The 143,107-nt window shown below is 37.4% G+C and overlaps 2 protein-coding genes across 4 annotated transcripts; one reads left to right on the top strand and one right to left on the bottom strand.

Annotated features, from left to right (window-relative positions):
• Nucleotides 1-12,629: 12,629 nt before the first annotated feature.
• On the bottom strand, nucleotides 12,630-112,064 carry LOC122845005 (reticulon-4 receptor-like 1). Of its 2 annotated transcripts, XM_044140938.1 has the most exons (4): nucleotides 111,801-112,064; nucleotides 110,167-110,290; nucleotides 19,096-19,550; nucleotides 12,630-18,236 (listed from the first exon to the last, which is right to left on the bottom strand). In XM_044140938.1, the coding sequence occupies exons 2-4, from the start codon at nucleotides 110,177-110,179 to the stop codon at nucleotides 17,340-17,342; spliced, it is 1,365 nt and encodes a 454-aa protein (XP_043996873.1). In that variant the 5' UTR covers nucleotides 110,180-110,290; nucleotides 111,801-112,064; the 3' UTR covers nucleotides 12,630-17,339. The 2 variants fall into 2 exon arrangements, with proteins under 2 accessions (XP_043996873.1, XP_043996872.1); XM_044140937.1 differs by lacking the exon at nucleotides 111,801-112,064 and having other exon boundaries at nucleotides 110,167-110,717.
• Nucleotides 112,065-135,056: 22,992 nt separating this feature from the next.
• Nucleotides 135,057-137,759, top strand: ovca2 (OVCA2 serine hydrolase domain containing). 2 transcript variants are annotated; one of them, XM_044140715.1, is made up of 3 exons: nucleotides 135,057-135,108; nucleotides 135,275-135,462; nucleotides 137,022-137,759. In XM_044140715.1, exons 2-3 carry the CDS (start codon nucleotides 135,309-135,311, stop codon nucleotides 137,543-137,545), a joined length of 678 nt encoding a protein of 225 aa, XP_043996650.1. In that variant the 5' UTR covers nucleotides 135,057-135,108; nucleotides 135,275-135,308; the 3' UTR covers nucleotides 137,546-137,759. The 2 variants fall into 2 exon arrangements, with proteins under 2 accessions (XP_043996650.1, XP_043996651.1); XM_044140716.1 differs by having other exon boundaries at nucleotides 135,081-135,462; nucleotides 137,025-137,759.
• Nucleotides 137,760-143,107: the final 5,348 nt, after the last annotated feature.

The raw sequence follows: 143,107 nt of genomic DNA on the forward strand, positions 1-143,107 counted from the left end.
ATGACAAAGACATCTTTTGTTCCGCTTTTGTTTTCCACTCCTGCTTTCACATTGTTTTGCCGCCATTATGTGAGCACTCTTTCTTCTTCTGACATATTCAAAAGCTCCAGGCAAATGCCACCTACACTTAAGTTATTGTTCGTTCTCCCATTCATTCTCTCTATGTGGGTTTAATTTTCAAAACACTCACTGTTTAATTAATAGGAGCTTTAATTGACAGCTGTAAGCTGTCGATTGTGGCTGATCTTCTTGAGGAGATCAGGCACAACTGAGAAATATAAAGAAGAAAAATCCCCAATTAAACTTTGCATTTCTAAAGTTATAACATTTACCCTACATTCAAGACCCTAAAAATGACTTTTCTCAGAAATAATATTTAAAGCTAAAAGTTTCTGACAACATCTGAAATTTTAGCCTTTGAATGAATTCTAAAAGCAGAATCATGTCACTCAGTCCGACTGACTGTATAATTTATTTATGTTCAACACATGCAGGGACTGTTACATAAAACCATCACTTGTCAGTCACACATAGGAAACTACAAAGTGTGGGATGATGAAATCCCTGCAGACCATAGGAAAGTATACTATGGGACAGATGCTGTTAAAACAAATGTTCCATGTAATAGTAAAAAAAGACTGTTAAGACCAAATTATGTTCCTGACCGCATTTGATATCTGTAACCTTATTCAAAAAGGTGATTATGAAGAAGGCATTTGTACAACTCCACATGTAGTTTCTGCAGAAATTGGTGAAAACTGAGAAGTGCAGAGTTTCAACCTCCACTCCAGGCTAAGAGGATTACAGCAGAACATCATCTGCCATCTGAAGCCAGACAAAAGTCCTTTTTGATTTTAAGAAGGACAGTTTCAGTATTGTTTGTCCTGAGGCCAGACTGACCATATTGTGCTCTGGCCTTCTTCACTGTGACAGCTCTCCACTTTTCTTGCTGCTGCAATAGCTGGAGATGTAAGTTTACTGAACTGTATGATTATTTCACTCAATGTGTTCTTACTATTCTGTCTGTCCCAGCATATGAGCTCATGTATTATGAGATTAGCAATAACTGTTGAAATCTAATCAATAGAATTATTTTTATAAAACTGAAAACATAATTCAATTATATAAAAGTACAGTATGTTTGTCATTTAAGCCAAAGAAAAAACCAAAACACAACTAACAAACTATTTCCTTGTCATGTCTTTGTTAATACAATCAAACACAATGCAAATATCCCACTCACCTAAGATCACCAAAGAATTTGCAGTAATTTTGTTTTCGCAGGTATTTTCTGTGGTTTTAACACCTCATTGTTATTATTATACAATTATCAAAGTATGATAATGTAAACAAACTGCGGGTTGTCTACTGGAGCAGCATGCTTCTAATCTGTCCATCATACAAATAAATCTAAAATAGGAATTAGCGCTAAATGATTATGGTCCTCTGTTACAGATTTGAGCTATTCTAAATAAACTTACAATAAAAAACATTAGCCAGCCAATTTCAAACACTGCCATGCTTTTTCCTACGAGTGCAGCTCTGTGTCAGCTCACCCTTTCATCTCCCTACTTAATGTTCATGTTGAGCACAACAGGATGGATTGTTTACCACTCCAAAGATGCTCACAGCATGTTCCTCTGTGTCACATGGATATGAGGGGCATCTCGAAGCTAAAAAACAGCAGGGATGTTTTTCCTCGCTCGCTGAGGCAGTGTGGAGCGGTTGGGGAAACACATTTGATTGGGGAATCCGGACCGGGGCAACACCAGAATCAATACTGAAAGAGGAGGAGCTCTGCTTTGTCTTCAGTGAAAATGACACACACTATTGATACTTTTTGGTATATTCATGCTATTCTTTAATGTTCACACATAACTTGGCAGAACATTGTTTTGGTATAAATAAAATATGATTTTTTTATGTGACTTGTAATGGAAGAAACAACAATTCCATAAATCTCACTGTAAGTAGCCAAGATTTTACCCTCCCACAACTTCACATCATATATGAGAAGAATGAGATTTTCAACATCATACTTCAAATGTGAGAATATGTCTATAACTCTAATTTCTTTTCCAAAACCATCAAAATTTTAAATATGTATTCATATTACTTGTTTATGTTTGTTTATTTATTTATTTTTCTACGGGAAGAAAATAGCTGACAGAAAACCTTTAAACACTCACCTTTGAGTCTTGAATTTTTAGTTTCTCAGCTTCAAAGAGTTTTTTTTAAATACACAAGTCATTGACCTCAAACTATCTGTAACCCACGCCTACCACTAAAATGAACCGCTGCAGGTTACCCAGCATCTGCTGAAAAACGCTTTCTTGTCAAGATGTTCTCAGTAGTTCTAAAGCTGCTTTTGCTGTGAGCACTATGAATTGATTGCTCTTGAGAAGACAGCATCTGTGTTGCCACAGGTATCCAGCAGCTTTAAAGAAAGATAGCTCAGCCTCTGCCAAACTCTGCTAAAAGCAGCGATAGCTTATGCAAACTAATCCGCCAACATTCAACAAAGTAACTCTCAAATACATTTTATGCCTAAACACCAGGTGGAATGGCTCTTTTATTTAATTCATCTCATTGGATTTATTCTCTTTTGTATATTTCTACCTTGCCATCCTCAGATTTGTGATCTATTTAGCTTGGGATAACAATCCGAACGAAACAAACACAGAACAGATTGGAAACATTTACACATATCATGGCAAGGAGATGGGATTATTTACATCTTGAACTGTGGACAACAGCCATGACTCTTTTCCATGTCTCATTTCCCATCAAGTGATAAATAAAGGCCACTGATGGTATAAAATCTTTTTAAAAAGGAGCATTATAGCAGCTGGAGTCAAGATCCCGCAATAGCACTCTTCCCTATATGCATTAGATACAACAGCCTCATACTAAAACAGCTGCTAATCGCCCACGCAATGGGTCATGTAAAACCTCTTCTGCAACAAAACTGGCATTAAAAAAACATGCTACAATGCTGGACTTTCGTCTGTTTCTTCTCAATGCAGAAGTATTTGAGGACAAAGAAATTGCACTTCAACCCACCATATATACATTCTTCATCTGCCAGCTTTGACACATAATCTAATTAAATGCACACAATATACAATTTTGAGTTTATCTATAAACTCAAGCCATTGTTAGTTCAGTTTTCAGTATTTGACATAGTTTAAACCCAGTTAGACAAATGTTCTTATGTGAAAGTGTTCAGCTTAATATAAAGTATTTAATTTATGCGGGTAATTTTGGCTTAATTAATTAAATGCTTTTAATTCAACTTTCTATCACCTGAAGAACATTTCCAGGATTAAAGGACTAATGTCTCAGCCAGATCTAGAGAAACTCATCCATGCGTTTATCTTCAGTCGGATTGATTATTGCAACAGCATCTTCACAGGTCTGATCAACAAATCAATCAAACAGCTGCAGCTGATCCAGAATGCTGCTGCTCGCGTTCTCACTAAAACCAGGAAGATAGAGCACATAACACCGATTTTAAAGTTCTTGCACTGGCTCCCTCAAAGAATAGACTTTAAAATACTGTTGCTAGTTTATAAATCACTGAATGGTTTAGAACCACAATACATTAAAGATCTGCTGCTGTTGTATCAACCTTCCAGAACTCTCAGGTCTTCTGGTTCTGGTTCTGCTCTGCATCCCCAGAACCAGAACCAAACGAGGAGAAGCAGCATTCAGCATCTATGCACCACAAATCTGGAACAAACTTCCAGAAAACTGTAAAACAGCTGAAACTCTGACTTCCTTTAAATCTCAACTAAAAACCCACTTATTTATTTAGAGTTGTATTAGAAATGTAATCAATTACCAATTTAATGATGGAATCTGACTTAATGTTGTGTTTTTATTGTTGATTCTATGCTGCATTGTGTTTTTGTGTTTGATTTGATGTATAGCACTTTGAAATGCCTTGTTGCTGAAATGTGCTATACAAATAAAATTTGATTGATTGATTGATTGATTTAATATCAAAGCTTAGGAAGAAATTTATGTGCCATCAGCTAGTGATCTTTTTCACTGGTTAACCCAGCGTTTGTTGGGTCTACCAACCAATTTCTGTAATTCAAACATTAATCAGCGTGAAAATAATGGAAACAGATGTTCGCTAATGTTCTAGATGTTCTTGACACCTTATTATTACATGCTTTTATTGTTCGTGTGCATCGACACCTTTTATTACATTATTTTCTGTATCTCTGCAGCTCATAAACAAATCATGGAGATACAATAGAAAATAGAAAATACTTTAACACACTTGCTGGTACTCAAAGAGACCGTTATGTTCCTCTAGGAAGTGTTGAAGTGCTGCAACAATAACTGTTCATATGAAGAATCAAAAGCAAGAAATGTAATTTAAAAAAAAACTAAAATAAAAAATAAACAAACTTCAAAACAAGGTTAAGGAAAACCAAACTTAAACACCCAGCAACAGAGATTTACCCTCCTTTTCCCATTTCCAGAGCCGCTATCCAGTCACAAACCTTACCAAAAACAGACTTTCAGATCACTTCAATCTACAAAGTAGACTTTAGTGTAGGGGTGCATCATCTGCTGAAACTCTAAAGGCTTGAAGGTTTTGTGATGTAGTGTTTGAGCTAGAACCACAGCACCTGAGGTTTGCGGCAAGCATTGAGACGTGCGAAGCCACCGCACAGAGGTGATTTACACCTCTGTGGTTTGAACCTCTGTGAGGAGGGGACTAAGCAGATGATGTCCTCAAATCTCCAGAGAAGGACAGACTTATGTCAGGCTGTGCAGGCAGGTCACCACTGCAGAGTGTAACAGGAGACAGCTGGAGAGCTGAATGAAGAATGTGTTGCAAAAATGCTTTGGAGAAATGATCTGTTTTTCTAACTCCTCTTCATGCTGGCAAATAAGTAGCAGCAAATATATTAAAGGAAAAATAATAACATGGCGCTTTAGGTGGGCCTAATCCAGATTAAAATAATTTGTTGTTCTGTTGTATAATTTGTTCAAAACCAAAAGTGCTCTGCAGTTTTGTTTTTTTGTAAAATCTTATGTAATCCAGGGTTTTGGAGGGGCAGAGGTTATTCCTCCAGTCAGCAACGCTACTGGCTTCGATTCTGTCATCTGTTTTAGGAATGTTATTGCAGAGCCGCAATGTCCAAGAGTTATTTCCCCACAGAAACACAAACTATTTCATGACCTTTCACTTTATTCTTTTTTTAAAATTCTCGTACAGTTATCTGACGGACTCGATGATGAAACATTGGTTGGACTTCATCGCTGGTTGGTTGTGGGTGAAATCATTTCTTGTCTCGCTATTATCATCCAAAAGAAAACTTTCTATTTATTTAAATGGCACTTTTTTCTATAAGCCCTTTTGGCTGCCATATAAAAGCTATTTAATAATTTCAATCTATGCAGTCCAGAATTAAATTTGAGTTATATAACTCTAAAGGACACAGTTGGTTTTGCATTTAAATCTCTTCACAGGTTAATTGTTGGAAGAATATAAAGATAACTTCTTTTGTCACTCATAGAATACGTGGTCACATTAACATTTTTTCCACGTTATTTGTTTTGAACTGTAATCAGCTACATATTTTAAATGAATATAAAAGGTTTGCCTAACATCTTTCTTTACTGTCCTTTTCTTATCATAATTACATCTTAGCAGCTGCTGTTCCTTGCTTTTTGCAGCTACAGCTGCAGTCATTGTTAACTTGCAGATTTCTCATGTGCTGATGTTCTTCTCTTTATCACTACATTATACAAACCATGAAATTCCAGGGTTTTTATGTCCATATTTGTTATATTTGTAGTAAATCGTTCTTAGCCAAAGTCATCCATACCAGCGCTCGAAATATCGCAGCGCCTACACTGTCTTCTGTTTCTATATGTGGAGTGAATCCACTGGGTCTGTGTGATGCATGTTTTTGGGTTTTGGAGCTCGGAATCTGATATATTTTGAGTAAATTTATCATTACTCTACTCTCTGCAGAGCTGAGTCTGGTCTAACTTGGGAGTGATGAAATTAGAGTGCAGATAGGCTGATGGTTCAGTGTGTCTCCTGTAGGAATGCTTTCAGCTCACTCAGAGCAGCTAAACACGCAGAATTTCTTTATTTAAAAGCTCATTAGTAAAGAAGCTTTATTGAGTTATGCTAATTGTTTTTAAGGAAGCAGATAAAAATACAACCAAGAGAACTACTATTTGCCTTCACTTTTAATAACTAGCAGGCTGCAGGGTAGCTCAGTCACATATTTAAAACATATTGTTTTTGTATTTATAAGTTCAGTTTAATTTGATTCAGTAGTAACATGACACCTCCTCATGTCTCTTGCTGTGAGCTGTCAGTCAGCTGGGTATGACATTTGGAAAAAGGGAAAATCCATAAACCTTTACATTATTTTAAAATTATGAATTGAGTTGGTCTGAACAATACAGTTCAGATGTTTTGATATCAGAGAAAGAGATTTTCCCTGCAGACCATAAATAACAAAAAAAAAATTTAAAATAACAAACTCTCAGTAGTTGAAGTGAGAGTAAGCACCATGACGAGATCAAAAGAGCTGCATGAGGTTTTCAGAAAGAACATTATAACAGTGTATAAATGTGGGAAAGAATTTAAAGATGTTTCAAAACAATTTACAACCTACAGTTCTCCCATGCAGAAAATATTCTGTAAGTAGAGGATGTTCAAAACAACTGTCTAAGTCTGGCCGTTCCAGCAAGTTCACGGCTGGCCACAAGATGCTGAAAGGAGTCTCCAAAAATCTAAAATGTCTACATGAAACCAATAACAGGCTCTTGTAAATGTTAGCATGAAAATGTATTACTGTACAATCAGAGAGATACAGCACAATTTATTTTTCTGTATTTGCTGTGTACAAAGGGAAACTTTTTACAAAAAAGTTGGCCAGAGGAAACCTCAAGACTAGGACTTCTGAAATAATATGCTTTAGACAGAAGAGTTCACATTTGAATGCAAAAATAAAAAATTGTCATAATAACTGTGAAGCATGGGATTACAGTCATTATAGATTGGGGATGTTTTCCAGGAGCAGGACATGGCCAGCTCTCCATCATAGAGCCCTCCATGAATTCTTTGATGTATTAGATGCTGCATGAGAAATAAATTGAATCGTCTGTAAAAATATTAAAGTTGAGCTAAAACTAGAGCAGTAACACAACAGTACACGTTACTCATGTATTAAGGAGCTCATGTGCCCAGATATAGCAAAAATGTTCCAAATGAAACTTGCCATGTTCAAAATTGAATGTATTGTAAAATACTGATTGCATTCTAAAGGTTTGGTAATAATTATTTAAAAGGGAATTTTATTTTGCAACAATTTTTTTTTACATATCTGATTTTTGTGACATCGCTTTGTTGTATTTTTCAAGAACGTAACTCAGCAAGGTAAAGATATGAAAATGTTATTCTTTAATTGATTGCGACAAAGTATCTGAATCTGAAAAACTGTGTACTTTTACTCAGACAACTTATGTGAATGTTTAAATGTCTTTTTTGTATTTCAGGATTTCCATCTGTATTCCAGTTCCTTCCTTCCGTGGTCAAGTTCTTCAATATTCCAGTAGTGTAGTGGAGTAGAGTAAGACAGAAAATAAGTTTTTGATCCTGAATAGTCTGTGCAGAATTGCAGAATTATAACTGCACAGATTACTGTAACAACAGCTGCACATTTCTTCCTACAAGTAAAACATCGAAGGACATAGAGAGGTCCCAGAGAGGACAGAGAAAAGCTGGTGTCCATTTACTGAGATCCAATTCCCTTGCTACACACACAAGATGAAGAATGATGAATCCAACTGTGTTGCACTACAGCTTGTGCCAGAGTAGGCAAGGACATGAGGTAGCAAGCCAAATCCAGCTTTTTGAGCATTTTACATAACCTTGAGAAAGGGAAGGCTGAATATGTTAAAATTACTGTCCTTTCACAACCTACACTGCCCATATTGTGTCACATTACTGCTGCCCTGGTCAGTGTATTTTATCAAGATTTTATGTCATAGGCCAACACAAAGCAGAGCATGACTGTGAAGTGGTAGAAAATAAAGTCTACTTTTTTTTCTTGAAAAATAATCTGGAAAAGGAGAAGTTCATTTATTTATAGACTCTAAATAAAATCTAGTCATACAAAGGTTTATAAGCTGTAACTTAATTGTCAACCTTCTCAAAAGCATAGACTCTTAGGCCAATGACCTGTCACGACTCCTTACCAGTTGGTGGCGGTAATTCTCCATTCAGTTGGTTGCCAAATATTATTAAATAAGAAATAGAACAATAAGAAGCACAGAATTTCATCGTCTTCTTTCTCAGAGTCGCTATCAGCAGCTGAATGAATCGCCCCCTAAGCTAGGACTCATTTTAAGGCTGTGAATCTTTGAGAATAAGGGGCCTAGATATTTTTTTTTTTTCTGTAAAATAACAAAGTTAAATCATGTAATATTCCATTACCACTTGTTATGTGTTATATGTTGTTCTTTCAAATAATTTCCAACTGAGACGCATTGAAAGTTATGGTGTAAAAACGTGTAAAAGCTGAAGGGTTGTAAATACCTTTGCAAGGCACAGACTTTCTACTCAGTCATTCACAAGACCTTCCCTCAAGTCTCCAGTCAATAAACCAATCATCCATATCCTAGAAAAGAAAAACACTACAAGACTGACAGGCCCTAAATCTTTCCCTTCTGCAAATATGGCCATCTGAATGAAGGTGGTACAGGAGGCAATGTTGCACTCAGACCTGCAGTTCTGGCTGCTGTTCATTGTCTGGCCAGTTTAGAGCCAGCGAGGGGCAGAAGTTCATCCATCTGTTCTGCACTCATCCAAAAATATTGATGATGGTTTTGGCTGCAAAGCCTTGGCTCAGCAAGGTGATAAAAATCCGCTTGTTGGACTGAATCCAGCTCTGCCCCTGGTTGTAGTTTTATGATGTGAAAATACCATGGTTTAACAGAGTGACATCCCTAAGAAAATTCAACATATAAGTCAGAATATTACATAAATATAATTGTACAGCAGAATGCAGTGGAAAATCTGTCCGATAAAGCAATTCAAACAGTTTTGAAACACATAGCATGGTGTAAGCTCACGGTTTCATGCACTGCATGCGCAGACTCTGCAGGATGCCGCACTTTGATCTTTTCTCCGATCTGAAGCAGATATCTGCCTGTAATGAGTGTAATGTAGCCTGATGGAGTTATGGCAGCCAAAAGAGGGTTGGTGTTAAATGACGCTTACAAGAGGGCACTGTGAGCAATGTGAGCTGGTGCATGAGACAAGCAATGTGGTTTAGTGATGGGAATAATAAAATCATTGCTTTCAGGCAATTTCCTGCATTCTTCTGGGGTACAACAGAAATGTGGTGGAAAAAACAAGCATCTACATTTTGGATATTGTGTCTCATAGTTCTAAGGTCCAGCTTATTGTGCAGAAACACAGACAATTTGCTTTTTCAGACTTTGCTTCATTTCCATCATTTCCCTTCCTTTTTCCTGCTTTGCTTTTCTTTTACTGAGCCTCAACTCTTGTGGGATTCACACTGAGAGAAATCAATTTTGCCTGGCCCCTTTGCCTTTGGAAGGGAACACAAGCATATATAAATATTCACATGCGGCTATTTCAGACACTCAGCTTAGGGACTGGATGAGCTGTTCTTGTGTTTGATCATGGAGACTGCGTACATGCGTCTCTGGATGATTTCTCACTTTCCCCTCGCATCCCTCTCTTCTTTAATTTCTTCTTTCCGTAAACTCTCACAGTGCTCTGACTCTTAACACCAGCCTTTTTACCCTTTGATTTTCCTTTCCTCCTGTCAACTTCTGTTTATGTATTTTTTTTTCCTTTATGTTTGTTTCTTTTTTATGCATTTATTCTACCTCTCACCACCCCAGTCATTTATCTTTAGTATTTTCCTCACTCTCCTTTTTGCTTTGTTCTTATTTCTCTCTTTACTCACTTTGCTATTCCCTTTGTCCAAACATTTTATTTATTATATGTCACATTCATCCCATTTTTCTTTCTTGCTTACCTTTCTTCTTCTGCATTTATGGCTTCACTGGCTTCCAAATCTTCATTGTTTTTTTTTCTTGCAGGTTTAAGGTGGCTTTTTTATCACCTATTTTTGAGATTTTTCTTTCTTTTTTCTGTTGTTGTCTTTCTTCTTGTCAGTCTTTCCTTAACAATTCTATTTTACTTATGATTGTTAATAAGAAAACATTCAAAGTTCAAAGTGTTATTTATGAGTCTTATTGCTTACATATAAACAGCAATAATTTTTCTTTTTAGGAATCATCAGCTGTTTAATATGATGTATTAAATGAGATCTACAGAAGAAAAAGAGAGGAACAAACAATCTTTTGCAAAATGTTCAGGCTACTTGATCTAACATGATTTATTATAGTAATGGAACCATAAGCAATATTGTTCCCCAGAGCCTGAGCAGTTATACCATCACATTCCTGGTCACTGGGGTATTTTAACATGTAAACAACATCAGAACAACAACTTTATATAATGTCTTTATATTTAGAGACATCATGAGAAATCTGCTGGTGAATGAAATCAGGAGATTTTTCTCTTGATCTGCCCTGGCAGGTGATCAGCCAGCTGGAAACTCAGCCATCCATTATTCTTTCCTGTCAGTGAACACACCATTCAAATCACTGCCAGGTCACAGTGAGAACAAAACTAGTTGGTGTAAAGGCTGTTCCTAAGTAAAGAAGACTTTAATTTAGATATTTACAGTGACGAATAATAGCACCACTAGAAGAATCACCAATAGTGCAGAAGGTACTTAAATGGATGTACCAAAATGGATCTGTAGAAATGCTTAGCTATTTTTTAGTCATTGTATAGTTAACATTGTGGACAGTGGAGCTCCTGTTATGCTGTTAGAAAACTAACAAGCAAAGGTAAAATATATTTCTTATTAATCAATATCCTGATTTTATACTACTTTGCAATGCTCTGCCTGGGAAATTAAATAATCTCTATAGCGGTCTTAATCATGCTCTCAATGGCACCAAGTGTTTATTTTGAGAATGCAACAGCAGACAGGTGAAGTAAAGGCAGACTCTCTACCATCCTGCTGAAGACAGCTGCAGTAAAGCTCTGGCAAAGCATCACAGAAAAAGAAAGTAGTTCTTTGATGATCAATGGCTTCCAGCCTTCAGACAGTTGGCTCCAAAGGAAACTTTTAACATGTCAGAAACATTGTCTATAAAGTTGTTGAGTCAATCCAAGTCTACCAAGAGATAGCTGCTCATTTTAAAGCATGATGATGCCTGCACACCTTTACCAGTACAAATGCAAATATAATCAGTTCACACAATGTTATTTCGACACTTATTTTGAGCAATTACTTGTAAGTCAATAATAAAACTCTTCAGTCTCTAACCTCTTTTTCTCGATTTGATCTTTCCTGGATGTTTGTGTGACCCTTCTGTAATAAATGTTTTAAAACATTTTCTGTGCTTGGTTGAGTCATTTGTTCCCCTGAGAGTATTTAAATTAAAATATTAAATCATTTAAAAATTATTTTTTGCATTCTGTTGGTTTTATCTTTAATTTTAAAATGTGTATGATTGCAAACATTTGGGTGTGATAAATAGTAAAATTCCCAAGGAGAGTAAATACTTTTCATGCATTTAGTAAAGAGTTCCTGTAAACATTACTGTGAGTCAGACCTGCATACGGGACAGTGACATAAGTTACACCATCTTTTTTTATTTATTTTTTTGTAAATGTCTGTTTAGAAAATTACCTGCATGCTTTAAAAATTTTAAAGCTAATTATGATTTATTTTTATGCGTATTTATTTTTACTAATGAGTGTAAGTTGCACAGCTTGCTCTGGTCAGAGACTCACCCAGACTCACCAAGCACTGCCCTGCTAGATTCGCTTCCTGTCCCCCAGCTGCTGCTGGTCTGTTTGGCACTGATAACTACTTCACACACTTCTTCCACAGATAACTGCACCCCTCTGTCTTTTTGTCCTCACTCATTCTCCTTCTCTCCCCATTGTCAGCTTTGTTTTACAAACGGAGCAGTGATACTTTCTCAGAGGCGCACCACTTGCACTCTGCAGCCCGACCGGCTGTCAGGCTGGATGTGCTGTGACAGGCGGGCCTACATGGTGGACAAACACATGAATATAAAGCATGAGGAAACAATCACATCCCAGTGCCTTATGCGACCTTACCTTGACCTGACATGAGACACCGCCCTTTAATCGTCACAACTGATACACCTCGACAGGCGTGTGTATTATGTGAGTGTGTGTGTCCTGACAGTTGCTTTGATGCATATTTCATATGAGGCTGCTAAGTGTGTGGCCAAAAGTAGGACATGAGGGGGGCAACATCTATCTTTATTAAATGTGGATGTATTTTTCCTCCTCTGCAGCAGATGAATGCACATATTCAATTATGGGTTTTTTCATTGCCTTTTAGGTTTTGATGATTTTCTTTCTTTTCATTGCCTTATCATGCATCCTCAGGGCTCATTTAGAGGTATGTCTATTAACTACACACTCGGACAGATGCGCATGCTTGCCCGAACAAAAGGAGCCAAACAAACAGAGACCACCTCAGCCGTTTGAGGACACTATCTGTTTAATGTTATTTATAAACAGCTTCAGTCTGGCATTGTTTGATAACCACATAGAAAACATTTGGGCTCCACAAAGGAAGAGAGAAAAATAATACACAAATATGTGTGCGTGTCTCTGTGTGTGCTTATTGAAAAGAGAGAATGGCGGCACAGGAAGATGAGAAGGGAAAGAGAAACGAGGAGGAAAGATGGAGAAAGAGGATGACGAATAGAAAGTAAGGAAAAAGATAAGGAAGAAAAGCACATAGGACACTGCAGTGTGCTGTTTATCTTGAGTTACTCAGCAAATCAAAAAGACTGAAAGCCCCCCTGGAACCCCCCACACAAAAAAAAAAACAATTATAAGAATATTAAAAAAATAACAAAGTTCCAGCCTTCAGCTCCCTGTACATTTTTCATGGGAACAAGTGAGAAGCAACAGAGTCTCACTTCTCCACTTCTCTCTATTTTTCTCATTTTTGTTTTATTATAAAAGTCATTCTCACAGGAATAAACAGACACAATTTACATCACCTCTTGGTTTACAGCAGCACAAACAAAGTTCACTGGTATAGGGACTTATAATCCTATTTGCCAGGACAGTGACACTATAGTGACAGGCTGCCCAATGTTCCCGACATCGAGATAGGTAGACACGAAAAGGTGGGACTCAGCAGGAAACACACACAAGCAGGGGTACAAATATGGCCCCTGCCTCTGGAGTCCAATACGAACCTGTTTGTTTTGGGGTAGTCTGTAAACCGGATCACAATTTGTAGGCTTTTATTTTTTAAATGACCTGTCATAATTGTGTTATGTTTTGATTATAAGTAGAGATGCACCAGTCAGAATTTTGAGGCTTATCTGATCTCCACCTTTGTAAAGCTAAAATCTGACACTGATTTTAGTTCATTCCTGTTTCTAGGTTGATAACGGTGTTTAAGGTGTTTTTTTTTCTAATCTTCCTGCCTAGAGTGATTAACATAATTTACATTTGGAGCACATTTTGTGCTCCAAATGTTAAAAGATTGTTAAAAGATTTGTGATTGTTTTTCAAGCAAAGACAACATATGGTGGCCCTGAAGTGCAAACCACATCAACAAATCCCTAAACACAACTACAAAAGGAAAAATCTGTCCATCCATTATCCAACATGCTTATTCCTTTGTGGGGTCATGAGGAGTGCTGGTACCTTTCTCCAGAGGACACAAATTGAAAAATAACAACATTAACAAAACAGAATAAATAGGTCCCGTGATATGCAGTGGGAAACCTAAGACGTCTCTGATTGGGCGATTCCTCTTTTGACTTTAAAACCGGACATTTTTCTGGTTTTAGCACATTTGTTGAAAATACAAATGTTACCAATGACGCAAATATAGCTACCGAAAAAATTACAGATTTAGTGTCATGATACAAAATACCAGAAAAAACTCAATTTAATGGGTGTTTGATAATGCTGCTACACACTCATTTACAGTAGGTGGCAGTATGCACCTTGAAGGCGTCTATGATCCGCCATTATAAAAAAGAAGAAGAAAACATAGCTACCCATAAACATGAATACTCAGGAGGCTTGTTTTCATGTCTACGTAGCTGCCGCTGTCCAAGAATATTTTGAGTGATTAATTCCCGGTTCTAAAGTTAAAAGTGATATCAACCAATCAGGAATGTCTTAGTTTTCCCACTGAGAATTTCATCTTCTTTTTTGCTAATATTGTTGTGTTTTATTAATTTGTAATTGTGCTTAGTTAATGTCATGTTTTTTTTTTGCATAGGTTGTTGTGTTTTTCAATTTGTAGTTGTGTGTAGTGATTTGTTGAAGCAGTTTGCACTTCAGGGCCAAAGTAAAAAAATAATAATAATGGAGTTCACATTTTAAACTGTGTTTAGCATCAGATATTACCAATTAGTATGACTACCTTGAAAAAACTAAAATCTCTGTGTAAAAGAATGTGAACTACCTTACAGAGATAGTTTTTAGTAAGTTATTCCCTCCATGGCACTCCGGTGTCACTCCACATGTTTATAAAACACAATGAGTGTAACTTATATTAGACCAAACTTTATTCAATGCTACTATCAGCTCATGTTTCTTTAATGGTACTCAGATCATGAGCACAAAGGTATTTTTAAAAGCAAGATTTTAATTTTTACAGATGTACAGTGAAAAGAGACGTGCTGTTTTCCTGATGTGGATGAATTATCTCTGAGGAACAAAAGGATAGAAAAACTGCAGTAACGTTCTTCCTTTTCACCTTCTCCTTTATGCATAGAGCACAAACCAGTACAGATGCACTGATAATAGGTTAGAGTCTATACATCTTCAATACCCACTTACTACCTCTGGCTCACTTGAGGGGGTTTTCATCTGCAGTAGTCAATGGACTCCACCTCCCACCTATTGACTGCTGGGCGACATAAACCAGGAGGTCAATGAGAAAGTACTTCTTTGCAGTTCACTATCGTCAACAACAGTGTAATGTGAAAATCTAGTTGTTAACAGGTTTTTCTTGCTCATTTTTTGTTTGAATTGTTTTTAACCTCAGAAAATAAGTTAAAACTAATGGTTAATTTGACTCATTTTGGGAATTTATTCACCTGGAGTGATGTGACATTTGTCTACAACAGGAAAGACCACTGCTACTGATAATTTAAACAATCCAAACTGTCCCTTTAACTGAGATTTCAAAAAGGCAGCCAAGATAACAGACCAGGGTAGAATATTCAAAAGGATAAAATGAAGCAATTTTTCTGGACTCTGTTCAGACTTTCTGTTATCAGCTGCAAATCAAACTCTCCCTCTTTCAAAAGAAATAATTACAGACGTGTTTAAAGAATTAGTGCTGCTTCTTCGATCTTTGTGCTTTCTCTTATTTTTTGTTCTTGTCTTATTTTTAAAGTTGATCCTGAAAATAGCTAACTTTTGAGTGATCTTTGGAGAGCAAACAGAGCAATAATCAAATTTGAGTTTCCAAATGGCTGGTAGCCTACTGGGGGTACTCAACCTGAAAATTGCCCATTTCCTGTCACATGTCAATTTCTTGGTGCATCTCTACTTATGAGGAGCAGCTAGTTCAACAAAAGACAACAATGCTTTGTTTTGCTGTAGAAAATTATATTATTTGTTTTATCAGTTTCCACCTATTTCAATTGAGTGGTGGAGACATCAGGTGAGCTGCAACAGGATGTCTGGAGAAAAAACAAATGAGAATCCCGGGTTTGAAGTTTGCAGTGAGCTGTGAAGGTGGTTGGTCTTTTTTTATTTTCTGGGAGAAGACCGCCGTCGAACTGGACTGTTATCAAAGGGTATGCTGTATCCCATTGTTTTGTTTTTTTTCATGGGTAATTCTTGGAGAAGAGCACATAGCCTCCACATGTCATAGGGATTTTCTCTCTTCAGACCTAGCAGCGATAAAATCCGACTCTTCAAACAGGCTTGAAGATCAACAAGTCCTTGTTAACAAATCAGAGAAGAGCGATCCGCAAGCTCGTTCATTCGTCACACACTCTGACCTTACTTTTTACTCAACAGAGGCTGATCAAACCTCTGACACAGAATCTGTTTCTTGTGACTGTTTGAATTGAATGGTGCTTTTGAATGACACACAAACCTCCATTGCATTACAGAGAGAAGTGCACATCACTTTCAGTGAATCAGAAGTTTTATGACTGAGACTAAATCCCCTGGTTTTTCTTGGTCTGCAGAGAAGTGCTCAGCCAAGAGAAGTTGGAGAGTGAATGAAATTGTCTCTCGCCTCCAGATGCTGTTCATGGGATAACTGGCTCCCATTAGGCACTCTTTTTATCTAGCTTTGTCGTATCCACATAGCTTTAGAGTATTTATTTTCTTTTTCCACTTTACACCCACAGTTACACAACAGTTTCTCAGAAATATTCACTCACTCTAGGATGCTGAATGAGACCAGTTGGCTTTTAGAATGATTTGTTGGCTTGGACTGGCTTTTAGGTTGGTATGCAAAGTTGAGGACAAATGATAGCTTTCGAATGGACTGCTTTGACGAACTGACAGTTATATTGTTGTGTGACAATTTCAGCTGTATTATTTAGATGCCAAAGTGTACAGATGTGCATTAAAACTGCTGTGAGACGTGGGTGCAGAGCCAATTTGCTGACGGATTGATAGTGATTACAGCTATTATCGCTGAAACTCTTCACAATGACTCATTTTCCTGCCACCAGTGTCTGCGGTACTTTGTTTCTTGATCTTAAGGTGCTGTTGAGTGAGCAAAGAGACAGCTTTAAATGACTGTCTTTGTCCTAGTGTGAGTGACAGATCAAGGCTGTGCTGTGAGAGCACTACTGAGTCAAGAGGGCTAACTGTTTTTTATACTTACTGTGTGCTCTCACTGTAATTTGAATGAATAATTGGTTAATTATTTTATGAGGCTGTACAGTTTTCATGAGTACATAAATTTGATGAAGTGACTGATGCCAAAGAGACAGAAGTTTCCCTGTTGTTTCTATGCTGACATCATCAAAACAGTGGGCTGAGTTGTGCTCCCTGACTTCCATCTTTTGACACATAAGAATCCCTGCATTTTTGCCGCAGGAATACTTCTCAATGTTCCCAAACAGTATCAAGTACACACTTGGTTGTCCACATGTCTCCATAAATAACCAGGACAGGGTGTTGTTGTTTTTTTAGGAGAATTAATAATAAGGTTGCATCATTAGCACATAAGTGTCTGGGTTCTGTTTCAGCGCAGGATCACAAAATAGATTGACAGAAACAGAGCTGATGACAAATAGGGAATAAATGCTGCTGCATGGGATCCAGTGTTATTAGCTCTCTGGACTCCACTTGGTGGACCAACAGAAGTTCTGGGGATGCACTTGTTTCTCCTTCTTGAGGATGCAGACATATCGTATTTACCTCCATCTGGAGAGTAGTCCTTCTCATCCCCCTCCTGAAGTACCTGTACCTCATTGAGCCCCCCTTTTCCCTTGCGGCCCCGGCGGGTACAGTTTTTGCGGCTTCCCTTCGGTGGACGCGGCAGGGGTGAGGGCGAAGGCAAGCTGTACTGGTCCCCATGCGGCAGGTACGGCCGCTGATGATGGTTGTGATGGATTCTGTGGCGGTTTAGGTGGTTTAAAGAGTCTCCATGCTCCATCTCCCCTCCAGAGTTACCTCTTCTGTGACCCTCGTTCAACAAGCAGTTGGGTAGCTCTTCCTTCTTCACCATCTTCATATCCTTTCCTGCCAACTCCGGTGGTGAAACGCAGATCAGAGAGGATGTGGAGCCTCTAAACCTTCGCAGCCAGTCCCAGAGGGATAACGCCTTGCAGTCACATTCCCAGGGATTGTCATTTAGACGCAGGTACTCCAAGGCCGGCAGCTGCATCAGGGTGCCACCAGATAGCTCAGTGATGGAGTTGTTGAACAGGTAGAGCGTGGTGAGACGCCGAAGGTCATGGAAAGCCTGCCGATCAACCCACTGGATTCGGTTCTGGTGCAGAAGAAGTCGGTCCAAGACGCCCAATCCTCGGAAAGTGTTCTGGCGAAGACTCCAAAGCCGATTCCCATGCAGGAAGAGATGACTTAGGTTCAGGAGGTCGATGAATAAATCGTCCTCTAAGAACTCTAATTGGTTATCCTGGAAAATAAGAAAGGAAGAAAGACAAAAAGGGAATCTGAAATTAGTTTTAGTTCATTCATCATTTAGTAGCCTTTATGTTATTTCCAGTAACGAGTAATATTCTTTATTGGAATAAGCTTTGAAATAAGATTTATTTTCAGTAGTCTGCTGACCTCACATGTTATAATAAACATAATATTTTTTTATATTAGGCCACAACATAATTGCTTGTTTTGTAATACAGGTTACATTCACAAACTTGTACATAAATTCCAGGGAAAAGATTAACTCTGCAGGTTTGCAGGATTACTGGTAATCTCTGCAGCTCAAAGAGGCCAGAAAATATCCTGTGCTGTGTTGGAGGTTACTAAAACAATTTGCTGCTTGTCTTTTTGTGCTTGTTTCAGTTTGAGGAGTCAGTAAAAATAAGGTCATGTCAAATAAATTGGTTTGACTTTTTTTAGATTTCATGACAAATTGCATAAAAGTGTAAACATGTATATATGAGCCTGTGACCTGAATCCTGTTATTTCCTAGGTGCTTGATAGATTAAAATGCAGTTTTCCTTTACTAAACAATGTTGGTGATTAAATTATATTTTTAAACACAATGATGAGTATTTTCGTCACAATTTGGAAAATACATTAAACAGTAGTTAGGATAGTGTAACAGAATAGAAAACATAATATCTTAGACATTATGCAATGATGTGTGTATTTGATTATCTTGTTTCTTCCTGGTGCTGCTTTGCATGGTCAAGTTTCTGTGAGTAAATTAACTTATCTGCTGTTAGCATTTTGTTTAATGCACTACAGTATAAGGAATGCAGATGTAACATTTAGCCGTAGAGATAAAAAATTGGCAGTTATCCAAGCACCTGTAGGTAGAGATACTGAAGATTATGTAAACCAGCAAAGATCCCTGGAGGCAGACTGATTAGGCCACAATGGTACAGGTGCAGCGCGTGTAGCCGACCCAGACCCATAAAGGTGTCTGAGGCGACGGCCTTTAGGTGCCGATTATCCCCCAGGTCGAGCTCCTCCAGCCGGTCAAAGCCGTGAAACGTGGATGGCTGTATGTAGGAGAGGTTGTTGGAGTAAAGCCACAGCATGGTGGTGGTGGGCGAAAAGTGGCCGCGGAGCAGCCGCTGGATCTTGTTGTTCTGCAAGAAGACACGCTCACTCTGAGCTGGGATGCCCTCAGGCACGGCATGGAAGTTGTGAGCCTGACAGGAAACGGTGCTAGGTGAAGTGTAGCAGATGCAGTGGCGGGGGCAGGGCATAGAGAGATCCAGGCCCCACAGCACCAGCAGCAACTCCACCCCGCCATAACCTGAGCGAACAAAAGGGAAATAGAGGAGAGTTAATGAAATTCAGACAGCAGAGGTTCTATGATCAGGCGCATCTTGAATGAAACACTCGATAATGTTGGTTTGCAATGATTTAAATGGACACTGTTCAATGCAAAGGAAAGACATACTACTGACATGATTTTCACTCAAAATTTACACAATTCTCAATGGGTTTGCCTACCTTTCCAAAAGTAAAATTCTAAAAAAATATACAAGACATTCCTTGAAAAATATAAATATGCTCCAGAATTAAAATTTTCTTGTGTGGTGGTACAATTATAAGAGAGGTGCATACATCTCTATGTTCACATTCCCTGGAAAAGTCGTGACAGTGCTGCGTACCCGGCTGCCTAACATGCACAGCATTATATCCTTTGGTTATCCTCCAAAACTGACAGAAAATCGATGTTTCCCCTGCTTACAAGTGAACACGCAGCACACCTGTAATGTGTTCCCACAATAAGGGGAAACCAAGAAGAAACGAGGAGGGAGAGCGAAGAAAGGAGGGGTCTGGAAAGGCTTTGGGGCGGGGGGGGCAGAAATGATCTGCAGCAGGCCTCTGAAGTGGGTATTACTTTTCTGATATCAGATTCCCCTCATCTCACTCATTTATTTTTATATTTATTTGATTTTTTTTGCCAGCCTTGGATCATTTCAGTGTTTGATGTTTCTTAGAGCTGGAAATAGAGAGCGAGAGAAGAAAAAAAAAGTGGGTGGAAAGAGCATAGATTGGAGAGGCACTGATCTGGGAGTGAGATCTGGAGAGATTAGAATCCAACCTGAACATCATTTGTCCAGCTCCGTGGGGGCATATGTTGTCCACCCTATTTCATTTGAAACCACAGCACAGATCCTTTTAACAGTTAAAACATATACATGTTTGGTCTTTCTAATAGCACTCAGATTAGTTGGCATTGCATTATATCAATGAGCATCCTCTTAGGGTAGTAAAGGAGATCATGTGACACTAATCGGCAGATGTGATTGACAGAAGCCACAGTGGTACAGTATTAAAGAACAACATGTTCTCAAATGTCAGGAGAGAACTCCTGAGTGTAATCCCGCAAATGCGTGACCTGGAAACATAATGTGTATGCAGCAGTGTTTGTCAGTATGTCTGTGACGAGGCATATGTTGCATTTGACAAATGACCTTTTCCTCAGAAGAAGTTAATAGAAAGACAACAACAGTTGCAGTCTTGACATAATCTTATTGTTTTACCATGTCTTTTTGCCAACATATTTTCAACACTTTTTTATTGCATGATTTAATGAATATTTATTATTTGAGTGGTCGAACAACAACTACTTAATTATTTGTGAGTTTGGACATGCTTATTCTGGAATATTAATGGATTATTTAGAGTCAACAATAAATAATTCCAACAACTAAACTGTTTTGAAACCTTCAGCACATTTATCCGTTTCAGATGTCTATCTGCTGAATATTTCAGTTTAAAGTTTACATAAAACAAAAATATTATATATACACAAACATAAAATAAAGAAACAGTGTTTATACAGAAATCAAAAAAATTTACAGTGAATCAAAATGGTCTCTCATCTTCACATGGTTTGTTTTTCAACCAGCAGCATCAAGTCAGTGATGAGCAAATTTTCATTAACATTTAGTCTCCAGGGTAACCAACTTTTTTATTGCCTTAACTCAAAAAATGCCCCACCAGAGTGGAATATTCTTTTTTACGTCTAAATATTCCTTAAACATCTGGGGTAGAACTTAAAAAGGTCACAATGTGCTGTTTGTTTTGTGTTCATAAGAAGTCTAAATGCTAACCAGAGATAGAAAACGTTTGAATGAATGGGGTTAAAACAGTCCTCCTTATTTATCCTTATTGAAAGTTAAAAAAACCTACTTCCTCGAGCATTTTTAATTTTTTCATGAGATTAGCACAAAAACCATGCTGGATTTTCATGTGGGCCAGTCACTGAAACTCAAATAGCTTGTTAAGCATCTTATAATGTGAAACTGCCTGGAGTTGTTAATCTCACTACAGAAGTGGCTACAGAGGTTATGTCTGACAGCTGCTTACCAAGTAAAATCCATCAAATATCTGGATCACCACCTCATGTTTGAGAAAGAGAAATATGTTTTGTGTTCTTGCTGCTGAAGTACAACCTCACTGCTGTTGAGATAGCTGTAGATGTACGTTGCCACAATCTCACATGGAAGACAAAAGATGCCATCTGGTTTGTAGAACATCATCCTCCAAAATCTGTAGAAATCATTTAGCCTTAATGGTTTCTGCACAGATGCGCAGCTTACCCATGCCATGTGCATTGATGCACCGACATCATGAAAATCAAACAAATGCCTCCAGGACATATCAGAAGACAAACATGTGATGCTTTTGTAGTCATGGACTACAAAGCATAAGAAAGCTTAAAAACTGACTGATAGACAGTTAATAGGACTATAATGAACATAATCAATGAAACACCATTTACGTCTCATGCCATCTACAGCTACTCTATTCTTTTATTGGTTTCACACACCTACATTTATTAGTGTAGGTGATCATTTGCTTCCAATGAAAAATAAATATTTAGCAGGTATTCATCCCTGCAGGCTGTCAGGATTTAATCGCTTTGTTCTCTCTTCTCTTTTGTTTAGGGGGGATCAGTCCTACGTGCCTGTTTGTTTTGCGTCTATGACTGCTTTATCCAAAACAGTTACTCTCCTGCTTCATCTCCATCTCTCCTGCTGTGTCTGCTAATTAGGTGCAAAACCATTGTTTGTATCAGAACTGTGTGCAGAAGGCTACGAACCATAGATTGTGTACATATGTCTTTCAGTTTCTTGTGAAAAAAGCTTTATATAAAGGACTCATATATTGTAAGAAATGTAATCTAAACTCCTTCTATATGTTAGTCGTGTCCAATTTTTTTCATCCATCATCTGATTTTACAAACTGAATGTAAGAAGATAGTTTCTCCACTGTATCTATTATAATTACATGCTTATAATAAAGAACTCTAAACATAAGTTTGTATTTCCAATTGTTTCCAGTCCCTCACTATTGTTTGTTGGTCCCTGCAATTATGCTTTTTTTTTTTTTGGTTAAATTTTTTTTTCATCATTTCTATCTAACTTCCACTTTGTCCCACTCATTCTTTCCACATCGAGCATCTCTCTGCTTTCTTCATGTGACATTACAAAGTTATTGTGTGCCATCTGAGGAAATGTTTAAACATGAAAAAGGGAGATTGCGATATTCGTCATGGAAGCTGTTATGGCTCTGGTATCGAGAACAGTGCCATCATGTTTTTGTTAAAAACATTTGTTCATTAATAATTTTCTTGCAGAAAATGTAATTGTTGTAGGAAGTCTGCAATGAACTCGAAGGTGGTCAAAAATAGAAAACAGAAATGTGGAGTAGTCATGTGACAAAATTACTAACCTTAGAGTTGATAAAAGCAAAAGAAGTCACTAAGAACCATTAGAGTAAATTAATCACAGGTGTGAAACGTCAGTCCTTTGGGGCTGGTGACTTGCAACTAATAGATGTGTCTCTCCATCCCAACACAACTGAGATAAATAACTATGTTTAAATAATAAATAACTAAACTAACTAGATGGAATCTGTAGTTCTTGAGAAAATAATCAATTGTTTATTAGAAGTGTATTGGATGTGGGACACGTCAAGAGGTTGCATGACATCCCTGACTCACTTCAAATGCACTAACTTTCAACCTCTCTCCCTTGTTCTTTCTCCACAGCTAGCGGCACCCTAATTGCATCTAAAATCAACTTCAATCATCAGAAAGGAGAAGATCATACCAATTCAAAAAGGCTCCTGCAGTCTATGTTTACTTTTACTATGCCTCATATGCTCTTCATTTTCCTCAGTTTGCTGAATATCAATTTAAAAATCTACCTAGAAGTAATTACCTTCACACAAGAGGTTTGATAAGCAGTAAAAATCCCAGAAGCCATTAACTTTTTGTAAATAAATGGAATATTTTTGTTTACTTTTATATTTTCTTCATTTCCACCCTGAAGATGCACTGTTAATTGCACCTGAAATCGTTAGGCTACTCCAACATGAGAAACATCTCAATTATGAGCTTTGATAAGTTTTTCTTTTTTCCTGCCCTCCAGGTGGGCTTTTGTGGGCTCTAGTGTCCCTTATGTGAAAGTAGGTTGACAAGAAAGGGGGAAGACATGGGGTAAATGTAGCCGGGTCTGGGAATCGAACCCTTGACGGCCTCGTCAAGGACTCAAGGTCTCCAAACGTGGGTCACGTTATCCCCTATGCCACCACAGCACACCCTTGATAATTTGTTTTAACAGCACATTTTCCAAATGACTCGGTGTTAGATTCACTGTGATTTGTTTCTGCGTGTATGTTTTAGAAAAAAATGCTCATTTGACAGCTCCTTTTGAAAATCACTTAAAGCTAAAATATTCTCAGAAGCAAGTTCTGTATCAAAGGCATTATGTGATTCGACATTATTGTTTTATATTTGCTGTGAATCATTTGCATAGTTTCCTTGAAAAAGGTGTGGGAGGCACTAAAGGAAGGAAGTAGCTCCAGCCTGCTGCTATGCTTCATCTTTCTCATATTCAGTTACTGTATTCTCTCAGCTTTCTGTTATTAAAGCTTAAAATGGCCAGAAAAATACTTGGAGGGGAGAAAATAATCTGCTGCTATAACGGATTTCCCTATTCTTGGAAAGCTTTTCATAAGAAGTATGAGCCTGGCTGCAAGGATTTGCATTAGTGGGGTCGGACACTCATGTTGGATGTTCTCTCATTGGACTTCTGGGCAAGTCTCCACCTCATCTCTAAGGAGCTGGATTGGATCAAAAACTGTTAACAATCCTGCTCAGAAACCTTTTTTGTCTTTGCAGACCTTACACTGTGTCATTGACACCATTTCTTTTTTATGAAGTTGTCACAGATGCAACTACAACATTGAAAACATATGAGATGAAAAAATAAAGCACCTCGTAGATCTCTGACATTACTGTATAAGCAGCCATGTTAACTTTAGATTTTGTTATAAAATGATCAGAATTTCTAATCTTATGCCAATCCTGCAGTGATTTAATATATTCTTTAAAAACATTAAGCCTTTATATTATTGTTTCTCTTGTAAGAGGCATGCTCTTATATTAAAAGACTTTTATATTAAAAGCCTTTGTTCCAAAATTGCTAATTTTTCACACTCCATGTTTTGTTAAAAGGAGAGTCGATGACACTCTTGTTTACACCTTCTGCAAGAACTTGAAATTTTGTGCATGAAATTCAAAAGCAGTTTGTATTTATCAAAATAACACAAAAACAGTTAATTTTAGACACAATGCTTTGCAAAACTTTTTCTTTTTGGATTTTGTCGTATTGCCACCACAAAAATTTCACATATGTCATTTTGATTTTATGTGACAGAGTAACACAAAGTAGTGCAGATATATGACATGGGAGAAACATTTGTCCAAAGTAATACTGTCCTACATGTATATGGCTGTGTCTTAGGCAATATGCAATTATACTACAGTCTTACAACTGTTTTGCTAAACCACGCTTTAAACTTTTTAATTTTTACTCAGACATTTAGTTGCACTGGATTTTGTTTAGGTGTTAGATGGGACTGAAAAAATATACATGCTACACTGTTCAGGTTTTTATTTACAAGATGGTTGAGAAGCACATCCATTTCCCTCTTTACTTCACAACTATGCTCTACTATGTGTTGATAAGTATAATCCCAGTAGTGCAGGTTTTGGTAATATGACAAAATTTAAACAATATCACGGCATAATGGAAACAGATAAAACTGTTTTGTCAAATTTCAACATAGATCTCTTACAATAAAGGAAAACATGACGTCTTTTTCTCTTTTCCGTAGTATATGTGCATGGCTGGTGTGTCTAACTCGCTCTAATCCTAGAGTCTATTCCCCTCAGCTTTTTTGTCTAAATTTTCATCTCAGCTTTCTTGGCAAGATATTTGCTGAAAGCATCATCAAGCACAGCTAGAGTTCAATTACAAGATCCCATTCTTTCACTTACTTTCATTCCTCCACACCAGTCATTAATGTGCTCAGACAATCACACACACAGTTAAGAGTATAGGAAGGGGGGCAAAGCAGCACAAGCACACACACGCTGGTTGTCAGGCCGTCGACACAACCGCCTTCCATGAACAGTTTGGCATCTGCAGGAGACACCTGCCACTCACTCTGGTAAACACAAGGAGAAAGTAAGAGAAGGAAGAAGAAGTAAAGGGAAAGGAGCCGGAGAGAGTGGGAACAGGCAATATAAGGCTCAAAGGGAATGAGGAACTCTTATAACATGAAAGCATAGGCAGGAGGAGAGAGGCACAATGCAGCGGTGTGGGAGGGAAAAAGAGCAGATCGAGTGAGACTGTAGCTAAAAAAAGAAGACGAGGATGACAGGGATGTACTGTGAAGCAGAGACCATTATATAGGTAGGTGTATGAATGTCTGTCTGCTTGGCGAACAACACAACTGTGACTTCCGATGAATTGGCATCTAATACTGTGACCTTCTGCAGGGTGATTCAGATAAACACCTGCAAAGCTCTCAGTCATTGCAAAGCTGCACTGTCACAGAAGGAAAGGGAAAAAAGCATTTAATGGAAACAAAATGTGTGTTCTTTAGGTTTCCACAGATCCAAGCTGCAGGCTAGTACACCCACAAGCAGATATAGACAATCAACACTAATTAGCAGCCGTAGTGGGATGTTTAAGAATAAAGTGCAGCAAAACTGAAGTCAAAAGAAAATGTAAAAAATACAAATAAATAACAGTAAAATGGCATGGAATATGCTGGGATGCAAGAAGAGAGAAGTACAGCAATAGTTCAGATGATCAGTATAGATGCTACTCCCTCTTGTTAGTGGTTGATTTAGCTTAGTATAATCCCTAAGATCATTTAGCGTTGCTCATTCAAATGATAATAAATCTCTAGCAGAGTTAATGAGAGATTTAAATGGTGCCATTGCTTCGACGACACAGCTGAAAAATGTCTGCAGCAAATAATCCTCCCTTCTCATGTACCACAGTACATAACCTTTACATCCATCTTCATACTGGAGACAAATCAAGTCAATACCACCAGCCCTGCATCGCTGATTTGTTGGGGCCGACAAATTACTGTTTGGTGTTGTTCATAGCTACTGTTGTTCAAACTGGCTAAAGTCCTCCTCCTGTGACCCCAGACAAAAGCATTCAAGCAGCATGAAAGAAGAAACCTCTTTACTGAGAAGATAAAACAACAAATTTGTCTTCATTTTTGGTTCGGTTAGATTGTTTTACAGCAACTTAGAAGCTAAAGTTGTGATGTGGGACATTTGAGATACACACTTTGTCCTTTCAATGCTAGCACATCTATTCTGCTGTATTTGTACCTTTCATCCACTGAGATTTCTTTTTATAAAGTGATTTCCAAAGTCAACATTATGAAGCACTGAGATTATAGAAATTATAAAGCAGCCATCTCAGTTTATATCCAATTTTGTTATGGATATTGTACATGCTATAAAACACTCAATCACATGATTTAATGACATGATTTGTCATTAAACCCTGATCATGTTATGAGAAGAAATTATAATAAATGGAAGAGTATAAATAAGCAAACATTTGATTTTGTTAAATTTTGCACACAGTCAGATGTAAAGTCAAACCCTTCCAGTGCGGATTGCCTTTGTCTTAAGCAACGGTTCTGAATCCTAATCCACAGGACCTGCTGCAATTTTTAGAAATTTTGCAGCTGTGACACACACAACTTCATTGAACAAGCAATTAAATGTATTTCACAATATTTGATGATGATGAGAAGGTGATATAATTATCTGAATCAAATGTGCTGGGGCAAAGACAAGTGAGCCCTGAGAACCAGATTGCGACCCACTTATCTTTAGGATCTCTCTCTGTATTGCAAATGTGTATATTTAGATGCTTGATTAAGTCTCACTTTAATCAAGATAAAATGTTAAGCTGTGAAGCGGTTATTACGTATGTCATCGCTGGCTTCTTTGGAAAACAAATTGAGACAGAAGAATAGAATTATTACACCATTAATAGATTAAAAAGGCATTTGTGTTATGAGAATTAGAAACAAACCTTTCCATCATAATTATTATTTGCTTTAGCAGCGTTCTCATAATTTAGCAGAGTTTGCCTGATTTACTAGGATCTGATAAGTTTATAATGGCCAAACTTCTGACAATACCACCCAATTAGTTGTCTCATATAAATGTAGGGCCAACAATTTTAAAAAGGGAAATATAATTAGAAAATTTGAACCAGCAGAGCTGTATCAAAATGAAAAACAGTCAACAGCCAGCTGACAGGAATACTTGCTGAATTGTGCATCACTGCGATTTTGACAGGCAGCTGAACAAAGTCCAACAAAAGCTGAAGAGAAAATGTTGGACTTGTGTAAAAGCAAAGCGGTTGTGACAGGCTCAAATTTCAACTCTATGAAGCATATCATCAAAACTGTTCAGGGCAGAAGTTTGATTATATAATCATTGTTGTGCATTATAATTTGGAATTTAAAAACTGAGGCTGCTAGAGGTGGTGTGGTAGTGTGGGGGGTATTTTCTTGGCATACTTGCCTTATTTCCACTGAGGAAGACAGCTTAGTAGTTTATTTTATGGTCCATTGTATTCAGAAGAACATTTCCACTGTCAGTTGGACTCTCACTGGGCAGGTAGGAATAAACCCAAATCCCTAAAGCATCATACAAGTGCGATGCCATATGTGATCCAGTACTGCAGTACGTCTTGCTCTTACTGGAAGAGGTGATGTTTTTCTTTTCAATGGACTGACACCAGTAGCTCCACCCTAACCATAGTTTACCATTGTTATCTGTATCTACAACAGAATGTGGCCTAGAACTGGTCGGTTACTTTTACAATGGAAACAAACAAGGGAGCGCGCCAGACCGCACCAACATGTGCCTTACTGCTCAGTGGAAATGAAGCATTTGGACGCCTTCAGTACCAACTGAACACACCACCACCACAGCCTTTCTAAGAACTGCTACTGTGTTGATATATTTTGGTCTTTAACTCTGTGTGCTCATCTTCTAACAACTCCAGCAAGCTAAGGCACCATCCCACAAACCATCAAATCATCTTAAACTGGTTACTTCATGACGACACAGAAGACTACTTTACTCTAATGGCCGCCCCAGTCACCAAATTTGAATCCTGTTTTGCACAACTACCTGATGTATTGTCCCAATATGGACTAACATCTTTAAAGGATGCTTTAACATTAATATCAAGGAATATAAATATGTTGTTTGTTCTTTTAAAAGATAGAATACTTGGGAGACACAACACAGTATTGTTTCACAAGTTTACCCTTTTTGCCTTCGTAGCCTTTAGCGTCCTGTGCGAGGACCAAACTGTCTTATCCTGTCAGGATATCCCAAGCATTCACATAATATCCTCTTTTAAAATGTTTTTTCAAAGCAATTCAGCTCTAGTATGCAGCCTAACTTGATAGATGGCTTTTAAGTAAAAGGAAAGATTTTTATTTACAGTTGTACAGGTACTGTACAGTTTGATTGTTTCCTTACCAGACACAAAGAGTCTAAATCCTGTTTATTTTGAGCACCAAATAATATTTTGTTGTCTTACAGCTGCTGTCAGTGATTTTCCCATTGATCACTATCTCTCTTTTTAATGTTTCTCCTCTGTTAAATCCTTAACAACCAACCAAACCTCTACTGTGGACAATTTTTTGATTCCTAAAAAGCAAATTGACATATCAGAACCTCCTTCTTTTGAATATAACCTCAAATCCAGTACATGACATAAGTTTATCATACTACTATTTAATAGCAGGTCTTTTTATCTGGTCGTCTCCTGCACAAAAAATGTTACCTTTCTCTCTTCAGTGGTAAAATAGAAGTGAAATAAATATGTTAATTATCATGAAGAACCTTTTCTGGTTCCTCGTTTGTTTGACAAATTCAGAAAGACCTGCTAGACAGCCATATTTTAAGGTATCCTTTAATAACTGGTCATGTGTGGTCCATTTACGACTGTGTGACCGCCTCAGTGGTCTGATTCTCTGCTGGGTTCTCCCTTACTCCCAGCACCCTGCCATTCTGACATCCCTTCAAAATTAAACACAGTGGCCCATTAAAAACCTACACACACACACACACACGCACACACGCACACACGCATGCCTACATGCCAACATATGCAGCCATACTGGTCAGAGTTGTGTGTAGGAGTGCTTGTGTGTGTGTGGCGTGTGTATGTCCATGTGTAAATTTGACTGAGACAGAAAAGATGAGAGCAAATGCCAAAATAACCTCTACCCTATTTACATGCAGTAATTGGGTCATTTGAAAGGCTAAGCTTATCTCAACACTAATCAGGTTCTAATTATACACAGAAAAACTTCGCCCACGCCTCATCTCTCGCTCTCTCTCTCCTTCAGACACACACACACACACACACGCCCACACACACACACCAGATGTGTAATCAAATGATGCAGGTCACAGCTTTCTCAATTTAAATTTGACCTATTAGTGGCAAAATGTAAGCTGGCAGCAGCACAACTCTCTGTCTTGCTGCATCTTAGAGGAAATTTGATCCAGAAAGGTGACTTGTGCATAGAAACCAAAGACATATTTATATTATGAGAAGGTGTGGCATCACCTTGTAATGGTGCTAAAATGGATATTTACACAGGCAGAAAGCCAATGACAATCTGCTCTGTAATTATGAAGAAAAATGCTGACTTGCTGTGTGAACTTGTAAATGAGTTAAAAATTAGCTTGTTGTTCAGATTCTTTGGGGGCATTGGTCTACATCAGGGTGTCAAACTCCAGTCCTCCACCACTGTCTGATGGTCAGTTTCTGAAGCCACACATAAAAAAAGCTTTGTAAAATCGCACACAGGGTCAGTGTAGCCACGCCGGACTGCGGACAGCATAAAAAACTTGTGGGGCCTAAATGAGCCCAGCTCTAAAGACCGCAGGGGTTAAATCTTTTGAACTTTTATTGTGAAAGCCTAAACTGGCTACACAATGCATTCACTTTTCCAAAAGCATAAAACTACTGCAAATCATTTCTTTAATTTTTGTTTAGGTTTTCCTTCCAAACATTCACATTTTGTCAATATTTTTTCTGAGTTAATCATTTGGGGATTGATTTCTAAAGCTCTCAAGCTTTTGTTGAAATTTTGGCAATGCCAAAGTTGAATGGTCTGGGTTGAGCAATGGACATATTACATTCCTTACACCATATTCAATAATTGGAAATCTGATATAAAACATTTATAAAATGTTTCTGCAGGCAGATGAGAATGTGTTGCTATGGTTTTGAAAAGGACAACTTGCATTTGGAGGAAAAATCTGCTCCCTTTTCTTTGTCTGACTAGCTACATTTTATTTCCAACTGTCACAAACACAAATTTGCACATCAATAGAAATATCTAGCCTCTTCAATAAAGCCTCAAAACAGTGAATAAACTAATATTACAATCGTAATGTGGTGCAGCTACAAAACGTATTACTGAGGTCAAGAATAAAGGGAGTCTGTTGATTGAGATCAGACTGATATTTTTATTGATTACATCTTGAATTAGCATTTTTTAGACTCAACAGAATTAAGAGAACCTTTTTTTCTAAATAAGCTTGAGAGTGAAATAATAAAAAGTTTCAAGCACGTTGAATTTTAATATTCAGTTGTAATGATTAGTGTTGCCAGCATCTGTTTAAAGTCATTCTTAGCTGGGATGATTTATTACACATTTTGAATTACATATTTGTCTCATTGTGCATTTTTTTTCTCATCTTTCTTATCACTTTTGGTGTTTAAGTAGCTTAAATAAGATGTGATTCGTGCACTGTATAAACTTATATATCAGTAGTGGTGGAATTTCAGTGAAAAGTTTGACTTTCGAAGCAATATACCTTGGTATCAAAGCATCATCCCAGGGATTAGCAGACAACCTGCACTCCACCTATCATGGCTGTTAACACACACACTCATAGGAGAAGTGAAGGCCCACATGCACACACAGACACAGTTTACCCACACCAGTCTAGGAATGAAAGGAGAAATTTCACCACTGATTGATGCAGGAATCTTTGTGTGCAGGAATATCATGTGTGTAAAAGTACAAGTGCAGTTTTAAGACATACTGAATGTGCTTTTATCTACATATGCAAGTGGTGTAGCTTAGGGGTAGGGAGGCAAGGGTCGCCCTCCATGTCAGGCCATCACTGGATCTGAAATGCTTTTTGGCAGTCCTCTGTGGAAAGCTGTGAGAAATGAGCTCCTCCCAAAACCCAATGAAAAGAGGAAGAGAAAGTGCAGCAAGGGGGCGAACTGCTTCTCCTCTTAATAGCTGTTTGTCTCCCAGCACTTGGAAGATATCTCATTCCCTTCAATCTGCTCAGCACTACAGATATGAATCTCTCCTCTCCTCCCTCTTTTTCGCTTAGTTTCCCATCTGTCTCCGTTACAAAGGTTGTTAAAAGTATATCAGGAATTATTATTACAGACCTCTCTCATAGTGACTGCGTGCACCACCTTGTTTGCATGGTATTTGTTTTGGAGGCTCTCAGAGCAGGAAATGTTTTGTCATGCACGGAAATTACACCTGTAAACCAGCTGGCTTCCCATTTAAGAAAAGAGATAAAGGGTTGCTAATACAGAATGTGAATTTGAAATGTGTACATTTCACCACAGTGACATGTTTCAGGTATCATCTGTCATCAGACTAACAGGCTTGCACTGGACACTTGGATTTGACAGAGCCAGCTGCAGACAGAAGCTGGCCACTTCTCCACACAGTTGGACAGAACCACTGCGAGATATCAGCTTCGGGTCTCCAATTAAACAGCCCCTCAATGGAGCGTTTATTTAACAACTACAGAACTGGCAGCTGTTGATGCAATCAGTTACGTTCCAAATCACATTATCCAGCAGCTGACAAATCTGAGACCTAAAGCTACAAAATGATTGACTTGGGAGCACAACTACAAAAGCAGTGTACTGAGCTGGAATGAAATGTCTGAATCAACACTTTCAATCAAAATCTCCGCTGACAGGTTGTTTCTAATGTGACGCTTTTGCAAAGTCATTAGTATAATAGGAGCTCTGCTAGAACTACTTGCTAAAATAATCATACCTATTGAACTTCTTTACATTTTCCACTAACTAAAATGTATTTTGTGGGGATTTTATGTTCCAACTCAAAGTACTTTATAACTCTGAAGTGGAAGAAAATTTTACATGGTTTTCTTATTTAATTTCATCCATCAATTGAATATTTTGTATAACTTTTAGATTTTTCTCTATTATTTTTTGCAAAATATTTCAAGGTCAGTCAGATTGGATGGAGATTATCTGTGAACAACACATTGAAAGTCCAGATTGTTGAACTATGCTGTCACACTGCACATCAGGAGTAATACACAATCCTTAAAGTGGAAAGTTCTTTGGTTTCACAAGACCACATCACTTTCTGCCACCTCTTTCATTTCTTTGTGAAATGCACAGCTAACACTGATGGTGTTGAAAAATTTCCTTACTTGAGATGTGGTTCTCTGTCAGCGCAGGTGGTTCAAAAATAAATATCTATTTCAAATTGGGCAAGGATTTTATGAATCAGAGTGAAGGGAGATGAAAACAAATGCAGTCAATCCTTTCTTTATTTATAGACCACTTTGAAAACCAATAATTAGTTGTTTTTGTTTGTTGTTTTTTTGTTTTGTTTGTTTGTCTGTTACAAAAATGAAACTGAAGTTTAAGGCAGCCTAAAAAATTTCAAGAGTTGTGAAAACTGTACTGCAGGTTCTGCTTCCCATTTCTTGTTGATACTTTTGAACGTTGCTTGTGGGTGAAACGACAGAGATCTTTCAATAAAGGAAGACAAATTGGGTGAACAAAAGGGGTTAACACCTTGTTTCAATCAGTAAAATAAAGACTAATGACCAGAGAAAAGTGTGTTGGCTTCTGGCTAATCTGAGAGTTATTGGTCAAGCTCTCGATAAAGTCAGGGTTTCTGACTGCTGTGGAGCTTCTACAAACCTTTAAGTGTCTGATCTTTTGCTCCATGCATTTTTTGATCTTCTTGATTGTGCCCAAGTTTCAAAGCACTTACCATCTGTAAGATAAAAAATATGACTGAAGAATTTGTTACCTGCTCCTGCAGTGAGGAAAACTGCTCTATGGCTTGAATTCACTGTGGCTGCAAAAGAGTCCAGCGATGACTCAGGCACAGCATGAAGAATATCTCCAAACATAACAAAACACTTAGAGAAACCTTTCAAAGTACTCTGGCAACACAATCATAATCTCTGCTGGTGAGTTTTATGCTCACTTTTCCCCATGAAATCACTAAATATAACACTTTACTTTGAGGGTAGCATGATGGAGCAATGCTGACATGGGGTTTGGAAAGAAATAGTGTTCATGTTTAAACGTGTCATGGGTAACAAAACTTAAAATCAAATCCTTCTATAGAGCCTGCAAAGAATAATTCTTCAAATGTACCGTGCTTAGACACAGAACAACGTTAGTGGGGTTTCAGGTGACAAAACAGACTGAATTGGAACTATTCTTCCCTCTGGGTATCACTTCTTTTGTGGTAACCCAGCTTGGACTCTTTAATGAGTCTTCATTTTATGTAATTTGAAAGCAGACTGCTCACACTGAACTCAGCAAACAGAATTGAAACTCCAGAAGGAATAAAGAAACAGGAGGCTGTTTGGTCTGTCGTCAAAACCAAATGACACATTTGTCAAAGTTCAGATTTGATTAAACAAGCAAACTACATTTGATACAAAAACACAAAGGTGTGTGTGTTTTCTGTGTTTTTTAAACACAGAAAACAGTGCACTGTTCCTTCCCCAATAAAATGTATTTAATAACAACTTGAGATAAATTAATGTTGACAAATTATTCATGGTAGACTTCCATAGGATATTTTCATAGAAAAACATAATCGTCACATCGTTTCTTATCCTCCCACGTATGTCTAATGGATCACAGAATAAAATATATACAGGACATTTTCTGAGTCAGCCTTTTAATTATCTGAGGTATATGTATTGTCTTCAAAGCGCCTCTTTTGAAATCCACGTTGACTGGAATAGTGGATAAAAAGATAAAAGTACACAACAGCATGAGAACAGCTCATGCTTTTTCACTGTAATGTCACAATCTTATTTGCTCAAACTCACATAACTTTCCTTCTTTCTCTGCAGCATACTGAGGATAAAAACATCCATGTATTTGCTGCTGTTTTCTTATCCCTCTCATCATCTTACTCCAAAGTTTGTGACCAGAATATTCAAGAAGAGATCAAGACTTTAAATGCATTTTAAATGAATACACAATCTAAAAGGACCTGCTAAGTAAAATAATCTGACTTAATGAAAAGAACAACTCAACTTCCATAGCAGCAAATGAACATAAAATGAACAGAAATCCTTCTTCACACAAATACTGGATCAGTTAATCACACGGCAACAACTGCATGTCAGTCTCTGCAGATGACAGATAAATATATATTATAGGTAAAACTGTTTTGGAAATGAATTTTATAATAAAGTGCATGATTGGATGACATCCATAAGACATGCATTGTGGGGCTTAACATTAGAACATTTACATTTTATTTTTACAGATCTTATATTCCATTAATCTTTACCCTCTCAATCACACAGGGATGAGGGTTCTTCAGAAGGATTTTTCTGAATTGAAATTGAAACATTTTATTTTCGGCAGTGTGGGCTTACTCCTCTCCAAAGACAGAGAGTCGTGCCCAAAGTTCTGCATGTCCCTGATCTTTTCAGCACAGGGGCCACTTTCCACTCACCACAACTTCATCAACGCTCTTTCTTCCTGAAGGCCACATGTGAAGCACTCAACACTTTCAGACTCATGCACACACAAGTGAAAACACAGAAACACGTTTCAGTCATCCCTATAAACACATTCAAAAACAACCCCACCAAGGTTTCGATCACTGTGCTTCAAATAATTACAGGAGGTAAACAGAGTTAGTTGAGCATCTTTATTATTTCATTGGTTCTTTAGCAGTAAAGAAATATTAAAAAGAATTGGAACTTTCTTACAGTAATTTGTTCTGACTTTGGTTGAGTGATCATAAATCATTGAAACCAAATCCATAAAAAATATCATAGCATTTCACATGGAAATGAGAGAAAAGCTTTCTTTAGTTTCTACCTTATTGCTAAATTAATATACTTATGGTCCAACAATTAGACGTTTGGCTGTATTACAAAATTAACTTATAATACAAATATAACCACTGTAAAACTTTGTCTGTTAGCCATCCAGAGATTTGTTTGAATGCATTACCATTGTAATGCCAGATTATAACACCATCAACAAATGGTCATTGACAGATATTTCTCCCAAGTTAGATATCTACCATTATTTAACTTTAACTAAAGTATTGAAATGCAGAATCTCCAAACTAAATTTTAATTAGAAGAAGCACATACAAGCCACCCCACCAACACATTCTTGACAAAAAGAAGAAAATTCACTGAAACAAATCTAAAATCACACACCAGGTTGAAATGAATTATGCAGGCATGTCTAACACTATCCCCCCATATGCTTTGCATGCAGTTCACTCAATCCACTCTCACTTTAAGCCCTTGATTTTCTCTTTTGTTTTGTTTTCGCATTTTGATGACACTCTGATTGTAGTCATCTGTTTCTTGCCTTGTTATTCCATCTTTCAGCCCCTTTCCCCTCCACAAATTTCACCACCTCTCACCTCTCATAATGTGTTTTCTATTTACCTGAGCTCGGTTTGACCGATGCTGTAAGGCCCTAAATTGCAATATTGATGGTGGTAAAGAAGCTTTGCTGGATGTTCCTGTTTTTCCTTCTGCTAGTAGAGTTTCACATCGTTAAAGCGGCTCATGGCACCTTTGGACAAACAAAATCTGTAAAAACTACTTCTAGAGTTTGACCTGACGATTGCATTAAGACAAACTATGTCGCTGAACCTTCCCAACTCAGACACACATACTTCATTCCAAATTTTAGTCTTTCTGTATCTCTTCTTCTGTCTCTCCTTCAATTAGAACCCATATGCTTGAGGCCCGCAGCACTCCATGTGTCCCCTTTGAAGTGAAGCTGATTTAAAAAACAAATGTCTCAGAAACCCTAATTGAGCTCGCACAGAGCTAAGAATGGGCAAAAACCCTCACAAATCCCCTCTAATGTATTCGAAGGCCATATAGGCTCACTGTACCACAGACGTGTTCGCATACAGAGAGGGTGAGCTCTCAGATGAAACGTCCACAAATGTTTTCAGTCTTCCATCTGACGTCAGCATGTTTTATGAATCTCGTGTGATGCATGTGCTCAGAGACCAAAATTTCTATCTTTTGTCCTGCATGCTGAGCCAGTGTGAAATTTATTTATTTATTTATTTATTTTTGTGCTTTCATTAAACTACATGTCTCCATTGGGCGCATTTACTGCACAGATTTACTACTTGTAGTAAAGAACATTGTCTGTTTTCTCTGAAATTGTCTAAAAATGCATTTACAGTTTGATGCATAACACTTCTCAGGCAACCACACAAACACGCCCATTTCAGGTGTATCCACAAAACTCCCTCTTGTGTTTAGTTGGTGTTTACATCCTTTCCCATAAGGCCAGAGAATCAGCCTCGCCACATTTTACAGCAAAGCAATTAACTAGAATTATTCTCCGCTGAGAGCCTAAGACAAACCACACAGACAAATTTGCACAAGGACTATGTGGAGTGCATGATAGAGTAGCTGAAGTTCTATATACAATAGATATGTACATAGATAGATGCACAAATTAGTGAATGTAATCACATTTTGCTAAAACTAAGCAGATTGTGTTTTACAATACCCTTTACATAAATGATTGTAGGCTATGTGCTAATTAAAGCAATTACTGAGCAAGACTAGCCGGCCAGTTACAGACAAGCTTGTCAAGCATGTTATTTGTGATGTGTACATCTGTGGTTTCCTGTGCAGATTTTTATTCACCCTGAACAGAACAAAATAATCCGTCAACAGCAGATGTTGACGTCTGAAATGACAGCTGTCACAGGCTGATTTTACCAGCAGTAGCTAGCTGCTAGTGCAGGCTAATAACATGCCAAAATGCTCAGTTATGAACAAAATGTTCCCTTCCCACCTATTAACTAATACACTCCTCTAGTTAGCTTGAAATGCAGGGAAACTTAATTATATTTTACTTTAGTGTGAAGAGTGTTCTGAAAAAAGAAAGAATAGTTACATCCTTACAAAATATCAGACTTTTGTGCCACACATGAAAGTGCATGGTATTTTTCATCTAAGCTGTTTTGACCTTTAGTTTCTTCTGAACAAAAATATGAAAACATAACTAATTTCTTACCCTCTCTCATTTATTTGAGATAGGTATTTATAGAAAAAGTGCCAATAAACTTCAAATGATGACAGAATGAGCTGAAAACTAACTGTTGAGTGTAAAAACCTGAGTTAAGTGAATGACATCATTAATATTTTTTTTTTGTTTTGTTTATGTAATTTGTGTGTAGGACTAACTTACTTAGTTAGTTTAAAAAAAACTTAAAGTGTCCAGATCAGGAAAACAAAACCTCCAGAATAGCAGGGAGAGCACAGAATATGAGGTTACATATTTAAAATGTATACATCTCATTGACAATAAATGTGTTTTTAACAGAACTGCATTACATACTGTGAAGTTTGAATACTGTTTGTAAAACATGTGAATATGATTTTACCCCCTCTTAGCTGCAACCCAGGAGTTCATTAGGAAACCTTAAACCTTAAATAAATTTAACAGGAAATAAAATCATAGCAAAATATGACTCATTTCTAAGATAACACTGAATGCAAAACTGAAAAATCCATTAATACATACACATATATATATATATATATATATATATATATATATATATATATATATATAATCCAGCAACCTTTTGACATCCTGTTGTTAATTAGCTGAGACAAAACTGAAATTAAAGGTAAAATTGTGCCTTGGCATTCAACACCGAACCTTTGAATGTTTTCTGGTAGTCATGGACCAATACCCATTATATATATATATATATATATATATATATATATATATATATATATATATATATATATATAATCAGAAAGACAGAAAATAAACCACCCTTGTGACTAACTGAACATAAAACCCTTTGAATTACAAAAGCCTGAAATTAAAGGTAAAATTGTGCCTTTTTGGCAGCATTGAAAGGTTTGAACATCAACAATATTTATTTTCTAAGTCAAAGAAAGAGTGGTAGGGCAGCATGAGAAGAAAAACTTGCCTGCTATTGTGAAGACAAAGTTTCCTGAACAACTTCAAGTTGGGGAAGAATCTCAGTTTTTTCCCAACGCAGAGTTTCCTCTGACAATACATGAATACAGCAGAATGATAAATACTTTATGGAAATAATCTAATCATTACACCCAAAACAGGACTCCAGTTTGGAGAGGAGAATCAGATTGTAGCAGACAGATAGGAAGCTTAAGTTCCCAACAGGTGAAGAGGACGCGTAAGTGCTGATAAAATGGAGCGCTATCACAGTTGGTCAAAACTGAAAAGCAACACTTGTCACACAAAACGAGCAAAAAAGCTGAAATATGAGAAGACACTTTGAATAGAAAAAGCTGCTACCACCAATTTTGCAAACGCTTGTCATCAAGCCATGTGCGACAATGCTGGCAGTATTAAGGTTGGTTGGTGTAATTTCAGTTGTCAATGTTGAAAGAATGGTTAAATTATTTAAATGTCCTGTCTTGGTTAAGATCTTATTATTTTGACATTCTTACACCACTTCTTCCTGAATGTTGTAAAGTGAAAAACCAGAAATAACTCAAAATGTTTACAGACATTGAAGAAAATCAAACTTTTTTACAATTTATATCTTGTCCAAGTTTAGTCTTAAAACTGGAAGTAAAACTTCTCTAAACCATTTAAGTTTTTCCTAACAACTGTTATACTACATTAAGACATCCAGAGCTCTCAAACGGTATCAAACTAAAGTGTTTTGATAATTAATCTACCAATCACTTTAACACCTACTAAAAGCACATTTAATGGCTCACTTTAAAGTAGAATATCTTGTCTACTTGATGGACCAAATAAGAGCATGATCAATAGAAATAGTTGTTTGAAAGCAGGTTGTTCAGGAAATCTGGATCCATTTACTGTATACGTGTCTCAGTCTGGATGTGTTAGAATAAATTAGCACAAGCAAAACCAAAGTATTTTTTATTATCATGAGGTTTAACTGTTTGTTGGATTTAAATGCCACAGGACTGACTGATTTCAACTTTGACAGAAACTGGGAAATGCTTTATTTATTTTTGTGAGGTGGTAATTGCTTGCTCTGTGTTTTTGCTGACATGTTTTTGTGTGGGTGAGTGTCAGTGATCTCCAAGTCAGTGTTTTTTTCCCCACACTTAAATGTAATTAACAGCAGTCACCTTTTAGAAATAAATCTGACTCTAATTAGACTATGTCAGTAAACGTTCATTGAGTGTTTTAAGCTTTTATTGAAACATTTTTAGACCGCAGCTATTTTTATGTGTAACATTTCATTATTATAAGTATTAAAAATTAATTTCTAACATAAAACAAATAGTTATTTGTGCCTATGTTGGCAGATATACAGTGAAAACAGACATGCTTTCCATTTCTGGTATGCGAAATGTTTTCATTTATGTCTTCTGTTAAACCCACACCGCATATGTTTTTGCATTATGGTGTAAAACCATATGCAGTTTTAAATCTGTTCAATCATGTAAATGTGTCAGATGGCAATTCCTGCACAATGTGAGCGATCTATTTGGACTAAATTGGTATTTATGAAAATGTAGCATGACTGTTTTACACATGCCAGATGCTGATGGCTCAACTGATTTAAGAGTATTTCTTTTAAACAAACACTGGAAATGACCTTAACGATAAAAACATTTCATTTTAAAATAAGTGGTTTAAAAAGACTTATTGAGATTTGAGTCTGACGCCATGATTCATGGGCTCAGATCACAATCTGGACTGAATGGAAAATCAATCTGGACGAGTTTTAATTTTAAAAGAAAAGATTGCTTTACATGCAAACAAAAATGTTTGTTACTTTTTATTATTATTAAAGAAAAATGACTGGTTTCAAGAGCTTTACATATTATTTGCAAACAAATGTTTATTTTTCCTTTGAACAGTTGAAATTTTATATGCTAACCCTTTGATAATATACCTTTAAAAAAAATTTTTGGAAATTTTAATTCTGAAAATGTATTAAAAAGGAAAACAGGAATTTAGATTCTGTACTTTTACAACATGGTTGAAAAGTGAAAGGAAAAATACGTCCACCAGAAGCACGTCTGTTTATGTCTTTGCAAATTCAGTTCTTAATCAGACTGGGGATAAAGCCAGTTCTTAACTAGTTGTACAGAAGAATCAGTTTGTTTTTCCACAGCCTGAAATCCAACTCACAGTCAGAGCATCGCATCAGTATAATCTCCCATCCAGTAAATGACTGATCCTCCATCTGTTTTGTTCTGTGCTGGGACAATCATATTAGAGAAATAGAGTTTAACTACCCAGATCATGACATCTTTTTTATTTTTATTTTTTTTAGATCTAAGCTCTCCATTTCAATTTACCAAGTTTTTAACAAGCATATTTGTGGACGCTTCACCAACTGATCTCTTACCGAGGCCAACAGTGCTGGAAAACAGAAGTTAAAAACAATATCTACTTTACTGACACACATATTTATTTTTAAATATTACATAAAACATAGCTGAGGTTCATTGAACTGGCTGGGTTTTATGTTGTTGTTTTTTTTTTTTGTCAAATTGGAGAGGACCTGTAACATAAAATAGAAACATTTTGAGCATATTTTTTGGGCCCCAATTAAAAACCAAGAGAACCTTAAATACCCATTAAAACATCCAGGGATTTTTAATGTTTTGATGGAGGTTGCTAATTATTATACCTGACATTTTTACCTTTGTTCTTTTGATGTTTCCTAAATGCTCAGTTTATTTATTTATCAATTCTGTGTGCAAACTTTATTTGCTTAAGCATGAGAAGTAATTATTTTAAACATGTTTCAAGTAAACGCCAGACCACATATATATATCTTGCTCATCATTTGTGGTTGACCTTTGGCCTCAAAATCTTAAGTGTGAGAACCTCTGGCCGGATGTATGTGTAATATGTGAGACCTGCACAATACTCTGCTTTATTCTGCATGGCAGAGTGGCCCTTATGGAGATCCTAAAATACAGCTCAGTGAGCTTTCTGCCTAGAGACAGATACACACTCTCAGAGAGATTGAGTAAGGGAGTAAAGATGAAAGCTGCAGAGAAACACAGCACATGGCTGGATGGGCCTGAATGAATAATATGCCATCTATAATGGATGACAAGTTGACCAAGATTTTTTTCCTCTTCTTTTTCTTTCTATCTTCTTCTTTCTCTATCTGTCTCCCTCTTTCTTCCTTCGCTTGTTTCTCCTTTCACATTCTCCACTTGTCGCATGTGCTCTCCTCTCACTGTGACACCATGTCACTGCTTTGAGGCACATGTTCTGGAAGAAGACAGTGACTGCCATCCTCCCCTGAGCCTCTTAGCTGCCTTTGGAAGAGAGCCGCTTTACTTTATGGGCTTCTCAAATCTCCTGGAAATGCTCTCCCTTCTCTGCTCATAACAGAAAAAAAGAAAGTCCGATTAGAGGACGAGTGATGTAAAACTGGGAGAGAGGAGAGGATGGGGGTGGGGGTTTAGCGTAGAGAGCAGTGTAAATGGGGAAAAGACTGAGGCGTGAAACATTTAGCACCTGTTTATGCTTAGCTGCACCCGGGTGCTTTGCCATTTGGAGAGCAAAATTATTATGCTTCTTAAAAAATTGGATTAATCTTTGCATTTGAAACACTCTGAGTCATGTAATGAGTCAGAACCACAACACAGATGTAAAAAGAAAAGAAAAGTATGACTCATGAATGTCTTTGCTCTTTGCAAGTTCAGGATGACTACAGGTCTGGGCAGTCCCTTCTTCATAGAAAAACCTGGTGACATTCTCTAACATTTAACTTTGTTTTCCTCATTGTTTTGAGTGCTGCTCTGAAGTCAGATTATACTGCTGTATTTTTGTTTTACAATTTTTGGTTACAAAATCACACCTTCACTAAACAAACTCTCCTTCCTGGAGATGCAAAACCTCACAGAGGAGCTGGAATGTGATTATGAAGGGATGAAATGGGTTCATATTATCAGTTTGCAAGGCAGCAACTGAGGCTGCTCAGCTCCCGATCTAACTCCTTTTTTTTCCCACTCAGAAATGGTCAACAATTTAGTCATGCCCACCAGAAACAGCCTCAGCCTGTGGGACACTCAAATGCCATCTCTTAATGTTTTAATGCTCTTCAGGGCTTTTTAGGCAAAGCAATAATTGGAACAGATGCAGCAGACTGAGGATAAGCAAGCTGCTTCTAGCAACAGCAATGGAGTCCATAGACACATTTCAGCCAAATAAAACCTTCATATTTGTGTTGATTTTAATATAAAAAAGGATATGAGCATTACAGTTCAGCCAGACGTTTACATACTGCCATTATAAATGTCATTTTAACTTCGTAGGTTTAACCATACATGTGTGCCGTTGTTTTTACTGGGGGGGATGATTGTATAATATGAATGCAAATGTTTTTAAAAAGCAAGAAACTTGTTGCATTGGTTTGAAGTTATTGTGTATTTTCTCCAATCCATACAAGAATAAATTTATCCGTGGAGGCTCAAATATATACATACACTCCCTTTAACATTCTGGTAAATGTCCAAGCTTCAATTGCTAAGCTTGAAATAAGCCAGATGCTTTTGTGTAATCTTCACCAACCCTGGAGGAAGCTACACCAACCTTCACCAACCTTCTGGATCCATGGATATCAATCCATTTTTTGGATGGACATATCCATTCAGCATCGGACTAATGACCGGGCTCTCTATCCCCAAATAATAAAGCTCAGGATAATTTAATATGTCTGCAACAGCGGATCTTACAGGTTTTACCACTACAGAGAGCGACTATGTTATTCTGAAATCCATCTGAGATGAAGTACAACAGAAACAACACAAATTCAAATCAGTTCAGAACCACGGAGAGCGACTGTTTTCTGTTCTGGGATTCTTCCCCATGATTATTTCTCATACAACTATCAACTGGTTCTCCAGAGGATTCCCAGCAGCATCTTCTTTTGAGTGATGGTCATAAAACAAGATCAGTTTAATTTTATGTTATTAAATAATCAAGTGGAATAAATATTAATCTAATTAATTGCATGTTGCTTATTTGTTTGTATCCCTACTCCATAAGGGAAGTTTTTTTTTTTTTTTTTTATCAGAAACCTCCAAGTTCATATTAATTTGAGACATATTCTCCTGTGAATTTGTAAAAATTGTGCCCAAGGATCTTCCAAGTAAATTATAGGTTTTAGCCTTTTTCCGAACGCTGAAAAAATTCCTTTTATCTAAGAGTAACACTTTGGATTGGAAAGCTGAACACACAAAGGAGTTCTAGCAGAGCAAAATCCTAAACACAGCTTACATTATGCTTTCTCAAACCCTGATCCCAAAGCTACAACCACATTCAAAATTTTAACTACTTAAATTAAAAGCCATGTTTGCTGCTGGAGGCCCACCAATTCCCCTTCTGCCAAGAAGAGTGGTCAAATACCCAGCCAGAATCATGCCTGGAGTCTAATGAGGGCAATAAAAAAAATATGTGGTTGAAGTAAATTTCTCTAAGAAACATTTACACACATATTAGTGGAGGTTTATTAACAATAAATTAAAACACTGTTCTTGTTCTTTAATGCTTGAAAATGAATGTTGTATTCCACCTGGAGAAGAGTTAAAATTTGCCTATCAATGCTTGAAATAAACAACATTGTATTTCAATAGTGCAAACTTCTGACTGACATGAAAGCAGCACGGCATGATTTACTACGCTTTGGCAGTGAACAACTTGCAGAATTGTCGCTCTACATGAAACTTTGTTCTGCAACAGCTGTGTTGAATGTCCATAAGCTCCCAAGCTTCATTCCCCACCGTGCCACTCCCAGTGTTGCACAGACCTCCCACGGCGTTCCTCTAGTGATTGCATTGTATGTATCAGAACAGAGCTCTGTGCATATTACAACACGAGGGGGAGCTGTAAATAATAACCCGGCGTCTACAACCTGTTTTTTCTGCGTGACAGTCTGAGGCTGACTGCACCTTGATGTCGAGACAGACAGAAGGTGGAGACGACAGTCTTCAAATATTGAATTTGTGTTTGTCAGTGGGTTTAAGTCCTAGTACTGGGCAAACACCTGTTGTCATAGTGTCCAGTTGAGACACCGAGACAAACAAATGAAGTAAATTAGATGAAGAAGATAATAAAAGAAATGTCTGTAGAAAAGAATGCTTCAGATAAATATTAGCTGCAGTGATTTTGCTTTTCCTCACTAAATGTTGCGCAAGTCAGTTTGTATCAGCGTCACTTGGCTCTCTGGGAGCTGCACAGTTTTCTATCTGAGTTTTTCCAGCTCACACTTTCAACGAAAGCATAATGTGATCGTTCCTCTGTGGAAACCAAAGATCAGAAGCTGTTGTTGCCACATTATTATTACTATTTTGGTTCAGTTTGATCTGTTCTCATCCATCTTTTAGTTGTTTCACATGAATAGTCTTTCTCTCTCTCTCTCTCTCTCTTGCTCTTTCTTTCTTTCGTTTTCTCAGTACAGCAAATGCCTGTGAGGACATCACCTGAAATATTTAGCACATCTCTCCTTGAATCCACACTCAGCATCACAAGCATCTCTACGTTAGCAGCAATCCAAACAGTGTTGTGTTGTTCACTGGCTTCCAGGCAAGAACTTCATAAAAAACGTAAAAAGTGCATTTTTAATTATCACTGGATTGTTGCTATAAAAGCAGATGGTTGTTTAAAACCATAATTCATATTCTGCTGTTTCTGAATGGTGCTGGAAAAACTCAGCATTTTGCTTTCATAGCAATTTTTTTTCAAGGATATCTTTGAAAGAGACGGAGTAAAACTACCTTTAGCCATTTTGTCATATGACTACAACATACCTCAATGTATTTTGGATAATTTTAGATTGTCAAGCTTTTAGACCAGTACAAAGCAGTCCGCCTTTCAAAGTGGAAAAAAATGTTCTTTACAAATAAAAATCTAAATGGTTTGTAGATACAAACGGTGGAGGAGCTACCTAAAATCCACAGTTCAGGTGTAGGAAACTGTGGATATCATACCTATTGTGATATTATTCACCCTACTAATTGTGGCTTTTAAAGGCTCCCACACACAAGTGAAGTTATGATAACAGAAGAACCTGATGAAAATCACATCATTTTGTTTGCAGAGAGGAATCTACTTGCTGAGGTCAACACAAGACCCAGGTTGAACTTTTTCAACAGAGGTTCATGGGAAATGTTGTGTGATTGGTCAGAGATTTGTTGCCATGTTTTATGCAAAAATACGTTTGTACAGCAATGTTGATATTTCTCTATAACTAGTCCACTTCCACTACCTTGTTTTTGACATGAATACGTTTGAGAAACATTTATCTGACGCAGTGAGGAATTGTGCAGCCTACATTTGGGCATCAAGGGCAATGATAGTAGGAGTTGGTGGGTTGCCTTCATGTCTAAGGCATTATGTCCCTGGACAAGACACTTCAACCAGACTGCCCCTGGGTAGTTGTGGCTACAGTCCAGTAGCTTGCCACCACTGGGGTCTGAATGTGTACTTGAATGGGTGAATTCAAAGAATGTAGTGAAGTGCTTCAGGTGTTAAAGTCCAGAGGACCCCAAGTAGAGGTAAATGGCCTCTACAAGTACAGGCTATTTACCATTCGTCTTCATTAAACAACTACGAAGACCGTCAAATGACTGAAAACTCCTGGATGGAAATTGCATCATTGTTGTCCTTGCAGAATGCTGCCTGCAGAAAAGTGTTGCGGTCTCTCTGTGACTGTTTCGTCAAAGTAAAATAGAAGAACCAGGGAGGAAGTGGGAACCTCAGCAGGTAGGGGTGTGATGTACACTGAAGTGTGAAGTGTCCCTCAGGTGGTCTGAATGTTTGTATGAGAGGTTTGTGCAAAACCACGTGACTGTGCGTTGATTGTTCATCTTCAGATCAAGTATGTGGGAGCTATTTGTGAAAAAGAAAGAAAAAAAGTCTCTCTGATCAGATGAGACCAAAGTACAACATACAAAGCACTGAGTGGTGGAAATAAACGCTACACATCTCCCTTCTGTGAAACGTGGTGGCATCATGCTGTGGGAATGCTTTTCTTTGGCGGCAGCAGGGAAGCTGATCAAAGTTGAGGAGAGCTAAATTCAGGAATATTCAAGAGGAAAACCTGTAAGACCAAAAAACTTGAGTTGGGGTACTCAGCTTCCTGAAGCGCTCCACACAGTCAGAAGCACGGTGGAATGGTTTCGATCAAAGCATATTCATGTGTAAGAAGGGCCAGGACCTGGCCTGAATTCGCTTTCAAAATATTTGCAAAACTTAAAAATGTATGTTAACAAAGTCTATTCATCCAATGTGACTGAGCTTGAGCGATTTTGCAAAGAAAAATGTTCTGAACTTTTAGACTCTATATTTTTAAAGCTGATACCCCAAGAGAGTTGAAACTGAAACTGCTGCTAAAGGTGTTTCTGCAAAGTATTGACTCAGAAGGGGGGAACACAAGGACACACCACACAGCAGATTTTCAGTTTTTAAACATTTTGCTAACCATCTATCAATGTTCTTCTGCAACACATTTATACACTAGTTTGTGTGGGTCTACAACACAAAATACCAATGCAGAAAAACTTCACTGTGTTTTCCCTTTTCTTTTTCCTGCCACATCTGTTTTGCCTTTCCTGCCACATTTAAATTTTCATGTTAGTTCAGGATGTGGTTCCAGAGACGTGATTCTAATTGTTCCTTTCATGCCAGCTCTAATTCTCACTTAAAGACACCTTAGATATGTTGAAGCTGTCAAATAAGCCCCAGGAAAGAGAAGAAAATCAAACTAACAGATTTCACACATGAGGCATTTTCAGGCTGCATATTCCAGTGAGAGTGACTGCATCCATTGCTGAAATGTAAACAATAATCTGAGGCATGTGCCTCAGCTGGAGACAGTTACTGAACAAAAAAATAATTGGTTGGTTTTTGACTCATGCACAATTGCAGCTGAAAGTATGTGTGATCGTCTTTTAAACCAAAGAACAAGTTAAGTAACTTTTTGGGGAGATAAAGTAGAATCAGCTTTGCAACACAGTACTTTTTAATTATAATTTATCAATATTACTATGAAGTATCAGTACTCTTGCTTGAATAAAATTTCTGGATAGTTACTGTAAGTAACTTCGCTGAATAAAGTACAAAAGTGATTTAAGCTAAAAATGGATCAGAAACAGATACAGACCTTCAGTATGTTAAACTTAAAAATGCTTTGAATATAAGCTTTGCTGTTTTGATGTTAGTTTCTGTATGAAGCTGGTGAGACATTTAAAGGTCCAAAAGATGAACAAACACTAAATATTGTCACTGCAAGTGCTTCACTCTATTCTAACATAATATGTATGTCTGAGTGTATTAGTTTTATCTGTTTTTTTTATTATAGAAAATATATTTGAATACGTGTTTTTTCTGCCAAAATTAGTAATTTTGTAATCATGTTATTTGTGTTGACATTTTTTATGATTTTATACTTTTTGTCTGTTTGATGACAACATTTTTAAATGTCAAATATTCTGATCATTTACTAAGTACTAGAGAATACTTTTGGTACTTGGATACTCCTTACTCTTACTTCAGTACAGTTTTTGGGTACCCTACCCACCTCTGTTTTTGCGTTGGTGTGAGTGTGTGCAGGAGTGGACACACTGCCATTTGACTGACAGCTGAGGTAATTATAGACCCTCTGTTGCAGTAACCCCCAATGCAACCTCTCAAGCTGAGTCTTTGCACTCTAGCACTGATGGACCCCAGCTCAGAAGCCGCTGCCAAACATTCCCTTCTTCTGCTGAGGAAATGTCCACTAAAATCGGCAAAGGAAGGAGAAGCAGTCACATCAAGGAAGGCGGTTAAATAAAAGGAGAAAAAAATTACTTGAGAAATAAATAAACGGACCAACTTATGAGAAAAAGGCATCAAAACATTGACTGAATTTGGCTTGTAGTAAGAAAGAGTGAAGGGTGGGAAGCAGAAACAGGGGTTGATGCAGATGGTGACCATGATATGTGGAGCCAAAATAAAAGTGCCAGACTGAGCAGAAGTGAGAAAAGGTAACCTTTGTTCATTCAGAGGTAGGAGAGGTGAAGACCGGGAGAGCCAAAGAGGGGGAGGGAAAATAAAAAAAAAGTGTGACTGAGCTTGAGGTTGGTGCAATGTCAAAAAAAGACTCATGAAAACAATATAATAGAGGCAAGATAGCTTGAGAAGAGCTCTGCAGTAATTTCTAAAATTATATATAATTGTTGCTAAAATTCATCTTATATTTAACTTTCAATTTGATAAAAGATTAATCTTTTCTTGATGTAATTCTCTAACTGCTTTCTTTTTTCCACTTCAACCTCTTTTCCTCTTCCTCATCTGTCATAAAAACCCGAATTAGTAATTTCCTCTGAACCCATATGTGCTTCCCCTCCTTTTCAATCAGTATTCATGTCTGGCTGCCTCTCTCTAAGGTCTCTGTTGTTTCTTTTCACATAATCTATATGGCAAACTGATCAGAGGATTTGTCCTCTGTCTGTTGAGCAGTGTCAGCTCTGGGAGTATTTAATGTAAAATGTCAAAGAGGCAGATTATATAAGTTAATGTGATGCAGAGCAGCTCAGAACGGTACTGTTTGAAATACAACTGAATGAAAGATGCTACTGTTCTTTCATTGAAACATCAAAATCCTCCATCATTTCATATATCATTTTGTTCCTTTTCTACATTTGTGGCCGTGTATTCCACTTTTTTTTTTTACATGAAATGCAAGAGTCACAGTTCAGCTGAAAGTAGACATGTTCAATTTATTATTGTGTTTGACATTTCAGGGTCGAGCTTTGATATATAGTCTTACATTTGAGTTGGGTTTGCTTTGACTTCTGGTCAGTCCACTTTATGCTGTGTGTGATACTTCTGTTAGGTGGACCTAAACAAAAACTTATTCAACCCAGAAAACTCTGGGAAATGCACTTTTTCCAAGGCATTTCATACTTTTTGATTGTACTGTTGGAAAAAAAAAATATGGATAAGGAAGATTGGAATAAATATCAGAAGGAAAAACACTTATGAGATTTAGCTAAAAGTTGAACTGAGGAATGATAGACAATCATTAAAATTATGCATTCATAAGAGAGTCATAACCACATGAAATTAATTTTGAATCCTTTACTTGTTTTTCTTTCCCTTTCTTGTATGACCCCGCCATCTTTATTCCTGTATCAACTGGTACCAGTGGCGCCCTCTGCTGAATGGGGTCTAAACTAGGACATTGAAAGTTCTAGATAATTTTAATCTAACAATTAATGATCAATTAATTGTAAGTCAATCAATTGTTTGCATCATATATACAGCTCTGGAAAAATTATCAGTTTCTCTGATTTTACTCTTTGTAGGTTTATGTTGCAGTAAAATGGACATTGCTTTTGTATTCTGTGAACATGTCTTCAAAATTCCAAGGAAATATTTGGAACTTGCAGAAAATGAGAAAAGGTCAAGATAACAAAGAAGATGCAGTGCAGTCAGACCTCAAATAATGCAAAGTAAACAAGTTCATATTGATTTAGAAACAGCAATATTAATGTTTTAACTCAAGAAGAGTTCACAAATCAATATCTGGTGCAATAACCATGAGCTTTTCCATGGGATTCACTGGACGAGGTACTTAATGTTTTCCAGAGCTGTATATACTTTTACTCATGTGTTCTGGAGGAGCACATAGTGTTTTTGCCACCTCGTGGGATCATATATATATATATATATATATATATATATATATATATATATATATATATATATATATAGCTGTGTCTCATTAAAAGTTTCACTGGCAGCTCCGCTGTCCGTCTTCATGTACTTTTTGTTCAAACCGTCTCATCATTACGCATAAGATGTAAGAAATATCTTTTTACATCTCAAAAGAAATTGCCAGGAAGTATTCATATAAAACTGTGATTGTGAATAGAAGAGAACAGTATATAGTTGTGTCAGGCACAGCTATTCATAATTAATTAACTTGAAGTTGTGCGAATTGTTTAACTTTAAATTGAAAGAAAGAAGTGAAACTGTTACCAATCAATAAATGACAGGAATAAAACAGGGTTATCAGGATTCTCAATCCATTTATGTACTGACTAAAAGATGCTACTTTTAAAACTAATTGCATCTGAACAATGAGCACTTTATTTTGGCAGCTGTAATGCTGTTTATTTCACAATATGGGCAAAAAACATTGAAATGTGGTAACAAGTCATTAACATTCTGGTCAACTATATTATTGCAAAGCTGAGTTTTAATGCAAGGCACCTGAAATTTTATCGCCCTCCATATAAACAAGCACTCCTTTGTGACAGTGAAATTGCATACAGTGATATTACAATCGATGTAAAAAACTAAAAAAATAAAAAACTTAGATATCGAGATGAAGGCATCAAACTGTGATAAAACCATACAATTTAAAAATCTTTAAATTGAATAAAACCTTTGAGGAACTGAGTTATATTCAGAGAAAAAGTAGCTCATTTGTCAGGTGTGTGGTGCCCATTGCATCACTATAGTATTGCCACTGGAAGTGAAACCTGAACAGCAGAAACATTCTTAACAGATGTAGATCATAGGAAGTCCCCAGAGCTTTTCTAAAGTCTGGAATGCCTTTTGATGTTTTACTCTTGGTCACCACTGTGCAGACTGGTTTCATCAAAAATATATCCAAAAACAGTATCTGTTTTTGTGCAGCAGTGTGATGTGATTGTGTGTTGTACTAGAAACCTTTCAAGTAAATTCTCTGCAACACAGAATGAACTCAAGTTAAATAATCAGTGATAATAAACCTACAGAGGACCAATTAAACTGATAAGGCATTTTTATTCTGTATATTTCTCAAAATTATTTTACCATAATTCAACTGAGTATCTCAAATTTATGTTTGTGGGCTGAGAATTTTTATCAAGAGGAAACCTGTAATTTGGAAATAATAAAAAAAAAAAATCTGGTTTAGAAATGTACTGGTGATTAGATTGGGGAACTGAAGGTAGAAATGATTTGGATATAAAATAGTAAAAAATTGGGCTCCTTGGTAAATCTTTCCAGCACAAAGATTTAAATCAGTCCCACCTAATGAAAGCAGGTGGTAAACTGATGAAGGAAAAGCCAAAGGGAATAAAAGCACTTTTGGCATTGCCAAAATTCAAACAAACAGGTCAGGGATGTCACAGGAGGTAAAATCAGCAAAATGCCTTCTGATTTTGCAACACATTTTTCTAATCCATTAGATTGTTTAAGCATTGTTGCAAATATAGTTGGTTTTTACATTCAGAACATCGAATATAATTTAACAAACAAAACTAAAAGAACTGGGAAGGTGGATTGAAAATCACTAAAAACCTTTTCAGGGTGTGAGAGAAGAACAGGATTCACAACACAATCATCCTCAATCTGCAGAAGTTTGAAACATAAATAGGCTTTACTGATTTGACAAAGTCAGATTAAATGTAATTCTTTCTTGAAACACTGAAATATTTTTGTAATGTTTTGTTCATGTCAGAACTTGGAGGTACTACAACGTGGAAATTACTTGTATTGTCTGAACTTTATGGAACCTTACATCTTTGTATATTTAGTCCAATCTGCTTCCTTAATTGATTGCACATATGAAACACATAACACATGCAAAACATTGATTAAATTGAATAGCTTTGTGTATTCTCTCCAGAGTTTCTCTGAGCCAGTTCAGCACCGGAGCTTCTCCAATGAAAGGGGGTTGGAATATGAGATGTAGGTAAAATAGTTAACAATCTTGCTTTAGAGCAGCAAAAGAGAATAACACACACAAACACACGGCTACCTACGCCCACACCAAACACACGCACACACACACACAATGCTTAATTTCGTCATATCTTACAGTCATCTTTTCTCAATGAGGCACAGGAAGAAACAGCAAGTAGAAGTACATTTAACTTATCCTGATAACTGGGGATACTAATCATGATCCCAAGTTGCTTATTATTTGTTTCATTCTGCTAACTCTGCCTTGTAATAGCCAGTTTCCATGTTGATTACATTGTTTGTACTGAGCCTTCTGCTATTTTCTTCCCTGGCTGTCCATCTTGCAGAGGTTTCAGATCCATGAATGTGCAATATACTGTGTTAACAAGTCATTGGCACTACAAAGAACTGAGAATTTCCATTTTTCATTCACAGCTAGGAACTTAAATTTTCACAGGTAGGAACATAAATTTTAAATCTGTTTCCCCTTTTAATAGATGACGGTTTTTCCCCAAAAAAAGGAGATATTACACTCACAAGTGAGGGATATTTATTCCTCTGTGTTTGTCTTAAAACCAACATATATGTAGATAAATTGGTTTCTTTGTCTAACTGAAAGACACACACAAACACACCAAAACCAACAAAAACAGAACCACTGAAAGCTATCCTTTGGTTATCTCCCTTTTTTATGATTTGCACATCAATTACTGTCTCTCATACTTTTCTTAACTTTCCTTTTTTTCCTCTTGCACATTTTAGAAATTCATCCTCCCACATAAATGTTTTCATTTTGCTTTCGGCATACTTTACAAGTCTGTTTACATGAGCCTACAGTGTTTGATATGAGTTTGTGGCAGAATAATTTCATATACAAACACCAAAGGCACAAAAATCTATACCATACAGTTTATACTTGATTATTGCTATAAAAGACAACATATAGTATCAGAATGGTATAAAATAAGCAAGGACTGTCTGTCTGTTTTGAATAACCAAACATGATGAGCTCCTTGTCATGCAGGTATTGGCAGCAGGGCTGAAATATTTGTGTCATTGTCTCATATGTCAGGTACATTAGTCTATGTGTGGACTGGGGCTAATACTGCACTGTAAAACCCAAACTACTGCAACCAGTGGTTAATGAGGTGTGTTCAGTGCTCTGGCATCTTTAACTATTATCTAGTATTCAGGGGAACAAAGCAGCGCAAGGCTATTGATTATCTATTTGACACGGTGCGGAAGCAGGGAGGGCAGAAAACGAACAGGGATGACAAGGACAGCCTGACAAATCAAGCATAAACTTTGATTTGCAGAGTTTGTGCATTCAGGAAAATTGCTTTTTTCTGTTTGAGTTAGAATGGAAAGGATTCAAAACAGGAAGAAAATAATTGTTAATATTATCCCTAGTTTCTATTTCAAGGCAGATTCATGTCAAGATTTGTTATGTTTTGTCTTCTCAACTCAGTTTCCTACTTAAAACAACATTTTAATTCCACAACTGTGACAGAAATTGTTCACATTTTAATGTCACTTTTGCTTTAGTAAAATATCCAGGATGAATTCAAAGCATTTTAAGTGGTTATTTTATCTCATGTGTCCTTCAAACACGTTGTTCTTTATATTAATTGACAGCCAGGTTTTGTAAATAAATTTCATTTAAAAATTGCTGTGGGAGCCACAGCAATAGTGATTTTTGTAAAAATATTACAGATATTTCCCCCACTTAATAAATATATATTCACATTTTCTTTTTTTGTTGTTTTTTCAATCTTAACAAGGAACAGGTCTGGGAAGCAGGCAGTTCAGTTCAGAGCCTGCACTCTTCTGCAGCCAAGTTCTCATACTGTCTTGTTAAAAAATACATGGATGTCCTTGAAAGATGTCATTTTGAAAGCAACATATGTTGCTCTAAAATCTCAATGTTCTTTCCTGCATTAATGCAGCCATCGCATAAGTCTAAGTGACCTCTCTCAAGGGGATTTATGCAGCCTCTTATATATTAATGCTCTTCTTTTGCATGTATTTATTCTTTTTTTGAATGATGCAAACTAAACCTTGTTACCTTTCTTTGCTGTTCCACTGGGTTAAATCTCTGTTGGCTCAATAAGTACTGGTGTTAAGCACAAAAAATAACTAGTGTGGGTCTGTATGAATAAAACCTGCTCTCCTGCAAAAACCAAAACAGCAACAGAGAACTGAAACTGAAGTGTCTGTAAAATAAAATGTCAGTGTGAAAATTATTTGAGTTATTTGCTTTAATGTACACGTTTAGTTTCAATTAATATTTTTTTACAATCAGTTTTTGTACCACTTTCAAAAACATATTTGATTTTAGAGTCAATGTTAAGCTTTTCAGTTCAAATTCTATCTTTAATTGCAAATATTTCTTTTCGGTTTCATTTTAAGCTTTTATCGTTTTAGCCCCATAAATTCAGTCACTCAATTTAGGAAGGAGGAGGAAAACAAAAACACAAAAGTGTGGTAATTTGTATTTAGCTGAATGACTAATTTCCTCATTATGGTGAATATGGCATTTGTCAGTTTAAGGCCATTTCCCTGCTTGATTAAAATGTCAAATTTACATCCATCTAGCATCATATATTTAACTGTAAATGAATGTGGTGGGCTCATGAGCTTTTGAGAAACGGTAAGTGAGCTGCCATCACAGTGAGTGTTGTATTTCGGCCCGACACAGCACAATGTGACAGACCATCCATTTTGTCTCCGATGAAGAGGTCCCTGAGGGAAAGGAGCCCCCATCTCAGACGTCCACTTCCAGAGGTCCGGCCCACACAGGCCCTCCTTCCTCAAAGTCATCAGATAGAGACGGACATCAATATACAGAATTGACCAGTGGTGTGAAAGAGTAGATGTGTTACTTCAGGGTCACAGGATCATCTTCATGTTAAATGGTCAATCTCGCAGTCATTCAACTGTAGAGGCTGGTGCTTAAATCACTATGTGTATGTCTGCAAGTGTCTCCCTGGGGTTTCATGAATGTTACTGCGCACAGATAAGTAGAAAGGCATCAAATAACTGGCTTCATGTTTCATTTCTCGCAGGGCTTTTTCCTGGCTTAGCCAAGGTAGGAGGTTATCAGCGATAGAGGGAAAATAGGATTTAGTACAGCATGCTTTCTACTCGCAGCAAGGTAGAGGCAGAAATTAGAGCAGGTTGAAAATGGAGATTGTAGATGTGTAGAAGTGCAGGGAACATCGCTAACAATAAAACATATGAAGCCATAAGAAAGAAAGAAGAGAATTCACAAAAGTGCTATACATACGATTTTCAGCCTTACAATACATATTTCACTTTTTAATCTGAAGTTAGCATAATGACAGCATTTTGGACCAGGTTTTTCCATGTGATCAGGCTGCACAGTGGCACAGTTGGTAGAGCTGTTGCCTTGCAGCAGAAGGTCTTTCTGCATGGAGTTTGCATGTTCTCCCTGTGCATAGTGGGTTCTCTCCGGGTTCTCTCCGGGTTCTCCGGCTTCCTCCCACAGTCCAAAAACATGACTGTCAGGTTAATTGGTCTCTCTAAATTCTCCCTAGGTGTGAGTGTGTGTGTGAATGGTTGTGTGTCTCTGTGTTGCCCTGCGACAGACTGGCGACCTGTCCAGGGTGACCCCACCTCTCGCACGGAACGTTAGCTGGGGATGGGCACCAGCAACCCTCCGACCCCATTAGGGACAAGGGTGATTAGAAAATGGATGAATGGATGGATGGTTTCTCCATGTGGCATTAATACTGTGCAAAGTCTTGTGAATGCAGTGTATTAGATAAATCCTTAAAAGCTGCAGGCTCATCGCAGAAAAGCACATAAAAGATTTACAAAATAACAGGAGAGTCAAATGCAACTCTTGAAATGCTTATTATTTTTCAGCTGAATATATAAAATGAACATTGTTTTGAGAAAATGCTTAGCCTTAAACAAGAAAATAAATAATAGACAATCTTGAAGTAAAATTACCTGGAATACCAAACGTTATGTTCAATGTCTATGCGGAAAGTTTCTATTATAAAATGAATCCAGGAACATAAAGAGTTTATGCTGATTCTGCTAAAGAACTTAAATTAGTTCCTGTAAAATATGAAGCACAACTCCAAATAAGGAGGTTTTTTTTATGTTGCTTTCCTTTGTTTTAGTAAATCTTACTGACATCACAATCTTATCTCTGTACACTACAAGGTTATTTGAAGGCATCACAGAGGGATGAACATGTGAATATGCTGGGCTTTTAGGAAGATTATAAGATTATAAACTGTGGAAACCCATTGGCGCTTAGCTGCCCCTGTGCACACTACATGTTTGTTTAATAAAGTGTGACATGCAGTAGGTTACTGGGTGGTCAAAGATGCAAGAAAAAAAGGAAGTAAAAATAAAGGAAGTTAAAAAAAGGAAGGAAAAGAGAAGAAAGATGTCAAGAACAAGGTGAAACAGTGAGAAACTGAGGTCTAAATAATAATGCAGTAACGATTTGAAGTAATTCACAAAACCCCATTTGAATTGGATGCATAAAATGTTTGTCTTTTAATGTTCGTCTTTACTATGTGAAACACTTTGTTTCAGTTGTGGCTGTTTTAAAGTGCTTTATAAATCAAGCTGGTATGGTATGGATGCTTCTTTATGCTTGTGCCAAATGGTATAAAATCACAAATCAATTTTTCCAAAATCTTTTGACCCCTGAATTCAGCATGTTTGCTTAGAAATGCTTAGAAATGTTGTTTAAAGGTTGCCGGCCAGTATAAATATAATTAAGCAAAACTCATATTTATCTTTGTCCAGTAATGTATCTATAAGTATGGCTTTTTGTTGATATAAAATTTCCAAGATGGAAATGGTAAATTGCTAAATTCAAGAAACTGAAAATTTTGGGTTATTTAAAAATGGTACATTGTTTCAAATGTCTGTTTTGGATTACAGCCACTGATTATTTTGATCTGTATTTTATATTTTTGTCCACCTGTTTTATTTGTGTCCAATAAAACACCTCGCTAACAGCGTTCCAAAACAAAAGCTCAAAGCACCTTAAAACCCTGAACATTTGTCTATTAATCAGTGTCAAAGCAGGACAACCAGTGCCAAACCAAATGTGTAGGAGTCACATAAACTCGTTATTATGAGACTTTAATTAAGTGCTGCAGACGTGGAGGGTATATTGCCTTGAGAAAATATGCTACAATGAGCATTTCAGTAATTATTGTTAATGTGGAGCATCGAGCTGTGAACTAGACGTGCACTACCAGCATAATCCCAAATTCCAGCCTTCATTCATTGACACGGAAAGAGATTATGATAATTGCGCTTCACAGTGTGGATTTGAGAAGCACATGTTCTCTAATGGTGCTGCGCACCTCCACAGTGTAGGGCTGAATGTTCAGGTCGTACTCAGCGATCTGCATCCATGTGCATCTAGAGCTTATGCAGAGAAGAATGAACATTAGTTGAGAATTGGTTAACATTTTAAAGTCAGTGCATCTGAGGGGCTCATGATCACTAGAGCTTAAACGGACTGACAATTTGATTCTTGCTGTTTCCACTGTGGAAAACATTCAGCTCCAACGCATGAAAGGACAACTGGGCAGCAATAGACACACGTTACCAAGTAAATAAACATAACATTAAAATGTTAAAATTATACAAGACAATATGCTAAAAAAATCTCTCTTGTTTATGAACACAGCTGAGTATTGCATATATAAACCAACATATTGAGAGGAAACTCACATATTTCATAAATGAAATCATGGGAAAATATGAGTTATCATATATGAATGTACATATATTTAATTTCTTTAAATGAAATATTTTTAAAAATACATATATATATATATATATATATATATATATATATATATATATATATATATATATATATATATATATATATATATATATATATATATGAGTTATCATATATGAATATATACTTTTGCATTTTCACTTTTTTCTATATATATATATATATTTTTAAAAATACATATATATATATATATATATATATATATATATATATATATATATGACATTTTTATGTTCGGCTCCAAAGACTCTTTTAAATGCCATTCATGTAAAAGTGGAAATCTCACACATTTGTTTTCACTGAAGAAGCTCGCAGCGACAGAAACCTGCAGTGATGTGACTCATTTGTCAACATCAAACTCAATTTGTTAACTGTGACAATCCCTGACTGTATATGTTAAATAAATGTACAGTCAGAGCACACAAATGAATGCAGTCTCATACAGGATGTCAGATGTGAAAGGACAACAGTGGATTATTACAGCGCACTCTAACAAGAAGCTACACATGAGCTCGTGGGTACAGTTATGTCACGTCATCCCAACTGTCCAGAGTGTGAACAGCGCTTCACTACTGTTGAGTTCTGCTGCAGACAGATGGCAAAAAAAAAGAGTGAAAAGGGAAAGACCCATGAGTTTAGAATTAATAATTGCAAAGTTTTCAAGTCAAATCTGTAATTATGTGAAAAATCTGTGAGGAAAATAAACATCTGTAAATGTGAAAGTTTGGTAAACACTTTAAGTGTTCACTTGTGAATTATGCAAAAGATTCTTTTGGAGAACGACAATTAGGTAATTCTTTATACTTAAATGTCCTCTGCTTTGTCTTTATGCCACAGAGTTGGTCTGAGATGCTCATGCTTTATGCTCACTGTCTTAACTGTCGACCACTCAAATAGCTTCTGCTTAAATGTTTGGATTTTAACAGAAAATTAGGTGTATGTAAAACTACAAATAAAGTGACTAGAAAGTGAATTTGTAATTTCAATGAATAATTAATGGTCTTCATCGCTTCATCAGTGATTCAGGCTTTAATCTCGGTATGTACAGGAAGCTGTCTTTACCAAAACATGTTCTGTTTATGTGAAATTGTCAAACCAGCTGCGAATGTTTTTCTCTAACTGCTAAAAAGAGAGATTTTCAAATCTGGCAGAATACGTCATTGCTCACAGTTTTAAATTTTTTGAAGAGTGTAAGACTCTGGCATTCAGCCCTTTTGAGGACTTTCTCTTTCTTGACTGAAGAACATATTGCATGTTATACTAAGATTCCCTAACTGGGGTAAGCATACCTCTAGGAGTTTTTTAGCTCTCCTGAGGAATGAAAAAGAAGAGTCTAGTGCAGCATCATATTAAGGATGATCCTCATTTACGTCAAGAATCTTAAAAAGAAAGCACTTGTTACAAAAATCCAGAGAATTTGAATCCTAAAAATCCCTAAGTAGAAATTTTGAGTGCAACTTTCTCTCAAAATCTCTTTGATGTTTTTAACCTCCTTTGCTGAAAAATCTGTTTCTCACAAATGTTGTTTTCACTCTTGTATGTGTTTTTTCTGCTCTTTTTCTGCGCAGCATCGCTTGCGTCACTGAGAGCTTATAACTTCCTCAGCGTATGTGAACACGCTCGTATTCCTCCATCGGAAACTTTACAGCAAGGCTGAATGTGTTTCTTCCTCTCACTGTGTCATGACATGACGGTATTCTGTCAGATGAGAAGTCGTGAACAATCTTGTATAAAATCTTGTTGCAACATTGCGCATTAGCTCACCCTTTGATCTGCACTGTTTCTGTGTGCGCCCAAGGCAACTGAGGGGAGCAAAAGCAGCAGGCGAACTGTGGATCAGTTGGGCATGGCGAGGAGATTTCATATTCCTGAATTTCATCTGAGTAATCCAGCCTGTGACGGTGCAAAAAGTATTTTCATACTGCCAGCCGCCGTCCGTTCCATCTCCTCTCACATGAGCTTACTGTATGCATTGGTGCCTGGGCAATGAGGCAATTGGCGCTTACTCAGTTTAGGCCTGCCAGGTTCAGCTTTTGCTTCTTCTCTTTTTCTTTTCTTTTTTTTTTTTTTTTAGAAGTTGAATCATCAGCATATGGTCCCAGAAAATTGGGTGATTAGACATAAGCAGCTTAATTTAATAATTTGTTTATTTTTAGCCAGTTGAACTTAAAAAGAAAGTTGGAGAAAAAAACAGGAATGAAATGCTGAACTAACTTAAAGGAGATTTTTTTTCACAGGCCGGCATGAGAGTGAGCTGCTCTGATTACAAGGTTCCTCTAAAGTATGTGGAAAAATATCTAGTTTTCGATTCATCTTTGAACATACAGTTACGACAGACAGATAGATTTAAAACTATCTATCTATCTATCTTTTTTAAAACTGTCCAAAATCCATCCATCCATTTTCTATACACCCTTCGTCCCTAATGGTGTCGGGAGGGTTGCTGGTGCCCATTCCCAGCTAAAGTTCCGGGCGAGAGGCGGGTTCAACCTGGACAGGTCGCCAGTCTGTCGCAGGGCAACACAGAAAACATACAGGACACACAACCATTCACACACACACTCACACCTAGGGAGAATTTAGAGAGCCCAATTAACCTGACAGTCATGTTTTTGGACTGTGGGAGGAAGCCGGAGAACCCGGAGAGAACCCACCATGCACAGGGAGAACATGCAAACTCCATGCAGAAAGACCCCGGGCCGGGAATCGAACCCAAGACCTTCTTGCTGCAAGGCAACAGCTCTACCAACTGTGCCACTGTGCAGCCCACTGTCCAAAATAATTTTGATATTACAAAAAAATGTCTAGAATCAAGCAACCTGAACTTTTACTGCACCAGTTAGCTTTATCTTATTTATTTTGAGATGTTATTGAGCAAAAATCTCCTATTATTGTTTACATTCTGTCCTTACCAACTGGTGAGTGGCTCTTACAAAAAATTAAGATGTTTTCCAAAAACAACCCGTCTTTCATCAATGCGTGCACTTAGGTTATGGAATAAGAATCTTTTTGTGATGGCAGGAATAGCAGGTATTAACCAGATGTAAATTTATGCATGCCTACAGAACTAGAGGATGTCAGTGTTGATCTGACTTTGATAAAGCTCTACATTTCCAGCTCAAAATTTTAACTATTCAGTGTTTTAGCATAGTTAAAGATAAAAAAGTTGCTTAAAATAAATACATCATTAATCCAGTTGATATTTTTTGATTAGCTAAAGGCTTAAACAAATCAAGAAGGAAGGAATAGATTGCTTTACCTTCTAGAAAGAATATGTTACTTTGTGAGATATGTGTGGGAACCATGCAATGCTACTAAACAAGCTAAAACTAGTCCTTCATTATCAAAGGTTCAGTATTCTTTTGATTTTCTTTGTGAGAAACGTGTCTGCGCATGATGAAAATCGATCATGTCCAACCTCCATTAATCTTACTCTCACTTGTGTGAGAAAAGAACCTCTTTTTTAAAAAATAGCTCTGTTTATGTTTGTGTGTTGCCTCTCTGGGCTCCCTGGCGAGGTGCTCAGTGGGCAGCTTGTGCTAACACACGCAAAAACATTGACCATTAAAACAAAAAAACACACCCTGATGCACACGCATACAGAGCAAAAAGATGCACACGCCCTCACACAAACACAGAGTGAGTAATCTGTCTGATTGAAAGAGCTTTCAGATGGGTAATTAAATTTCCCAATGATCCGCTGCGGTGGCTGCACGGGAATTCAGCTTTCAGAGGTGAGCAGATGACCAAGACCACTGCAATAACACACAGCTACTGCACATTCACAGGGGGCGCAGGGGATTATATTTCATTTTGACAAGGACAAGATAAACAGTAGAGCCTTTAACGACCATTAGCTCAACCTTAACCTCCATCTTTAGCACTTCTGCAATCCCTGTGAAAAACAAACACACACACACACACACACAAGCCAGCACACCCTTTGCATTTCCTTCTGCCACCAGTAACAGCAGTGAGGCAGTGGCAACCTCACTGCTGTTACTGGTTATGTTATAATCCATTTCCTGATGAGATAGTTTCTTTATATTTTACTTTCAATGAGTAAAACATCACTGTCAAACAGAGGTGGGGAGATACTCAAGTAAAAGTAGCACTACTACATATATTTCTCAAGTAAAAATAAAAGGTAGTCATCCAAGAAATTATGCAAGAGTGTATTTGGTAAAAGGTCTACTCCATTACTGAGTAACCAGTCAAATTAGAAATCATTTAATATTTAAAAATTGCTTAAGGGACAAAAGTATAAAGTTAAAGAAATTGTGGTATTTTAAGGAAGAAAATTTATATAAATAACAAAAAATTAATGTGCAAAATATTTTTTTTTTTTCAAATCAGTTTCTTTCACTATTAAACATGTTAACACAAACTGCAAATGTGTGTCTGGTGATTTTTTGGTTTTCTGGTTTCAGAAAATTCACTCAAGTAAGAGTAGCGATATGTCCTAATAAAATTATGCAAAAGTAAAAAGGTAAAGTAATCTTATTTATACATCACATTTTCAGCAACAAGGCAATTCAAAGTGCTTTACATGATTTAGAAGGAAATACAACAAAACAACAAACCAAAGGAAACAGCAAAAGAAGAAAAAGAAAACAAAAAAGTATATAAAAAAAGTTCAGATGGTAAAGATACTCCTAAAAGTAAATCTTTTCAAATATAACTGAGTAAATGTAAGTAGTTACTATCCAACTCTGCTGTTACACATTCTGGATAGGTTTCCAGAAAATCTCAAAAACACATAAGATATTAATTTAAATTCAGACAAAATGTAACAATTCACACTAAAAAACCCATGTGGTCTTTTTAAGCATAATGGAGTATTGATTATCAGTGTAGAATCATTAATAGAACATTACTGATCGTTTAGCTCATTAATATAAAAAGAGTAGCCATCTTGTAATCAAAAAGTTTGATTCCAGCTTCCTTAGTTATAAGTAGCTTACCGATCTCTCTATCGGTGTATGAAAGTGTGAGTGTGACACTAAAAAACAAAAAAACATTGTGTAGTTGTTATGACCCGAAAAGTGTTAAATTAGTCCAGTCCATTTAACTTTGGAAGACAACATTGATTTTAATGGTGATTAACAATTACCTGTGAACCTAACGTGTATCATTTTAAGAGGAAGCCATTATCATGATAGTATTTCAAACTATCATGTTACAAAATCTTAATAAACTCAAAAAAAAAGAATAAAAAATGTCCTATGGCCTTTTTACCAATGAACACCGTGAAAAGATAGCTTGGTGAAAAATGTCTTGCTTTTGTCTTTCCTGTTTCTCATGTAGCAGTTGGTTAGTTTCACTTACAGTACACGTCCTCCTCTGTGGAAATAAATGAGCAGCATTATTAGGAGAGTGTGTCATCTGTTTGCAGCAAATACAGGCTTAGAAACACAATAACAGCTGCCTGTTGGGCTAAATGTAGCGTAACGCCAGCAACGAGAGGAACAGAGGTTATAAAAGCGCGGCGTGATTTGATCACCAATTGGCATGGCAACCAGCCCCAACCAAGCAGCCTAAATTAATTGAGGTCTCCCATCTGTAACAAAGGCCAAGGAAGCCGAGGTGCTCGGGTGCCATGTGAGCTCAATAGGCAATGGGAGCAGGTTCAACACACATCTGGATCCTTCACTGGAAAACACCACTTAGCAGGGATTTAGAAAGTTGTAAGGCATCTCATTTTAACAGAGGGAGTTCATTCATTACTGCAGGGAAACTCTCTGTGCTTCTCACCGTCTCTTCTGCACTAGAAGGTCAGCAGAGGGAGCTGAGAACACAGTAGGATCCCTCGAGGTGGCAAAGAAAGACACTGTGTGTTGCTCAAGGACACTTAAGTAAAAGTATGTACAGCTCTGGAAAAAAATTAAGAACCCACAGCACTGAACTCCATTGAAAACCTCCTGATTCTTCCACCAAATATTGATTTCTGAACTCTTCCTGATTTAAAAGATTAGTATTGTTGTTTTTAAATGAATATGAACTTGTTTTCTTTGCATTATTTGAGGTCTGAAATCACTGCATCTTTTTTGTTATTTTGACCATTTCTCATATTCTGCAAATAAATACAACATTTTTGCTTGGAATTTCAGACATGTCAGTAAAATAAAAGAACAATGTTCATTTTACTCAAACATATACCTAGACAAAGTAAAATCAGAGAAACTGCTCATTTTAAGTGGTCTCTATTTTTTCCAGAGCTGTATGTGTAAGAGAAAGAGAGAGACAAAAAACAAATAAAGGTAATTATAAAGTATTTATGATCTTTATTGTCTTACAACTGCAAAATTCGGTGTATAATGATGGGATCCCCCACAGCCTCACACTTTCACTACAATGTTTTGCCATTGATGTAGTTTGTTAATACATTACAGTGTTAGTTTTACCTATTTTTGAGTTAATGTTTGCAGTAGTGCTTTAGCCTGCTCTGAGGCAGCAGCTGAAGAGCAAAGGTTGTTTTAACATTTTGATACTTTTTTTGTGGTTCCTTTGTCAAAAAAGATCCATTTTGCTCTAATCTGACCACAGCTCTTTCTTCCACATATTTGCTGGCTTGTGCCAAATATTAAATTGAACTTCTTATGAATTTCTTTTAATAACCGTTTTTTCTTGCATCTCTTCCAGAAAGGTCAGATTTGTGGAGTGCACGACTATTAGGTGTATTGTTAATTCTCCACCTGAAATGTGGCTCTCTGCTCCTCCTCTAGGCTGCTTATTGATCTCTTTGCTCAGATTGTCAGTTTTGGTAGACAGTCATGTTTTGGTTAGTTTGCTCCCAAACATGGCTCTTCTATTTTTAGATGATTAATTGAACAGTGCTCCATTAGATGTTCAAAGCTTGGGAAATTGTTTTTTTTTTTTTTACCTAATTCTGCTTTAAGCTTTTCCCTAAATGTATTCCTGAAATGTCAGGAGTGTTCCTTGGCTAACATGATCATCTTTGCTCTCTGAAGTTCTCTAATAAACCTCAGAGGCTGTCCAGGAACAGCTGGATTTGTCCTGGGATCAAATTACATGAAGGTGGACCTCTTATACCAATTAGGTGAGTTCCTAAGGCAAATTGCATGGGATTTTATTTAGGGATTTCAGAGGAAAGGTTGCTAAATATATATGAACCTTTGGGTCTATTCCAAAATCTCTTTTAACAAGCAGAGGTTTGTGATTATAGAATGATAAAATGTGAAAAGGTGTGAAATGTGAACACTTTTCTAGCCTGTTTATTTGATCCCATAAATCGTAGCTAACCAAACAAGAAAACTTCTCTTCACTGTCTTTCCTGTTTCACTTTTCTTTTCTTTTTTTTCTTCTTTATAGCAGTTTCTCAAATCTGCTGATGACAACAGCTCATGTCAGCTTCCTCGCCCATCTGGACGATATGAGCCCAGCACACAACTCAAAGCCTGTTTGCATTAGTGTGTGTTGGGGGGGGGGTGCAATGAAAGGAGGTAAAGATAGAAGACTAAATAAAGTTAAAGACAAGTGTGGAGAGATGGATGCATCTTGTTCCTTTCTTGTTCCATCTCTCCGTTTCTTCCATTGCACCGTAATTAGACAGGTCTGTGTGAGCCGCATAGCAAGCAGAGCCTCAAGTAGGAGGTGGAGGAGGAGAGGGGGGCACGATGAAGCTGAATGCTAGAATGTTACAAGGCGATAAGATTAGATCAGATTGAAAAACGAAGGTGGTAAAGCATCAAGTAAACAGCGCAGAGTGGCTCGCCTGAGACAAACAAAAGCAAGATATGATATGATAGAGTGAAAATTCCCTCCTCTGTTTTTATTTAAAGGACACAGCCCTACAATGGCTGCATGATAATCAAGCAATCAGAAGAGGATGCAGGGGCTCAGCAACTGAAGCTACTTAATCTGTAGCGTTTATCTGATACCTGATTTCAGATGCAATGTGAAACTGGAACCCAAGAGAGAGCGGCTGGGATGGTGGAAAGAGTGTAGCTGAAGGAGAGAGAGAGAGAGAGAGAGAGAGAGAGAGCGGCTGGGATGGTGGAAAGAGTGTAGCTGAAGGAGAGAGAGAGAGCGGCTACGATGAGAGAAAAGAAGAGGTGAAGAGGGGTGGGACTCGGAGCAATTCCCAAGCTTGTTAAAGTACCGCTAATTACCAGCTGGCCTTGCAAAATAATGAGCCTACCTGTGTGCTGAGAGCCTGACGGGCTGCTGTGACGGTTTAAACAGCAGAGCAGGGGAAAACAGAGGAAAAAAGAGGCAGGATGGAGGGAAAGGATGAAGCCAAAAACAGAACAACAGACCGGGGTCAATGAGGCACAATCAGATGCACTGTCACATAAACAGAAATGGTGGAGGCATAAAATGTTAAAGGTACAAAAGCAGATAAACAGATCAAGTTGTACATTTACTAGGCAGGGTTTGGAGTAAATGATACATATTAGAGGTAATTTATCTCCTAATATGTGCAAACCCTGTTGAATATTTCAAACTCTGCAGGAGGAAAATATGTGGTGGAGGTGGATAACATGAAACTGGTGCTTCTCTGTAGGTGGAACATCATCTAAAGCGTTTTTACAGCTTCATCTGTGTTCCCAAGTCACCAGCAGGCAAAGGGCTTCTTAATTCCCCAGCGGCCCAAAGTTCCTCTAAGAAGTTAAGTTAAGGTTTCAGGCAATGGCACACTAAGGATTCTCTCATTTTTCTGCACAGTTATGCTGTCCCAACGTACAAAACATTTTCCTTATTCTTTTTTTTAAAATCAAAACACTGATCACGGGCGTGCTGTGGTGGCGTAGGGGATAGCGCAACCCACATTTGGAGGCCTTCAGTCCTGGTCGCGGGTTTGATTCCCGGACCCGGCCGATGTTTGCCGCATGTCTTTCCCCCCTTTCCTGTCAGCCTACTTTCAAATAAGGGACACTAGAGCCCACAAAATGCCCCCTGGTGGGAAAAAAAAATAAAACACTGATCACATCAATAGCCAAGTCCAAATAATTTCAAATCTGTAATTTACTCAAAGTTTAGTTTTAAAAATGTATTTTATGACTTGTATATTTGATGTGCACCATTTGGGGAATTAGGGTTACTTCTTATGTTTTGCAAAAGTTAACTGTTTCTTTTGATTGATGTCTGTTTTGTAAATTTTGTAATCTCCGAAGTAATTGGATGCATTAGGGGGGTAGCACTGGGGCTTTTCACCAAACTGTGTACTGTTACAGTGGTAACTCAACCAGCTTTGAGCCATTTGTGTCTTGGAACACTTAGAAGAAAAATAGCATTTTCATCATGACTGGAAGGCGGGCACATGGAGACCAGCATGCAATTAAAAAGTTTTAAGTGTCTTGTTCAAAACTCCTGAGTCAGATTGTCTTTAAATCAGTCTAATTCATGACAAAACCTTTAAAAGTCGAGGTTTTAATAGCTATAAAAATATCTGATAAGCACTGGAACATGACAGGTTCACACATAAAATCACCCATCAAATAGCATTTCTTGTTTTTCAGCTTAATGTATAAATGGCATTTGCTGTTTCATAAGCAACTTCAGATCTCTTGATTGTAACAAAGGGGGATTTACAAAATCTGCTTAAAAAACACTATAATTGTTTATAAATACTTTTAACAAAAACACCTGTTTAAAAAGAATCAAACGAAGCATGCAATAGGGAAAGAACAATTTGCAGGACAGTGGTTAAAACTTTATTTGTGTAGTTAAACTATCTCCCTGCATCGGTATCTTCAGCCGATAGACAACTGAGACAGTTGAGTAAATATTTAAACATTTACTGGAAAATGTAATTATTTTGTATGTAAAGTAAATTAGCTGGGAAATAGTTTCAAGTGAAACATACATCATGAGACACATTAGTGTCTTCTTTTTATTTAACAGTGCAACATAAATTTTGTTCTCTTAGTACAAAATCCTAAAATTTACTATATGGTCAAACAGAAACAAAGAGAGTCCATTTGACATGTTCCCACTTAAGTCTGAGTCAAGTAATTATTCCCCCTGGAAGAAACATTTTATCATTTCTCTGTATACAATCAGAGATACATCAGACCCCTCTCACTGTGCGTCAGCAGAGGTTTAAAAGTGCAAAGTGAGCACAGGTATGAGAAAACTGTTGAGTGGTTCTTCAGCTTATTTTGGGATCAAATTACATGAAGGTGGACCTCTTATACCAAGAAGTCCACCTTGGTATAAGAGATGTCTCCCTGCTTTATGAGGGAGACACACTGAGCAACAGAGGAACAAATGAACTGAACAGAAGCGTATTTAAAACGGCAGCATTTGCAGTGCTAAGCGCACAACCACTGTGCACCGTGAGAATAAAAATCATACTGAATTAGAGTGTTAACCGTAAGATATATTTAGAATGTATTTTAATTCAGCACAAAAATCTATTGAAGATTAGTTTTTTCCTTGATAAGAAATAAAAAGAAAAAGAAGCTGACAGAATATCACTCTTAGAGTCTCTATTTTATCTGTGCTCTACCTAAAACAAGCATTACATTCCTCTGCTCTACAATTCATTTAGTTAAATACACAAGGACAGTTCACATTTTAATAAAACATCTTGAGCTTTGGTGTTAAGCTCAAGGACACATTTCTCCTTCATTTGATGTAGTAATTGATGGAGATGTGACAGTGGAAAGATCCAATGTGCCAAAAGCAAAACTCATAAATAAAAGAGCTCCCTCTCATTTCAGCAGCAACACAGAGCCGTGCTCCTGACTCTTATTTTGACAGGTCCTTTGTTTAATTGTAACAGGATTTATCGGCCTGAATGATAATTCACTGCACTACACAAGATCTTTACATTTTCTGGAAAACATAAATAATTGAACATGCTATGTGCTCATGTTGAAAGCAGTATTTTTTTCACAATGTGGCAATGTATATAATTAGAGTCCAGAGAATTATGTTGTCAGGAACATGCTCCTGTGCAAACATGTTGAATTAATTAATTAATCAATTTTTGGTGAGCATGAAAACCAGCCCTGCTCCACTCCCTCCACCTTCCTTCACTTGCTTGTAAATGATGAATGTGTGAACTCTGTGCATACATCATTCTGCACAGTGAAGGTCAAACTACCCAGTGATGCAACAGTAAGCAAAAGCTTTTTTTCTGGAAAGAAGCTGTGAGGAATAGTGATTTGCAAATAGAAGCTCATAAAAGAGCAAAGTGCCTCCCATCATTGAAACTTGGATGTTTTCACATGTTTACAGCTGATTCTCATAGAAATCTAGTCTTTTAAAAATGATCAAACATATTTTGAACTACATATTTATTATTCTTAAAATTTTATCAAACTGGATCAAGAGCTCCAAAGGTACTTACTGAATTAAACCTCGTTATAGAGTGAAATAAACCTACTGCTTAGCTTAAAGCATTGACCTTTATTGTCACTGTTTACATTTCTATGATCTGAAGATGTTTTGAATTCAGAATGTCTCATTGTTATTCCACCCAGTTTTTACTTTCATGATCAACTTTTAACAAGTTTTTACTTATTCCACAACAGCTTTAGTTGAGGTCAGAAACAACCCATTGATTGCAGCCAATTATTTGTTTTCAGAATATTCTTCATCCTTACTCTGACTCCTGCTTTAGGTACCATTTCTTGTCATTATTTATAATTATCAATATTTGGTTAAACACACTAATAAAATCCCTTCTCAATTACTTTTGGAGCTCCTCTGGGGTCAGTTCTGGTATCCTTTCTTTCTGTTGTAAACATTTACCTTTTATTGGGTAACAAAAAATACACTTTCATTACACATAAATGATCTTTTTTTCATTACAGAACAAATCACCATTCAAGTGTTTTTTTCTCTAACTTACCATTAATGCCATTGTCCATCTTTCCTCTCTTGTTGAATTCTCGATGTTGCTACATAAACATATGCCTAAATTCACTTTATTCTGCACATTACCAGCGGTCTTTGCCCATCTCTCACACCTTGTTTTAAGATTCTCATCCACAATTCTGTTGCATGTTCTGTCCAGAACCCGAACAGCACATCGCTCAAATCCCACAATGACCTGTTACCTTCCTGCCCAGTACTGAAAAGCCCCCATAATCCTACTCTACCTTACCTCTGCTATACGCTCTACTTTCTACATCATCTCAAACTCTCATCCTCTTCACCTCTGAACTTTTATTTTGCAGACTTAAATTTTAAATCCCACCTTTGAGTAATATCCCCCAAAGATCAGCAAGTGAAACAGACTGTGAACATACAGTAGAAGCAACTCTTTCACAAGATTCAGTGAGAAATAGTCAGTACACATATTGGGGAGTGTTGACACTTCATACTGTTTTTCTGTTGATGGGAGTGGTGCTTTCCATTAGCTTGTCAATGCTGATCTTTTTGAGTCTTTCAGGTGACAGGTGATGAGCTCAGAGAAAGTCAGACATGTTGATACTAGAACGTAACAGAATCAGAATCTTTGCCGGTAATTTTCACCATCACAGCTCTGATTATGATTACCCTGCACCTTCCTTCACACTTATCAGGACTCCTGGTAAAACTGTGTAAAAAGCTTTCAACCTAAATTTATATTTCATGATGAGGCAGTTATTAGCACTGCTTCCTTGAAGGAAGAAAGTCCTGGGTTTGATTGGTCGTTTTGTCTGGAGTTTGCCTTTTTTCTCTGTGCATGTGTAGTATATTTTGGGGTTTTCCAATTTCCTCTCTCAATGCAAAAACATGTCTGTATAATTAATTGGTTTCTGTACATTTATGCATGGCTGTTTGTCCTGTGTGTCTATTTATTGCTCTATTATGGCAACATCTCAAGGATTGCCACCTCACTTCCAATCAGAGTAGATCCTGCATGACATGGATACATAAACTTATAGCAGATTTGACATAGAAAAGGTCCATCAGAAAATAAGTTGACCTTTTGAAAGGTATCTGTTTGCTCTATTTTAATTAAAAGAGAAGATTTCTGTGCTGTTCTGCTGAAAAAAGAGAGTTCAAAGTACTAACTACAAGGTGCCAACAACTGCTGCACTATCGCTTTTGAAAAAAAGATAGGAAACAAAAAAAGCTATTTATTTAATGTGGATTTTCCCCAGTGAGTTACGTGCACTTAAATTAGATTAATAGCAAGACTATGCTGCTGCAATAAAATAAAAGTTTACCGTACTTACGGTTTTCTGACATAAATGTGTACCGTAGGTGCCAATGTGTGTAGAGGCTGAAGTAATCCAAAGCCCAAGTTGTAAATTCACTTATTTGGTGGTGGAAATTAAAACTAGGGCAAATACAATCTTCTAAAACATTTGTAACAAAGAGAACATTGGATGCTTTAGAGGCCGTTACTTTAGGCCATCAAACTGCAAATATATACGCCATTTCTATAGAGCTGTTTAAATTTATCCCCATAGGTTCCCTTGCCAAAAGACTTTTGGATTTTATACTGTACTGAAGAAAATCCACAGTGTTATTACTCAGGATCAGCTGTCCAGGACACACCAGTGACCTGAACGATGTGTGCACCAGTTGAGAACAGGAATGGTTGCTTCAGATTTGTTGTCACAATGCATGTTAATGATGAGCTTAACAGAAAGAGCGAGTTACAAAACACACATGATTCATAAGCAACATTCTGCTGCCATGTTGATGAGTAATTGTGGTTTTGCTTGCATAAGTAGAATATGCATAATTAAATCCTGAGTTATTTTGGTTCATGTGGTTTGCACTGTGCCAAGACAGTGTTGGATGAGCATGTCGACCTAAGCTGAAATACTTTCACATGTTTAACAGCAAAGATTTAAGGGAGAAAGCTCATGATGAACCATGTTTTTTTATTATTTAGTTTTTTTCAGTTTTAGAAGATTAATTAGGAAACGTTAATTCAGACATTAAAAGCTGCAGTATTGTGAAAAGTTTTTTCCTCCTAATGCAACTCTTCTTTTTGTTTTGTTTGGTTTTTTTTCTTTGGGGGCGGGGGGTAAAAGTGTAATATTCTAGAACATCTAAGAAATTCTGTTAATAGACAAACGTAACACAAAAAAATATATATATAGTCTTTAAATGACAGTATTTTAAGCCATCAGTTCTTTACTGATGGCAAAGAACTATCCAAACCTTCCTGATCCTGTTTGAAAAATAATTGGTTCCCTGGTAAAATCATGATCAGTTTAATTTTCTGCACTCAGATCCAATTACTACTAGACTTTATTAATAAAGGAACTACTTTGAGATAGTACAAAATCACAAAATATCTCAAAAGGAGAACATATTACACCATAAGAAAACCCACAAATAAATGGGAATCAGGAGGAGTAACTGAGTTACCAACAGTACTCCAAGTAAGAACCAACGACTCATCAAGGAGGTAACAAAAGATCCTGAACAACGTCTGAAGTCTCATTTGGCTCAACGAAGGATTGTTCAAAATCCAACAATTTCAAAGATACTGGGCAGCAATTACATCCATGGCTCACATTTGCCAAAAAAAGAAAACATCATCCTAATGTCTTTTGAGAAAATATCCTGTGGGTACACAGGATTATAGTCAAACTCTTTGAAAGATTTGCATCAACTAAAACTGCATAAAAAAAAAACCCCAAACATATTTACAGTAAAACAGGCAGTAGTTTAACGTGTTGGAGCTACTTTGCTGCTTCTGGGCCTGAATGACTTTTCTTTACTGATGGAACTTTGAATTCTGGAAAAAAACTCCGTCCACAGTGATGCATTTTATCACAAACACTTCATGGCAGTTGTTCCTGCAAAGGTTGGATCAAATTGTTATAAGGTTTGTGGATTTTTTTTTTCACATTAGGCCAGGTTGGTTTGAATATAATGACAATATTTTGTATTTTACTCTACCTATCTCTAGTTAACGTTAAAATGTGATTCACAATCTGAAATGCTTAAGCATGACTAGACGTATGTGAGAGAGCAGACACTTTTCTCACAGCACTAAATTGTATCATTTTAATTATTTCAGGGGACGTGACCGCAGGAAAGGCTGCGCACGTAGGTGGCCATGATCCCCCGCTTTCAACTCCATGCATCACACTTCATTTCAAAAGCTCATCAAGACCTAACAGATTTCTTCTTCATAGCTCAGTCATCTGCCACAGCAGGGACGGCAGCAAAGCCGAAAAGGGAACAGCGTTTTGTTCTTTGTAATCATCCCCTCCACAAAGGGTCTGTATTCAGCTGGGGTTTGCAATGTTGCGAAGCACTCCAACTCTTTAAGGTTAGGTAGAATCCATAGGATGTTCTCCAACCGCTTGGCATGCAGCACCATGAACATAGGATCAAGGGAGCTCAAGCGTCTGACAGCAGCACACATCACAGCACCTTTCGGTGCTGCAATCAACATTTCACTGACGGTGGCAGCGGAGGAAAAGCTTCATCCGCTTTAAGCTCCGCTGCTTTTTCTGGTAATTGCATGATGCACTGTTCATAGCTTTCATTTGTGTAAAGAATCAATTTTTTGATCACAATGTTGGCAAGGTGGCCCAACTCTAAATGTTGAAGGGTCCCTTTTGCTTTACCCTCTGATGTAAGTCTGTTTTTCACACTAAGTAGGCTACTGCTGGGAGACCTATCAGGAATTTCAGAGATGTTTTAGCTGCACTGCAATAAAAAGAGGACGTGTCCATGGGGTGCCTGCCTCCATCCTACTCCTGTTCAGCAACAGCAGTGGCCTTTTCCAGAGAACTAGAGTACATGCTGATAAGGTGGATGAGGGCTCTTTGACATCTCTGTGGCTCAGAATCGCTACTCAGCTCTTAAAAATTTCAAGCAGCCGTTGACACAAAGCTTTGAAGGAAATCTGAATGGAAACAGCAATAAAAAAAAAATCCTAAAGTTGCTCATGGGGATCTCAGCATCTCAAGTCTGTAAGTGTTGCTCTCATCCATCTAATGCAAAGCCCACAGTGTGATGCTGTGCACTGACTTCATCTGAATACAACAGTTCAGATTATCTTATAGAGCCGTGGTCCGCAACCAACGGACCTCGGTCCGGATACGGACCCATATGCCATCCCATCCGGACCCGGAATAAATTGTTAAAATATTTGTTAATTTTGACGGGAGAATTAATTTTAAACCGGAGCATTTATTTTTTTTCCCTATCTGACACAAGTGCTTTTACCAGCAAGGATTGGAAGCTACAAACCAATCGCGTGCGAGTCATACTAACCACGTGGTTCAACTAGCGAATCAAATCGCCAGCTTGAACTCAGCGCGAGTTGTATGAGTAAACCGAAGCAGAGGTTTGTAGCCAGGCACAGACATCCACGCAGTGTGATATAAGGAAGAGGAGGTGAAAGGCGAGCGAAAAGCGATTGAAGCGAGAAATGCAGGGTGATACAGGAAGACAGGGCGTGAATTACAGTCAGAAGAGGTGTAAACACTATGGCGCTTTCTAAAAAGAGAAAAGTAGATGCCGAAAATCGAGCGTTCAACACGGAATGGACTGATGCATAAATGGTCATTCTTCCACCCGCGAGCACGAAACCAGTGTGCCTCATATGCTCCGAAACCGTGACGCTTATTAAAAGTGCCAATGTCAAGCGTCACTATGAGACTAAGCACAAAGCATTTGACCAATCATACCCCCCTAAGTCCGAACTCCTGACGCAGAAAATTCGAAGTCTCACTGCCCAATATGATCAGTCCACCAGGGTATTAAGCCGTGCTTTCAGCGCAGAACAGCGTGCTAATGAATGTTTCCTCCGTGTTGCTTGGGTTTTAGGGAAACGCAAAATGAGCACCAATGAGCATCTGCACATGTGCATGAGAACGGCCCTGACCTCCTTCAAGCCCAGATTTAAAATGTTGGCAGGGCAAGTCAAATCTGTAAGAGAAATAGTTCAGGTGTTTTGAGAGTTGTTTTGTTGAGCAGAAATATTGAGATTGTTCAATCAAAAGGAAACTGAAGCTGCTATTTTTTCTTAAGCACTTTCTTTATTTTTGAATACATAATTTAGTTATTTTTAATTTAAACTGCAGCCACACAATGTTATCCTGTGTTTCAGTGCTAATAAACTTCTTTGAAATTATTTTAACCTGTATTATAATTTTTTTTAACACCATGTATTCCGATATTGTCATACTACAAATAGACGATATTGCGGACCTCTGCTTGAGGAAATTTCTTTGAACTGGACCTCCTCACAGTTTTCTTGAATACCCCTGTTATAGAGTGACCTAATTTCTTAAGGTTTCCAGTATCGTCTGTGATTGTAGATTTGGTTACATCTATGGCCATTGAAGCAGCATCATTTTGGCCTGAGATTTCAAAAGCTTTCAGAAATGTGGTCAAGGACAACACTATTCTCAAGTCTTGAATCTTAGCATGTTCAAATCTAATCTACAATTTAAAAGTCAAATCTCTACAACTTTCTTTGACTGTAAACTTGGATCTGTTGCATTTTATATTAAATGTTTTGACCCCATAAAGACAAATCATATGTAATGAACCACCTGTGTGTGCAATATCATATCAACAAGAGAATATTTTGGAAAAAATAACAATTAATCTATGACACCCTTGATCATTTTTGGCAACCCTGATAAACAAATGCAGAAAGTCTTAAATTAATCTTACAATCCAACATCATAGCCTCCAACCTGGGAGTTTATAAAAAATTAACCTTTAATTCAATAACTTTTATTACACAGGGGGAGAATATACCAAGTTTTTAACAGATCCCTGTAAAAAAAAAAATAATAATAATAATGTGCTAAAAGGTTAAGTTATAGATGAGATGTTTCTATAGCTGCATAAAAACAAGTACAACATTTCCCATTGCAGCGTTTTCAGCAACATAAAACATAAAACCTCTCCTAACATTAGCTTGTACTGGTGTAATGCGTGAACTCTGCCCTTATCCCAATGACTGCTGCAGATCGGGACCAGTTCCCTGTGACGCTGTTTGGACGAACAATGCATGGACAATTAACACCAACACCTGGGAATCAAATGCATTTCTTCCATAAAAAAAAAAACTCTGACTGCTTTCATCTATTTTCTACAGAGGTGTGTTTTCAAAGCAAACATTGATGGATTGAAAATAATGTGCCTTGTGACTTACACATTGTGTTTGAAATGCTTGACTTTTCACCGCTGCCTGGTGCATCGATCTGTTCATTTATTAAGTTGACTTGCTTTATTGCAAAGAGTAGTTGGGGCCTGACGCGTTCCCAGCAGGTCCAAGGAACAAAAACCCCAGACAGATTACCAGCACTTAAAAGAGCTTTTTAGCACAAAGAGACAGCCTATGCATGCTAACACTCATGCTTGCGGCCAATGTGTGATTCCCATCCAAAGCAACAGACAAGTCTTTGGAGAACGCAAGGAAGCTGGAGCATCTGGTTAGAATCCTGACAGACACTGAACAAATTCAGATAAAGTTCCCATCTGACTGCAAGCTTGAATCCAAAGCTCTGAATTACTAAGAGGCAGACGTGGCTGAAAAGGCTCAAATATCAGTTTGTGGCAAAAGAAAGACAAGCTAAACAGATAGTTTGTTATAAGATATGACAAGAGGACAAACTGATATTGTTCAATATTTGCTGAAAAATACTGAAAATCCTCCATTTCTTCAAGACTCGACTAAAAACACAAAAGCATTTAACAGTCTCACAATGAAAGTGGGGCAGCTGGATACCTTTATTATACTGCATTTATTTATTTGCTCATGCAGTAATAAACTATTCTTTACAGTCTTGTACAGCGAGTAAAAACAATTAGGGAGGCTGAGGCTAAATCTAATTGAAATACCTGCATTGTTTGCTGGATTTCTTTGGCGTTTCTTTAATGCAGTCACTGACCATTTTATTCAATACGCCGGCCCAATTGCTTGTTAACACAAAAAGCAAATTAAATTGAGCTTGAAAATGGGTAAGAAAGAAGATTTAAGTGACTGACTGCTGCTCAGACCTGGGCTTCTCTAAGTACTTTAAAAACTCCTCATCTACTGGAGTTTTCACTCAGCTTACAGGAAGTAGTCCAAGAAGACAAAACTTCCACCATTTGGATGAAAATGCGTCATCGATGTTGTAGGTCAGAGAAGAAAGAAAAATGTCTAAAGATGGTAGAGGTAACAATAGTTGAATTAATCACTTTTTACAAGCAAGGCATGTAGAAGGACACAACTCTACATGAAGGATGTTGAACCTTTAAGCAGAAACTGAGGGTCTACTTTATGACCATTTGGTTGTTGATAGGCTGAAATGCTGAAATCTAGCTAGAACGGTAAGAATTTTAATTAAACTACATAAAAGCGTTGATCCGTCCTCGGTTTGTATGGTGATATAAAGGCTAGGAGATTATGTTCTTGGCACACTTGTGGCTCTTAGTACCTAATGAGCAACATTAAAACACCACAGCCATTCGAATCATGGATGGACAGCCAGCCCATCTGCAGCAACTGTGTGATGCCATCTGCCAAAATTGCATTGATAAATTTATGTCACAAAGTTTTCCAGGCCAAATGTGATCCAGTCTAGTATTTGCAAGATGTTCCTAATCAAGTGATAAATTGAAACAATAACTTAAGAAGAGTTTTAAAAATTAAACCTGCAGCTGAAAACCTGAGTTCCTAACAGATTGAAAGCCTCGTCTTATTTTTCTGTACTTTACTGCTTTAAAGACTCAAGCACAGCTGAAATCACATTTCAGCCTGTTTATTTAAATGTTTGTTTAAAGATGTAACATCAGTCTTGCTTAACTGTGTGGCATCCAACTGAATAGATATAACAAACCAAAATATGGAGTTGAGACCATTTTGCTGCAAAATATAAACAGAAGTTTTGCGAGTTCAGCATGTGGCAACATTTGCTTCTGAATGTGAATGTGGGATGAGACAAGCCTGAGCAGATGCTGAATAATAAGGTGATGATCTGGAGAATTTCTGCTTTATGCACTGCTGGCTCTCAGAATAAAATCCTGAAACTAATAAAGTACCACATCTGTTGAGGGACACCCTTCCTCTGCATGTGTTACAAACTTATTTCTTTTTTCTACCTGGTAGAAAAAGGAAGCCTCGATGCTTCCCCGATCTCTGGTTGTTGTCCACCGAGGGCACTGTTCATCAGGAGGTTTTTGTTGTCCTTTTCAAAGTGATCTGAAAATCCTTTTTAGGATGGTTTCATTGATAATGCTTTAAAACTATTTTCTTCTCTTCAAAACCCTTCCTCTCTTTGTCACTTAATTGTAGAGAAACAATTAAGTAGTAGTTTGGGGTACTAGTTTCATACATAGCTTTTTATTGCAGTTGTAATATTTGAATGCTGTTCATATTCTACACTTGTCGTCTTTGTGTAACAGCCGACCTTCTAAGCTGAATCTTTAAAGGAACCAGTGCAGAGGCGTAATATATTTATGAGCTCTAAATATTGAATTTTTTTATCAGAACAGTGAAGTGTGAAAAAGTTAAAGCAGAATTTAACACATTTTTCTTTAAAAAAACTGAAAAAAAGCTAATGCAAGCACAGCTGCTGTTTGTTTATTTTTCTCCCACGGCAGAGAAAGGATAATTCATTTTCATCATTATTACTATTCTGTTGTTGTACCTCTGACTTACTAGCTAAGTGATTTATACCACAGAAGAAGCCAAGTGGTTATTATTTAACAATAAATATATTTTAAAGACATCCAAATGTAGAACCTGGTGAACAAATTGAGTAGAAAAGCCCATTATGAACAACTGTGAGATTTTGAAAGAAAAACAGGTTTTGTGTTTAAAACTTAGAGCCATTCTGTCTTCTCAGATTCTCTGAAACCAGTTTGCCGTGGTCAAAAACTGAGACTTCCTTTTTTTCCCATCAAAGTGTGGTGCCAGAGACATGAGGAGAAAGAATGTGAGTGAATGTGGAAACTGTGTCTGAAAAATCTTGACATGAGTTACATTTGTCAGCAGTAATGGAAAGGATTTCTTCACTGTGATTCAGCGATGGACTCGAAATGGACAGAGCTGCCACGGATGACAGGATTCTGGTACACGTCTCGAGTCACAGTGGGTTTGTGGTTCCACACCGAATGTGCCGACACGTCTGTGGAAGACCTAGATTCTGGCTGTCTGTTGAACTCAGTCACACTGATGAAGTAAATCCACTGCACCCTACATGCAGTCAGTTACAATTTAAACAGGAAACACAACCATGGCGGATGAACCCGATGTTACAATTTCAGTTCCTTGGAGTAATTTTCACACCCTTTGAACTCTTTCCACGTTTTATCACTTCACAACCACAAACCTAAGAGTATTTTATGGTAGATTAGTTCAAGGATGTCGGATAATTATGTGCTAAAGTTAGAATAATTAACCAAAAATCTCCCTGATGTTGTAATTTCAAATGTGGAAGTCGGACATTTTCTCTCCAAGCCAAATCTTGAAATTCAATATGGCTGTCTCATAAAATTTGGCTTGTTAGACTCAAGGAGGACAGAGGTCGTTAAAAAACAGATTAAAACCATGCTTTGCTTTCTTTCCACCTTACAATTATGCACTTTTGATGGTCTGACAAATGAAATATTTGTCCAGTGAACTACCTTTAAGCTTTTGGTTGCAGAGTGACACCATGTGGATAAGTCTTCAGGGTATAAAAACCTTTTCAACTCGTGTAATTTCTTTATGAAATGCCAAAATTAGACTTTTTTTTTCTAATCTCACCATGCATTAGGCACTCTAAGCCTGTTGTTTCACTCCAAGCTGTTTTCTTGTAAAAATATGAATCTATTATCATTTCACATTTCATAGCACACAATACACCTGTGCAGAGGCATATTCTGGGTTTACAGGCTTTACCCTTTACCTCGTGTCTCTGCAGGCCATTTATAAATGAGAGCTTTGCAAAGGTGCAACATGCTGCCACAGCTGTCTTATCGTTTCCAGGTGGAACGGACTTTATTTCACCATTATGCTTCTCAAATTTTGTCACTATTGAACTTCTAGTCCATTTGGTCTCTTGCTGCTGGACAACGTTGGAGCAGGAGTGGCTGAGGTAAAAACTGGCAGGAGTGAGCACATATTTTATGTTTTTTAAATGGTGTTTAATTAATAGAAATTAGAAGGTTGTTGATAAGACCGATTATAATGGAAACCTCGGCAAAATCTCTCTCGCAATTAGCACATTTTACATCTGGGGCACAAGCTGGGTAGAAAGAGCTTGTGCTCGCATACACAGATGTGAACATATGCATGAACGCATGCGTCTCCGAGTTGGCGCACTGGGGTCCTTTTTGCATAAAAGCCTTCCTCCAGCGGCCCTGCGAAAGAAGATGTGGACCGGGACAATAAAGAAGGATTAGATTGTGTCTCAGGGTTGAGTGTGTGTCTGCGTGTGCGTGTTGGCAGATGTCTGCAGCAAATGGGTAAACGATTTAATATGAAGCTCCAGGCGATGAAAACTAAAAGATGATGAGAAAGCATCTCACACAAAGACATTGAACAGTCAGTACTGGAGTATTACAGAAGTGCTGGTTTTGATTAGAAAATGGACATGAATGCAACTTCAATTTTGAGTTATTTCTGCTCTATGAAACTAGTTTTAAGATTTAGATCTTCGCATTTATAATACACAGAAATTATGTTTCAGGGGTGCTGGTCCTTGTGAATTGGACAGCTAAACAATACTCACTCAGGAATATTGTTCTGTCATCTCATGGTAGCATCTTTAAAGGGTTACAAATAGATCAGAATAAGTCTCCTATTTTAAAAATAAGTGACTTTATTTCTGCACAGAGTGATGGTTTCAGTTTAACTTCACCAGATGTGAGGGATTTATGCCATCAGGTCGGATCCGCTGAGGAGTCAATCATAAAAAAAAAGTATGTCCCAAATGTTCCCCTCTCAGCAGAAACCATTCGGGAAGTTTCTGTGAACTCAAACGTTTCTCTGAATGTGCTTTTGACTCAGGTCTGTGCATATGCTCAGGTATTTAACTTAGTCGCCTCAGCCGTATGCCTCTTTAGTGACACCTCACCTTAGCGCATCTATTAGATCTCTGGCAGTTCTCCGTCTTCTATCTGCAAAGGATTTTGTGTCAAGAGCATTGGCTGAAATAGACGTGTATAAAATATAAGAGAGCTTTAGTCAGCTGTAAAGCACTGAATTGAATTTTGTATCCCTGTACAAGCAAACATGCTTTCTGATAGAAACTACTCTGTGCTCTCTAAACAAACAGGGCATATTGAAAAGGTATTCATATCTCTTGAACTCTCACATTTAGTCACAGGGAGGAAGTGACACATAGATTTACAAATGTTTTAGCATAAGAATCTACAAAGATGGCAGGTAATTGTATTCCGCCACATTTACTCCAAATAATTGCCAAGAGAAGAACTTTGTATAATTTTATTTCCGTATCAGCAGCTGTTCTGTGACACAGACATGTCAAACTCCAGTCCTTGAGGATTGCTTTTCTTGTATCTCTTGTGCAACACACCTGAATCAAATGGCTGAAATAACTCCTCTGCATGCTGTCAAGTTGTACAGAAGCCTGTTAGCATTTATGTCCTCATTATTTGAATCAGCTGTGTTCATGCAGAGACACATCTAAAAGCTGCAGGACACCATCACCACCACACAAGCATTATTAGTGATCATCAGAGAACAAGCAGCATCATGAAGACGATGGGACAGAAGCTCAACTTTTGTGTCTACATATAATATTCTGTGAGAGAAAGAAGACGATATACCTTAGTGGTGGAGGTGGCGGCATCATGCTATGGGGATACTTTTCCGTACAAAAAGACAGAATTGATGAGAAGAATGATGGATCTAAATATAGAGCGATACCAGTAGAAAACAAATTTACAGCTGCAAAAGATTACAGACTGGGCGGGGGCCCAATTTCCAACTGGAAAGTGAAATCATAATTACGTCTAGTCAAAGTCCAGGTTTAAAATCAACTGAAAGTATATGCCACAAGTGTCAAACTCAAGGCCCGGGGGCCAAATCTGGCCCGCCATGGAGTTTTATGCAGCCCACAGGGACATGTAAATAGAACCTCTTAAAATAACCATTGCACGCTTAAGTAATATTTTATCAAGCAGTTTTCAACGGAAAAGAATTAGGGCCACAGAAAAAAATAATTCTGAATTTTTTCTCAGAATTTACCAGAATTATTCTGACTTTGATCTTCTAAGATCAAAAGAATGCTGCGGGGAATCAAATTCTCAGAATTCTGACTTTTTACCTCACGAGACTAAAGACAAAAATCTTTAATTTTTTTCAGTGGCCATAATTGTTTTCTGTAGTTTTCTGATGTATTCTGCAAAATTACATCATTGTAATAATGTTAGGAATTATTAACTTTAAGAAGGACTCGTCGAGTGCAGAAGCGGCTATTTATTCATATTTTAGAGGTTTATTAATGAGTTTCATCAATACATTTTACCACAACCAGACATTCGTAATCTTTCTATTTGCCAAAATAAAATGAATTTGACATCCGTGGATTATTCAACGACTTAGTAAAACCGTAAATTATATTTAAAACCCATTTAATGTTCCACTTCCTTTTGACATTTATGCACCCCTTTGTGTTTATTTCATTAAGTTCTAATAATGGACACTGAGATGAGTGGAGATAAAGCAGCAAAATGTGAATAGCTTTACGGAGTATTAACAGTTTTGGGAGGCAATGTACATGTCCACACTATAAAACATGAACGTCCTTAATGAAAATTCAGCTGCAGCAGCAACAACCACCAGTTGTAAATAAAAGGCTGATTCTTGGGTTTTTATACTCCGTGGGATAAGCCGCTTGTCCTGAATTGTTCATAACTGAGCAGAAAGTATGCAGTGGAGAAATCCACAGTCCCAGCTGACACGTCAGCAGTGGAACAGTGTATTAGGGGTAATTGCAGTGTCAGCATCGATACTGTTTCTGCTGTTAATCAGGGACATTTGAGGGGAGCAGAAAGGATAATATCTTCTGTCTTTATACCAGCAATTATAAGGCTGTCAAGTGATGGTAAAATCCAATTGCGATTAATTGCATGGCGTTGCTTGATAAGATGAGACTAATTGCAGATTTAATTGCAAATCCTTTCCAAAAATTAAAGAATTTTGAAGTTAAATATGGCTTGATAATACTGAGCTTTTCTTGCAGGTTGGATTTGTGGTAGTTATGAGGAGTTATGGGACCCTAGAGTATTTACCTCCAACCATTCAAAATATTAGGAGAAACCTTAAGTTTGTTAGAAGTCAAAAGAAATGCAGTACAAGGAAAATATGAATCATTCTGCATAATTAAAATGATTTTAAATCATTATAGATAGGTGAAGAAAAAGAGACCAATGTTGACTCTGGAGATCAATGTGGCAGTCCGAGGATTAGTTTTGACTTCAACAAATCTGGTGTTTATGGAAGATTTTCAAAAAGAAATGCATTGTTGAATAAAAATAAGTCCTGTTAGTAGTTTTCCCCAGGCCACGTAAGGAACACAGAAAACATCTGAACGAAGTCGTTCTGGTCAGATGAGACCACAAATTAACTTTTTAGCGTATGCAAGACGTGAGGGAGAAAAATAACAATGTTCATCACCTGAAACACACAACAGATAACACTGAACACACCAGTGGACTGGATGGTGGTAGGAATATGCTCAGAATATGCTTTTCGTCAGGAAAAAGGAAGATGGGAAGTTGGATGGAGGGTTTATATCAGAGCATACTCACATGTAAGAGTTGCCCAGTCGAAACATGAAGCTAAATCAAATAAAAAAGTTTTGATTCTGGTAGTTTTGAAGTGCAATTTTACCTATGCAGGTCAGAGTTTTCTTAGTGATTCCACGGTTCAAAACCAATATTATAAGATTTTAAATATACCTTCTCAGTGAATGTGGGAGTGTTTTTTGGGCATGTCTTGTGACCTGTATGTTCGGTACTTGTCTCAACCTGGATTTACTGTGGTAGGCTCCAGTTTCTTGCTTGAAAAAGCAGCAATTCAGTCAGAATCCAATCTGTGGGTATTTTACCATTATCTCCCAATAATAATTTTTTAAGTTCCTAAACGCCCATGTGGTCTTCAAATCATCTTTTTTGCGTGCCTTTGCCTTTGCCAGCATGACATTGTGACATTTCCACCAACTGTGAAGCACTGAATAATGTAAAAACTGTGGCAGGAGTGTGCCTTCTCATCTGCAGCTTTGTGCGTGGAGTTTAAAAAGCAGGTCCACTTGTAAAGTAGCATTACAAAGTGCTGGCAGTGGTCAAAAACTCTACAGGGTGCCCTTGAGGTCATATTGATGCAAAAACCCTAGAAATCCAATAAGAACAAACTGTTTCAAAGGTCTCCCTAAGGAATCTAAAAAGAGGTGGGAAGTGAATAAAGCAGGTGTGTGTATAGAATATAAACTTTGTCTCCTTTATAACAGTCTACAGAATATCCATAGGTGTACAAAAATTAGTACCTAGAGGCTCTGCCTTGAATTTATAAAGAAAATGTGTACTTATCTTGACTATCAGAGTTAACTCAATCTTTAACACTTTCTTAAATCCAGACAAGACTTGCAATTTTTTCAATTTTATTTTATATATAAATTTACCATTATGCATCACTACTTGCATAAATAGCAGCCTGCTTACTTTGTTCTATACAAATAAAGACTGTGACTTTACTGCCTGCATAATTTTTTAATTGTCTTTGAACACAAAGTCCTTATAGCATCGACAAATATACGGCAGTATTGCTTTAGTCTGTCCAAATGTTTTTTCTCTACTTTTCTTCAGGAATTAAATGTATTCAGGACAAATGCAGAGGTGGGCAAAAAGAAACAATAAAAAATTAAGCTGTTGAGCTACTGGAGCAACTAAACCACATCTCATGAAAATATTAAATAAGTTTCATATTTTTTTAACCTTAAATTACCTATATTAATGTTCAAGAATATTTACATGCAAGAAAAAGATATTACTCAGTCTCTTAAAGATTAATAGACCAAAAGCCTTCAATGTATGGGCTTCAGTGCGAACTTTGCTCAAAACTTTTAAATATAAGTAACTTTAATGTTTCTCCAGCTTCTTTTTATTTTCCAGATTAAGACAACCCTGACCACTGTGTCCACTGCAGGTAAAACACTGACTGATGTTGAAACTTCCTTTCCAAACAGATCTCTTACCTTTGGCAAATAAAATAAGTTATTCTTGGACAAACTCAGTAACCTTGTTTGTAATACAAACATTTATTCTACCTATTTACTCCCTTTTAACACAGGTAACTAAGGCCTGCATAATAGTAGCTTTGGCACACCTCAAACAAAAGCACAAGATTGATGAATCTAGCAGAATACCAGCTTAGTTAGCTATGCCACAATATCCAAAAAATGTGGCCTGGTATGAGCTCTTTGATCCTTCCCATTTTCAGTAAAATGGAAGTTAAATGATGTGTATGCAGAATGAAACTCTGTACTGTTTCATACATGCATTCGTTTATTAAAACACAATTCCACAAAGCCTTTTCCTCCGAATCCCTGTTGTTTCTAAAATGATCTTTTTCAGCCAAGGTTGCCCAAATAGTCCAGCACATGTGACCGAGCCCATTAGCTTTGTGTTTCTCGCGTTTCTTTGATCTCCTCCTCTTGCAGTCTTTGCAGAAATTAGCCTTCAAGCTGATTTCAATGCACAGTGCACTTCAAGCTCGCTCCTAGCTCCCTCTTCATTCTCCCTCTCACGGCAGCCTTACCCAGTCCAACCCAAACAAGCTCCTAATGAGGCCAAACCTCCGTATTCGTGCTGAGACACACTAACAGACACGTGGCTTGGGACCAAGATCTTCTCACCATCTGTCAGCATTTTACACATCTCAATCTCTGCATCTCGGCCTCACTCTGTTTCCTTGTCCTTTGTTTTCACCTTTCCCTCGGGGAAACAGGTGTTAGAGTGCCTGTGGGTTTAAAGCCTCCGGAAAAGTGGGGCAGCACAACTACAGGTGGCGTTGATAGAATGGACACTGCAGTATGGTGGACAGGACCTTTGCCCTGCCCTTAAACATCTTTTAATCCCCTCGCCTACGGTATGTTTCTAACAGTCCGCTTTTCCCCAGCAAGAGAGCAGCAGATGTGGTGGATTTAAGCTGTTGTGCTGTGGCTGCGTGTGCTAATGGTGCTTATCTATTTTGAAACAACAGCACCCTCTTCACTGTACAAAACCTTTTTCTATCCAAAATACTAAAAAAGCTAAAGTTGTTCATTTGTATCAACTGCTTTCTGTTTTCCAAATTGATTCCTCTCTTTTTTCCATGCATAGAAATGATTTTTTTTTCTCCATTACTTCTTTTTTCAACATCATCAATCTGACTTTATGCATTGTCTCTCTGTGCAGTCATCCTTCCCTGTTTCAATCTGCCACAGATTCCTGTCCCAACCCAAAGCTGCTTCTCCATTTCCTAATTGGTCGGTCCATAATGCATGATACTAGTCCATCGACATTCCCAGAGTCTTTCTTGCCTCCAAGGAGATGAAGGAGAATTGATTGATTTAGCCCTGATACAATGGTGACAAACTCAATGAGCACACTCAGTGGGATGAACTTTAAGCAGTGAAGCCAACAATCTGCCGCCTGTCTGCAAGTTTGAGCCGGCAAACTCTCAAAGATGGTTTGAAAGGCTAAAAATATTGCAGTCAGGTCCTGCCTGGTTTGCAGAGGGAAGCTTTTCTTTCCTGGGAACACTTCATCACATATAAAATTTATTATAGCACTGACTACTTTGCATTTAGGCTGGCACTTCTCTTCCCAAAAAAAGAAAAGAAAGTGATGATTGTGATTAGTTTCAGAAGCACATGGCAAGCAGCAAGTGTCAGCAAATGTGACCCTATTTTTTTCTCCCTGGGGGCAAGACAACCTCTCCTTTACCTCAGATTTAAATTTTACTGTACATTGTTGCTGCACATGTAAGTTTCAAAAGTTGCACAGTGAAAGACATAAAAGCGTTGCCATAAAATTAAGATATTTAATGAAATTCATGAATAAAATTTACAAATCATTACCCAGTTTTCGTTCTGTAAATGGAGCATTAGGGAACATTTGCAGAGTTTTGAGATTGTTTTCCTTTCTCCAAAATGTGGTAGTTTAAAGCTTCATAAATGTATTTTTCTGTGCACAGAAAAGTGCAAATTTTAAGCTACTGCCACATTGTTTGTGGAATACCATGTACTCAAGAAGCCTAAGTGAAAAATTGATAGCATATGTCATTAAGTACACCTATTCAGTTGGTTTTTAACACAAAACAGTAATTCACAAGGTAGAAACTCAATGTATTCAGGTATCAAAACCAAAGTGTAAAGAAAGGGGATTTATGAACCTTAGTATATGACAGGCTTTTCAAAAGAAGAAAAAGAAGGAACTGCTGATCTGCAAAGATTATCTCAGTGTTACAGAAAAAGGTCCAAAAAAGAGAAAATATCCAGTGAATGGAAGTTATGTGGGCCAAAGCTCCTTGCTGATATCCGAGGTCAGAGAAGGGGCAGACTAGTTCGAGATGATAGAAAAGACACAGAAACTCAAATAACTTCTTATCACAATCATCTCTGAATGCACAAAACATTGAACCTGGGAGCAGAAGGCCACATCAGGTGCAACTTTAAAGAACAGGAAACTGAAACTTCAGCTTCACCAAAAAAGGACAAACGTTTCAAGACACTTTCTCAGTCTAATGAGCCTCAGTTTCAGCTGCAGTACTCAGATTGATGGTGGGGGAGATGTTTTCTAAAAACACTATAGCACCTTGAGGACCTCACAAAAGTGAGCGTCATGTGAACACTGCAGTAAACTTTAGTGATGCACTCGTCTTCCTGCAGATGCACCATGTCACTGCTAAAATTATCCAAAAACTGGTTTCTTAAACATGTTTGAGTTCACTGCATGCCAAAGGCTGGATCACTAACAGATCTAACCACATTTGAAACGTTGTGACGCTGATTAGTAGGGAGGGTTTAACCAGATACCTGCAAGATGTGCCTCATAAAGTCTCTGCTGAGAGTACATTGTGTGCACTGGGATAAAAAATTGTACAGGTAAGTAAAATGTGTCCTTCATTTTCTTCCCCCAATTTTTATAGATTTTATTATCTTGGAGTTTAAGTTTAATGTTGTATATAAAATCTTTCTTTTCCACTAAGTAGTAAGAAGAAACAGATGAAACAGTTAATGGCACTTTAGGCTCATAAGTGCGATATTAATGCAGCATTTACAGACATTTGGTTGCAGTGGTACCTTTATGGCTTAATTAGGGACTCTAAGTTATTTATGAATGTGTCCAAAACAAATCTATGACAACCCCGCTTAGCTGGAGATCACATCACATTAATCATCAGACAATTTTAGATGCACAGAACGGATGCTGGAGAAATTATTCAAACTGAGTATTTTCATATGGCCTTGAAACAAGGCAACGTGAACGTGAAAGGAGTATTAGATAAATCAGGGATGAAAGCTATAAAACTCTTTAACTCTTTATTAGAATGTTGTTTTCCACTTTGTAACTTGTTACCAGATTAAGGTTTTGAAGTATTGTGCAGGTAAGAAATGTGTTCAAACGTAATCCAAATCAAATAGATGTGAAATTAAAACAGCCTAGACAATAGCTTTGTGGTTGCTGAAGTTCTAAACATTTAACTAACTGGTTCTATTTGACTTTAAAATGTGCTAAACTTTCATTTAACTGATCACCAGTTGTGCAGACACACTGGACTGAGTAAATAAGTTTTTCTATATTTTCCTAATTGTTCTATGTAGTTTTGAGTTTCTACTGTCTTCAGTCTGGATGCCAAAGAGCCACAGATCTATTGGGAGACTGGAAATAGCATAACTTCTGAGAAAAAGAGAAATATGATTTCCCCAGCAGAGACTGATGGCCTTTTTATAGTGGTGGGATGATATCAGTTTTATCTCATCACAACCAGATAAGGAGATCAACTCTCTAAAAATAGTTTTGTGATAATATTCTTTTCATACAGGTTTATTTAAACAACATATAAAAAACTTATGTTATACATGAAGAGTAGTATCTAACATCTAGACTAAATATCTCTGGCCAGTGTGAGGAACTGAAAATATTTAGTCATCTGCAGCCACGTTTTAAGTTGATTATTGTAAATATATTTTATTGGAATATTACGCAAGAGGCCAGTCATAATCCAATGGATTTAAGTATTATTTATAAATAAAATACAAAACGTGGTCAGAGAATGACCAATTCCTTTCACCCTTGTGTCCCTAAATGTGTTCATGGTGCATGAGGATGAATGGATAAAACTGAAAGATGTTTTTTGTTTTTGAAAAGTATCATATACACATTTTTTTTCCACTTAACTTTAGATTTATTTCAAAGCTTTTGTCAAGAACAGTAAATGTTTTGCATGTGTTAAGAATGCAGTGATGTTTACATTTTTAGTCTAGCTAAATAAATTGATGCCCATTTTCATCTCAAATACTCACCTTCAGACCCAAAAGACTTATTTTTTTATTCACTTTGCCAGTGAAAGTCAAAGGAAAGCTGCCAGAACTTTCAAAGTGAGCACCCACATGTGATATTTTGCAACATTAACATATAAAAACAGCTCCACAGAGAAACTAAAACCTACCATGAATGGCTGCTTTCTGTGTCCTGTAAGAGCCCAGATCAGTGTTCACACAGACCAGAGGGGATATCACACGTTTTAACCCAAACTGATGCTCAGTCAGATAAGAGGCTTATCGCGAGGCGAGACCATCTCTCTATTAAATCAGAATATGGATCATCTCTGCAGACCGTGTTTCATTAATTCAGCAAACCTGTGTGTTTGCCCTGGTCATGCTCTGATGACATCATCTGTCAGGCTGAGAAACATCTTCATGAGCAGATCCTATAGACTGACCACTTCAACAAAAAAAAAAGCACAGAAATGTTTTTACATGGTGCAATGATTAAAATTAAAAAGCTGCCATCTAAAAAAAATTAAACAACCTGCACAAAACATTGTGGCCCAGAATAAATTGATTAATTGATCATCTTTGTTTCCACTCCTGTGGAGAAGCTTTCAATTAAAAGTGCTAGTCTGCATGGAGGGCTACAGGAGTGCTTGAATAAGCGCACGCAGTGACGGATTGATAAACAATAAGCTGTCAGGATGATAAAATATGCCTTTTTAAATTAAGTTTTTCACAAACACACACATACACGCACCTTTGGAAACCCTGAGAGAGAGCTCCGCTTTTGAACTCAAGCTGCCCATCTACGGTCAGCCCGTAAAAATTCCCTGCTGAATCAGGTCTGAAGTGTAAAATTCCCTGTGATAAAGGGAATATATGACAGCCCCCATTCCTTTCTGTCTCTCCCCTCCCTTTATCCTCTGCTCTCTCTGGGAGATTGCTGTGGATGGCCTGTCCCCTTTGATGTGAGCAGAGCGAGGACTTAACTCCGCTCTGGCCTCGCCGACTGATTCCAATTCCTGAAGGTATTACCATGCTAACTCTTTAAGAGAGGCCGGCGCTCCATAGCTGGCAGACCACATGGGGTTGTGGGGGGGTTCAAACGGAAAGGATTGCAGCAGGAAAAAACTCAGTTGCAGGAGTGATACTGAAGGTGTAAACAAAATGAAGCTCATGTACAGTTTTAGTAACTTTTAATCCAATTTTTCACCTTCTGTGAAGTTTCATTATTGTTTTCAAAATAGAAAAACGCTGGAAGCGAGAACTGGGGAGTGAAGAAGTGGATTATATTGTATTACCATCTTTTCTGGTGACATCTTGAGGTGATCAAAGAGGAGTCAAGACTTTTTAATTAAACGCTACATCCGTTTTATCTTTGTCTATATCTGTTAAAACGTAGGTTGTTACAAAAGTATTCATGCCCTTGAATCTTTTACCATTATGTTCAACTCCCAAACATCAATTTTATGTCATACACCAACGCAACATAGCATATAAATGTATAGATCACAGGTGTCAAACTCAAGGCCTGGGACCCAAATCTGGACCGCAGTAACTTTTTGTGAGGCCCTTTAGACTCCAAATTAAATCTATAAATCCTTCCAGTTTTTCACAAATCTGCAAAATTCACACAAAATCAACAGATCTCCAGATGTTTTTTACAGCAAATTTTCCTCAAAATTGGTCAAAAACCTCAAGTTTAAGTGACTGCTGCCTCAGCCTGACTCGATTTCAAGTTACAGCCCATAACTGACACAACAAGTAATAAAAAGTCACATTTAACATCATACATTAGAGCAAATATTGGAAAAATTCCTTAAAATATTTATAAATTTAAGAACATTCAGATTTTTGATATGGCCCAAAATGAAATTGTTTGACACGTCTGGTATAGAGAATTTAAATATCTATACATTTATGTATCGATAAGCCAAATTAAATTCAGAGCAACCAATTACCTTCAGAAGTTGCCTAACACGTGACAAAGTTCAAATGATATAAATAGTTTTGCAAGTAGATAAATAATTGCTCCAACCGATCTGGACAAACGCATAGCATCATTAGGAACGGAGTCGGCGCCGTCATGTTGCAGCTCTCTTACATGTGAGAACATGAAAAACCTCTCTCCATGAAGGAGTCTGGGGAAAAGCTTGCGAGATGACATTTGGCGAGGATGTAGCTGTCTCGATCTGTTGCCGAGTGGAGCGTGTAAGCTCCCTCAGACCGGCGGAGGAGACAGATGGGAAGAGGCAAGGCAGGTAAGAGTAGGTGGAGGAAAATGCAGACCAAAACACATCCAGAGCTGTAGGCAGAAACCCTGCCGTTCTTTTGTTACTGTCAAATTTTATGAAGACGTGTCTTAACATGTGAAAGGATGCTAAAATCTATTATTAAATCAAATTAAATGTTTCATGCAGCTTCTTTGTTCTCTATATAAACATTTATTTCACTCCAACACTGAAGAAGACAAATTAGTCCAACAATGACAAAATTGCTTTGTTGTTTCTTTGACTTCTGTTGTAAACTAAAGAGGCCAATAATACATCTCACAACCCACTGAGCCACATATTTCTATGTAAATAAAGTGGCATAAACATTTCTACAACACTGCAATACATCCTGTGACTTGTCCACTTCAGTTAGAGTTTTCCACCTAAATCAATAAAAAGAAACTGACGCTGATTAGGCTCAATAAAATCCCAGAGTTTTCCAGGACTACGTGTTCAGATCGATGGCCACCGACTGATTAGGTTAAGCAAAAGAGTCACTTCAATTGATTAAACAGATTTATCTCGGCAATCAAGTGTGTTATCGCGGATGGTCAAGTTTGATATTCACAAATCTGTGAGTCGGTGCTTGGTGTCGACTCGTTGTCGCTGAGTGTTGCACTAAAAGAGTACAACCTGCCTCAACAATGTAGACAAATGCACTCATCTTCTCTGTCCTGAATTTAAAGCAGTGAAGCACAAATCTGCCTGAGAGATGGATGATTCGCTCTCAGAGTCGTTGGCTAAACTGAAAATGTTACATTTTCAGAGAGAAGAAACAAAAAAGACCATAAAGAAATTTGAGGAATAGTTACATGCAGTCATGTTAAAGAATGATAAACAACTAGGCAGTCAAACAAATGTTGCCTCATTAAGCAGCACGTTTTTATAAACATTATATTTTGTGACTTAAAACTGTTCTCTTTGCAGCCTTGGCCATTTTACCTCTCATACGGCCATCCTCAAGAAAAGTGTTTATTCAGACAAACTCAAGAACCGTAATGGTTTAGCTAGAACACAATACATCAACGTTTAACAATCAACATGTCTAAAACTTTGAGTGTTTCTTTTCTCTTCATGTGCCCTCATACCAAGACTTAAAGAGCAATCTGAATTGGTTTGAATAATTTACGTTTTTCAGAAAACCCCTCTAGCAATACAGTGTTTTTCTTTAAACCAAGCCCTGTGCTTAATTTTTCATTGAGCCCTATGCAGCCCAATAACCAGAAAAACAGAAATGTGCCAACAATGTTTACTTTAACTGAAAGGTCAAGGCCGATTTACTCTCATCCTTACTTTAACACTTACCTCATGACCTACACTCAGACCAAAAGGTGATGAAAATCTGACAGAGGAAACTGGCTGTTATATATAGCATTATGCTTTCTGTGTGGTTGCATACTCCTCTTGCTATTACAAGATTGATTGCAGCTGTATTGATTTGACCAGCAGAGAAATCGACCTGAAACATGCTTGACTTCATCCTCCTCTTCCACTCAGTCCATCTCTTTCACACAGCACCCTCTGTGCCTTTCATCATTCTTCAGAACGGGCCATTTTTCCTTCACCTCAAGCTGCTCTATTTCCTTTTTTACAAATCGCTTCTCCTCCAGTTATCAGCCTCACTGCTACCACCTGTTCTTTTGAAGCTCTCACCTTTACACCCCGTCTTCATCCTTTCGGACATTTCCTCCACTTCTTTGTTTTATCAACCATTCAGTTCTTAAATGCGTCACCATCATCGTCCTCCATCGTTTTCAGTACTTTATACCCACTTTTTCCTCCCACTTTTGGCACAAGCCTTCTCTTTTTATATTCTGTATCCTTACGCCCCACCCTCCGCCCTTCCCAGCCCCCATCTTTTCTTCCTTTTCGGGTGATTAAGCGATGGTTGGACAGGCACAGCTGGTGCAGCTGGGCAGGCGGCCCATCTTCAGGACAGCTGTGTAGCTCAGATCCTCAGGGCAGTAGCGCTGTATCCTTACAACAAGTTCAGTCATAAAAGCTTTTAGGGAAACAGTTTATCAATAATTTTGTATTAGAATTTCATTTCTGGTGAGTATATAATTAAAATAGTGTTGCTGCTGATCTTGTTACCCAGGGACTTGACTTGCATCATTTCACGTCGCTCACTGACTGGGAACACTGACATTAACCGTTTGGCTAGAGAGGCCAACTGTGACATTGCATCTGGAGAAAAGGTCTGGCTCACGGTGGTTCATGTGGCGGTCACATGTTCGACTTGAAAGGTTAGACTGAGTCGAGCATGAACAGAAAACAACCAAAGTTTGGACCTGCCTAATGGCCGCGGTTAAAGCCCGGACGGTGCCCTCCTAACTCCATGAAGAGCTTGATGAACTGTGCTAAGCTTCCATGTTGTTGGCAGGAGTTTTTCATGCTTCTCCTCTCACTTGCCCATCATTACTTCTAGGTCATGTTGACGGCTTAAGGAGATTAAGACAGCATTAGTTAAGAAGGAGGAGGGAATGTTGATGTCCTCATCTGGCCTACAACTGTCTGCTGGTGTACTTTATTCTGCCACGTTGTCTTCAGATTTCCCAAGATCCTGACATGAAGACAATCTGTAAATCTGTTTTATAGGACCACTCAAAATGCCGCTTACATTTACAGGTACAGTGTGAGTTATGTGGCTTGAAATTTATGAGCAGAACTATCAAAATGCAAAAAGGTAAATGTGACTTTGTCTACTATCTTCTGCTCCTTAAGTCAAATAAATTTTGCGAGCTTTAGATTTTGAACCTAAATTTGTGTTTGTGAAAGATAAACTTACATTAGTAAGTTGTGTTAACTTTTTTATTAATTTTCTCAAACCTCCAAGAGTTGGATAAAGTAGAGCAACACTTTTCTGTCTCTTTTTGATTTGTGTAAAACAGCAGTGGACTGATAGGAAACTCTTCCTTATAATAAAGTTCACTATGTGACAGAAAGAGGTTACTTTTGTTGTTAAATCTCAGCTAAGTTGGCAAGAATGTGGAACACCAAACCTTCGTTGCATTTCATGTTTTTACAGTGTGTGCAGTAGCAAGAGTGAGTGTGTGTTTGAGACAGCGTGTGAAGCATTCATAAATAATCCATAAACGCCTCTCTTACATTTGGCAACAGCACCCCAAACCCCCAAAAAGAGAAAAAAAAAAAAGAAAAACAGCTCCATCAGCAATGGCCACACCATGTTGGCAGTTTTATTTAAAGCTCTCTATATCAAATGTTATCTCCCTCAGCACGGACTGTAGCTGTGAGTGATGATCAGCCTCTAATAAGATCTCCATAATTCAAGAGGAAATGTAGTTTACAACAGTAAACATGCCATAAAGGAGGCATTTCATCCAAGGCCACAATCCACCGTTGGAATGATTTTGGACATGTAGACAAAGCTCTCTGCATAAGAAGGGAAACACACTTGATGATTAAAGCTGGTGCCTTCAATGCATCATGTACAAATCAGTTGTGAATTTGCACAGTGAAAATTGGCTGAGTCAGTGTAGAAATATAAACAGTCAAGTGAAGAAATGCCTCATCAAACTTCACCTTTTTTTGAGGCATTATATGTCATATGAGACTGATCTACTCAAATATTAATGCAACCACATATTTATAACTTCATCTATACTCATTTGTTCCCTCATGTTCCTCTCTCTTTCTAATATTACTTCACAATACTCCCAGATGAACATCTGATTGTTACGTAAGACTAAATGTGCACACACACACACACACGCACACACACACTTCTGAATGCATACACGTACACCATGCATCAGTGTTATAATGAGGCTCAGACTGAAGACACAAACGATCTGTGGCAGCAAACAAACAACGTTTTCTCACACGTTCCCGCATCTTCCTGTTCCTTCACATCACTCAATCTTTACTTCCTCTTGTCACTCTGAAGTACTTGTCAAACAAAGACTCCCACAAAGCATCCTTTTAATTCCAGCCATTTTGTGCGTCAGTGCGTCGGTGTGGCTGGGCTGATGAGCTTATGAACGTAAAAGCTTTGGGATGAAAGCAGCTTTTTAATAAACATTTGGGCTCTATATAAAAAAAGTTGTGAAAATTAACTTTAGTTTGGTCTGGAAAAAATTGTGTTTATGTACTGCACATAAAGTTCTGCAAAGCACAAATTTTCTTGAACAATCAAACTAGAAAACTTATTTCAGACATGTTTTATTTTATAAAATAACAGTAAACAGTAAACATATTGCTGGTTTACTAGAGACTATTGAAAAACATTTCGAGTTGTGATATTTTAGTAGAGGTTAAAAAAAGTAAACGTAGCTATTTTTAAAATCACCTAGCTCAAGTAAATAAAAACGATTCAAAAGGAAACTTTTTTCTACAACATGTCAAAACATGTTGAGAAATGTCTGCAGTTTTCTCAGGTTGTGAAAGAGCAAAACTTTCAGCAGAAACAAGGAAGGTTAAAAGGAGTACAGCTCTGTTTTTTTACACGTATGTGTTTTCAACCTCTGTCTAGAACATGCTGGATTTAGAAATATTGGAAGTTTTTAATTTCACGATTATGTTAAATGTCTTCTAGAGTCACATGAAGACTTATAGGAAAGCTAGCATGCTAACAGATAGGTGTCCGTAATTAGTTTTTTATTCATAAAACCTTCTTCTTCAGCAGCTTCATGGGTGACGTTTCGTGTGCTCCTAATATAAATGATTAATGGCCTCTCACAGCAGAAAGGCTAGAAAAGTATTTTGAAAGCTGTTTTTTATGTTGGACAGCAGAATTGACAGAATAAAGCTTTACCAAAAATAATAAGATTGGTGCAACTCTGAGAATAATTTTCTCCAGAAGAAATAAATAACATTTAGTCCCTTTTTACCAGTTCATGCTCCTTTCAGCACATTTTAAATGGTCATTGTGGTCCTTCCTTGCATATTAAGCGGACACAGTAACTGTAATTTTAAGTACCAGTCAGAAGCAGATGGGCTCGTTAATGCAGTGAGGTAGTTATGTAAGACGTGCTAGTGCTGCTGCTGCTGCTTCTCTGCCTATACTGCAGTACAGAGAAAGACAGAAAATAGGAGGGCGAGAGAGGGTTGAAATGAACATCTGAGTAAGTTAACGTGTGTAAGTTGGAGCCAATGTGGTGTGTGTTGGAACAAAGTGGAACAGATGGGGATTGATGTGTTAAATCAGGAAGAATTGACTTGTTGTCCAGGGTTTGATGAACTCTTCTCCCTCTTTAACCCATCTCCCTCAATTCCCTCCATGCTGGGGCAGCAGCCAAAGAACAAACCAACTGCATGCAGAGCACAGAGAATATGGAGCCGGGGAACAGAAGATGGACTAAAGGAAAACAGAAAAAAGAAATTTCAAGCAGCTTCTGCACATGGATGGTGATTCATTTATGTCTCATTGTACTGGGGTGCGATATTTGGGCTGTATTGCTAGACAAAATACAGAATGATTAACTTTTTCTTATAAAAATAATGTTATTTATAAATTTAACAACATTTTGATAATAGAAAAGAGCACATATAATAAATAATTACTACTTTACCAATTTTAGCATTTCATTTTATATTTTTTACTTTTCTACAACTGTTAATCCAGCCCCTCCTTTAGTACTTTATATAATAAAATATTTTTAAGATGTTTCAGGGGGGTTGAGGGTGTTTTCACAAATCTGCTGTTTTTTGAGTTGGATAATTTAGTTCCTTTAACAAGTCTAGAGATTTTAGATTTTGAATTTGAGAAAAATCACTGAAGACAAAAGTATTAAAAAAAACTGTGAAAAAATCCATCAATTAAAATGCCAATTAGAAATCTTCCTATTAAATATGAATGTGATGAGAGTAATGCCATGTTTGTTTGTTTTATTGTTAGTTTTCCTAAAGTGCAGACACTCTATATTGTACACAATTTGTTTTTAAATGCTTGTACCTCGCACAGAAAGAGTGTTACTTTGGGTGATGCGCCTCTCATTGCTGCTTCAGCCCCTTAAACTTGCAACATTTTGCACATCCTTCTGGACCGCGTTTGATTTTGCAACACTGTCAGGATTTTATTCTATTTTTGCCCCTTTCGTTCCTCCGCAGCATACAGTAGTAAGAGAGTAAGACTGCTGTATCATAGTCCAGTTTTTACGCAGGCATATTAAACAGCTTCCCGCTTTAACTTTTTTCTGCATTTACAAGTTCTGTTTCCATGGCAATGCCCAGGATCTTTAATTTATGTTTTGCATGTTTCTTTGTTAACAGGACAAGAAGATTATAGTCAGTTTTTATCACAAATAAAACCTGGAGTCAGTGCTGTTGGCCACAACCCAACTGTGCAAAAAGAAAAAGAAAAAATGTTACAGAAAATGTGAGGGTTGCATATCAGAACAACTGGCATGTGGAGAGGAAAAAGACAAGATAAAGAAAATGGAGGAAGACGAAAAGGAGGGGCGGGGTTAGTGGGAGAGGCTGCATCAAGCCCTTACCGCTGTGAGCTGTGGACCCCAAACGCCTTATCGGAAAACCAAAACACCTATCAATTATTCAACAGGTACAGAGTGAGCCAGCGTCTCCTCATAGGGGAGAAGATGTGGTAGAAGAGGTGATCACTTACATCCTGTGTAGGTGATGGACGCTAACCATTTAAATCTTCTTTTTTAAAGGCATTTTTCCATTTCTCTTTTGCGCTAATCTAATCATATAAACAAATATGTCATATGTGAAATTTGATATACCAACTAGTCCAATAAAGTTGTAAGATATTTTGCAAAGTCTGAGGTTCTTTTCCTTTGTGGTGCGGTTCGGTTTCACACGGCACAGTGTCAAATGAACCAAACCCTTTGAGCAACAAAACAAGACACAACTTCCTTCATTATGAAAAGTAAACAAAAACATGGAGTGGCATCATATATTAGCTGTTTTAGGATTTATTTGAATGAAAGCCTTTCCATGCTCTTCATTCCACATCTGATAATGAGCCATTTCCCCTATTAGCACACATTTGTTTTGGTTGTATTTACCCAGAATGCCCTCTGCTGTAGTTCACTTCCTAGTTGGACCAGAGAACGTTTTTTTTTTTTTGGTCTGCATCAGAGTTTAATTACACTTCACACCTCCTCAAACGAGTCTGACATTTTAGGCAAACAATCTAGTGTTCAATTAAAGTGGACTAAGCAGGTCTGGCATGAATGCTTAAAGTCTATAAACACACCAACCAACACCACGTAGCTTGATGCACTTTTTCAAGTTTAGCAAAAATTTGATAAAGCCTTGCAGCATGCTGTAATAATCTTCGAATACCTTAATTTTCTGATCCATCAAAATATCTGTTCTGTATTTATCTTTGATGCATTATTGTTTTTGTAAAAAGTAAACAAAATGAAGTGACAGACAAAGATTGGTATTAGTCCCATTGTTTCATCTCCAGTGTTGAACACTTTACAGTGGTTTTGATTGTATGCAAGTGATTGTATTTAAAAGAAAATATGCTGAACATATATTTGGATTTGTAAAATCTTTGGTTATCATTTTAAATTAATTCAGCTTTTAAAAATGTATCAACATTCTGAAAATCACAACAACTGCACTTTTCCATAACCTGCTATTCAGGGAGCTTGAGATGTGGGTAGGTGTATTTTTAAACTTTAAACAGAGCCAAGTGGCCTCCAGCTCTTAATGCTAAGCTAAGCCACTCTTTCTCTGTACTTGAAACACAGATATAAAATTTAGATCTATCCTCTCATGTCACTTTTAGATGAAAACATCTCAAAAACAGCAAAAAGAAAAAAGTGTCTGAGGCTCAATCTCTTTAATCGTAAGATGAGGATGCTGCTGCAAGCGACTGCTTCATCCAACCATCTCCTGCCTGTGGTGACAAAAAAATCATAAAGTTCCTGAGTTTGAGAGGCAGAGATTGAAGCACACACCCACACTATCAGCTCCCATCAGCCCTGCTACAGTCACCTGCCACCGGCTCTCTGCCTCCACAGAGTGGAGAGCTTTTCCCCCCCAGGTGAAGTCTGTCTCCAAATAATCACTCATTTCCTTCCTGCGACTGTTTCCTGTCTCTTTCTTAGGCTGGTTCCCTGCCCTTTTTTGTCCTGCATCCCTGTAGCAGCATCTACTTGGTCTAAAGTGCAGCTCCTCTCAGATGCAGCAGCCCTGACATTTACCCTAATGATCCTCGAGGCACACAAACAAATGCACACTATGTTCTGGCAACAGTATGTGATCTAGTGCATTTGTATCCCTTTCATCGACCACACCTTCTGCCTCTCCCTCACACACACACACACACACCCACACACACACACCCACACACGCCTTCGTTAAAATGCACAAACTGCCCCAGCTGTTGCTAAGTGAACCTGCAATCAGAAATGTTCCCAATGGGAAAGATGTCTACTTTGATTGGGCACTTTATTCACACAGGACTTTCCAACTGGCTTCACAGCCAGCACCTGAAGAGTACTCAAATTAGTTAACCATATTTTTTTAAATGAAAAAAATAAATAATAGAAACAGTATCATGTGTAGTATTATGAGAGAAATAGAGTACATTATTTCAACAACCCCTCCTCTTTGTGTCATGCACCAATTCCACAAATGTAATTCATTTATTTTTTGTTAGAAGTAATAAAACTACATTCACAATAACAAAGATTCAATTCACTACTAGGTAACATTATTTTATGATCATGTAAACAGATGTTTGTATGAGTTACACACATGGACAAAAAAGTTGGTACCCTTCAGTTGATGCTCAAAAAGCCCACAATCTTTGCTAAAATAACTTAAAACTGACAAAAGTAATAAATAAAAATTTACTGATAATCAACCAATGAAAATTAGAAAAGTGGTTTAACGGAATCGTTTAAAAAATACACTAAAGAAAAAGGCTTGTATAAACAGTCATCTCTATAAAAGATTGTACATAATCTGACCGTGGGGCAATGCAATCATTTAGTCTGCCTATTTAAAAGGTGACAAGTTGCCACTGTGCTGCTTGGTGACATGCTGCATACAACTCCAAACATGGACCACAGGAAGCAAAGGAGAGCGTTGTCCCAGCTCATTAGAAAGATAGTTTTAGACAAATATGTTAACTTCTGAATATGTGCAGCTGTAAAGTCCACAACATCCATGACTGTGTGATAAAAATTAGACAACTTGAAATGAAGGATAATATGATTGGTAGCTAAAGAGCCCAGAACAACCTCAAAGAAACTGAAGGTGAACTCCAAGATGACGTCACATCAGTCAGATTGCACCATTTGTCGTCGTTTGAGCCAAAGTGGACGACAAAGTAGCGCACCTCTGTTGAAAGGAAATGATAAAAAAGTGAGACTGGAATTTGTTACGGTGCATAGAAACAAGCCACAAAGTTTCGAGGAGAAAGATGAAATAAGAAAAAACTGGGTGTTATTTTTGCCAATGCAAATAATCTCTCAGCCGAAGCTCAGTTCACAGATGCAAATGACATTATCCCTACTGTGAAACATGGAGGAGGCTCGGTTATGCTCTGGGGCTGCTCTGTCACCAGATGTCTCGAATCTGCGCAGAGTTTGATGAACTATTGAGACAGTCTGGAGAAAGATATGTTTGGTCTCAGAACCAGGCTGTGCGTCTTCCAACGGGACAATGACCCAAAACACAGATAAAAAATAAATAAAAAAAAAAAAAAAATTACACAAAAATGTTTAAGAGCAAAACACTGAACTACAGTCAAAGATACATCTATTCAGATATGGCTTGTACTTGTACATTTCATCTGACTTTAGACCAAGTAAACTGAAATTATTTGGAGGTTAGACTTAATAAAACCTAATGTAGGTCCACAAAAATTATGCAAGCAATGCAAAAAATACTATATAGATAACTTTTATATAAGTTAGAGGCAATTACCATGTCATTAATTACCTGTAAGTGCAACACATTTGTGTTTCAAACCCTTTTTGCTAAACTAAGCTCTTAGTTTGTATTTTTTAAAATAGATATTCTGCAACGTTATCGGTAATAGTTCCCCTACCTGAAGTGGAAAGATGTCATATCACTGCGAGGTGATTTGAAAAAACTTGAACTAAAATTTTTCATGTCAGTGCCAAAACTGTGAATCATCAATAAAGTTTTTATTTGAGCCTGCTGACTGTTTCAATCCAAGAACTTATTTTTTAAACAAACAGCTTAATGAAATTTACCCATGAAACCAAAGATATCTGAGAGTAATAAACTAAATCTGAATATGAAGAAAGTTTAAATTGCAGATGACTGCCACAAGAGCACATGTATTTCCTATAATCAAATGGTGGGAACAGATTTTGTACATATTCAAACTTCACAAAGGCTCTAATAAAATAATTGACAACAGTGTTTCTTTAATCTTCATAATGCAGTGTGTCCAATGAGCAGTGTCCCAATTGTGTCAAAACCTATCAAGCTTCAGCTCACTTCAAGTTGAATCATGAAGTTTGGACCGCTGCTGTTATTTATTTATAAAATGACAATCTAATCCCCATGTGTTGGATTACAGAACAAATTAATACATTTCACATAAAAGCCCTCAGATTTCATTAAAAATTAAGTTCTTACTTTTTTTAAATTTTTTTTATAGAAGTTAAAAAAAAAAATCACCTTAGGGTGATTAGAAAATGTCATTTCAAGCTCTGAACAACATAATTTATAGCAGTTTCTGTTTGCTTATTTAGCATCAAAACAGTTTCTGCTCATTAATTTTCTTCCACGCCGTGTTTGTGAGCGATCACCGGTTTAGCAGCTCGGAGCTGCAACACGTAACTCACAGTAATTAATTTTCACAAGTGGTGGATCACTTGTACATGCAAAATAGAAACTGGTCTTGTAGCTAAAGGAAAAAAAATAAAACAGGATTGAGAAGGCAAAGCATCCTGACCTGAGGACACAGTAGACAGAATGAGTCTGTGAGTAACCTTGAAATGAAGCAGGAGGAGTGGCTGCAAAGGGCATTGATATGCACAGCTGACACACAGAGCGCTCGCTGAGTGTGTGGCGATGCGTTGCATCCTCTTCCCCAATGTGACTTGCGTTACAGGTAACTGATTATCCTCTGAATTCCATGTCACTTATCAAATCCAGCAGAATTTAGCTCTCCATTATGATAATTTTTTGCTGATTTATATACTACCAAAGCACAATATTTCCTATATTATGCCCTGATTCCTAAAATCTGTCTACGGCCTCGAGATGTTGGTACTGCAGAAGCAAATTTGGATCAATCTCAGCACTCAATTACTCCACCATTTGGTGTTTTATGACCCGCATAAACACTCTGTCACAAATCCATATGTTATTATCATCCAGCAGGGCGATCACAGACGCTAGTAAACACACTCAGGGCGACGCAAAAAAGCAACAGCAGCTTGTTTGAGTCTGGATTTGACAATGGCCTGCAGGCAAAATGTATGCGTGCCAATACAGCTGTCAGCACTGAGGGGAGGAATAAGGATGTGACATTTGTCTTCTGTCACGTTGCAGTCACATGCATTGGTGTATATGTAGCAGTGGGATGTAAAACTATAAGTGAAATTAAAGCAATTGTTGTCAAATTGCTTTCATGCTTTAATCAGGAGAACCTGTTCATCACAGATGAAAAGTTTTACACTCAGCTGAGATGTTTTTCACTTTTGGGTCAAGAGAAAGTCACTTGCCCTTAAGCTAAGCTAAAGTAATGAACACTGACTCCCAGTTTTTACCATCATATATACTGATATTGATCCATGGATTTCAGCAAAGGGCTACAATTCCCAACAGATTACCATGTCTTAAAGTAATCTCATGGCCACCTTCTTAGATACTGCAGATTTAGGGGAAAAGTAGAATGGTGAAGGCAGAATAATAACACGGGATGCAAACGAGGAACGCCATGTTTTTCATTTTATTCAACAACTATGTTCTCCCACTACCTATAACAAGGAAGTGGACCATAACCAGACTTATCATATGTATGCTGATAGCATACCATTTTATATCTTTGTCATTAAACGATCACAATCTGTGATAGTGATATATCAGACACACAGATTTAATAGACCTACCATTAAATCTTAGGTCTAAAATTTCTACCATTTAAGGCAGAAGAAACAGACGTTATTGTTTTTGGTCCACAAATGCAAACTTAAAGATTAGTAATATGTTAGACTTTTAGGGCTCAAAACTCAAGAACATGGAAGAAACTTTGGTGCTGATATGGACTCAACCAGCCATTACACTTTCAAAAGGGTTTGAAGACAGAAGAACTGATGTGTGCGTTTATTGACCGCAGATTTGATGGTAGTAGTGCCATATTTTTTATAAAGCTCAATCAGGCGATGACAACTTATCCAAAGTGGTTCCACTAGAGCAGGGATGTCATTTGGACCATATCAAGATCATGAATGTCCTTAAATGGGCTGGTTGTGGTAGAATTTCCCATTAACAAACTTCTAAAATATGAACAAATTGTTATTTTTGCCTTCAACAAGTACTTCTTACAGTTTAAACTGAACATCTTTTCACAGTATACAGATAAAAACTGATTCAATTATTAGTAAAACAATATTTAAGCAGAGAAACCCTAATCCTTTCTGGTTGTAAAGGAAACACATTTAAAATCTTATTCATGCTCCTACCATCATCAAAGATTTCTTCATCAGCTTCTTTACTTTTACAAGCTATTTTTGCATGTTTTGACTTAACCTCATAACCCTTTTTCATTTTATGCAATGCATAGTATTTTTTATTACTCTTTTGATGTATTTTCATGTTAATGGAATTTACTTCGGTTCCCATATTTTCCTCCACAGCACTGTTGTCCGAATAACCGCGCCGCCTTGCATCGCCTTTATAACCGACATTAAAAATCACTACATGCTCTAGGGATTCATTCATCAATTCCTTGCATGCTATTTGTAGTTTTTGTCCATGTGAGTTGCGTGGATTAGAAGACCAAACAAGAAAACTGTGGAAGACACACAGATAATTCATAAAATGGACAGGATAGAAGGATCAACATTTTGTACACATCTGAGCCACTGTCTACACTGAAGTGATAAACATGGATGAAGATTCAGCATGACATAAACTTCCCAAGGATGCCATTATCTAAGTTGTCACTGCACACCAATATCCATAAATCAGCTCAGTCACTATGGAAAAATTAACATGGGAATAATTGCATTTTTTGATCTTTTTTCTCTTATCTAATAATTTGTTTTCTCTAGATCCATTGGCAAATAATGCATTCTGGACTCTGGAAATTTACAAAAGTATCAACTGACTGCTACAAGAGGAATGGAAAATGGCAGGGAGCAGGGCAGTGTTGCCAGGTAAGTGTACTTGACTGACAGATCATCAGGAAGCGTGAGTGCCTCTTTAAACGCAGAAGTTTTGCCAGTTTGCAACTCAGGAGTGTTCAGGTGTGTAAACACAATGCACTATGAGGAAACACATCAGTAACAGATCTTATGGAAGTGAGAGTTGCTGCCTATCAATCTGGAAAGGGCAAAAAAGGACATTTTAAAACAATTTGGAGTCTGCCATTCAACAGCAAAAACGAATATTCACAAGGAAAAAACACAGAAGAGCACTCAAGTCAGTTGCCAGTCAACTGCTGGACCATGACTGCATAGCTTTGGTCCAGCAGTGCAATTGTTTAAGTAAAAAAAAAAAAAACTCAAATAAGTCTTGGAAAAACAAACAATTGTAACAACACAGTTCCAGAAATCCTCAACAAATAAAACTTGTTTGATGTAGTAACAGCTCATATTTTTCAGGTTTGCAACATTTAGTCAGAGCAAATGAAAAGTCTCCTTGAACAATGTTCCCTAGACAGCTGAAACTAACGTTGTTTTGGTTAGCAGGAGTAAATAATGTTGCATTAACACAGCCTAATGCCAGCTTAGTTCCCCTTCACACTAAAATTCAGTCTCTTCAATAATCTAACAATCTCCATGACTTCTATTTCCATTTTCAGGAAATCTGGGAAGCAGAAATCCTTGGAGACATTTGTGAGCATAAAGGCCGTCATGAAAATTATTAGCTCTGAATATATGACCATACAATGTTTTCTTGCACCTTTTTGCAGTTATGGAATAAACATTATAGTGGAAATGCCTGTGCCATATGAATTTATGTATGATAGCACTTTGGGCCAAGTGATCAGACAGAAAGACTAACAACCTTTTTCATCCAACAACCAATCCTGTAACTCTGCCACATGGCAAAGAAAGGGCATTTGTAAACATTCAAAAATAAGTCAAAATTAAAATTTTGTGAATATAACTGACAGAGGATGCCCTTCCAGAAGACCAAGATTGACCACTTCCTGGTTGACCTTTGACATCGTAATGAAATCTCAATCCGGTGAAAGGAGGATATTAAGAAGTTGTGGAGGAGTGAGAATTTCAGCTACACGACGCCGACAGCTTGCAGCCACTGAGTCAACTTTTAACTCCTCTATAGAACAAAGTATTCGGCATCAAAGTATGAGAGCATTTTGTTTGACATCTGGTGCTTGTCCTGACTGAGTAATGCTGGAAAATAACAGCAGAAACAATCACAAATCTACTATTAAAAAGACAGAAACGTCAATGACAACGTAAAAGGTGAAAGGCAAAAAAGCTGTCCAAATAAAAGAGAAATATTGTCATGCAGAGTCTTTTCTTTGACTTAAACGCAGAGCATATTTGTTCTAACAATGTCTCTATACATGGAGGACAGGTAGAACAAAAGCATTGTAGGAAGATGAACTTGAACAAGTTCTGTGACTTGAAACGAAGCCAGATCATTTTCAAGTCATAGAAAACAACCTGGCTTCAAACAAACTACGAAACAAAGCTTCAGGAGCTTCCCAAATCAGCCAAGTTAGTGGCCAATCAGCCTGCCAGGCCTCTCTTTGCTCCCAGTGATGCTGGCAGCGAGAACTGGCCAAGCACAGAAACAGAGATAGAAATGAGAGACAGACAAGAGGAGAATGATAGGGGGAGTTTTCATTACCAAAAACATTTATCCTCCTCCTCTTCACTCTCTGGATCTTGTTTAATCTCACTGCAGTGAGATACTGCAGGTAAAAGTGACAGATATAGATAACTGTATTTCAGCCTGACTGCACAATTACTCTCAATTTTATTATTGTGACTGACAGCAACATATTTGTGGGAGGAGATACAAAGCAATGCATCAGCTCTTCACAAGCAGCTGATTTAACTGTGGGTGTAGGTGGGTGGCTGCTATCTATCTGAAATTACAGGAAGATTAAAAAGAAAGGTTGTGGGACTCTTGGCCGTCTTTCCATTATGCACAAACACACGATGACAGCACAAATCGGCTCCCCGTCAAGACGATCGGGTCCCTCTCTTAATGAGGAGGTCGGTCTGCTTGTGGCTCACGCCAAACAAGCAGGCCGGAGATCATGACGTACACAGATGTGTGTGTGTGTGTGTGTGTGTGTGTATCGTTTTCCTGCTCTGATAGGACAAATGACAGACTTCCAATATTTCTTATGAAGAATGTTTTTCTCCTCAGGATTGAACAGTGATCCTACGTAATCATCACAAACCAGTTCTCTGACAGGTTGCCTTTCACCAGACCCCAAATGTAATTTATTTTATTTCTCTTTCAGAGGGGATGACAAAGGTGGGGGGCAAGACTGTCAGATGAGTCACCACTCCACGCCACGAATAGGTCCTTCCAAAATGTCTATGTGTTAGTCAGGGTTTTCATTGTTATTTTTCCAAGTATGCCCACATCCAGTTTTACTTTTATGTGCATCACTTTCACTACTGTGCTTCAACTGACCTACCCCATGTCATACAGGGTTCAAATCACCACAGCAGAACTGGTGTTGGTGTCAAGTTTGACCCTGAGGCCTTCAGAAATGACAGATGCATTGTTTAGGACAGAATACTAGTAAGTCTGAGCAGTTTTTGATTGCATGTTCAAAGAGGTGCTGTGTGCTGATGTGCCTGTTGCATCAAGCTGGCTCATTTACATATCTCTCCATCAGCTCCTGGATTTTTTTTTTTTTTTAACTCTGCATTTTTAGGACGTTAGAATGCAGAGGAAACAGAATGTTATTCGACTTCTATGAAACCGAGCTCTTACTTTGGGATGTTAGTAATTATCAAGGAGTTTCATATCAAAATAACAATTATCTAGATATTTATACATGAAAGGTATGAATAAAAGACAATTAAATAGTATCTTTACTATAAAAAACAGAAGTCAGGCCTGTGTTAAACACTTCCCTAAAAGATATGTGAATGCAAACTTAGCACACATGTCATACAAATTTAGTTTCTGTTTGTTAAAAAACTGTGTTTTGTCACTGTGTTAATATTTAGAAACACTTCCAGAAGAACATTTGTCACATTTTTTGTTCAAGGCTAAACGAAATTTTTGAGTATTGTTGTTTGCAACATTCATTTGCTTAACTTTGCAAAAAAAAAAAAAAGAAATTAATCAATAAAATTCTGACCAGCTAATCAATATTTTTCCACTATGTCATTTCATTCTTTTGCAGTTTTGCTCATTTTGAATCAAGGCTGTGTACATTTTGAAACTGGTTTGACAACCAAAGATTAAACATTTCTTTTGTTCTGCTCTTACTTACTTATTTATTAATTAATTTATTCATTCATTATTAATGCTTCTGTTCAAGGTGAGTAGTAATATCCTTCAGCATTCCTAAGCAGAATAATGGGGCTACTCTTAGAGAGATATGTTAGCTCCCATTTTATTCCACTTGTCCCATTTGTTTATGTGTGGAGCCACTGGTTGGTGTCCACCTAAAGAAAGACCAATCATCCAAATTGGGTCATGATGTCATTTAGTGACTTATAGGGTATACAATAGCTAAATTTTTCCTGAGGAATGACCAACAGTGTCCCCCATAACTTCTTCCATGATACTTTGTTTGTAAATACATATAAAATGTGATCCTTAACTTATTTTACCTGAACATTTTACTGCGCTCCAAAGAAAAGTGCAGTGCTAAACCATCATCACCGAAAACATTACTAGTATAGGAAGCCTGGATTAATTACCAGTTATTTATTGTATTACTTTTGTGTGCAGTGATATTTTCATTATGTTAAATTTCCAAAGTATCGTGCACACCTAAATGTCAAAATGCACTATAGTTGGTTTTGTTGTTATTGTTTTGTTTGCTTAATTTTGTTTTATTTTGTTTTTCAGCTAAAGAAATGAGAAAATCAAAGCTGTCCTTGGAGCCTCCGACAAGCTTGGGTTTAGAAAGATTCTGATGATTTTTGTAAGTGAATTAAGCCAAATGAACCAGGCTACAGAAAAGAGCTGTTTTCCTCCTTACTGTCACAGATTCGAGCTTTTACTGTGAAATCCCGGAGAGGCAAGGTCATTGTGGGGAAACTTGATATCTGTTCAGCCAAAAAGCAACCACGTGGCAGAGTAAACAGCTTGTTTTATGCTTTTCTCCGGGACGATCTCCACGCTCCGCTTTATAATCTCTCATGGCCCTCGGACCTGGGGGAAAGCCACCGTCTCCCGACACGCACTGCAGACAGGAGTCCAAAATATGTCCCCGCGTGCTGCTGGGCTCAGCGCCTCCTTCTGTCACGCAAATTTATTCACACCCGCGCGCACACGAGCCTACACCAAAAGTAGTACACAAGCCTTTAAAAACTTCCCCAACAAACGCAAGATGTTGAACTTTCCTCCTGGTTTACGCTCTTTTTCTCACGCTCTCCAACACTCACGCAGGCGCGCGCAGGAACGACCCAGCTGCCCCTCGTGCGGGGAAGTCTGAACAAACTGCAGTGCGGCAGCGATTCGCTATTTTAAGAATATTTTTTACATGAAGTGAATAAATTTTTAATCTGCTTTCCAGTCCGACGCTGCCTGAGCGGATAAAGGACAGCGGGCGGCTAAGTTTTAGAGAGACAATCAAGACGCATCTGCCTCTCAGCTGAGACCTAAATAATAACAATAATAATAATAAGTAAATAACAGAAATTTCGAAAAAAAAAAAATAAAAACTCATACCACACGCTCACACTCAAACAGCCAAACCTTTACAAGCAAGAAAAACAAATGGTATCAGTCTTACCTCGCCTGAACATATTGACAGCGGCTGTTAGGACTGTCTATTGAAGTAGCATCCTTCAGCAGATTGTTTTGATTTCCTTTGACCGCTCGCAGGCAGACTGTACTCTTGTCCCCTCGGTGGCTGGCTTTAAGTGGAGGCGATTGGTGGTGGAAGAAAAACAGGAGATGAAATGGCTCGGCTAGAGAGAATTAAATTTGTCAAAATTGAGGACAAACGAAAAAAAAATCTTCTGCAGCTTTTTGGAGTAATTGAGCGACGGAGTGGGGGAAAAACACCTGCTCCCGTCCCAACACTCTCTCAAATAACATTTAAAATCACCGCCATCTGGTGTTTATGAATAACTAAAACACATTCTGACTTTGTTTAGAGCTCAGAGTTAAAATGATGGTGTCCAGAAAGAATTTCAAAGATAATATCCCCTTCGAAAGGAAAGAAAAACAGGATAAAAGTTCTTATTGTGTCTTTATCCTCCTCGTTCTCCCGTCGGGTTTTCAGCTGCAGGTCTGAAAGAGTCGAACAACGTGCTGCGTGAGTCAGTGCCGTCTACTGTCTCTGTTACCGGAGAGCTCCGAGGTTTCAGTCCCCCTCCCCTCCCACTGCGAGATGTGGCTGATGGATGCCTGAGCGTCACTCTCCTCTTTCCGCTGTGTCTAAATACAAACAGGCTCTACTTTATGGATGCCAGGAAAGAAGCGTGTATGGTCATGAAGCAATTATAGAACTGCTCTGAAATTAAAATCCGTGGGGGTTTTTTTCTTCTGCGCTTTTTTCCTTCCCACTTATGTTAATAGTCCTTGAACAATAATAGAAATGACATCTATTACTGATAGAATATGCAGAAATAGCATAAATCAGAGAGGCAGTAAAAGGCCAGGGACAACTCTGGAGGAGCTGCAGAAATCAGGATGGACAATGTTAACTACTTTTTCTGATTCCTGTTGTTTTCTCCGATTTCATATTTTAAGAGATGGGAATTTTAGAAGAGGTTCAGAATAACATTAAAACACAAGAGGACAAAACTTTATATTTAGGTGAAATCAAATGCTAGCTAGTTTAGACAGATACAATTTAGGATTAGATTTTGATTGGGCTGATATTGGACGCTCTTTTTTCACTCATCTGTCCCTGCTGATGAAGTTCCCACAGCATGATGCTTTCACTACCATATCTCACTGTAAGGATGTGCATTCAGGATAATTGGAAATATCATACAGCGTTTTGCATTCTTTAAAAAAAAAGTTTAGTTTGGTTTCATCTAATAGGATCACCTTCCATTACAACACCAACCCCACTGAATTTATCCAACAAAATCTGACACATATGAATGTTCATATACCTCGGAGTCACCAAACAGGATATGAGCTTCTCCATAAGACCACTTAGGAACGACCATATGACCCAGAAAGCATTATGTCAAGCAAACATTAACCTTTTAACAGGAGCAATATTTTTGTTAAAAAAAAGAAAGAAATCTTAACATTTATTTACAGCAACATTAGTATTGTGCTAACCAGAGCATCAGAGGCATCATATAAACCACAGCAAGAATCATAACTAATTATCAGTATTTGCAGAAAAGAGCATTACTGTATCTAAAGCTAATAAAACACACAGGAACAGAAGCTGCAGCTTACCTGCCATCTGGAAAATCCTCTGCGTGGTGATTTAAGACTGACAATCTGGTCTAAGCTTTCCCCTACTTTGGCAAAATTTCTATCTCCCAAAAGATTTTAATTTCAGTGATGGTAATTGCCCAGATGTTTGGTTGCTACAGAAAAAATAATAGACTTAATTGGCTATTTATTTTTCACTTCTGGACAATAGTCAGCAGAGAAATGATAAAGTTTGTCAGGGGAAATTCACTGTTAAATGAGAGTCAGTTGGTGAAAATGTCTAAATAATTCAGATTACATTTAGGCACAAACTTTTAAGAAAAACTGCCATTGTTTTTAATCATTTACATCATTTTTAGATTTTACACCTCTTCTACATCAAGCTCCCCATATGAATCAACATACCTGAATCAGATAATTAGGTCGTCAGCATACTCTGTAGAAAAGAGGCAATTCAGCCATTTGATTCAGGTGTGTTGGACCAGGAACAAATCTAAAAGTTGCAAGACATCAGCCCTGAAGGACTCTTACACCACAGGTTTAGATTGATGGCCATGTCCTGATAGATGTGTGTTTGTGCCAAGCTCTTTCCATTTTTAGATGATAAACAGAGCAGTGCTTCTTGGGATATTGTTTTATAACCTATCAATTCTTTAATCCTCACATTACGTTCCCCCTGAGCTTTCTGCTGTGATGCAGTTTGTTCGCTTATGTTCTCTAAGAAAAAACCTCTGAGGCCTTGATTAGCTGAACAGAGAATAAATTACACATTGGGCTCTGTTCATTATCCACTTGACCTCTGAAGGTAATGGATTTTATCTAAGGGTAGACAGGAGAGAACTGAATACAACTGCACTCCCATCTCATATTTGCACAAAAATTTTAGTAAAACAAAAACTGAAATTCCACGTCACAGTTATGTCTTGTGTCTATAGTTAAATACAACATGACAAAATATGATAGGGATCAAGTTGGGTTTAAGACTTTAGCAAGGAAATATTTATATTTTCTATTTTTCCCTTAGAAAACGGGGAAGGACTGTTGCAGTGAGCTGGTATAATTAAAGGTGTGTTAGCTGGTCCATTATGACTTTAAGAGCCACCTGCTGTTGTGGAGAATTGGATGATCAAACTGGGGACGTTTAATTAAACCATGGGAGAAGTCGGCAGCATTAAGCAAGGCTTTTATCTGTGCAGGACTTTATTCTGTGGACTACAGCAGACTGAAGCTTGACAACGGTTCCTTCAGCAAAATTTCAAGTAAAATCCAGTGCTGGTTGAACATTGGTGTAACTCACAGGAAATAAAAAAAACAGCTTGTATTTTTTTAAAAGTCAGACATAGATCTAACATTAATTATGTGATCTTAGACAAGTAAATGATCAGCAATTAATAGTTTTAATGAGGCTCATGAAGTTAAATTATGAATTGGAAGATCAAAGTCATGGCTAATCAGTCTACACAAGATATTTAGAAACTTTAGTTTGCTTCTCAGAAAAATTAACTATAGTTTACGTGTAACAGAACATCTTGTTGTTTTTAAGATTTTAGCTTCATGCCAGCAGTAAACCAGCCTATCCATCAGACCTATTAATAGTGCTGAAACAAAGAAGGCATCAAATCAGTTTTTGTTAAGCAACAGTTACAAAAATGAGCTAAATAACGACAACCTATTTAGCTCTGTAAAAGTTTTGACAGGATAAATTAATCTCATCAAAATCCAGCATGATGGTGAAGGTTAGATTGCTCCAAAATACACAAAAAAAACTGCTGCTGCTTTCTTTAGTATTAATTATGTACTCATGACATCATTAATGTAGGACAGCAAAATTTTACACCTGTCAATTGTGTTCACATGTGTTCACGTTTTGTTTATTTTGGGAGAAATACAAAGACAACTTTGACAACATGCTATTATTTTGCACCATTCAGGCCTCTACTGCTGAAATGGATGTACATTTAAAATGAACATGAATGTCTGTTGGTGTATGAAGCAAAATACAAGAAGAAAACAGCATGAGCCGAAGAACAAAAGATGATTCTCAAACCGGTATTGGCACACAGCATCAGCATCTCATCACAATTATTTAGCATAAATCAGTTCATTAGTTAATAAATGATTAGCGTATGAAATGTAATTGCTAACACAAGAGCTTTAATTGCTGCTTTGTAAGTGTGCACCGGGCCAAGTCCTTCTTGAATACACACACTGGTTTTCCATTACCCTGACTGATAAGACCTCCAGTCAGGTGTAGGTTGCATGCAGCTCAAAGATTTAGTGAGGATTAATACTTCTCTCGTGGGATTTACTGTCTTACATGTGCAGAGCTGATCAGCTCTGGAGAAAAATGCAAGTAATGCAAGTTCTAAGGTTTGTAACAACAGCAAATTGAGTGAGGGTGACGTCAAAGTCTCATACGACAAGTATGAGACTTGTCATATGAGACTTTGTGGTAACCAACCTCATCGTGGTAGTGATGAGGTTGGTAGTCCAACAGAGACAAGTCAAAGATAAACTGAGTTAATAGAAAAGGAAGTCTTTAATTTGGTTGCGTCACCTTTCTGTCGTCATGGATTTGCTTTAACTGACACAAAGTCTTTTACGTCACTTGAGAAATTTTGTGGCAACTTTTACTTTGCACAATTATTTTCAGAATTTTGTGGTAGAAAAGAGATTTTCCTTAATTTCCCATCAATTATGGCAAATTGCTCAAGTCCTGAAGCGGCAAAGCAGCCCTTTTTGAGGTCTTTAGGTTTACTTCATCTTGTTGGACAGGTTCTGTTTGGATTACTTTTCGTCCTACATATGATGATAAACAGTTTTAGGTGAGGCAAGACAATTTGAATTCACGATTAAAAAAAGTGTTGGTAATCAACTTTTTTTTAACAAATAGATCAACTTCTGCAATCTACCTTTTCACATAGAGCCAATGTTGGTTTTGATAGTTGATACTATCTGTGTCTGTAATAAAAATTACCAAAACAGAACAGGGGAAATAACTATTCAGACACAAAGACATACACTGGTTAGCAACACATAAAATGTACAACTGTTACTCTTTACATCTGCTCTTTGAGCCTCTTGTTTTCCAACTCTGATGCTGTTTGAATTCTGCCTCTTTTATTCCAATAAATATTCTAATGGTTTTCCTAACAGAAATGCGATTTCTTACCAAAACAGGTGGATCTTTAGAATCCAAACCCAATAGATAGTAAATCACAAACACACAGATTGTAGAAAGCAAAAGAAAATCCTAACTCAGTCTCACAACAAAACACCATCTGTCCCGAATGCAAAAGACAAAATGTTAATTCCTCTCTGATCTGTGAAAAAAATGAACACTACAGTGACGTTGTATCAGCCCATTTCATCAGAATTCATTTAAATTTCTTATAGTTTTGAATAAATGCCCCATAGCTAAAGCAGCTTCGAGTGGACAAATAAACCACTTCAATCGACAAGGAAATAACTGTTGCAGGAACAAATAATACTTGCAAATTAGCTGCTTTGGAGCACAGCGATGTTTTGTTTTCATTTGAGTTGCAGAATAAATTGATTAATGTTGGTGAGCAGCCGTAAACTTTGGGGAAATTAATCTCAAGTTCAACTTAAGAGGGCCTCATACTGTGAACTTGAAATATCACAAATATTTATAATTGAACAAGAGATATAAATTTCCTCTTGTGCTTTAATTCTCCAGTGCACCCGTCAGTTCACAAATCTCATTAAGCCCGAGGCTTTCTTTGTTTTATAGCTTTTATAATTTGTTGTTTTCTTCTACTTTTAGATGGAAAATTATTGGTAATGGCAACCCAAAGCAGCTGATTAATGCTTCAAGAAAATACATCAATCTGTGTTAGGGCATGAGGATTTTCACTATGATACAGGGAGACAAATATGCTTCATATAAAATAAGGACACTTTACTTTGTAATTACGATACATTTCTTCAGTGTTTCCAACAACTTAAAGAGTATTGTACTATAGAGTTTCATACTTTTTTAATCCCAAAGGGAAATTAAATGTTGTTGTAACTCATTAATTTAGATTCATCAAAGAGTTATTGAGGATAGTGACAGGAAAGATCTCCTGCAGCAGTCTGTGCAAACATTAATCTGAAGAGCCTCTGACTGTAGATGCTCTGCTTTCCCAAGACAGTCTTGTGAAGAGGATGTCCACAATTGTTTTGATCCTGTGAAGAATCCTTTTTTGCATAATCATCTCCAGCGGTTCCAGTCGTCCCCAGAACAGAACCAGAACAGAACCAGCCTTCCTTATCAGGCTGTGGAGCCTTTTTAGTTTAAATTTATAGTTTAAATTGGTTTCCACTGCAGTGTTAATGCATATTTAAGGTATACTTGATGTTAAAAGGGAACTGATGCCTGTTTTTTGAGGGGATCACAGATATTAACTATTTGCATGCAGCTGTGGCCCCTAACTCCCACAAGTACTGGGGGTCCAGAACTGTCACAACCAAGAGCAATCTGGCAGGAAGTGTTAGTTTGACTGGTCTTCACATCCTGAGGAAACCTGATGAGCTGATGAATTGCCCAGCAGGAGTGGATCTGACCTTGGACAGAGAACCGTGATACAATGAGTGAAGATGGGAGAAAACGGAGAGAGAATCAGAGTAAAGATACCAACATTTCTCAAGTTATAAATACATTGATTTTTTTCCCCCTAGTGAGTTCTCATCTATTGTAGGTTTTTCATACTTGTCTTATGTTTTTCAGATTTTATTAGGTGTTATGTATGAAAAGATCTTGTAAGTCAATAATAAAAAATGGTCAATGGTAAATGGCCTGTACTTGGATAACACTTTATCAACCCCATAGCGCTTCATGCTGCATGCAGTCCTTCATTCATGCACACATACACAAAAGGGATTTGTGTATACAGTTCTGTAAAACACCCAGAATCATGTGTTTATGTTAACTACATCTAGTAGAGTGGAGGAATTGTGAAAACTCACATTCAGCTCAGAAATATGTGTGGATGGTGTTAAGCATGGGTGGGGTTGAGCTGTGATCCAATGTTGACAGATGTGCAGAATCTGGGAGAAAAACTATATGTATTCAAAAAAATGTGCATTTTAAGCATTCATGGATACTTTAAACTTGGAAACAATCATCCAAACAACAGATCTCTTCTTTGTACAATCTTCAGAATTTAAAATCTGAGAGAAGTTTGCATGGTTTTGTCCAAACATTACTTTAGGTCCTTCTTTTCGGCCATCCAAAAACATGTCCACTCTCTGAGCCGCACCTCAACCCCTTCTATGCCGATGGATTGGACAGACTCCAGTCACCCAACAACCTGAACAGAACCAAGTGAATAAATGACATGAAAAGATAAAAATAGGAAGGTAATGTTGCATAAAACCCTGAAGAAATGTATAAAATGTTAAAAAGAAAGACATCTTCATGACGTTTTCCATTTTGATGTCTTATCAAAGTATTTGTGCTGTTTGTTTTGGTCATGTAATTACTGCATATGGCTGCATCCTCTTTGACTTTCTGCTTGTTTCCCCCAACAGAAAACAGTTTTTCTGTTACAATTCTGTTACTTCTGTTTTATTAATTGCCCAATTTGTTCTTTTCTCTTAAGAAGCTAATTTCTGCTTTGGCATGTGTTTGGTAAATACAGTTTTTCCTTTTATATTAACAATATTTATGCAACACATTAATCTCACTCCCCTCCTCACTGGCACGGATAGGTCACAGTCAGATATGATAGACGGGTGATCTGTGCTGAGTTGTTATGACCTTTCTAACCTTTTAGCGACCTTTCACAACCTTCTGACCAGCCGGCTAGTGTCCAGCTCGTCCCTCACTGATTAGTTTGAAAATTTGAAGCTACTTGAACGACCTTTTCATCATAAAGGTCTGCTCGCCTGTTCCGTTCTTGCTCTGCGTCTTTTCCACTCCCTTCATTTGCAGCGGCCAAGCAACACACACACACTTGCGGACTGCAACACTCCACCTCGAGCAGGCCATCTCCCGTCTCCCCTTTTTGCTTCTGAAGGGTAACATGATGAGGCTTATCGACCTCCATGTTGTTAACCACAGCAAATTTGTAGCCGCGTTCGCCCACAAATCACTGTGTCCTCATCGTGGACTCCAGCCTGAGTGTGTTCTTCAATTACTCTTCAGGTTCTATTGTTGCTCGCACTTCAAAAGCATTCTCTTACACGCACCACGTCCTTATGATTTTTTTTCATTAGAGTGCGATGTCTCTTATTTCTTTAATGCTTCTGCAAACAATATGAGAAAACACAATGCCGAATTTAAAGAGGGAGTGATTATTTAATGTAGATAGTAAATTTCCAACTTCCACATTTATTATATACATTTATTCTCTGAATTAAGGAGTTGTTTTATCTCCCCTATCTTGCTCTTGTCTCATCGTTTATCTCGCTCTCCCTGTTGTACTTTATACCTGTCCATCTTGTTTTACAGGGTTTGGGGAAATGAGATACAGAGGGAGGGAGTGAGATGGAGAGAGGGAGACAAAGTGCTGTGTTTACTTTGCAGCTCCACAGCAATATGTGTCTGTTGGGTCCCTGTGGGAGAGCCCGTTGGCCTTCACCTTGGATTGTGTGCATAGTAACAAACATACTCCTGCCCACACACTGAAACAAGCAGCAGAGGTTTAAGGGGTTTGTAAGGAAGCAAATTGTGCAGAACAACCTGGAAACCGAACTCTTCAAAACCAATGAAGGACCTGAGCAGTAACACTAACACGTATTTAAAAGAAAAGAACAGAAACTTCTATGTCTACCTTTCTTAGTAAGCTGTTTAAACCTGCAGTGGACATTTTAATTTTAGATTATGCTACAAAATCCATCATTTGGCCATAATATTAAAAATGTATTTTGACCTAAAAGTGTTGATGGGATTATTTTGGGATCAATCAGATTTTTTATCAGCCTCTGAAACTGCACTCATTTCTTTCAAAGGTCCAAAATGTTGAACTGCTGTCACCAAATTATACTCAGCTGTTTTTCTACTTCACTTACTGTATATATAGCAACTATCAACAAAATACTCATAAATAAATATCTAAATCTGTAATCAGGTGTAAATCTGTAATTGATGAAGCCTGCATAAACAGATTGAACTGTTTATGTTGCAAGAAGTCTGAAAAGATTGAACTATTTTGACTTTTTATACTAAATAGAGAAATCAGCTGTTAAAAAACTCCATTTAATGTAAGAATTAGAAACATCAAAGTGACTGTGAGTCTTGTTTTTACTGACTCTGCTGAACATAATGCTATAAAGCCTTTATCAATTGTCTTGATTTTCCACTTACAACTAATGAAAACAAGACATTTAAGATGAGGATATTGCATCAGATCAATAGAAAGACATTTTAATTCAAAAGTGTGGGCTTCATGAAAAGTATGTTTAATACCTCTTGTTATTTTTGATCTGACAAACGAGCCTCGTCAGAATGGGGTTTTGATTTATTAGATATGACTGCGTGTGGTACAAACTGGGATTGCAGTGTAAAATTGTCACCTAAAATAAAATTAATGTTAAATACTGTTGGTCCATAAAATAATTTGCCAGGATGAACACTTCTTACAAAGTGTAATATTTGTAAACTGAGTGCCAAGAAACCATTTAGTGTCCAACTGCTCCACATATTTTTCTACTGATAAATACAGAAATGTCACACTGTAGAGCAAAGAGCTATAATTCATATAATTCCCAGTCTCTTCCTGTAATTAGCCTCCTCCACAATGTTCTAATCTCTAACAACCTAATATCGCCAAAAAGTGGTGTTGTCTCTGTAATTGTGAGGGTGAAAATCTTACCAAAGAGCATGTAAGATTTCCTTTGCAGCAGGAGCATTTCTAGAAATGGAAGGAATTGACAAGTATCAATGTACAGAAATAAAGGTTTATTTTAATGTGATGCATTAGTTGTTTTGTTTACACTTGATATGCTTCAAAGAACATAAACTTATGGACTGTTGCCAAACCATAGTATATTTTTTTTTCCACATAGAGTGATAATTTCATACTCATTATGGTGCACCACATGCATGGTTCAATTTTTTTTATGTCCTTCATGGATCCAAATGTTAAAATCCCTCTCTTTGTTACAGTTTTGGTCTTAATTTTTGGAGTCTTACACAGTCTAACCATAGGCGTAAGCAGCACTTTTGTGCCACTGCAACAGAATGGAACATTACTGGCATTTAGTCAATTGTACACATTTCTTGACACCATTTTTCTGTTTTTTAATTTCCTTTTATATTATCAAACATAAAGCTGATGTTGAAAAAGAACCTTGTGTTCCCACATTTAGGAGAGTAATCATAAAAGGAGTGTTTAACTACATCTAATATCCAAACTATGTAACTGAACCGTTGTTCAAATATAACTGAAGAATTGCACTAAAGAAAGGTTTTACCATTCCACGTTGTTGGTTTTTCCCACATCACAACATAAATTACATTTTTTGGGTTTGTTTTTAACTCAACATGTTTAAGATTAGATTGCAATTCATTACAACAGAGACTACGATATTCCAAATCCAAATATACTTATTCTGGTAAACTGTCTGCTGACAGTGGATGTAAAGAAAATATTATTGATGCTAACTTCACAGAAGCTAACTTCAAAAAACAAGAGCTAATCTTTAAAGTGTTGAAACAATTATTTAGACACAACTTGAACATTGTAGCATCATAACTGAAATGTAGTGTATTATTGCACTACCTAGTTCTCAAGAAAATATAGGGCATTGATTTTATGACTTTAATTTAGTTCCAGGCTGGGACTCACTGTGAACAAATGTCTATTATTAAATGATGTGCGTCAGCGAGAAAATAAATCTCGATAGAAGATCAATTTTTAAGATTTTCTCATGTGACAAATATTGAGAAAAATATGCCAGTTTCTGGGGGTGTTTTTATCTGTTTGATGGCTGGAGACTATCTTATATCATGTGTCTCATATTATACTGTAAAAATATAGTGACAGTTTTAACAAAAATTTAAAAAACATCTTTTTTATAAAAGTTACATACTCCAACTTTAAGGTGACATACTTTAATAAGCCTATCTTTGTTTCAGTTCTCAGGAACAGATGTTAGTTCAGTACCTTACTTGTGGAGCAACTAGTAGGTGATGAGCAACTTGTAAAGATGAGAGAAAGTATAGATTAACGTGAGGTAATAAGACTAAGTGGAACAAGAAGGTTAAGTAGAGCTGAAGTAAGAGAGAACAGCAATCAGAAACTCATTGGTGAAAGAAGCGTTTGGACCTCTTGTCACAGAGTAATTAAGTGTGAGGAGAAAAACAGGAGTGCTGACTGAGCACTAACCAAACCGTCTTTCGTCTTCACTTTTGTCAGTTGTATTGACCCAAAGGCACCGGCCCCAGATCTGTACTGCATTCAATGTAATCAACACTATGTTTTCTGCCAGGAGTAGATTGTAAGTACAGATAAATACCAGAAGCATTCCTAATGGATTCTAGAGCAGAATAACCTCCAGTGGTGAAACTACCCAACCCCTTCCTGAATTGAGTCCTTTCTGTAGCGCTGTCATCCTCGCTCTTATTTCTGTCTCTGACAGCTGCATTGTCTCTCTTGTAAGAACAAAATTAGGCAATTTTAGTTCATTCAGAGGAGAAGAGGCTTTATAGAGAATTGTTTGTGACAAATTTGGGTTTTTGACATGCAACTGTGACAAAATGTGGCCCCAGACTTTCTTTTTTGCTATTTTTATAATACAGGTAAAAATGGCTTCAATTGCATCTGAGTACGTTGTTACTGGGTCTTCCAATTTCTGACAGCAAGACAAATTATCATTCTGATGGGGTTTTATTTCTATTTTAGATGTAACATAAATCCAATGTTTACTATCTTAATGTTTCTACAGATAAATAACTGTGGGCTGCTACATTTCTGATTGAGAGTGAGATGTTTTTATAGCTGTGATGCTTAATGAAGCATTTTTAGGTAGTGTGTAAAGGTTCACCTTCATATGCACTGTTTTTTTCAATATATGAAAATGACAAATAAAATCTAAATGTGTGAAAATATAAAAATGTCTGCTTGGTTTGGTGGCGCATAAACTTCCTGAATGTCATTTAAACTATCACGTTTTCAAAAGTTCCTTTTAGTAATGATGACTCACTGCATCTGCCAGCTTTTCTGTGCCAATATAAAACAAGTTTATGTGACAGCATCTTATTACAGTGAAAAAGAGAATACATTTCTAATTGTAAAACATAAGACATTGACTCAGAAGAGACTCGAAACTAGATGATTTGCTACAAACTTTTTTGTAGAAAAATATCTAGTTTCGAGTCTCTAACCAGAACATTACCTTCTCTCCAGTCATTGTTTATAAGAGGGGGTTTTTCTGACAACATAATTTTCTGCTGGAAAAGCAACTCATTGTAAAGCAACAATAAATGTACATGTACCAAGAAAAACTGCAGACCAAGAAAAAACACATCTTGAAGACGTAGAGCCTCCCAGGATTGTGGGGAAACCATTCAGCAGACTGGCAGGACAAAAGTAGAACATCGTTTTACATCTGGTGTAAAAATGTAGAATTTAGGAAATAATGCTTCATACTAGCAGTCAGTTTGGCAGTGCACACTGGTGAAGTGCTCTGCAAAGATTAACAACAGGAAGACATTGAATCAGTATAGAAGTGCAATAAAATTATAAAAGTGTGTAAGCCTCTGCTAAGACGTGTGTGTGTTGAGTTTATTTAAACCACAAGCAGCCCATCCTCCCTTTAAATATGAGCAACATGAGAACCAAAACTGTTAAACAACAAACTGCAAGACAATAAAAAGCCATCCATCCATCCATCCATCCATTTTCTGTTCACCTTTGTCCCTAAAGGGATCGGGAGGGTTGCTGGTTCCTCTCCAGCTACATTCCGGGCGAGAGGTGGGGTCACCCTGGACAGGTCGCCAGTCTGTCGCAGGGCAACACAGAGACAAACAAGACACACAACCATTCACACACACACTCACACCTAGGAAGAATTTAGACAGACCAATTACCCTGACAGTCATGTTTTTGGACTGTGGGAGGAAGCCGGAGAACCCGGAGAGAACCCACCATGCACAGGGAGAACATGCAAACTCCATGCAGAAAGACCCCGGGCCGGGAATCGAACCCAGGACCTTCTTGCTGCAAGGCAACAGCTCTACCAACTACGCCACTGTGCAGCCCCTATCAAATGCCATTGTTTTGGAAAAAAAAAATCAGTTAAAATACCTTGTATTGGGTTACACTATTTAGGTTAGATTTAAAAAATAATTAAAATGTGACCTAATCAGGAGAGTTGCTTATTTTTTACAGCAGCTCATCAGTATAGACACATATTTCATAAAGTAATTAAGGATTGCCTTTGCTGCAGCGTAAAGAATAAAAAGTGGAGCCTAATTCATACAAGCTTGCGGTAATATGTTCCAATTTCTTCTTCCCATTCAACCTTTTTTCTTTGTCCCCATGTGTTTTCCGCGCTGTTGGATAAATTGAAAAATATTCATGAAAAGACATCTATGCAGTCATATCATGCACAGTCACTCCACATATCCCAGCTCTGAACTCAGACTCATCAATTCAACAGAGAAAACAGTGATGAATGGAACAGAACATTTTTCAGAAGGGAAAATACACGAGCAGCGCCGCATGATTAACAGCTGAACCAATCAGCTATCAGAAAGCGACATAAAAAAAATCTAATATCATCATTATTAAGGTGGCTGTCCTGCTTTTCACCTTTTCCTCCAAAAATATTTTTTGGTATGAAAGCATCTGTCCCACTGTGTCTGTCTTGATATGTTACTTTGACATTCCTTTTGGGTAGCAACCAAGGATATTGGTGAAAAGATGGTTCAGAAAAGGTTTTTACTATTATCAAGAACACCATGGCAACAAAATCAAAATAGTACATCCTGTACGCTTATCCATTTACATGCTTACAACATTTATAGTTCCTCTTCTGATGTTCAAACCAATTTTACACCAAACAATTACAAGCCGATGTGAATGAAATGTTTTTCATTCAAAGTTTGTGAACCTCTAAGTTACTTGTGCATGCACAATACTGCAGAAGTTTTTTTTTCTTTACCTCTAATAACATGTAATAAAAAAAATCTATATTTCTTTACAAATGGGGTTTTGAGCTTGCAATTAGACCACTAGTTTAAACCTCCATGTTCTTTACTTCAGTGACTCACCAAGGTACTTTCAAATCAAATTTTTCATTTAACATTTTGTTTTCCATTGCTTGCCCTTCTCAGCTTTATTTTTCTTTTACTCTTAAGTATAATATTTTCAAAAACAGATTAGTAATGCTTTTTATGCTGAAAGTTTGCACTATTGAACAAGATTTTATTTTCTAATTTTATATACAGTACATAGTTCCTACAAGTCTGAACTGGAAGTGACCCATGCTGTGCTGGTAGGTAAATGCAGCACAAAGCATAGATGAACCACGGCTTCAACACCAACAAAAAGAAAGTATATAGACACTCTCGACTGATGTTCAAGAAAAATGTATATATAAAAAATCACTGTTGTCAAGATTAACCTGAATGAGAAACATTTCAAACAACGAGGGAAAATTTGCTTTCAGTCTATTACATGATTCACTACTTCAGTGAACACAAAAAGTCCGTACATTTTCTTTATCATCATCAACAAAGCATTTAGCATTTCTTCCTCATTAGTAGGCAGAACTGCAAAAGCTGCTAATTCTGTGCCTTTAAGGTTTTAGGCTCACCAATCTTTGTTGTCCACATTGACAAAAATAAGTGAAACCTTTGCATCCTAAGAAATGCTGCAAAACAAAAAACAAAAACAAAAAAAATGGAGGACCTGCAAAGCATCCTGTAACCAACTTAAGCATAAAAAACAGTCAATAAAATTACACTGTAAGTTTGTTGTTTTACAAAGATATATTGTTTCGTAATTAATATTTTCTCTAGCATTAACATGCAACATCTCAATGTACTCTGAAATGAAAAGCAAAGTAGGTTGGAAGCTGTGTGCATCTCTCTGCTCTTTTTGTTTTATAACCAGCCCAATCTGATAGCAGCTAATGAGTGTGATAACTTTAGAAGCCACTAATAGCTGTTGCTAATCTCCTCTCTTCCCCCTTTTATTTCATCTCGCTCTGCTCCTGCATCGCTCTAAACATCTCTCCACTCTCTGACTCTGTGTGCCGTCATTATGAGATGCACACTCTGAATTTCCTTCCTTCTCATAACCTATTATCCATCACTAATGACAGGAGGCATTGTTGTAGATGTTTTTATTTAAAATGAATTAGCCGTGATGGATGATGCAATGGGGAGGTATGTTAAAGTCCTGCTGGTTGGTTTGACCCATTAAAAACAGGAGACACTGCCCGTCTATCATAAAGCTGAAAGTGGCTTTTAAGGTTGATCTATTTTTCACATCACATCAACTGCTTTTCTGCTGCTCAAGATTTCATCAAGAGTTAAATATTAATGTCTAAAGCCTTTGCTAAAAGGTATCTGAAATAAAATTTTAAAAAATCAACACTGAAAATGTCAAAGGGAGGAAAAACTGAAGTTTGTGGTTCTTGGTAATCCCATTTTTTGAATCAGAAAGGACTTCTGTCTCCTTCTCATCCTCTTTTTTGAAATAAATATTTAATTTAATGGTTCATTCTCGGAAACAGACAGAGGTTTGTGAGAGAGATTTTGGTGTGAACATCATTGTTGTAAGGCAATGTGGATTGAACATGTAAGAAATATGTGTAGAATATATAAAGCATTAATAACAACTAGAGAAATCTCTTCTCTAGGTAACTAATCCTAAATTTAAACATGATATGCTCTCTCTTTAAATACTACATGTACGTTGGAATTAAGGTTGAGGAATTCACACTGCATCAGGACAGGTTACATTAATGTTGTGTCATCATAGATTTGTATTTTGTCCGTATCTGAGTATAATAAGTAGGTTGTCCCAATAATGTTGTTTTTTTTCCTCCAGAAAAGGTGGATTTTGGCATATCCAGGAAAAGAAAATGTTCACAGCTGACCAGGAAATGATCTCGGAAGGTTAGGGGTATAATTTGTTTTGTTTGGAGCAACACAAAAAAGATATATGGAGACCAATGGATTTGGTTTCACTTGTTCAGAGGAGTGAATAATCACAGTAGCTGAGGCCGAAGGTGGACAAATAGGTTTACGTAAGCAATATATTTGTTTCATTGTATAGAGTTGTCGTAGATAAGAGAGGGGAGGCTGGTGAGTCTTGGAAGCACGAAGAGAGGAGAGACCAGTGGACTTGCATGTGTGACGACAGGAATTACAGGTAAATATTTTAGTAGAAGTCACAGTCAAAAAGTACAAGGAGACAAAAAGTGGGTAACAGATAAGTGTTTAACACAAGTGGTGTTGGAAGGCAAAAGCAAAACACAACCAATTCAGATGAACTTAAGCAGTCAATCGCTATTTTCTATTTCATTATTTTTCATTCACGTAGTTAAGCAGCTTGGTCCTACTTTGCCTTACATGTTTTATCTGAATACTACTATGTACCAACTTTGTTTGCTGTGTAAATGACGCTAACTTTTCAAAAAAACAAATGTAAAGGTTTATCAAATAGAATTAGCATATTCTGCAATGGATTCTTTTAATCTTTGGAGTTGTTTTATGATGCTAATAATCCATATTAGAACAGTTGCCAAAATCACCAGCTGTTAGCTAAGGCTTCATTTGAAAACTTTTTTCTGTTCTTCTCAACTGAGGTGAGTCTTAAGAATACACACTTGAAGACTCGTTAATATCCAGGCATCAATCTGGGAACATCTTTTCCATGTAAGTTGAGCCATTAGAGCAGTGGTTCCCAAAGAGTGGGCCGCGCCCCCTGGAGGGGGCACAGTGCCATTGCAGGGGGAGCGATATGGATGAATAATAATAATAAAAAAGAACAGTTACACAAAAGTGTTTCACTGTAAAGATGGTCTGTAGTGTGTTTTGTTGCAACCTCAAGTGTAGAATAAACTTAAGTGGAGTTTGAAAACAAAATATGTGTAAAGGTTTATCAGAAAATCTTTGGGAACCACTGGGATTGGAGGACTTCAGGTGTGGTTTCAGAAGTGTCAATACTTCTGAAGAGAGCAGATTTGAAAAAGATTGCATCATGTTTGGTGCTCAACATGTCCTGCTAGTGTGGATAGCGTTATAGGGAAATAATATGACAGATTTCCAGTGTATTTTGCCCTTCAACACTGGCTGCTGATGGTAAAACGACCGCTGAGGAAAACTCAAATTGGGGCTTTTCTATAAACTCGACCATCTGAAAGGAAATGTAGAAACACACTGTATGTGCTAATGCTTGTAAAATGTATTTGATGAGTTTGCAGTTAAATAAAATACCAGAGATTTATTTTTCTTCTGGTTTTATTTTAATAATGTAAATGTTTGTGTTTGAAATTTGTTGCTTTTATACAAAAAATGTTTCTCAATAATTGTAATTAAAATGACATTTTGGAAATGTGATTAACAGCATCACCATCTCGGATTTATTTATGTATCGAAGCAGAGTTTTATGTCTGGAATATAAAGAGACTTCAGCTCTAATGCAAGAGAAGTCTGTGTTGAGTCATTGCTGCAAAAATCCATTAGCGAGATCCCTACGTTTACATTATGGGAAACACATTATGTGCATTAAAACATCCTGGTGTTTATGTATGTGGGAGCAATATAAGCATAGACAAGCACAAAAATATAAACTACTTACAGAGTTGGTAACTGTTGTAGATCAGGAACTTAATGCATTTTCTCTAAGGCTTGTGTCCACCTACAGTTGTGTTAGTTACCCTATCAGTGTTGCCTTTTGTGTGTTTCACCCCCCTGTCTGACCTGTATGTCTTAGATCCACACAAACACAATGCTCACACACACTTTTAACCTTCTTCTCAGCTTTCCTGTTGTTCCCCTTTTCTGTGATTTGCAGCAGCAATATTATAATATTTCTGTTCCTCATAAATCACCGTGACACCAAAAGGCCACATCACACCTGAGCATAGGAACTCCCCAGATTTGGCTTTTTATCTCTCCTCTTCTTATTTTGTCTCTCCCTTTCTCCTCAGGGAGAGACACATGGCTCTTCATCAGTGCAGGAGAACATCAACAGCAGTCTTGTCCCCTGGGTGGGTTTTTTAACTCTCTCTAATTGGCATGTGCATCATGACACAAGAGTTCCCATGTTTTTGCTCTCACAGCAACAGAAGACCTTTAGTGTGTCTAACTAACTAGCACAGTCAGAACGTGACAGCTATTTAAAACCAGCAAAAATAGGAAGGAATATGTTAATAAGCTGGTACAAGACACTGGAAATGCTCATTTAGGAGCAGTCTTGCCTTGAAGCAGTTCCAGAAACCCCACATATTAAACCAAATGTGTCACCTTGGTAGCGAGTCCCAGCTGGCTGATCACTAACCTGTGTAAAACCCTCACAAGGCTCGGGATGCCTGCAGGGACAGATGTCTGCCCGGTGATCTCTTCTTTTACACTTACAAGCCAAAACTATCTGTTCTGACCACTTGAAGCCTGCAGACGAGGAACCAATCTGTTATTTATGGAGCACAATGAATGATTTCCTGAAATCTCCTCAGTGGTGACATGCCCGTGTTCTTTTTAACTTTTTTCAAAAAATAAATGTTCTAGCTTCTTCTTGTTTGAAATATTTTAATTTTCATTCTCCATTTAACGTCTCTTTTTTGTCACATATGCTACAGTATTCAGACCCATTGAACTCTGCCATATTTTGTCCACAGCATTCACTGCATGACATTGAATGTTTAGGCAAAATCCACACAGGAACACACCAGTCTGAAGTGAAAGGAAATGCTACATGGTTTAACATTTTTAAGAATAATAATCAGGCAAATAAGTTGTGCATTCACCCCTTATTTTTCTGACAGCCCTAAATAAAATCCAGAAGTTACAAAATGATTCCATGTCAGTCCGGGTTGTGCAATTTAATCTCAGTATAATCCAGCTGTTCTGTGGAAGCTCTAGATGTTCATTAGAGAACATTAGAAAACAAAGAACAAAGTAATTAAGCAGAAAGGTCAGAGATATAATGGTGAAAAGGTTTGATGCAGAGTGAAAATAAAAAATATCACAGCTTGGTACATCTCATAGAGCATAATTTGGTCCATCATCTGAAAATAAGCAAAAACCCTACAAAATATGCTTTGGTCAGATGGGGCAAAAGTTAAACTTTTTCATTATATACAAAAACATTTACACTAGAAATGACCCTGAAGACACCATCCCCACCACATAGCATAGTGGTGGCAACATTATGCTATGGAGATGCTTTTCTTCAGCCAAGATAGGGAAAGTGAGTGAGACAGAATGTCAACCCTAAATAATTTCACAATGATTTTTTCTTTACTGAAACATATAGGTTACTAATGCTTAACTCTACTCAATCCAGTAAAGATGGTTGGCCTCTCTTCATATAACCACCTCACACAGCTGCATAGGAGACACTGAGTAGACCACCACATGTTGCATCTCATTTTACATTTTTTTCTTTTTGCCTCTCTAGTTCGTTTTCTGTTGTGTTTCCGCATGTTTTCCATCTATTTTCACTCACAAATGGTTAATGTCAGCCGGTAAAACAAATAAATCATGCTGTCAAGTCAGCATTTCTAAATGTAAGCATAGATAATTTTTCATTTTAAAGATGTTTGTGATTTAGTTGCAATTTGCCAAATGTTGTTGATTTTGTTCCTGCATGGCTTGCAGTTTAAATATCTCAGCTTTGCCAAAAAAAAAGCCTTAAAGCGGTTTTGTGATTTATTCTAAGGTGTCCTGTCATAAGCTATTTGACTATGAGAAAACTGTGATACCAGATCTTTTCAATCCCACAGAAGCATTTCCTTGTTGCTGTGCTTCTCGACCAGTCAGTGTGGTAAGGAGGAGAAATTTAGGGGTCAAAACACCAGCAGGTTATGCCGAAATTGTACTGATTAAAACTATTAAGAAGGTTTTGGGGCTGGTGGTGTTAGCGCTGATAAAGGTGCTGGAACAGCATAAAGGCATCTGTCACAATAAATAACTGTGAAGCATATGACATGGATGATGAGGTGAAGAAGATGCTTTTATCTTTCCTACTATTACCACTAAATCTTTTCTGCTAATGTGGTTCTTTTGATTGATATTTTTAAGAAACACATGACCGAAAGCACAAAGAGACTGCCTGTTACTTACATGAGATCTTCCAGCTCAGCAGCTGCAGTGAATGGATTACACAGCTGAATCATGACACATAAGTAAATTTTTTAAAACCCAACCAAAAGCAGAGGGTGGTATTCTTAAAAGAAAATTATTTCCCTAGCTAGTTGAGATTTTCCTCTTCCACATCTTAAATAGTGAAACAAAAAGCTCATATTAAAGGTAAGAACAGGAATAAAAATACTGTAGTGAGAAATCTTTTTTTAAAATGTTTGGGAATATTAACAGATAACCACCTGTGAAGTTATTGAAATTATTAGTCTTTGGCTTGACACTACATCAAGGTACAGAAAAGTTTTGCAAAGTAACAATTATCCATACATTCATTGTTAGATTGTCTTGCTGCAGGGCAGCAGTGCTACAAACTGCATCACTGTTCAACCCTCAATTCCAAAACAAATTATCACAAGAGGCCAATTATTAAATAAAACCATGCTTTTCCAGTGGTTTAAAGTTTTTTATCAAGTGCCAGTGAATGTTTTTAGAGGGACCGTTTTTCTCCGACTGTATGGAGCACACAGTACAATAGTAACAAACAAGGATAAAAATTTTTTAATATTTTAGAAATAGGATTTTAAACATTCTTTCTGAAAGTAATTGCACTTATGATTTAAACAATCTAATGAAGCTGTACATCTTTGTCTTAAATCCTTGTGTATGTTTTTAAACCCACGTATTTTAGAATAGCAAAAAGATATTTTTATGTAGACATGCTGTCACATTTTAACAGTTATCTCTTAAAAGGCACTTCAAAATACTGAATGATGCATCTAGTCAAGTAAATGAACTGATTTTATGTTTTGTTTTTGGGACCTATCATCCTGGCAGAGTATTTCTATGAATCAAACAAGCAAAAATGAAATTTTAACTGTTTGTTTTTTTACACGCACATGACTGAGGGGAAGGTTTTCATACCTGTATATCTTGTTTGTAAAGTGTTGACAAACACCAACAGCTGGGATCATGAAGAGTCACGTCTGTATGAGTCAGTCTGAATTGTCTGCTTAAACTAGCTCTCAGATTTCCAGGCAGGTAAGAGGAAAAGGTGAGAGGGTAGGTAGATTCAAACACTGCGTGGCAGGAACATTATCTGAGCTGAAACTCACTCAAGACATTTTATTGCATGTTTTGTAGATTAGTCTGCAGCTGACAGATTTTACTGAAGTATTCTAATTAGCCTAAAGTAGAAACACCACAATCTGTCTTTTCATTTACTACATATTAGTAATAATCCAAACAGGGTATTCTTGTTATTTCAATAAAAATAGAGACAATACAATTTCTGGAGCCAGGATTTCCTCACAGATAACAGCTATTGAATATTCCAAATGATGGAGGAAATGTCTTTTTGTTCAGTGAACGAGTGACTGCAGAATCAAGAAGGTGCCTGAAACGATACTCAGCTAAAGAATGATAATCGTGTCAAAAATGGAGGAGCTGACATTTCTAGCTATGAGAATTGACAGGTCTGCAACTTCTGCAGCCTCATCTGTCACCTGTGTCCAACCCCATGATACCATCTGTCAGCTGTCAACATTACAGCAACAAAACAGTCTTATCACTGTGTTTTTGCCCTATATGCCTGTCTTGATAAGAACAGTGGTGTCTCCCTAAATGAAAGGTTACAATTGACTATAAACACATTGAGTAGACACAGAGATCCCCCCCCATTCCCCTATTCCATTATCCATCTTTATTTTCCATGCCCTACATTGCCAGTCCCAGTGAGTGACAGGAGATTCGTCATACTTTCCTTGTCCTCCTTTAAGTGCCCTCAGACTTGAAGAATCATACTGCAGGATGGCAGTGCCTCTAATAATCTTGCTGCAGATGACTCTGGGACAGTTCATCAGCTGGAGGACTCAACCTGGAGGTTAATTTGACCTCTCTGAACATGACTTGCTCTGTTATTTTTGTTCCAGCAGTGCTATTTTCCTGAATGTGCAGCTTGGACCAGCTCTAATATTCACTAATTTTCTTTACTTTGAAGTGAATTTCTTTTATAATTTATTTGACTCATCTTTGGATCAATTTTTCACAAATGCACTTGCTAAGGGTTTGTGTTTTAGCATGACACTCGGCTTTCCGGCTTGGAATAATATTTTATCAAAGATACAACATTGCCCTCTTGTGGACAGTTATGAAGGAGAATCATTGAGTTTGCTTTTTTGTCATTTTTTTAAACCTTATAAGTTTGATCTAGGTGAAAAATATTGTAACCAGAGGTTAACATGGGTGATTGGTCAAACAAAACTGTTTAGCTTGGTGGCAATAATCAAATGAGTGTGGAGAAAAATAGAAAACTATTTTTCTGCAGATAACTATATTGCAACTAGATGACCAAGGCCACTGATTTAATCTCTCAACAGCCATAATATTATTGATGATCAGTTTGTATCATGCATTGTTTCTTTTTTTAGGGGCATATTGGCATGTTGAGTTATTTGTGAACACAGATGGATAATGACTTCATGGCATTTATACCCGTACCAGTGCTTAGCAGCTTTAGTTTGGTTTGGTTTTCTGTGTCTCCTGCATGATTTGTGGAATCTGACTTCCTGTGGCTTTCACTCAACAATAGCTTTCTTCTTGCTTCTCTAGAATAAAGGCCAGATTTGAAGAGTGCACAATTACTTGCAGTCCTGCCAAGACATTCCTTCATCTGAGCTGTGCTTCTCCGTAGCCAAGTCACATCTATGCCAATTCCCAAATTAATGCCTCTTATAAAGGTTATTGTTCACTTTTACTTGACTGTATTAAACATTTCTATTGTCCGACCCACATATCTATTAAATATCTAGTCTAGGCAATTTCAGATAGAATACTGGGTACATTCAAAACATGTCTTAAAAATGTCATTTTTAAGACATTTCTTAAAAATGTCTACCACATTTTTAAGAAACACAATTTTAAATTTGAGGTTGGAATTGCAGTTGTTACATAAAGGAATGAAAGTATACTGAAACAGGGAATCTGTTTGTTTAATCAGGGAGGATCTCCTCTCCCCTTCACCAGTTTTCCTCCTGTGATATCGGCACTTGGCTCTTCTGCACCAGCACTGCAGAAGAACAACAGCAGCCTTATCCCTCTGGGTTTGAGTGTGTGTGTGAGACAGTGAGGGTGTTTTTCATTCTTCCTAATTATCATGTGCGTCACAGCAAGGCAACACCTGTGCTTCCCCTGCAACAAAGCACATTTAACAATTCTAACTGTCAGAGGAGGTATAAAGGGATAATCCAAATATGGAAATACCATCAAGATCAAATAGGAAACCTCTCATGAGAATCAATAGTAGTTGAAAAACAGATATTATAAATTAGGAAATGAAGACTCAAGGTCACAACTAATTTAACAACGACAAACACACATAACACACAATATGTTCCCTTTTATTTAAATCTAGATTTACACCTATAGCACCCTTCACAATAACTGGCACCTTTAAAAATACATTCCTCTGTTATTACAGGAGCTATATGACACAGGAATCAGTAGTCGTTATGTGGATACAAAATATTTCAAATTAAGATTTTTTTTGTGTGTTTGTGCATTTGACAGTGACTTTCTTGCTATGTTTAGCAACATTTCAGACAAAAGAAATTGGTATTTGTCGAAATCAGAATCAGCAAGCCAGGCTTTTTAAAGATCAATAATCAGCGATAGGCCAGAAAATTGGTGCACCCCTAGAAATCATAGTTCAACGTTGTCAGCAGAGAACAAGGAATCTTGACAGCTGTCACCCAGAGTGTTTGGAGGACAGAATACAATTTATTACATTTCAAAAACCCAAACAAAGTCTGGAACAACACAATAAATGGATCAGACCCTGCAGCCGACCTCTTGAGTCAAACTGTGATCAACAACAACTACCACAGGATGGTAACTGGTAGTAAACTATCCCATTTTTTTGCCAGTGCAAAACATTTTATGGCATTCAATAGGTCAAGGTAGATGCTTGATTTTATGTGTATAAATTCCAATTTTAGCTGTATAGCAGCATGAAAACATTTACATTTAATCACTTTTCTAAGCTACTGTTTATTTTTATGCATTTTTCTTAAGGCAGATTTTCCCAAACTGGTATAATTTAAGTAAATACTCACCCACTTTGTAAGTGCAAAATGTGTCTGACACAGCTTTCACACTCATCCAGAGACTTTGTGCTCCTAATTCTTCCTCTGGCTGCAAAATATTTGGGCTTTACCTTTGATTTCTCTGCAAATAATCTTACAGACTCATTGGAGAAGTTTCTTGCCCAATGACAAGAAACTTCTTTGCCTCAGTGCTGATTTTTGAGGGGAAAAATGTCTGTGATAACACTTGAGTTCCACCAACACTGTTTGTTTGTCGAAGATTTGCTCTACTTTTATGGAGGTTGGCAAGCAACTTATTGATGTGCATTTCCGCCATCTACTGGAATAGAGTGTGGGTCGGGATGCTACATATATATTCTCCAACAAAAACTGTAATTTATTTTCTTGTAATTGACATACTAATTCCCTTCTCTCAACAGAATATTTAGAACAGAACAAGAAAACATGCTTTACTGTCTCTTCTTGAAGACAAAACTCACAATTTTCTGTTGGATGTTTTCCCATTTTAAATAATGTAATATTTTAGTCTGGATATTATGGTTTCCTCTTTTCTGTTTCGTCCTGTTCTCCTCATTGCACCAACTTTTCTTTGAATACTGTAAAGCCACCTACCAGTTCTATCTTCTTCCCACTGCTTCTGCCATCTTTTCTTAACCTTTTGTTTAATAATAAATTTGATTTCTTCTTTACTGAATAGTACCAATATATCAAATTAACTATTTTTGTTTGCTTTACTTCTGCATGTGGGCGGAACCGGTTATGTCAATTCTAGCCCACACGTTGGCTTAAACGCTGGTTGAATTTAATACACCTTTTTAGTAATATGAAAATTATTACCAAATTATTCGGTCAAAAAAAATTGGCAATAGGTGTTTTCAAGAATACAGGCTGAAAAAAAAATTGTGATATTTTACTCTGAAAATTCCAAACGGAAGCACTTGCTGTTTCCGGTTGATGTCCTGTAAGTTTCAGTTCATCGTAGTTCATAAGTTTTATTGAATTCAGGAATTTAAATACTGCTTCGTTGCTGCTGTTTTTTTATTATTATGTGCATTAAATTGATCAGTTAAGGTTGCGCCTGTAATTTGTAATTGTTGAGTGTTGGGTTAATATCCCTCCGCGGATAGGGTAGCCAAAACCAAGGCGTAGAAGCGGCTTTTCATGGCTCCTCTCCGGGTCCTGTGCATTCACGGTTACCGTCAGAACGGGAGCTCGTTCCGGGAGAAAACCGGAGCTCTGCGGAAGCTGCTGAAGAAGCAGCTGGAGCTGGTTTACATCACCGCACCGCTCACCGTGCAGACAGCTGCTACAGAAGGTGGGTCGTTTTTAAAAGAAACATTACAGAACAAGAAACTCAACATGCCCACTGAACCACTGTATTCCAAATACTTCTCGTTTTGTTACGTTACAACCACAAACTTCGCTCGATTTTCTTGCGATTTTATGTGACGGACCAACACACAGTTTGTGATATATGGAAGCTGAATGAAAATAATCACGTAGAAGAAGGTGGTCTAAGTAAATGAAACCAAAACAGAACTTTTTGGCCCACATGCAGGTTCTTATGGAAGAGAGGAATCCTACGCAGTGCAGAAAACTGACGCTGCAACATTGCCGTGAACTCACCATACCCACAGTAAACCATGATGGAGGCAGCATCTGTTTTTATCATCAGGGAAAGGGAAGCTGGTGAAAGTTGTTAAAAATATGGATGACAGAGGTTCACCTTACTGTAGAAAAGAAACCCTAAACATGCAGCCAAAGCTGCAATAGAATGATTGAGCACAATGGAGTCCAAACCTTTCTCACCTCAGGCCAAAACTGCTTAAACAATTGATATTTTAAGGAAGTAAAATACAAGAAACTACTCAGACACTTGGCTTAAAAAAAGAAAAGTGTATGGTTTTCTAACATTGTGAGTCAAATATTTTTCACATTATTGATGTAGAAAGTATTTTGACTTTATTTACAGCAATAAAAACAGGAGCATTCTTCAAAAATCTGTCCTGTATTTATCAAAGTTTAATTTGTCTTTTGATGTTTGTGGTAATAAAACCTATAAAGTTAAACTGGAAGTGAAATAAAAAAGAATACTTTGTCTTGTACCTAACATTTTCCATCTAGAAATATCTAAATCTCATTCATCCTAAGGAATAAGCTGTCCCTTTGCTTCTTTTAAAGATATGTGAGAAATATCTCTCCCACGTCAGATAGGAGCCAAACAACTTTTCCATGTGTAAAAATGGGTCAGTCAAATCCAATTGATAATCTGTTGAATGCTCACAGAAGATTTCCATCCACTTCAACTGAGCTTGAGTTATTTTGCAAAAAGAAGGGGCAAAGATTTACTTCCAGAGGAGGAAAGCTGATGGATATACCTCAAAATACTTGTAGCTGCTGCAGAGACGGTTTGAATTGGGCTGAATAAAAAAACCAGGTCACACATAACATTTTCAATATGTAATGGATCATTTTATGTTGAACTGTCACATAAAATAGCCAAAGTGTTGTGTGCATTTGTAAAATGTTGTTTCCACTCAACACTATTATGTGGTTTTCTATAAATCAGTGTAAGACAAAAATATGTCAATTGTCAAATAGTTTGGAAATTAAGTAAAGATCTGAAATAAATTTAAATAACAATGTTTCTTTTTTTCTTAAATGCAGCAAAGCATATTAGTTTAACACATAAAAAGATTTAGTTGCAAATAAAGTATTAACATGTTTGTTTTTGTACAGAAGTCAAAGCTTTAAAATTAATCGATTTTTAAAGATGTTTTCTTGCTTCCTTATTATAAATCAAAACTGTCTCATTACTTTTCAGTGGACTATTATAATAATGTGAATTTCTTTTCTTTTTTTTTCCTTTTTAAGCGGTTTCTAACCAGGAGAATAATTCAGTTCCAGCAGCAGGGGGTGGCGAAGAGCCCAGGGGCTGGTGGTTTTCTGACATTCAGGCTCGGAGCTTCAGCGCTCAGCAGCAATGTGAGAAAAGCTTGGGCCTCGACGACAGCATATCAGCAGTGAGAGAAGCCGTGAAGACCCAGGGCCCATTTGATGGCGTCCTGGGATTCAGTCAGGGAGCAGCTTTTGTTGCCATGCTGTGTTCACTCCAGGAGCAAAAACTGGAGCTGGAATTCAACTTCCGCTTTGCCATCCTTGTTGCCAGTTTCCGCAGCGCTTGTGAGGAGCATCAGAAGTTCTACGATGCGCCGCTCCAAATCCCGTCTCTGCACGTATTCGGACTGGAGGACAGAGTCATCCCTGACAGCATGAGCCGGGATCTTCTCCCCTGCTTCCAGGACCCTCATGTCCTCATACATCCTGGAGGCCATTTTGTTCCCGCTGCAGCTGCTCAAAGGCAAATGTATCAGGACTTTCTGAAGAGGTTCCAGTAAGACAACAAAATCACTGATTTTCCGTCAGAAGCTGCAACAGAATAAAAACTGAATCACTGGTAGAACTAGGTCCAGACACAGATTGGATCTGGATGTGCACCTTTTTACTTTCTTTTGTCTTCTAAATCTAAAAGAATAAGATCAACTGTTACACTGAATGTAAACATGCTCAGGGAAAATCTAATGTAAAGAGCAATAAAAAAAGATTATTTCAGATTGTTACGGTCTGCTTTGTGTGAGAATGTTCAATCGTTTATATTAATATAAATACATGCATACCTAAAGCATATGACTTACAATGGTTTTAAATGGACATAACAGAGTAAAGGGTTTTATTTTCTAATAAAGTAGATGTGAAGAATATGTTAAATCATAGAAATGTGCTTGAAATTAAGTTGAAATGGTGTTTAAATGTATGGGAACTTTAAGGTATTCAACTGTATTTCTGTAGTTTGTGGTAAGATTAATATGATGACACATAATTATAAAAAATACTTTACAAAAACTAAAAAAAAAGTATGCTTCACTAATTAACCTCAACCCTAATGATGAACATAGCGAAGGTAGTGTTATGCTGTGGGAATGCTTTTCTTCAGCAGGAAGCTGGTCAGAGTTGGTGAGAAGTTGGATGGAGATAAATCTAGTTGTTACACGATGTTGAAGACTTGACTGAGACAGAGACTCACCATCTGACCAAACAATTTAAAGCAGAGAAAATCTGCCAAGTTTTGAAAACCCTCTCCATCAAAATGTTTGATCTGTCTTGTGAATAACGGGTAAAAATTAATTAATTTTTTCTAAAGCATTTTAGCTTTTATATATATTGATGGTTTCAAAGTTATTTTTAAAATATATTTTTACATTTCAAGGGTTATTTTAGAGATTGTTGTGGAATTGACTAGAAAACAATAATCCCTAAAATCATCCGTTTCAAACATTCAGCAGCAGAGTTACTCTGCAATCATAAGTGGGTTGTTTTTTTTTCCTTTAAGTTTCTAGTCACATCTTCTCTTATTTATAAAACCCACATGACACCTCCTGAAATTTTTATTTGTTTTTCTTTTTGCTAATAGTTGCAGCAAAATTGTTGAAAAGTGCTGACGGATCTTTATCACAACCAAAGTCGAAACCCTGGTTTATTAAGTTTGACTCTACACAACCTGACTTGTAACTCATCCTGAGAGTTACAGGGATGATGCTGTGACTTTAGTTGATTAATGAAGAGGTCACACACACACACAGACAGGTTTGTGCAGAGGCAGAAACTACACAGGGTTCAAGTACGTGTTGTTCTTTTGTAGCTGAAGCATGTGCACGTCAGCCTCCTCTCTTTCAATTGTTTCCAGATGTGTGCTTTCTGTCTCTCCCTCCTCTCAACCTCGCTCTCCTTTTCTTTCATCTCAGCTCAGATTCTTCCTCAGCATCATTTTCTGTCTTGTGCCGAACACATTTGACTGAAGCATACGTTTCCTACATTTTAACACCAGCTCCAGTTTGTCGCCAGGTTTCTTCATTATGTCCCACCAGATGTTTTCTCAGAATGAGTTCTTATTTAAAGCAGGTGGCATTCTCAAAAATCTCCATAAAACAAGGAAGCCACAAGCTTGCTTGTTGTATGGCACACTCTGTTAAAAGTTGTCAACAAATGTGAAAGGTTGTCTCTGAGATGAGACAAAAGTTTTGAGTTTAGATTAGTGACGTTATTTTGCTCATTGCTTTTGAAGGATTACGATTGTTAAAAACTCATTATGCACCAGAACTGAAATCCTGTGTCCTTCTTAGTGATAATTCTGGTTGGTTTAAACACCTTGTCCAACCAAGAAATTGACAATTGTGAGGGACAACTTAATCTAGACTTTGTAAGTTGCTGAATTGTTCCTTTAGTGGCAGATCTGGTGTTGAAAGATGATTAGGAATGCCTTTTTTTTGCCTCCTGTTCCATCTCAGATTGTAAAGGATGTTAAAATCAAAAGCTGTTTGATTAAACTTCTCAAATACTAATAAACTCCTCATAAATATTAGATATTTTACTCAGTGCAGATCTATTTAATTGTCACAAAACTTACCTTTAATTTGTAGTTGTCCAGTAGAACTTGAGAAGTGGTTTGGGGTTGTTTTGCTTCTCTTTCTTTAATCAATAATTAGTTTAATTATTCAGTCAGTTATTATAAAAGATTCAGAAATGGTTTGGTTTTATTTTAGGGAATAAAGGGTAAGAATTCATCATCCAGATGGATTAAAAAACTATAAAACATTTTTTTAAAAAGCTTGAGACTGGTTTGTTACAAACTGTGTTTATGATACATAGTTAAACACCTAAATTGTTCTATTAACATAAAATTCCACCGTAAATACTCCACATTAGCTCTTGTCTTTCACAAGCCTGCAGTGACTCACTTAACTTTTCATTGGGTTTTTTTTGTTTTTGTTTTTTTGTTGTTTTTCTTTGCATTTAATTCACTGTGCACATCTGGGGATTTTTTCAGCCACTCATATTCACTCTCTCCAGAGTTCCCTTGTGGCCCTTGTGTCCCTCCAAGACCTTATAAGACACATGCACACACACTCGTACACATGGTTTTGATAACAAGTGGAGTGCAATGGAGAGAGTGAGTGAGGCAAGGGGAAACAGTAAAAGAAAAACACAGAGGGTCACCATTGCCAGTAAGTTTTACAACAGAGCCGTGACTCTCTTCTCAGGAATCCATTCCTCCTGTTGCACAACAGACGGGAAATAATGGAATGAGACAGAGACGGATGAGGGTGGAGCTACCCAGCCTCTGTCTCTTCCACTCTCTCCAGCTGAAACGGGAGAGCGAGGACACGCTTTAAGTTTTCTCCACCACCAAGCTAAACTTTTTCCCCCATTCCTCAGCCTCGGACGATTTTTCGGGGGAGTTGAAGCAGGGAGCCAGAGGGGTGTGTCGGGGCACAGATGGGTTGTATTTTGATTTTGGAGCATTTGTTGTTATGGGAGATGGAAGAGAGGGGAGGGGCGATTTGGAGGCGTGTGTGTCTATAAAAGAGTTTAACTTAAACTCCAAAGAGCCTGGTCATCCCACGGGCCAGGACACGGAGATGAGACCAAAGCTGACCATTCTACCTGGGATAAAACCTTTGATCCATTCAGCTGAGGACTTAATTTTTTTATCTAATGGCCAAACAACTTTTGGAATGAAATTCATTTTTTAATCTGCTCATCTGTATTATTGTCCTTTACCATTACATCAGCAAGAGGATGCTGATCATCGTAAAGCTTTTATTTTAAGTGACTACTTACCCACTTGAATTGGTGCGCTGCTGCAGAGGATGGGACATTGCAAAGCCAGGGCCTGTGTCCAGTCTTAACATGGGATTAAAACCATGCCGCTTTATTTTCTGTCTGTTTTTGTGGGTGGCTGGGTTTCGCTGAGAACAGGCCTGCCTGCACAGTTTACCGCAGAAGAGGAAAAGATGCCTCACGCTGTAAGGTCGTGCTGGAAGGATCTGCCGTGTGTCTGGCACATGTGGCGCGCTGACAAATAAAAACAGATGGGAGCCTATTTAAAGATGTTAGAATTTCTATTTAAAGAAAAGAAACAGCTGCATAAGTCAACTGATATCAATTATTGGCATGAAACTAGTTTAGAAATCAACATTGTATGATACATACAGAGTATTTGTGCATGTGCGTGTGTGTGGATGTGGGTGGGTGACTGCTCGTGTTTTTCCCTTCTGTACTGGTGAACTTTGGTCTTCTTATAGTTCTCACATAGTTTTGGTTTTCCTCTGTGGTTTTCTTGTTTTTGTGGACACTGAACTTTCCTTTACTTCTCTTCTTCTCACATGTTGACAGTTAGAGAGGCTTATGTTAGATACCTGCAGCCACATAAATGATAGATGTTTGGATTTTTGCATGTTTTTCTGCATTTGTCGATTACCTATAAATTCCTACAGGCTTGACCTTCTTTATTGAAAGGAGCTCTGATTCCCCAATTCTCAAGCAAGAGCATTTAGGTCTCACAACCAAATTCTCCTGGATTAAAACAAGAGAGATCACACTTCACTTGAAGTTTATCCTATGATTGCTTCTATTCCTATTTTTAACTTTTATCTGTTTTAAAAAATAAAAATAAACTACCATTGACAGAGATAATACCCTGGAAAAACTGCCTAAAACGGTTAAAAGTGGATCTGATTTCCTGATGTTGTTCGTCACTCAGTATGAGTGTTTCTGCCCCTTTAACACATGCAATCGTTTCCAGAAGTTTGGGTCTGTGTTGATTTGGCGCCAAAAAGGAAAGATGAGGTGAATTCAGGACATGGATTAGGTTGTCCCCATGTCTGGTGTAGAAAATCCTTTGCAGTCACTTGTGTGCTTGCCTCCTCAGCTGGACTTGTTTTTGAAAACGGTCAGGGTCTTTGGCATGGACAGCTGTGGTTTGGCTGTCCTGCTGGTGCGTGACTGACAATACCAGGGTAATTATTAGTCATCGTGACTACAGGCTGCGGTGGAAACAAGTAAGGCATGCTTTGGCTCATGCTAAACACAAAAATTTGAGTGCAATTTTGGTTTCAGACAGTTGTAGGGAGAGAAGAGAGGTGAGAAACCTTCCTTGAACTCGCATGGCTCGGTGTTATTTGTAGATAAATCAATGGAAGATTTTTGACCTGAGCAATATGGCTGTCTGCCCATGGAGGTCCAGCGTGGGGTGGTATGTGAGAGTGAAACAGTTTTCAGTTCCTTGTTTTGATGTCTGGTAATGAGAATGGGCTTCCCCCCATGAAATGTGCACAGTGTTAGGAATCATTGCCCTCCTGGGTTGGATTTAGTATCTAATTTGCAGCTTTTGATTCAATGTGTTAGTGGATTTTGATTTAGGTAATATATAGCAAATGTTAAAAAAATAAAAAGTGAACACATTTTTTATTGATTGTTCACTTTGTCATTTAAGGAGTGATTCCTCCTCTGTGTTTTGAAAAGTGTAATCACTGTTTGACTTTATGGCTATAGATTTCAGATTAATAATGCTAATTGGTAGTACCAATGAAGATACCTCAACTCTCTAAAAAAAAGATTTGAGCTGAAAGATTTGTTTTTAAGGACGATCAGATCTTGTTTACAATCTGAAACATTTCAACTTGAAGATTTGCTCAACTGTGAACAGCCAAATGGAGGGCAGGACTAGGTTTGTGTCATAGCAAGGACCAGCAGCCAAGTAATTTGTTTGGTTGGTTTTTAGAAGGATTGCCATGGAACTAAATACTTCTTTGCCCTGAACAGTAAGAGTTTATGTGCTGTTGTTCACTGATCAGCACATGAGCTTTTACAGTGCAGGGGGTGGAGGACAAACAACAAATCCAAATTTCTGATCATGAGCTTTTATTTACTTTACATCACCTCTGACAATCAATGCACATAAAATAGGTGTACATAAAAAGACAAATGTGAAATTAAAATACATATGTGAAAGACTATATTGTATTATTATTATAACCTACCATCCCCAGAGGATTGATTGAGTCACTAATCCATCTCATAATTTAGATGATTGTCTACATTTGTATTGGGAATGGGTGAGA

Source organism: Gambusia affinis, linkage group LG15, assembly GCF_019740435.1.
Source record: "Gambusia affinis linkage group LG15, SWU_Gaff_1.0, whole genome shotgun sequence".
Taxonomy (NCBI): Eukaryota; Metazoa; Chordata; class Actinopteri; order Cyprinodontiformes; family Poeciliidae; genus Gambusia; species Gambusia affinis.

Bases quoted from the DNA above. Each gene is read 5' to 3' on its own strand.
- ovca2 (XM_044140715.1), top strand. From the start codon at position 135,309: ATGGCTCCTCTCCGGGTCCTGTGCATTCACGGTTACCGTCAGAACGGG. The intron at 135,463-137,021 runs GTGGGTCGTTTT...TTCCTTTTTAAG, and splicing joins GCAGACAGCTGCTACAGAAG to CGGTTTCTAACCAGGAGAAT.
- LOC122845005 (XM_044140938.1), bottom strand. The intron at 18,237-19,095 runs GTGCTTGGATAA...CTTATTTTCCAG, and splicing joins TTCAGTATCTCTACCTACAG to GATAACCAATTAGAGTTCTT.